Here is a 132,090-nt window from a genome sequence, read left to right as displayed (position 1 = left end):
GTTAAGTTCATCGCCAGTGGCCAATGCTTTAATTAGCCAGGCCTCTGTAATGAAGCCTCCTTAAAAACCCAAAGGGACTGGGTTCAGAGAGCTTCTGGATAGCTGAACACATGGAGGTTCTTGGAGGGTGTTGCACCTGCTGAGGGCCTGGCAGCTCTACCCAGCACTTTGGGAGCCCAAGGCAGGCAGATCACTTGAAGCCAGGAGCTCAAGACCAGCCTGGCCAACATGGTGAAATTCCATCTCTACTAAAGATACAAAAATTAGCCAGGTGTGGTGGTGCACACCTGTAATCCCAGCCACTAGGGAGGCTGAGGGGGGAGAATCGTTTGAACCCAGGAGGCAGAGGTTGCAGTGAGCTGAAAACTTTAGTTCTCTTCCTATATCCTCAGAATATGACAGAAGATATCTGCCATATGTGCACTTGATAACAAACTCATATCCAGAATATATAAAGAACTCTCACAAATCAACAAAAAGGAGACATCTCAATCTTTAAAATGGGCAAAAGACATGAACAAGCACTTTACAAAAAAAAGGATATTCAGGCTGGGTGCAGTGGCTCACACCTGTCATTCCAGCATTTTGGAAGGCCAAGGGGTTGGATCACCTGAGGTCAGGAGTTTGAGACCAGCCAGGCCAACATGGTGAAACTCTATCTCTACTAAAAATACAAAAATTAGCCAGGTGTAGTGGCACGTGCCTGTAGTCCCAGCAACTCAAGAGGCTGAGGCAGGAGAATCGCTTGAACCCGGGAGGCGGAGGCTGCAGTGAGCCAAGATTGTGCCACTGCACTCCAGCCTGGGTGAAAGAGCAAGACTCCAGACCAAAAAATAATAGTAATAATAATCACATGAAAAAGAATTCAGCATCAGTTATCAGAGAGATGAAATCAAAACTATGAGAAGATACTTTTACTCTGCTGCCAGAATGACTAAAATGAAAAGGATTGACAATAACAAGTGCTGGTGAGGATGTGGAGCACCTGGAACTCTCTTGTATCATTATGGGGACTGTAAATGGGCACAACTGCTTTGGGGAATGTTTTGTCAGTGTTTACTAAAGCTGAGCATTCCTGTGATCCAGCAATTTCACCCCAGGTATTTATCCATGAGAAATAAAAACAACATGTCCACAAAGACTGGCAAATGAATGTTCACTGCAGCTTCATTTATGCAAGTCTCAAACTGAAGGTAGCTAAATATCCAGCAACAGATGAATGTGTAAATTAATTAATATAGACTCATACCATGGAATACGATTCATTAATAAAATGGAATGAGCTATTGATATGTGCTAAAACAGGCGTAATGTGGAGTGAAAAATGCCAGATACAAGATATTACATACTGTATGATTCCATTTATATGAAGTCTTATACCCGGCAAAAATGATCCATGGGAATAGATGTGAGAATTGTAATTACTCCGGTTGCGGAGAGTCCGGGAGGAGACATGTCATGGCAATCCAGCAGGAGGTACGTGGAAGGGAGCCTTCTGCAGTGGGCACATTCTACGTCTTGGTCTGGATGGTAGTTGAATGGACAGAGATATAGTCTATCTGCATTACTCCCAGATTCTGTGTTTACAAATTTGCTTATTTGCTAACATTTCTTTCGTTTTTTTTTTTTAATTTTTATTTTATTTTATTTTGAGATGGAGTCTTGCTCTGTCGCCCAGGCTGGAGTGCAGTGGCCCGATCTTGGCTCACTGCAAGCTGTGTCTCCTGGGTTCATGCCATTCTCCTGCCTCAGCCTCCCAAGTAGCTGGGACTACAGGTGCCCGCCACCACACCCAGCTAATTTCTTTTTGTATTTTTAGTAGAGATGGGGTTTCACTGTGTTAGCGAGGATGGTCTCAATCTTCCGACCTCATGATCCACCTGCCTCAGCCTCCCAAAGTGCTGGGATTACAGGTGTGAGCCACCGCGCCCGCTGCTAACATTTATTTCTAACCCTAAAATCAATACTCTCAGGGCTTTCAGGACTATTCACAGTCATCCGGAGAGGGGTTAAAATTTCAAGTTGTTGCACACAGGTTCCGAGCAGAGGTACAGATGGGCGACGCTCTGCCTCTCGTCTCAGCTCTCATACAGAGATGTGGAGAGGATGGGGATTGCAAGGGGCAGTTCAGTGCAAGAAGCTCCAGCTCTGGTGCCAGTTGGAGAAGTCTGAATCCCAACCCTGGCACCTGTTAGGGGGGTAGCCTCAGACAAGCTACTTAATTAACACTTCTAGGAAACTTGTTTGTAAAATAAAGAAAATAGAGCTGCCCAAAGTGGCTCACACCTGTAATCCCAACAATTTGAGAGGCCAATGCAGGAGGATCACTAGAGGCCAGGAGTTTGAGACCAGCCTGGGCATCATAGCGAGACTCTGTTTCTACAAATAATTTAAAAAGTAGCAGGTGGGTGCAGTGGTTCACGCACGTAATCCCAGCACTTTGAGAGGCAGAGGCTGGCAGATCACTTGAGATCAGGAGGTCGAGACCAGCCTGGCCAACATGGCAAAACCTCATCTCTAATCAGAATACAAAAATTAGTCAGGTGAGGGGTGGTGGTGGCACGTGTCTGTAGTCTCAGTTACTCAGGGGGCTGAGGCATGAGAATCACTTGAACCCAAGAGGCGGAGGTTGCAGTGAGCCAAGATTGCACCACTGCACTCCAGCCTGGGTGATGGAGTGAAACTATGTCTCAAAAAAAAACCAAAAAACAAAAAAACTTGGCAGGCTGGTTGCAGGAGCTCACGCCTGTAATCTCCACAATTTGGGAGGCCGAGGTGGGAGGGTGCCTTGAGCCCAGGAGGCTGTGACCAGCCTGGGCAACACAGTGAGACCCCATCTCTACAATTTTTTTTTTAAATTAGCATGGCAAAACCCTGTCTCTACAAGAAATACAAAAATTAGCCAGGCATGGTGACGTGCACCTGTAATCCCAGCTACCCTGGAGGCAGAGATGGGAGGGTCACCTGAGCTGGAAGATTGAGGATGCAGTGAACCATCATCACGCCACTGCACTCCAGTCTGGGCTATGGAACAAGACTCCATCTCAAAAAAATAAAAATAAAATGAAGAAAATAGAATCTACCGGGAAGGGTCAGTTTTAGGATTTAAGATTATAATCGGCTGGGCGCGGTGGCTCACGCCTGTAATCTCAGCACTTTGGGAGGCCGAGGCAGGTGGATCACCTGAGCTCGGGAGTTCAGACCAGCCTGACCAACATGGAGAAACCCAAATTCTACTAAAAATACAAAAAGTTAGCCGAGCGTGATGGTGCATGCCTGTAATCCCAGCTAGTTGGGAGGCTGAGGCAGGAGAATCACTTGAACCTGGGAGGCGGAGGTTGCAGTGAGCTGAGATCGTGCCATTGTACTCCAGCCTGGGCAACAAGAGTGAAACTATCTTAAAAAAAAAAAGATTTAATCTATGTGAGATATTTATCTATATGTACATATTACCTCTCAGCAATGGTTTAGCTTTTACTAATTTGGTGCCCATGCAATGTTACAGATTTCCACTATTTGCAGTAGCTATAGTCTTAGTATATGTTCTATACATATGTATTTACACATATATATGTTCTATATGTGTTCTCTATAGATACATGTATAAATGTCATATATAATGTGTATCTGTATATATGTTTTTGTTTGAACTTATATATATATTTCCTTCAAGCTATAACACTTAACCTGTGTGGCCATTACCAATAACAAATATTCTATTTTATTTATTTATTTTTTTAAAGGTGGAGTCTCTCTGTGTTGTCCAGGCTGGTCTTGAACTCCTGGGCTCAAGCCATCCTCCCACTTTAGCCTCTCAAAGTGCTGGGATGACAGGCGTGAGCCACCATGCCCGGCCACCATGTGTATTTTAAACACCAATACAAAGGAAATAGGTAAGTGGTCCAAGTTGGCCACTTCCCATTTAAAGGACCCTTTCCAAGATGGGTGTGGTGGCTGAGTGGGGGGTGGATCGCCTGAGGTCAGGAGTTCAAGACCAGCCTGGCCAACATAGTGAAACCTGGTCTCTACTAAAAATACAAAAAATTAGGCCAGGCATGGTGGCTCACACCTGTAATCCCAGCACATTGGGAGGCCAAGGCAGGCAGATCACCTGAGATTGGGAGTTGGAGACCAGCCTGACCAACATGGAGAAACCCTGTCTCTACTAAAAATACAAAATTAGCTGGGTATGGTGGTACATGCCTGTAATCCCAGCTATTCGGGAGGCTGAGGCAGAAGAATCGCTTGAACCCGGGAGGTAGAGGTTGTGGTGAGCCGAGATTGCGCCACTGCACCCCAGCCTGGGCAACGAGAGCGAAACTCCTTCTCAAAAAAAAAAAAAAAAGGACCCTTGCCCTCTTGAATCCTGTGCTGCTACCTCTCAGTATTGATTGCTGTCCTTTGTTGAACGTTTACTATGTTCTAAGCCATTTACCTGTATGAATAACTCATTGAATTTATGTTCTAAGCCATTTACCTATATGAATAACTCATTGAATTCTCATACAACCCACACCAAGAGTCCTGAGCCCTGGGACGGGAGGAGGCTGGTGGCCTGGATCCTGAGTTCTAAAATGAGAAACATTATTCTCTTCACTCTCCAGGTTAGGAGACAGGCACAGGGTGGCAGTTCTTGCCCACAATCACAAGCCAAATAGCAGCTGATCTGGTCCTCCAAGCCCAGGCTGCGTGGCTCCGCACCCTCTGATTTGTCCTTCACGGTCTGGTTGTGGCCGAACGCTCCATTCTTTGCCTCTGTCTTCACGTGGCCTTTCCCTCTTTTGTCTGTGGTTAAATCTTTCTCTGACTACTCCCCCCACCCTTTTTTTAAGAGACAAGGTCTCATTTTGTTGCCCAGGCTGGAGTGCAGTGGCATGATCATAGCTCACTGCAGCCTCGACCTCCCAGGCTCAAGCAATCCTCCTGCCTCTGCCACCCAAAGTGTTGAGATTACTGGCATGAGCCACCATGCCAGGCCTGTCTCCCGCTTATAAGGATACCTGTGGGCTGGGTGATGTGGCTCACGCCTGTAATCCCAGCACTTTGGGAGGCCTAAGTGGGATGGGAGCTTGAGCCCAGGAGTTCGAGACCAGCCTGGCCAACATGGTGAAACCCCGTCTCTACAAAAAAGACAAATATTAGCTGGGCATTGGTGGCTTGTGCCTGTAGTCCCAGCTACACGGGAGGCTGAAGCTGGAGAATCGTTTGAACCCAGGCAGAGGTTGCAGTGCAGTGAGCTGAGATCCTGCCATTGCACTCCAGTCTGGGTGACAGAGTGAGACCCTGTTTCAAAAAAACAAAAAAAGAAAGAAAAGGACACTTGTGATTGCATTTAGGGACCAGCTGGATAAACCAGGGTAATCTCCTCATCTCAAGAGCCTTAACTTCATCACATCTGCAATGACCCTTTCTCCTTATCAGGTAGCATGCACAGGTATTATGTGCAGGCGTTAGGACTGATGTCTCTGAGGGCCATTATTCAGTCCACCACACCATCCCTCCTCCATCCCCTCTGCCTATGAGGCTGACCTCTACTGACCCCATCAGCAAGCTCCCTTGCCCTTCAACTTCGAGGTGGGTTTGGTCAAAGGGAGGCACAGGCAGAATACTGGAGGGGGCTGGAGGATCCTCTCCTCCCTGCCTGCTGCCCACCTTGGGAGCCTCAATGCCATCAGCAGCCCCTCCTCCATGATCCCAGTTCTCACTAAGGCCTCGGTCACACCGTTCCTCCCCTCGTTCCTCCAGGACTCAGCAGAATCTGGCAGGAACCCTTTCCTTCCATTGCTGGCACCTGAGATCCTTTCCATCCCTACATCCCTAGCCCTGCTCGCACCTCTGCAAATGGTACCTTTATTAGACAGTCTGTTTAAGAAATCCCACTGGAGGGGGCTGTCTTTTTCAGGCCAGGACCTCGCTGACCTAGCACCATCATTGGCTTTTATCTTTATTCATTGAGAGCGTTCCATTCTGCTAGGGGGCTTTGCAGGGCATGAGTCAAGCCCTGAAGCCCACTGAACACAATGCTTAGAAAGCTCAGGGGTGTACAAAGATTCATGCCTTATTCATGCAAAGCCTTTCCAAAATAATTAATTCTTTTTTAAAATTGTAATTTTTTTTTTTTTTTTTGAGATGGAGTTTCACTCTTGTCGCCCAGGTTGGAGTACAGTGGCACAATCTCAGCTCACTGCAACCTCTGCCTCCCAGGTTCAAGCGATCCTCCTGCCTCAGCTTCCCGAGTAGCTGGGATTACAGGTGCCCGCCGCCATGCTGGGCTGATTTTTATATTTTTAGTAGAGACGGGGTTTTGCCATGTTGGCCAGGCTGGTCTCCAACTCCTGACAGGTGCACTCCACCATACCCAGCTAGCTAACTTTTTGTATTTTTAGTAGAGACAAGGTTTCACCACGTTGACTTCAAGTGATCCGCCTACCTTGGCCTCCCAAAGTGCTGGGATTACAGGCATGAGCCAGCGCGCCTGGCCCTCAGTATATTTTTGAGAGAATAAATTAGTTCCTATCCCTTTCATTGACTGAACTCTTCTCATCTTCAAAGACTTCCCTCCCCGACTCTCTGTTTCCTAGGACAAGGTCAGGTATGGTTACCCACTTTGTGATGCACTTTCCTTTTTTGTGCCATGTCCCTGGAGCCGTGCTTGGTGCTAATAATAGCAGGTGAAGACATTCCCTGAGCAAGGTCGGATGGGACGTGGTGCGGGGGGTGAGGAAGGGGCGTTCCCAGCCCTGGCTCAGGTGCCTCGGCCGTTTGTTCAGTCAGGTGGGCTCCTTATCCTCTCCGAGTCTCCTCATCCTTTTCTACAGGATGGGGATAATCTCAGAACCCACCTCACAGGGCCATGGTGGGGACTAGCAGTGCGACGGTCTGTTTATGTGCCAACCTGGCTGTGCTACAGACCCCAGCTGCTCAATCAAACACCGAGACATGTCGCTGTGGAAGGATTTTGTAGCTGTGACTGACGTCTCTAATCAGTTGACTGTGTTGTATATATTTAAGGTATACAACATGATGTTTTGATATATATATATATATACATAATCAGATGATTACTACTGTCAAGCAAATTAACATATCCGTCACGTCTCATAGTTACCTTTTTGTTGTTATTGTTGCTCTAATCAGTTGACTTTAAGTGAAGGAGATTATCCTCAATAATGTAGGTGGGTCTCATTCAGTCAGTTGAAAGGCCTTAAAAGCAGAATGGGGGTTTCCCGGGAAAAGAAAGAATTTCGCTTCAGCTGCTGCTGGAGTTTCCAGCCTGCCCCTCCTGCCTGCCTACCCTACAGACTTCAGACCTGCTGTCTTACTCAGTGTGGACTGCTACAACAAAATACCACAGAATGGGTGGCTTATGAACACAAGAAATTCAATTCTCACAGTTCTGGGAGCTGGGAAGTCCAAGATCCAGGCACCAGCATGTTCAGTGTCTGGTGAGGGCCGGCATCCTGGTTCACAGACACTGCCTTATGCTATGTCTTCACATGGTAGAAGAGGAAACGTCTGGCCTCTTAGGTCTCTCTTTTTTTTTTTTTTTTTGGCAGGGTTTGGCTCTGTCACCTAGGTTGGAGTGCAGTGGCACAACCTCCACCTCCCAGACTCAAGTGATCCTCCCGCCTCATCCTCCGAGTAGCTGGGAGCTAAGGCATGTGCCACCATGCCTGGCTAATTTTTGTAGTTTCAGTAGAGATGGGGTTTCACCATGTTCCCCATGCTGGTCTCAAACTCCTGTGCTAAAGTTATCCTCCTGCCTCAGCCTCCCAAAGTGCCGGGATTACAGGCATGAGCCACCGTGCCCAGCCACCGTAGGGCAAGAATCCCATTCATGAAGATTCCACCTACATAACCTAATCACATCCCAAAAAGGCCTTAAGAGCAGAATGGAGGTTTCCCAGGAGAAGAAATAAGAAGTCTTAGACTTCCCAGCTTCCCAAACTGTGAGAAATGAATTTCTTGTGTTTATAAGCCACCCAGTCTATGGTATTTTGTTGTAGCAGTCCACACCGAGGCCTCCAGACCCCATCATAGTGGGGGTTAAGTCTCAACGTAAAAATGTTGGCAAGACACAGACATCCAGTCCATAGCACCTGCCTAGCCAGCTCGCAGAATCACATAAGCCACTTCTATGCAATAAGCCTTTGTATAAGGATCAGCTACTTCTGTTTCCCTGGTGGAATCCTGATGGATATGAACAAGAGGACCCATGTAATGAGCTTAGAACATGGCGTGGCACAGACACAGTGTGCAACAGACACAGGCTGCCATCACTGTGCCCTTAACCCTGAGCTGGTTACTGAATAAATATTAACTCATCTGTGCCTCACAGTGATCCACGGTCTGCTATACCCCCATTTTGCAGATGAAAGCTGGGGTTAAGGAACGTGGGAGTGGCCCACACTCAGGGCCAGAGCTGGGATGTAAACACAGGTGGCTCAGCTCTGTCGTCCAAGTGGCCACCGCAGAAGTTCATGATCCCAGGGACCCCACCCTCTGCACTGTCCCGTGGTTGGGGGGATCCGCATCTGGGAGAGGAAGGGATGGTGGCAGCCCTATCCACAGCCATTCTCCAAATCTAGAAGAGTACAGGGCACACAGAGAGTTAACCATCTGTGCATGGAATTGAGAGAGAGAGAGAAACAGAGACAGAGAGACTAGACTTTGAGGGTCAATGGGAGGGAGAGCCTAGACCTGCTCCTTGAGCCAGCAAAGCCTGAAGTGGCTGCATGGCCCCAGATAGTTCCCTTCCACAGTCTGCACTCTGGAATGGGGAGAAGTGAGCCTGATGTGATCCCGATGGGCCTTGCTCCTAGGAGCAGGCAGGAGAGGGCAGGGCCACCTCAGATCTGGCTTTGTCCCCAGGCTGTGAGATTCTGGAAGGACCCTCCCCTTTCTGAACTTCAACTTCCTTGTGGGTAAGGGCAGGGAGATAGCATCTGTCTCAGAAGGTAGGAATGTAACCTTAGGGAGGCTTCTGAGCCTCTCTGGGCCTCAGTTTCCTCTTCTGTAAAATGGGCATGGTAATGGGACCAATTCCACAGGGTCTCTGGCTTAAGTGAATGAAGGCCTGTGAGGGCTTGGGTCACCCTCAGTCCTGGCCAGGACAGTGATCACGGTTGCTTCCGTCATCTCCTGAGGGAACAGAGGTTTGTACAGAGCCACCTGCCATGGCCTCCTCCTTGGATCCTCTCCTTGTAGATATACAAATGGCACACAACTGACCACTGGCCAATTAGCAGTTTGCTCCAGGGACTCAGCCCCCTCTGGTCCCTACGGGGAATCTCGAGGAGCCAGTAGTGACCTCAGCCTAGACGGGGACACACAGCCTGGTATTAGACCCCATCTGTCTGTCTGACCTGGAGTGCCCTCTTGTATCTTTCCCTTGACTCTGGGGAAAGAGTTCAGCCCAATATCCACTTCTTGGGAGATGATTCCACTTTCCAATCTCACCTTTATCTGTGGAGCTGCTGGGCTCCTGCTGCGCTCACCCCTCAGCCCACCCATAGGGATGCCGCATTTTTCCTGAAGTCACCCTCCTAGTCCCCACGACCCTTCAACTGGTGGGGGATCAGGACTGAAGTCAAACTCAGGGACATTGTCACCACTGTGCATGTCCTTCAGAGAGAGGGGGAAGCTGATCCCCCCAGGTATCAGCTCCTCCGTCACTTCTCCTGAGGGTGAGCGGGGCGACAGTTGAGACCTGTCTGCAGGGAGCTTTACCCAGGCCCAGCCTGTGGCCCCTTGCCTGGCTCAGTTCTCACTGTCATCCGCCTCCTGCCCTAGAAATGCTGCTTGCTCTGCCCTTGCTGGAGTGCTCTGACCCCCCAGCACCATGCCTCCTGCCTTCAATCTTGCAGCTTTCCGTGCCTGGCGGTGCTGTCACCTCTCCCGGCATGCCTGCCCGGCTCAGGTAGCAACACTCACCTTCCCAAGCCGGGTCAAGCCCTCCCTCCCTCAATGCCAGCTCCTCCTCCCCTCCCCTCTCCCCATGCTTCTTGGGACACAGCCCTGGCCCTGCTCAAAGGGGTGTAACAACCTGGAGGTCTTATGGGCAGGACCTGGGTCTGACTCCTCTTTGTCCCCAGCCCTCAGCCTGGCACACAGGAGGCCTCCGGGGATTTGTGGCTACATGAGTGAACACCTGGAATGTTTTTCTCTACCTAGAAATCCCTCCTGACTCTTCCACACCCAAGCTTCCTCCCAGAACCTGGGGATTCTTGTTGCCCTTGGCAAAGCGTCTGCGTTCTGAATAACCCCGCCTGCTGTGGGCAGGAAGGGTGTTCAGGCAGCAGGAGTCCCCTCCACATCTATGCCTCTGATCTGAGTTTGCAGATGAGAGGCCTCATCAGGGTTTTTCTTTGACCCACGTGGCGCTGCCTTTTAAAAACATGTTCTCAATTGCTAATGTGCTGGAATCAAAATATTTCACACTGAAATCGAGATCTCTGGATTCTCCTCAAAAGACAAACAAAAAAATATGAAGAGCTAGCTGTGTTCCTGACCTGTGGGGAGGGGGTGGGGAGGAGTTGGAGGGAGTTCCGCCACTGTGAGCGGCCGCCTTCAGGAGGGGCAGCTGCTTTCAAGACAGACATGGCCCCCATTAGGCCAGCTGTGCCCTTCTTGTTCCCTGCCCGGTGGCTGTGAGCGTTTGAGTTTGCAGCCTTGGCACTAGGGTCTCTCATAAAGTCAGGAGAAAATGTCCAGGACAGGGTCAGCTGCTGCAGCGGGGGGCAAGGGTCCTGGGTTCCGGAGTCCTGAGCAGCGCACAGCCTTGCAGTGTGGCCCGAGGCACGGTGAGCCTCAGTTTCTCTGTTTGCAATGCAGATGTGCAGAGGATGGGGCCTCATGGTTCCCAGTATCCCCGTGGATGTGCTCTTGGGGGTTCTTCAGGGTTTCAGCCACTTCCCATCATGCTGAGCATGCTTCAGTTTCTCTCTCTGAAGAAGGCTGAGGCTGGGTTGGATCCACTCTGGGCTCACAGCAGCCCCTGTGGCGGCAGCAGCCTGTTTCCTGGTGCTGCCTGCTTGGCGTGTCCCTGTGTGTTTTGTTTCTGCTCCTGTCAGCCTGGCTGCTGGGGTGGTGTGTCCCTCAGGCAGGTGTCAGGTGTTAGGCGTGTCCCCTACATTGGCTAACATGACAGCTGGCACTGGGGAGGCCCTGGGGCATGTTTCCCGAGGAAATGGCTGAGAGCTGGGCTTCGGCCTCTGGGTCTGGAGTCTGGGATGGAGTCGCACCTCTGCCTGGGCCAGGTTTCCACGCCTGGGCCGCGTGCCGTGATCCATCTCGGAGTCTACACTCTTCTTTCTCTCCAGAGCCCTAGACTTTGGGAGAACCAGACTCGGTTTCTCCACTGCCTTGGGCAAGCCCAATCCCCTCTCTAAGTACCCAACATGGGGGAATCCAAGCAGCCTCTTTAAGCCTCTGTTATGGGTGGAAGTGTGACTCCACCCCACCCCCCATCATTCATATGTTGACATCCTAACCCCCAGTGACTCAGAATGTGACTGTATTGGAGACAAGGTCTTAACATCGGTGATTAAGGTTAAATGATGTCACGTGATGGGCCTGAATTCAGTGACTGGTGTCCTTACAAGGGAAGGAAATTAGGACCCAGGCATACGCAGAGGGACGACCCTGTGAGGACACAGGGATAAGACAGCATCTACGGGCCAAGGTAAGAGGCCTCAGAAGGAAGCTCCGCTGTTGGCACCTTGACCTGGGATTTCCAGCCTCCAGCGGTGGAGAAAATCAGTATCTGCCGTTCAAGCCACCCAGTCTGTGGGACTTTGTTTTGGCAAATATAGCATCTGGTGTGTGGGGCGAGGGGGCCTGGGACTCTCCGTCCTGAACAAGTGCCTCCCGGTGGTTCTGCCAGGTGATGGGGTGGGGGCCCTGGCCTGCGGCCCTGTTGCTTGACAGCCTGCCTGTGACTGTCCCAGGGACTTACCTCCAGTCCGGTCTGGTGGGGTGTCAGCTTCAGGCATTTTGGGTACTTCTGGTTCCTCCAGCAGCTCTGGTTTCTTAAGGGGCAGGCCTTCTTTGGTCTTGGGACTCTGATGCTCCTCCCACCAGGTAAGCATCTTCATTCTAAGGCAGGAAGCCCCGTGGTGAATGCTGTGCTCAGTCCCTGCCCCGTCCAGTTCCCAGGAGGAGCCCTGGGCTGGGCCCAGAACACCAGCTTCCTCCGCTTCCTGGTTCTGTGACCAGCACAGCCCCACCCCACCCCGTCAAATGGGGATAAGAACCTCTATTCTCTTGGCGTGGACCCTCTCCCAAGTCTCTTTCTGGGCCTCCTGGAATTCACTCTGTCCTCCAGAGCTGCCCGGCTCCTCTCCTGCTCACAGCCCTCTCATGGCTTCCCAGTTCCCCCAGGATACAGCCCAGCCCTTCAGCCTGGTGGCCCTTCGTGTCTGGTCCATTCCTGCTTCTATTGCTGCCCTGTGATGTCTCCATATTACTTTTTAGTTTTGGACAGGTCTTTTTTTTTGCACCTTTCTTCCTCCTTCGAATATTTCTGGCTCATGTCTGCATGTCTGTGCCCGGCACACCGCCTTGCTCTTTCTGACAGCTGTGTTGTTCTGTTGTGTGGAAGTCCCATGGATTATGTAACTGTTCCCCTTCCTTTCTTGCTCTGGCAGCTGCAGGGGCCACCTGCTGGTCCCTGGCTGGCAGCTCTGTCTTTCTGTCCCGTGTCCCCTGCAGAGCAGCCTGAGCAAGCTTTAAAGACCCGATCTGTTCCTCCCCAGATGGAGATCCTTCCATTGTTTCCTTCTGCGTTCAGACAATAAGATTCAAACGTCCATTACCTGTCTGAAAACCCTTGCTCTACAAAAATATCCGAAAATACCGATGGAGCTGAGGTCGTAAGGACGTTGGGGACTGAAGATCAGAGGCCACGCATCAACTGAGGGCTGGCTGCACACCGCTGGGTTGTGGGGAAGCAGGGGCTTGCTGTTATAATAACCAAGGGACTTGGTTTAAATGGTCCAGTGACAGCAGACAACAAGGCCTTGGGTCCATACTAGGTAGGGACCTGGATATGACACCCCCACATCAAGGGGGCGCTAGAAAAAAAAAATCTAGTCATTGGTCAAGGGAATGACAAGAAAGCATGTCTATTTTGGCCTGGGCTTTGGGTTGCAAAAAAACTTTTTTTATTTCTCTTAGAAGCTGAGGCCTCCATTTATAGAGATTTGCATCAGAGAGCGGCAGAGTGAGCAATGAACACAAATAGCCCCCGGTTTGTTATGCTGTTGGGCAACTCACACAAAACTCATCTCGGAGGGACTTGCCCACCACATTGTCTGCATATGCTTCTTGCAGGTAAAGTCCCCACTGAAGCAGCTCACCTTCCAAGATGACCAACCATGAGAGGAAATAGCCCTCCACGAGGGAAGATGAAACCCAAACTTCTCACCAGAGCCCTTGAGGCTCTGCCCGCAGGTTAGCCTCTCCCAAGCTCTCCCTAAGCTCTGAGCTCATCTGGCCCTGCTGGGCTCTTGAACTCGATAAACCTTTGCAATCTCAGAGCCTAGAACTGCGGCTCCCTCGGTCTGGGCAGCTCCCCACACTCCTTTAGGCCTCAGAGCAAGTACCTGAAGGCTGCTCCCCGCCCCCTCCCCTTGCCACACCCTCTCCCAGCTCCCCGTTTTCCTCCAGGCACTTCCCAACATTTGTCGCTACACATCTGTTTATGTCCTCGTTCAGTGTCCACCTCCCTGAGGCCCGGTTTGCTCTATGATATTGTCAGAGGCATTTGAACCAGAGTAACTCCATCTTGAACAGGGGCTGGGTAAAATAAGGCTGAGACCTACTGGGCTGCATTCCCAGACAGTGGAGGCATTCTAAGACACAGGATGAGATAGGAGTTCAGCACAAAAAAACAGGTCATAAAGACCTTGCTGATAAAACAGGTTGCAGTAAAGAAGCCGGCCAAAAGCCACCAAAACCAAGATGGCAACGAGAGTGACCTCTGGTCATCCTCACTGCTACACACTCCCGCCAGCACCATGACAGGTTACAGATGCCATGGCAACATCAGGAAGTTACCCTATATGGTCTAAAAAGGGGAGGCATGAATAATCCACCCCTTATTTAGCATATCATCAGGAAATAACCATAAAAATGGGCAACCGGCAGGCCTCGGGACTGCTCTGTCTATGGAGCAGTCATTCTTTTATTCCTTTACTTTCTTAATAAACTTGCTTTCACTTTACAGACTCGCCCTGAATTCCTTCTTGTGCGAGATCCAAGAACCCTCTCTTGGGGTCTGGATCCAGACCCCTTTCCTGTAACAGTATGACCTGGCATGTAGAATTTGCTCAGTACATTTTTGTTGAGTTAATGTATGGGGAAAGGCTTTGCATCACACATCTCTGTTGCATCAGTGTACAGCAAGTGCACTGTTATAAAGGACATTTGAGTGTTCTGCATACTCTAAAAAATTATGAACAAGGCCAAAGCATACAAATCCAGACATGCAAGAAAATAGCACAATATTGAAACAGCCTTATGAGATGGTTTGAATTCAAGATTATTATTGCAAATTATTGTTTCTTTTCTTTTCTTTTTTTAAGAAACAGGGTCTCACTGTGTCATCCAGGCTGAAGTGCAGTGGTGTGATCACAGCTCATTGCAGCCTCTACCTCCTGGGCTCAAGCCATCCTCCCACCTCAGCCTCCTGAGCAGCTGGGACTATATGCATGCGCCACCACACTCGGCTAATTTTTGTATTTTTTTGTAGAGATGGGGTCTCATTATGTCTCCCAGGCTGGTCTCAAACTCCTGGGCTCAAGCGATCCTCCTACCTTGGACCCCCAAAGTGCTAGGAATACAGGCATGAGTCAATGCACCCTGTCCCATTTTTAAATTTTTTAATTTTTTTTTTTAGATGGAGTCTTGCTCTGTTGCCCAGGCTGGAGTGCAGTGGCACAATCTTGGCTCACTGCAACCTCCACCTCCTGGGTTCAAGTGATTCTCCTGCCTCAGGCTACCAAGTAGCTGGGATTACAGGCACATGCCACCACGTCTGGCTAATTTTTGTATTTTTAGTAGAGACAGGTTTCACCATGTTGGCCAGGCTGGTTTCGAACTCCTGACCTCGCGATTTGCCTGCCTTGGCCTCCCAAAGTGCTGGGGTTACAGGCGTGAGCCACCACGTCCAGCCGCCATTTTGTTTTATTGTAGGTTTTCCTCCCATTCACAACCCACTTCTATGCTTGTACTGGATTTGCTTGGACACACTGTGACTCTCCTCCTGCCCTCCCAAGGCCCCCAGTGTCTGCCTCCTGAGGGAACTTGGCACAGCTCAGCTCCAGAGCCACCAGCCCGCCTTCAGGGGACACCTCCACACCTGTGGCCCAATCTACTGCCCCCATGCCTCCTGCTCAGCCCTCTGGCTGGGGCGCCACCACCCCACTCTCCTGTCCTGGACTCTCCACCCATCTTCTGCTGTGTTTGGCCCCTCCTACCCCCTGCACCCCACTCTTCCCAGATCTCTTCCTTCTCCTTCCCTAGGACACCACCTCCGAAGCCCTCTCCCCAGTGAGAGCGACCCTGCCTCTGGCCTGATTCTCCAGGAGGCCTGGGGCCCACATCTGTGCTCTTCTGTTTTAGAACCCTCATCCTCTGAAGAAAGAGTCTCCTTCTGCTACTTCGAGCTTCTGGCTATTGGGCCAGAACATCCCCTTCCTCTCCTCGTTTCTGTCACTGGCAACCCCCTAGACCAGGCCTCTGTATTCCCAGCGGATTTTTATGCTTGACTCACAGTCTTTCTCTCCCCAGATTCCTGTCATCATTTTGGGTGCCTTTGGCATTCCCATGGACAGACCCAATTGTCACCCCAACACGTCAGCTCCCAGAGCTCCGGAGGCCAGTTCCTTTTTGGTGGTGGTGGTGGCTGGAATCCCTTTCTGGAGGAGCCAGCTGGGATGGGCTGTTAGAGGCGGCATCGACCCTTGACTCAGGCAGGGCCAATCAGTCTTCCCTGGGATTGCTAAATCACCACGAGAAGACAAGTTCTCTGTCAGCTGGAGTTAGCTAAGAGAGGAGGACATGAATCTGGGGCTGGCCATCTTCCCTGTAAGGTGAAGAGAGCCTCCAGAGCTCACGTTAACCAGAAGGAAGCAGAGCCATAGGGTGGAGACAGACAGACTCTTGGTGAAGCCATCTGCATGCCTGGATTCAGACATGCCTGAAGTGTAGATCCACCTGTCACGGGTGGAATTGTGTCCTCCCAAATATATATGTTGAAGTCCCAACCCCCAGTAGCTCAGAATGCAACCGTGTTTGGAGATAGGTCCTTTTAAGGGGTTATTAAGGTTAAATGAGATCATTATGGGTGGGCCATAGTCTATGCGACTGTTTTTGGAAACAATGCCTCAAGTTAAATGAAGGCTGTTCAGGTGGGGCCTTAATCCTATATGACTGGCCTCCTTATGTCTTAGTCTGTCTGTGCTGCTATCACAAGGTGCCATAGACTGGGTGGCTTATAAGCAACAGAAATGTATTTCTTATAGTTCTAGAGGCTGTAAAGCCCAAGATCAAGGCACTGGTATATTTGATGTCTGGGCAGGGCTTGCTTCCTGGTTCATGGATAGCAAATTCTAGCTGTGTCCTCATGTGGTGAAAGGGAGGAGATGGCTCCCTGGGAGCTCTTTTATTAGGGCACTAATCCTATTCATGAAGACTCCACCTTTATGACCTAATCACCTCCCAAGGCCCCACCTCCAAACACCAGCATCTTGGGGATTAGGATTCCAACAAATGAATTAGCAGGGGTAGGGGGCATACAGACATTCAGACCATAGCACCTTACAAGAAGAGGGAGAGACCAGGGGTGTGTGCACAGAGGTATGACCATAAGAAGAGGCAGTAAGAGAGTGAGGAGAGAGGCCTCAGGAGAAACTAACACTGCTGACACCTTGATCATGGACTCCCAGCTTCCAGAATGCTGGGAGGACAAATTTCTGTTTTTTGTCTGTTTGTTTCTCTTTTGAGACAGAGTTTCACCCTTGTTGCCCAGGCTGGAGTGCAATGGCGAGATCTCAGCTCACTGCAACCTCCGCCTCCCAGGTTCAAGTGATTCTCCTGCCTCAGCCTCCCGAGTAGCTGGGATTACAGGCATGAGCCATCACGCCCGGCTAATTTTGTATTTTTAGTAGAGACGGGGTTTCTCCATGTTGGTCAGTCTGGTCTCGAACTCCCGACCTCAGATGTTCAGCCCGCCTCAGCCTCCCAAAGTGCTGGGATTACAGGCATGAGCCACCATGCCTGGCCTCAAATTTCTGTTGTTTAAGCCACTTAGTCTGTGGTATTTTGTTATGGCAGCGCCTGCAAACTAATACGTACCTTTAGACTTAACAGTCAATCTCTTCCTACAGCAGATTGAAAATGGTGGCAAATCCTTGGATAGTTTTCCTAAGGACAGGTGGAATCTATCTCTTCTCCCTTTGAATCTTGGCCAGGCTGTGACTTGCTCTAAGAGAATGTTGTGGAAGTGATGTGCTGTTGATTTTGGGCCTGTCCTTTAAGAGGACTGGCAGCTTCTGCTTTGGAAGAGAGCACATGGAGAGAGTCGGAGCCCACGTGGAAAGAAAGAGGGGCCCAGCTGAGCCTCGCCTTCTGGCTGTCCACACCAAAATGCCTGGTTTGTGAATGAAAACATTTTGGACTCTCCATGCTAGCCCAACTCAAGTGACCTCAAGTGACACCACAGGGAGCAAAAGAATCACCCAGCTGGGCCCTGCCCAAATTCCTAATCTAGGAAATCATGAAAAATACTAAAATGATTATTGTTTGAAGCCACTGTATTTTGGGGAGATTGCTATGGTCTGAATGTTTACACCCCCCGCTCAAATTTACATGTTGAAATCCTAACCCTCAAGGTGACTGTATTTGGAGGTGGGGCCTTTGGGAGGTGATTAGTTCATGAGGATGGAACTCTCCTGAATGAGACAAGAGCCTTTATAAAAGAGACCTCAGTGAGACCCCAGTCCCTTCCACCAAGTGGGGACATAGTGAGAAGATGTCATCTATAAGGAAGAGAGCCCTCACCAGACACTGAACCTGCTGGCGCCCTGATCTTGGACTTCCTAGCTTCCAGAACTGTGAGAAATAAATCTCTGTTGCGCACAAAACACCCAATCTATGGCATTTTGTTGTAGCAGCCCAGATGGACTAAGACAGGGGTAGAGACATAGCAACAGATGACCAGAACTGTTCCCTTTCTCTTTGAGCTTGTTGAATTCAGCCCTCATAACTCACAACTGGAAGAGACCTGATGAATGCAACTGTTTCCTTTAATTACCAAGGGTTCATTATCTCCCAAAACTTTTCCACTTATGAAAATGTAAATTCCAATATCTCATGATCTGCCTAGTTCTTCTATCCATCCAGTTTTTTTTGTGCTCCCCTTCCAACTGTTCCCATTATATGATATCACAGGTGGAAGCTTCAGTTCCAAGACACTATATTTTCTAGAGTCTATGAAGACTCTTTCAGTTTCTCTTCCTTTCCTTCCCTCCCACCCCACCAGGTACAATGGCTCCCCAGTTAAAGTGCTCTCTCTCTCCTTCCAGCCTCCTCGCTTGCCCGTCTCCCACCTCCCCACTCCATCACCGTTCCTGGCGTCTTGTCCATGAATACTCAAACCTAGACCAATGCCATCATCTACTCCTTTTTTTCTGCTATAGTCTGAATGTTTGTGTTCCTCCAAAATTCTTCTGTTGAAACATAATCTCCAGTGTTTTGGTATTTGGAGCTGGGGCCTTTGGGGAGTGATTACATTGGGAGTGTGTAGCCCTCATGAATGGGATTGTAGTGCCCTTATAAAGGGACCCCAGATAACTCCCTTTCCCGGTACACCATGTGAGGACACAACCAGAAGGTGCCGTCTGTGAACCAGGAAGCAGGTCCTCACCAGACACCGAATCTTCTGGTGCCTTGATCCTGAACTTTCCAGCCTTCAGAACTGGGAGAAGTACATTTCTTCTGTTTATAAGCCACCCAGTCTATGCATGCTGTTATAGCAGCCTGAATGGACCAAGACGTCTTCCAATGACCACTGCTGGGAGGAGATGTCACATAGCAATGACGCTTGGCACCATTAACGATTACTAATCTCCAGTAACCATTGGGCCTTTGCTACTGCTCAGTGGTTGCTCTCCTTGTCCTTATACAGATCTTGCTCATTCTCCCCAGTGGCTATTCCAACCACCCTAACACATCTCGCCTCTTCTTAATCCCCCACGGATCTCCCATGCTCCCACCCATGTCATTTTCAGCAGACAACCTTGCCATGCTTCCCTTGCTATGAAAATAAGCCACTGGGTGGCAGGGCCTCACCCCACCAACCCCAATCCTAAATGCTGCCTAAAGGTGAACAAGAGAAAGAACACCTGCCACCGGATTTTGAGAATAACGCTGAGAATAAGGATAACTGGTTGCTTTAGACAATGTCGTGTCAGTGGCCTGGTGCTGGGGAGCAAGTGGAAGAGTGATGAGAATCAGGAAGTGGTGTAAGATACTTTCTCAAAAGAATATTGAATAGTACATAGAGGAAGCCTGTGGGGCTGAGGCGGGAGAGATCTGTGCCAGCAAAGAAAGAATGATTGAAAATTTAAGAGCCAGCAGGGATGACTGGTGGAGTACAGCTCCTAAGGCAGTGGAGGAGAAGGATTCCCAAGCAGAGGAGGTGAGGCTTACCTTGGACAGGAGGAAGGAAGCCTCTTTCCCTAAAAAAGTCAGGGAGTACATCACTCAATGTCAATGGTAATAACGTTGTATGTGTTGGGGAGTTGATTTTTTCCTCAGAAGCAGGTAAACCTTATTGCTGAACGTGACGGGATGAGATAAGAGATTGGGGGCAAGAGGGAAACACCTGGCATATTGACAGAGTGTAAAGTTGGAGGGGGTTGCTTAGAGGCAAGTTAAGGATTTCTGGGCAACACTGATCCCCTACCTCTGCCCCAAGGATGGAGACAGTGAAAGAGTAGGGTTCTCTTAGCATCTCCCTCATACAGACCTCTAACCTAGTACTTGTTGACTTGTCTCCCTCCCTCTGGAAAATACAGGACACAGGGTAAGAGGGGAAACAGACAAAAAAGTTTGACAAACATTAGATGAGAGCCCTATGATGAAAACAAAGAGCAGAGGCAATATAAACAGTGGTTAAGAATCTTTCCAGAACTGATGAAAGACACCAAAGCATAGATTGAAGAGGCCAAATAAATATAAATAAAGACAAATCTAAAAAAATGATATCCACACTCAGTCACATCAAAGTAAAAGTGTTAGTGCTAACACCCAAAAGTCCAGGAGACCTACAGGAGTCCTGAAAAGACACCTGGCCCTGGAGAGAGGCCCCGGGAAGTTTTCCAGAGCATGTGATGGAAGGGCTGTAGGCTGAGTCCTAAATGATGAGTAAATGTCAGCCAGGTGTGAGAGGGGAGCAGGGGGAGAAGATGAAATGCAGAGGAGGGGGAGTATTGGGCAGAAGCCCCACTGTCAGCAAAGCTGCAGGGCAAGAAATGCATGTGTCACAGACAAATAAGCAAGTTGGTGTTATGAAAGTGTAAAGTGTGAGGCCAAACTGGAAATGTCAGAGACAAAGAGGTCTTAAAGGCAGAGAAAGATAAGGAGAGATCATTTTCAAAGGAGTAGCAGATGAGAGTCACAGCTGACTTTTCTCCTGTGATAAAAGAAGCAAGATATAGTGGAACATGGAATAGTTCAAGATACTGAAAGAAAATGCCTGCCAATGCAGCATTCCGAACTTGGCAAATATACCGTTTTTTTTTTTTTTGAGACAGAGTCTCACTCTGTGGTCCAGACTGGAGTGCAGTGGCACAATCTCAGCTCACTGCAGCCTCTGCCTCCAGGGTTCAGGCGATTCTCCTGCCTCAGCCTCTTGAGTAGCTGGGATTACAGGTGGACACTACCAAATCTGGCTATTTTTGTTTTTTGTATTTTCAGTAGAGACAGGGTTTCACCATGTTGGCCTGGCTGGTCTAAAACTTCTGGCCTCAAGTGATCCACCCACCTTGGCCTCCCAAAGTGCTGGGATTACAGACGTGAGCCACCACGTCTGGCCAAAATATCTTTCAACTATGAAGGGAGAGGGAGAGAGAGTTGGGGGCGGGGCAGTGGGTAGAGAGAGAGAGAGAGAAAGTGAAAGAAACCAAGAATGTTTGCTACCAGAAAACCAATTCTAAAGGGCTTTATAGAATATATTTCAGGAAAAAAGATTCTGGTTGGAAGATCTGAGAATACTAACAGAATGTAAGGAATAAAGAATAGAGACTATGGTAAATATGTATGTAAATCAAAATGAGCAGTGAATGTACAAAATAAAACCAAAGATGATCATGATGTCTTTGGGGGCTCAAAAATATAGAATTGGTATTTCATTAATAATAAAATGCCACTAATAGTAAGATGCATAATTTATAGATCACTAAGGGAAAAAATGTTGCCAGTTAAACTATTAAGAACTAACATAGTCCTGAACAGCACATGAATCATCCAATGTCATGTTAATTTAAATTTTAAAAATGTCTTCTGAAGGATTAAGCAATTCCTTCTGATTTCATTTGCATTGATAGTTTATGAGATAAATTACCCTTTTGCTTTTTATCTTACAAGAAAAAGTAACATGGCTTCATCCACGTGTGGGTATCTCTCTTTCCTAGGTTCTATAAAGCACCAGATTGTTGCTTTACAAAAAAATATGGGATTCTGGTCATTTCTCAAACAAATGTTACAGGTGTCACGGAATGGAAGGTACGCTTACTCTTTTACTTCTGTGCCGTTCTGTATACACGATAACTTTGTTTCAGTACCAGCTAATAATGTAATACTTTTGCAAATGTTTGAAAAGGCAATAAATTAAACATGTATCAATGAACAAATACTTCAATTAAAGTGATAATATGAACAGCAATGACAGAGTTCATGCACCTGCAGGCAGTGACAACTTTATCAGGACTGCCACCTGGGACCAACAGCAACTGTAAATCACCATCAGTTGAAGACATATCTCTATTTCAGAGATGTTCGAATGGGAAATAACATGTATATTGGAATTGATAAAATGCCACAAAGCATGTTATAAAAATAGCATGTAAGTTGTGAGGAGGAAAACTAGAGTTCAACTGTTCTAAGGTCTTTATGTTGTCTGGAGGAGGGTAAAGGTTTTATACTTTGAAATTATCAAATATATACTTTGATAACTGAAGTATAGATGTTGTGATTTCTGGGTAACCAGTAAAAGAATATTTAAAAAACATATAATCGCATAATTTTCAACTAGTAGAAAGAAAAGAATGGATTGATAAAAATACCCAGCCAATCCAAATGAAGACACGTAAAGGGAAAAAAGAAACATATGGAACAAACTAGGATGGTATATTGAAATACCATCAGTATTTAAATGCACCAGTAATTACATCAAGTAAATTAGTTTAAATCCAATTTAAAAATTACAAGACTAAAAAAAGTCAAAATCATATGCTGATTATAAAACACGTATCTAAACCTTAAGATCACAGATTGAGAGTAGATGTAAAAAAAGGAGCTGGTGGAGCTATACTAATATCTGACAGAATAGGCTTTAATACAAAGGTGAAGAAGAAAAATGGTGTCTGATATAAGGAAGATACTTGTATGCACTTTTTTTTTTTTGAGACAGAGTCTCTCACTCTGTTGCCCAGGCTGGAGTGCAGCAGCATGATCTTGGCTCACTGCAGCCTCTGCTTCCTGGGTTCAAGCCATTCTCCTGCCTCAATCTCCCAAGTAGCTGGGATTACAGGCACGCGCCACCATGCCCAGCTAATTTTTTACTTTTAGTACAGAGGAGGTTTCACCATGTTGGCCAAGCTGGTCTCAAACTCCTGACCTCAAGTGATCCACCTGCCTTGGCCTCCCAAAGTGCTGGGATTACAGGTGTGAACCACCATGCTCGGCCATGTATGCACATTTTAAAATAGACTTGAAGCTAACGACATGGCCTCAAGATTTATAAAGCAAAAACTGACAGAATTTCAAGAAGAAACAAACAAATCCACAATCATTGTAGGAGATTTAAAAACACATATCTCTTATCATTAGAGCAGGCAAGCAATTAAGTCAGTACAAGTAGAGAAGATTTAGATTTAAACATGATTAACGAATTTGATTTAAAGGGTATATATGTATATGTATGTGATTGTGTACACACACACAGACACACACAGAGACATATATACTGCATTCAACAGGCATAGAATATACATTCTTTTCAAGTTCACATGGAATATTTATAAAAACTAAACAAAAAATGCATTACAAAGAAAATAAAGAATTGAAATCATGCATAGTATATTTTCTGACCTTATTGGGTTTAAGCTAAAAATTTAAAAAGATAGTAATGTGCCTAAGAAACTCATGGGTCAGGCCAGGGGCGGTGGCTCACGCCTGTAATCCCAGCACTTTGGGAGGCCGAGGCAGGCGGATCACCTGAGGTTGGGAGGTCAAGACCAGCCTGACCAACATGGAGAAACCCCATCTCTACTAAAAATACAAAAAAATTAGCCGGGTGTGCTGGCGCATGCCTGTAATCCCAGCTACTTGGTTGGCTGAGGCAGGAGAATCGCTTGAACCTGGGAGGCGGAGGTTGTGGTGAGCCGAGATCACACCATTGTACTCCAGCCTGGACAACAAGAGCAAAACTCTGTCTCAAAACCAAACCAAACAAAACAGAAAACAAACAAACAAAAAATACTCATGGGTCAAAAAATCATAATGGAAATTAGAAATATTTTAACCAAATAATAATAAAATATTTATATTAAAATTTGTGAGATGCAGCTAAAGTCATGCTTAGAGGGAAACTTACAGCCCTAAATACAAATACTGAAAAAGAAGAGTAGCTGAAAGTTAACGATACAAGAATCCATTTTTAAAAGGTAGACAAGGCTGGGGCGGTGGGCCACGCCTAGTAATCCCAACAGCACTTTGGGATGCCGAGGTGGGTCGATCACTTGAGCCCACGAGTTGGAAACTTGCCTGGGCAGCATGGTGAAATCCTATTTCTACAAAAAATACAAAAATTAGCCAGGCGTGGTGGCACACACCTGTAGTCCCAGCTACTGAGGAGGCTGAGGTGGGAGGATCATATGAGCCCAGAGAGGTGGAGGCTACAGTGAGCTGTGATTGAGCCACTGTACTCCAGCCTGGGTGAGAGAGGGAGACCCTGTCACAAAAAAAAAAAAAAAAAAAAAAAATAGACAAAGGAAAATAAATTGGAAGAAAGTATGAGGAAGGAAATGGAGAACATAAATAAAGGTAGTAGGCTTTGGGAAAGGCTGCTGATGAATTTGAACTTTGATACTCACGACAAGAGGACGAGGCAGAAGAAGAGCAATGAGAATGCAATGGCTCCATATACAATGCCCTGGATTAATCCTTTCACGAACACACTGGAAACTGATTTCTTATCTGGAATGGGAGGGAAGTGAGATTCACTTTTCTCCAAAGGCTTTGAAGTCTGAGCTAAAACTCTCTACCTTTCCTCTGGTCCTGTGCCCATCCACATCTGGTCTTTAGGTGTTCTTTCCAGCTTGGTCACTAGGTCCCTGGATACTCACTTGGTATCAGGAAGATGCTGGAAGTGTGAATTCCATATTGGTTCTTCCCCTCACAGCGAAGTCTCATGACTATTTCTGGCTCCCCGATGAGGTTGATGGTGCTGTTGGCCCAGGGGGCACGTGTGGAAGAAGTCACCCGGAGGATGTTATCCATGCTATTCACAGTCACAGGGACACCTCCCATCCACCACTGCACGGAGGGCTTGGGGATCCCGTGGAAGGAACAGCTGCACAGAACTGTCTTCTCCAAGGAACAAGAGGAATTGAACAGCCTGGCAGGTGCTGTGCAGAGGAAGAATCAGGGATCATCAAGATGTCCTGACTTTGCTTCTCTACTTCCCCTAAGACCCAGTCTTCTCTTTACTCGCTATTCACAGGGAGCTTCAGAAAGACTTTCTGGCAACCCAGAGTGGGGCTGGGACTCAAAACAGTCCCCTTTCATCCTCTCTCCACATCTGCCTCAGACTTGGGCTCAGCTCCTACCTCTGGCCCTTCAGCCCCAAAGGTCAGGGGGAAGATGTGACAGCTCCTAAGACTTCTTTCCCTTTTCTTCAGCCCACTATTTCTCAGGATCCTGCCTGTGCCCACCAGCACTCACAGACTACTTGGAGCTTGACCAAGCTGTTTTTGGTCATGTTGGCTAGGGAGAAGTTCAAGTGACATCCGAGGATGCTGCCATGGTCCTCAGGCCTCAGGGTGAAGTGCAGCACTGAGGAGGAGCTGCTGGAGACGGCTGAGTTCTTCCAGGAGTGGAAGAGGGCTTTGGTTTCTTTGCAGGTGCCTTTGAGGGTACAGTTCAAGGTCACAGGCTTCTCAGCCAAAAGAATCTCTGGCACGTGGCGCTCTGGCTTTTGGGTTAGCTCTGGAGAAGAGAGAAGTAGACCCAAACCTTGGGGGAAAAGGGACCCTCATGGACACTTCACTGATGCACAGCGTTTCCAGGTTACAAAGTGCTCCCCACCCATTAGCTCATTTGCAACCCCCTCACCTCCCCAACAGCCTTGTGAAACCTGGGATTGTTGTGGTTGATTGGTTTTTCACAAATAGATTTCCTTTCTCTGTGTGGAAGGGGAACAGCCCAGTGTCCAGGTGATCAAACTGAAGAGAACTACTCAAGGTGGTAGAGCTTGAATCCGAACTCTGGTCTTCAAAGACTGAGGGTGAGTAGTTTTCTGAGGATCTACATTGTAGAATGAGGATTCTACATTCTGACCCCTTACCTGAGTCCCAGGCTGCATGTGCTAGTGGTAGCTCCTACTCTGCCTCCCTTTTCCAGCCCAATTCTCCCCTTAAACTCTGCCCCTTCCCAGCCCAATCTGTGATCATTTCCTCTCTATTTTGTACTGGTTGGATGATATAGGGTGAGTCGCTTCTCTCTTTGCCATTTCTATTTGGAAAAGTAAAGTTACCTATTACACTGATCTCATTGCATCATTGTAAAACTCAAATACCTAAGGTTTTGTAAAGCCCAGTGCCCATCAGGTAAAAACCACATAATCACCGGAACCACTTTTGGATTTCCTTCTTTCCAAACCACTTATTGGATGATATTGAACATCACCTGACATAAAGAGTTTGATATTCTCCCCCAGGAAAGCACTGTTTTGTTCTCCTAGATCTGCATAGAATAAATATGTTATGCTGTTCCCTTTGAGTATATCGTGGATGAGTAGCGTACAGCCTTCTTCATCAAGATTCCCAGTCATGTAAAATTCGTCCTTGGTGTTATCACCAACGGTAGCATTGGGTTTATTTGTTGCTACCAGGGAGCTGATGTTTTTGTTGAGCCAGTAGCGCATGATCACGGAATTGCCTGGGGGTTCTTTGGGAAATTCAAATGCACAAGGGATTGTAGTGCACAGCCCCTCTTCCACTGGTATCTTCTTGACTTCCATCAAAACATGAGAAAGTAGCCCTGTAAGGAGAGATCCAAGTTGAAAAACAGACCCACCTAGCATACTCCTGTATTATATCTGTGCATTAAAAGAGTCACCTTACCTAAGAAAGGCTTGACACTTGTCCCGCTCCTATGAGGTGATCTCTAAACCCTTGGGATATCCTGCCTGATAAGAGTGTCTTTGTTTACCTGGGACCTTGGACTTCATCAGCTGATGCTAACACTATGATTTATGGTGGGAGCCCTGGATCCTGGGGCATCAGCTTGACCCCTGGAGGGGCTGAAGACTAAGCTAAGTCAGTGACCAGACCCACAATAAAAACCCTGGACACCAAGGCTTGGGTGCACTTCTCTTCTTGGCATGTCTGTGCATGTCACCACACATTGTTGCTGAAAGAAGCTCTGTTGGTGCAACACCACTGGGAGAGGTCAGCTGAAAGCTCATGCCTGCTCTCTCCTGAACCCTGCCCTATGCACTTCTTCCCTGTACTGATTTTCATCTGTATTATTTTGCTATAATCAACTGCAATCATGAGTAAAACAGTTCTGCTGAGTTTTGAGTCCTTCTTGTGGATCACTGAATCAGGCACCTTGGGGACTCCTAAACTGCACCACTCCAATCTAGTCTGCTGGATTTTTTATTGCTCTTCTTGTTGGTATTAACTGTATCTTGTGATCTTGGCCATGTTGCATCATTTCTGAATCTCAGTTTCTCAATCAGAGAAACAGGTACGATAATACCAATGCTACAGTATTGTGATAATTAAGGACCATAACTACAGAGGCATGTGGCCACCTGTAATGATAACTGCAGATTGTGACTTCAGTCACATTACATTACAGGAGACCATGTCATAGTGAACAGTTAGTGAATAATTGTGCTCACCACCCATTAGCTCATTTGGAACCCCCTCCCCTCCTCAACAGCCTTGTGAAAGCTAGGATTGTTGTGGTTGAATGGTTTCCACAGATAAATTTCCTTTCGCTCTGTAGAAGGAGAACACCCCATTGTCTAGGTGAGCAAACTGAAGAGAATTACTCAAGGCGGTAGAGCTTGAACCTGAACTCTGGTCTTCAAAGACTGAGGGTTTTTTGAGGATCTATATTGTAGAATATAGATTCTACATTTTTTTTTTTTTTTTCCAGACAGAGTCTTGCTGTCACCCAGGGTGAAGTGCGGTGGCACGATCTTGGCTCACTGCAACACCCGCTCCTTGGTTCAAGTGATTCTCCCAACTCAGCCTCCCCAGTAGCTGGGATTACAGGTGCCCACCACCACACCTGGCTAATTTTTCTACTTTTAGTAGAGACAGGGTTTTACCATGTTGGCCAGGCTGGTCTCCAACTCCTGACCTCAGGAGATCTGCCCAACTTGGCCTCCTAGAGTGCTGGGATTACAGGCATGAGCCACTGTGCTTGGCCAAGTACCTAATTTTTTAGGTACTTCATCTTACCTCAGCCTTCATCTTACCTCAGCCCTGTCTGCCTTCCACCCCCACCCACCCTTACCTCCCCAAGACACCTCCATGCTGCCTCTCCTTCTACTTACCCAACCATAGCAGTGGCAGTGCCATCAGCCCCAGCGAGATCTCAGGGGCAAGAGAGGACCAGGATGTATCCTGCTGCTAACTCTGACCTCAGATTGGTCTGTCCTGGAAGGCAGGATTTGGAATGGATGAGGAGAGAGGCAGCAGTAAGAAGTACGGGGTGAGGCTAGAAAGAAGTCCACTACTTGCTAGGGGCTCTTGTCTTTTCAATCCACCCCTAAGGTCTGTTAATCTTGTGAATTAGGGGCCTGATGGGACCAGATGCTGGGGATCTTCAAGAACAGAGGTTGGGCTGGGCGCAGTGGCTCACGCCTGTAATCCCAGCATTTTGAGAGGCTGAGGTGGGAGGACTACTTGAGCCCAAGAGTTTGAGACCAGCCTGGGCAATGTAGGGAGACCCTCTCCCTACAAAAAAGTTAAAAAAATTAGTTGGGTGTAATGGTACATGCCTGTAGTTCCAGCAACTCAGGAAGCTGAGGTGGGAGGATCTCTTGTGCCTGGGAGGTTGAGGCTGTAGTGAGCTGTGGTCACAACACTGTACTCCAGCCTTGGCAACAGAGCGAGACCCTGCCTCAAAAACAAAAGAACAGGGGTTGTCCCCACACTCTTTGTGAAGCCTCAACACCATGTCTGCTTTCCTCTCTCTAGTCTGCATTCCCACTCCACTGCCTCTTCCAAGAGCCTCAAATGCCAAGCCAAGGAGCTTGGACTCCCTCTCACATCAACGGGGGAGGTCATGGAAATTATGGAATGATTTTGAACCATAGGAGAACGGGTTTGGGTGTTCCAAAGGTCCCTCTGGGTCTGCAGTGAGGAGGAAGCAACAGTCCAGGAGAAAGAGGATGAAGTCTGAGCTGGAACAATAGCTATGGGGGACAAAGAGAAGGTGATATATTTAAGAGAGATATTTGAGAAATAAACATTTCAGCGGCTGACAGGATACATTCCAAACTCCCTTGCCTTTCATTCGCGCTCTCCCTGATTTTGCCCTGCTTTTCCCTTACCTCGATAGCCCCCATGCCTGCACCCTGTCATTCTTTCCATACCAAAAAATATATATATATATATATTTTTTTTTTTTTCTTTTTTGAGACAGAGTCTTGCGCTGTCACCCAGGCTGGAGTGCAATGGCACGATCTCAGCTCACTGCAACCTCTGCCTCCTGGGTTCAAGCGATTCTCCTGCCTCAGCCTCCCGAGTAGCTGGAACTAAAGGTGTCTGCCAGCACGCCCAGCTAATTTTTGTATTTTTGGTAGAGACAGGGTTTCGCCATGGTGGGCAGGCTGGTCTCAAACTCCTAACCTTGGGTGATCTGCCCACCTTGGCCTCCCAAAGTGCTGGGATTACAGGCGGGAGCCAATGCACTGGCAGAAATGGGGATCCTTTCTACAGATGCTCCGCACATCCTTCCTCTGCCTGTTTACTCAGGCCACTCCCAGTGTCATGGCGTCCTTCTGCAGCTCTGTCCTTTGCCCACATTCAAACCTTCCCTCTCTCTCCAAGTCCAGGTCAAATGTAACCTCCTCCTGGAAGTTCTCTCCTGGATCTCACAACCAGAAAGAAGCCTCCTCTCTCAGACTCTCTTCAGCAGCCCTAGCTATCCATCTCCTCTAGGGCAATATCTCAGGTAGACTCTGAGAGTTGCCTACCTGATAGCCAACCTCTGTTTCCTCCTCAAATTTGTTCAGGTGATCAAGCCACCAATTTGAAAAATAATATCTCTATTTTCTTGTTTCATTTTCATCTGGGGTGGCCACATGGCAGAGTTCTGGCCAGTGAGCCAAGGAGAAGAAAAATGTTATCAAATTACTATCAGTGAATAAAAGCCTACTCAGCTTTTCTCCTTTTTTTTTTTTTTTTTTTTTTCTGCCATCCCAACTGAGCTCCCAAGGGTGTTTTTTTTTTTTTTTATGTAATACTAGCTAATAAAATTCCAGGGCTTGGTTTTAAAAACATAAGTTTTCATAATAAAGTACATGACTCTCAGAAAGAGTTGAAGGACATGTTTCCTGCCCCTGCAGCAATAAATCAAAAGATATTGTTCTGTGTTATAAAATGGTTCAAGGAATTTGATTTGATGTTGTGCAAAACTGAGACTGTTTATAAGAATATAATTTATGTTCTCCTCTGCAATATACAGTTTTGTATGAATATTCATGATGGTTGCTGACTTGTTCTAGTCGTTATTAATACGAATCTGCTCTTGGAAGAATAATTTAAACAAAATGGTCTTATGAGACTACAAAGATGTTAGAAATTATTCCATGTCTTATGAAAATGATCCCCAAATAAAACAGAATTCTGACGGGTTGTCTTATTTGATGATTTCTTGCTCTGGTAATAATAACATTGTAATTGACATCTCTGTTTTCCTAAACTGTATACCAATCTGTAGGACTGTACACTACCCCTCATGAACAATGCAAAAAATAAAAATAAAAACCTGGCCAGGCGCAGTGGCTCATACCTGTAATCCCAGCACTTTGGGAGGCCGAGGCAGGTGGATCACCTGAGGTCAGGAGTTTGAGATCAGCCTGGTGAAACCCCGTCTCTACTAAAAATACAAATATATATATATAGGGGGTGGTGGCAAGTGCCTGTAATCCCAGCTACTGGGGAAGCTGAGGCAGAAGAATCGCTTGAACCCAGGAGGCGGAGGTTGCAGTGAGCTGAGATTGCACCATTGCACTCCAGCCTGGGCAACAAGAGCGAAACTCCATCTCAAACAATAAATAAATAAATAAATAATAAAAACCTTTAACTCCGCTAGATTTATTACTGAGCACACATTTTGAGAGACTTGTCTACTTAAAATACCAAACTTAAGAGGCTATCTGCTGGAGAGTTTTGGGAGTTCTACTTTTCTGACACTGGCACCATCATTTCCTCCTCCTCACCTTCCTCTTCTTCCTTCCTGGAAGATGAATGTGATGCTGGAGAAGGTGCAGCCATCTGGCAACTATGAGACAACTGTGAGGATGAAAGCTAGAGATCTGGGGATGTTGCTGACAACAACATGGGGAGCCTGGTTTTCTGATGACCTTGTGGAGCTGTTGCAACAACCCCACACAGCCCACTGCCATATCTCTTCTCCATTTGATTGTCGTGCTAGTTGGGAAACTGATAACATGCTTTACCAGGGAATCTATCCAAAAGTGAACTTCTAGGCCAGGCACAGTGGCTCACGCCTGGAATCCCAGCATTTTGGGAGGCCAAGGCGGGCAGATTGCTGGAGCCTAGGAGTTTGAGGCCAGCCTGGGCAACATGGAGAAACCCCATCTCTACTAAAAATACAAAAATCAGCCAGGCGTGATGGCATGTGCCTGTAGTCCCAGCTACTCGGGAGGCTGAGGGGGGAGAATTGCTTGAACTGCGGAGGCAGAGGTTGCAGTGAGCCAAGATCACGCCACTGCACTCCAGCCTGGGTGACAGAGCAAGACTCCATCCCCGCCACAAAAAAAGTAAAGCTTCCATGCTTGCAGGTACCAGATGAATGGGGCCCGTTTATGAAGATGTAGGAGACTCCTTGGGGACTCCTAGAAAACTTTTAGAGGAAGATGACAAGGAGACTCTGCAGGGGGCTCTGCAGCTGAGGAAGGACAGTGGCATTTCCATTACTCCATTGTTCCAGTGATATTTCCACCATTGCCCCTTCACATTTCCACATCCACATGGCATCCTTTTAAATTATAAATCAATCATGTCAGTTCCCTGTTCGTTACCATCTGTTGGCTTCACTTTACTGTCAAAATAAACTCCAAAATTTGACAGATTATTAGCAGACTGCTAGAAATACTACCTAACCCTACTTCCCCTCTGTTTCTCTTTCTCTCCTTGGTCAGCTTCTGCCCCTTCACAGTACGCAGGGAAGTAACTCTGTATCTATTCTGACCAGAATGTGAGTTCCTTGAGAAAATTAGTCATGTCCAAATATCTTTTGTGTGTCATGTTGGAATCACCTTTGTGTACCACTTCTGGGTGGCCTTTGTGTGTCATGCCCAAGGTATCTTTGTGTGACATAATGGAGTCCACCTTTCAAAGTCAAGTCTGAGTCACTTTTGTGTCTCTAGTACCCAACACACAATCTGGAACACAGCTGGTGCATAATAAAGCTTTATCAAATGAAAGAAGATTTGGAACCAAGAAATTTGGGGTTTTGGCAAGGTGCGGGGACTCACACCTGTAATCCCAGCACTTTGGGAGGCCAAGGCGGGCAGATCACTTGAGGCCAGGAGTTCAAGACCAGCCTAGCCAACATGGCAAAACCCCTTCTCTACTTAAAAAGCAAAAATTAGCCAGGCGTGGTGGCATGCGCCTGTAGTCCCAGCTGTTCGGGCTCGGGAGGCTGAGTTATGAGAATCACTTGAACCCAGGAGGCAGAGGCTGCAGTGAGCAGAGATTGCGCCACTGCCTTCCAGCCTGGGAGACAGAGAGAGAGAGAGAGAGAGAGAGAGAGAGAAAGGGAGAGAAAGAGAGAGAGATAAATAAATAAATAAATCTGGGTTCTAGCTGTGGCTCTGCAGATACCTTAAAATAAATAAATAAATAAATAAATAAATAAATAATACTGAACAATCATGGTGGTCCATGTGCTATGCACTGCAGATTCACATACTTTATCATTCTCAATCTCACAACAGCACTGTGATGCAGTTCTCAATGCATCACTTTGTAGATAAGGAAACTGAGGCCCAGAACAGCACAGGAACTAGTCAGGTTCACAGGGCCAAGATATTGACATCCTAAAGTCATAATGTAGGTCCCTGGACTCCGAACCCAGTGTTCTTTCCGGTATGCCAGGCTGCCTTCAGAACTGCTGTGTCATCATGGTTGAAGCCTCTTCTCCTCTCTGAGTCCCATGCTTCATGTATAAAATATGGGATAAATCAAACTGTCCTGTCCACCTCAAAAGGTTCGAGAAAGACAGTGGGAAAAGCATATAGTTATGCACCATGTGAGTTACAAATGTCTTCCCCCTGGACTTGTGTGGTAGGCAAAATTCTAAAGATGTCTCCCATTCCAAGATTCCTGTGCCCTGGTTATTCAATTAAACATTAATCTACGTGCTTCAGTGAAGGGACTTTGCTGATTGAGTAAAGGGACTTTGCTGATAGAGTGAAGGTGACTAATCTGCTGATCTTAAATTGAGGAGATCATCCTGTACTATCTGAGTGAATGTAATGTAATCACATGAAACTTGCAAAGCAGAAAAGTCAGAGAGATTCAGGAGAAAGAAAGGGTGTAGATGAGCCAGAAGTGGAGGTCAGAGAGATGTGAAGCATAAGAAGGATTTGACTCACCATTGTTTGCTTTGAAGATGAAGGAATGAACCCATGAGCCCATAAGGGCAGCTCCTAGAAGCTGACAATGACCCCAGCAGACAGCTAGCAAGGGAATGCAGACCTCACTACTACAAAGCATGGAACTGATTCTGAATGTGTTTGGAAATGGGTTCATCCAAAGAGACTCGAGAAAGCAACATAGCCCTGCCAACACTGTGATTCAGGCCTTGTGAAAGCTGGAGCAGAAAACCAGGGGAACCACGCTACACCAGAACTTTTGACCTTCTGTGAGATCATACATGAGTGTTCCTTTAAAAGCTGCTAAAGTTGGGCTGGGCCCGGTGGCTCATGCCTATAATCCCAGCACTTTGGAAGGCCAAGGCAGGTGGATCACATGAGGCCAGGAGTTCCAGGCCAGCCTGGGCAACATGGCAAAACCCTGTCTCTACTAAAAATATTTTTAGAAAATTAGCCAGGTGTGGTGGTACTTGGGAGGCTGAGGAATGAGAATAGCTTGAACCCAGGAGACAGAGGTTGCAGTGAGCCGAGATTGCACCACTGCACTCCAGTCTGGGTGACACAGCGAGACTTGGTCTCAAAACAAACAACAAAAAAGCTGCTAAAGTTGTGGTAATTCTTATGAAAGCAACAGGAAACCCATACGACTTGGATGTGAAGCCAGTTCAAAGGAAGGGTTCTAGATTCTTCTGTGAGTGGATGGCCAGCAGTCCAAAGGCTTGGTCTTTGCCTCCCGTTTTCTAGGTGTTTCTGGGCCAGGCCCTTCCCTCACTAAGGAACTGCTTCCTCGTTTAAAAGATAGTCTAGAGTTTGCAAATTAGTGGCTTTGTGAGGCAGTTAAAATGCAGGGGGTTTTATTTAGCCTGCATTAAGAAACCTGCATACAGACTTTCTTTAATTAGTTGCAATGTTTAAAAATCAGGATCCTTACATAAAAGTCTGAACTCCCAGCTACTTTTAATAAATTAGATCTGACAACACATGGCAGATATTAACTTTCCCCTTTAATATTGGACAATTGTTCTCCAGTCCATTCCTGCCCCTGCTCTCCCTGCTGCACTCACCTGGGAGGGGCATATAACACAGTGTTAAGACTGTGTGCTGAGTCAGCCTGCCTGAGTTTAAGTCTGGCTCCACCATTTGCCAGCTGTGTGACTGTGGGCAAATTCCTTCCCCTCTCTGGGTTTCCCCAGTTTCCTCACTTATGTAGATTTTAACAGGATTCATCTGGCAGAATTGTTGGGAGGATTAAATGATTAAATGAATGAATGCATGTAAAACCCTCAGAACACAGCCCAGCACAAAATAAGTGCTAGGCAACTGTTTATCATTCACATCACCTGCCTGGTTCCCTCAGCATTTAAATTGTGACCGCTCTTGACTCATCTCTTTTCTCAGTGATGTTTTGATTCAAGAACCAGCCCTCTGCTTTTCCATTCTGATTTCTGCCTCTCTTAAAAAACGACTCCCTCCTTACATCAAGATGCTACTCAGGCTACCAGATAACAAATCCTATCTGTGCATCATAACCCACTTTTGCTTTTTTTTCACTATCAAAATCCTTCCTCCTCCTTTAATTTACAATCTCGAATCAAAGGTTGGGAAGAGCTCTGGGCTGGTTCCAGCTGGGGCTTTGCCAGTAACTTGTTGGATAGCTCTGGGCAAGTTCTGTCCCCTTTCTGCTTCCCCTTCCTTTTCCTCCTCGGTAAAATGGGAGGATTACTGCAGACTATGTAAGGGTCCTTCAGATTCAAAAACTCTGATCTCTCACATCTGTAATCCCAGCACTTTGGGAGTCTGAGGTGGGAGGATCGCTTGAGCCCATGAGTTTGAGACCAGCCTGGGCAACATAGCGACACCCTGTCTCTACAAAACAATTTTAAAAATTAGCCCGGCATTGTGGGTGCAGCTACTCTGGAAGCTGAGGTGGGAGGACTGCTTGAGCCTGGGAGGTCGAGGCTGCAGTGAGCTGAGATTCTGCCACTGAACTCCAGCCTGGGTGACAGAGCAAGACACTGTCTCAAATTAAATAGATGAATACAATAATAAAATAAAAATAAAATTCTGATCTCTTTCCAGTCTCACTTCCTTCTCCAGGCCCTGGTGTGTGCGTGAGTTGTCTTCACAGATGATCTCTTTTCCCTCCCCCTAAATTATCATTTCTTTTTCCATATTTACCTCCCAGTCTGAGGTTCCAAAGAGCTCCAGCCTGGTCCTTCCTCAGCACTATTTCCTTAAAAACCGAATGTCCTCCTGAATTTTTGCATCAAGCGAGTTTGTTTGACTTCCTATTACTGTTTTCAATGACTCTAGATGCGCCCGATGAACTGACCGACACACGGAATAACCGTGTACACAAACACGGAGTGCCTCACGGGAAAGTGACTGAGGTAGAGGAAGGCTAACCGATTTGCTGAACTGGGAGTCCCCCGAGGCCTCACCAACCTCCTTGCATGGGGATACCAACCCCGTCAAGCCCCGCCCCGCAAGCTCACGCGAGTTTGTCCAGAGCCAATCAGGGCCTGACCCTTCTCGCGGAAGCTGCTGGGATGCGCAGCCGCATAAGAGAGCGCGCGGGTCTCCAGAACCTGAGCTAGTCAGAAGCAACAGTCGCTACTGGGTCCCCCGGCCACTGGGAGAATGGTTTTCCTTGGGCAGGTGGTTCCAGACCCCCACCAGTCCTCTAGACTCCAGGCCAATCAGTTGCTAAGGGACGTTCCTCTCTCAGCCTAGTACGTGCGGGAAGTCAAGGCATTGACTAAGGAACAAAATGCCCAGTGCCGGACCCCCAGGTCTGGTCAGAAGGCACCCACCCTGTGTACTCCTTGTTTCCTGTCCTGCACCCGAGGCCCCTATCACCAAGAAAACAAGACACACGATGAAGCCCAGCCTCTCTATTCCCATTCCCAAACCCATCTCTGACCTATCTCCAACCGATCCCCATCCTCTGTCCTATTCCTCTTCTACATTTTATTCTCTTCTTTCCCAACACTGGCACTCTCCCTCTCCCCAGCCTTGTCTGCCTCTCCCTCCCAAACAGAAGATGTATCTTTAGTAGAAGCAAACACCAAACCTGTTATACAGAGGCTTCTATCCTCAACTCAAAACCTCTGCTGCACAGGATTCTCATACAGCTCCACTGAATATGATTCTCATACAATCTGCACTTTCCAGAATTACAAAGCATGAGAGGAAATAACCCTCCACAAGTGAGGACAAAACCTAAACTTCTCACTAGAGCCCTTGAAGCCCTGCAAGTTCTGGCCCTTCAGGAGCTCATCCCTCAGTCAATTCCAGTCACAGCAGCCTGCTCTGGGCTCCTGAACTCACCAAACTGCTCTCATGTCAGAGCCTAGGATCTACTGCTCCCTCTGTCTAGCCAGCTCCTAAGAATCCTATAGATCTCAAGGCAAGTGTCACTTTCTCTGAGAGGCCTCCTCTGACTCTGTAATCCAACCTAGCTTCCTTTCCTGTGCTTTCTCATAGTATTCTATCCTTTTTTCTTTCTAGCACTTATCAACATTTTAAGCTATAAATTCGTGTGCATTTCTTCATTGTCTATCTATGTAGACCATGACTCCACGGAGGCAGGGCCAGCGTCTTACTTCTTCCCCTCATTATCTGGCACATGGTGGCACATCTGATATTTCTGTGAAATGTGAACTGCCTGTGAGAGGTGCTTATACATGTGGGGGCTAACATAAACGTCCACCCTGAGTGTAAGACGACCATCTAGCTGGTGCTACAGGATCACTGTATTTACTCACAAACATTGCCCCAGGGAAGAGATGACCCTCTTTCCACCCAGTGAAAACTACTAGCATCTGGCCAGGCGCGGTGGCTCACGCCTGTAATCCCAGCACTTTGGGCGGCTGGGGTGGGCGGATCACCTGAGGTCAGGAGTTCAAGGCCAGCCTGGCCAACATGGTGAAACCTTGTCTCTACTAAAACTATGAAAAATTAGCTGGGTGTGGTGGTGTGTGCCTATAATCCCAGGTACTCTGGAGGCTGAGGCAGGAGAATCACTTGAACCCGGGAGGCAGAGGTTGCAGTGAGCTGAGATTGCACCATTGCACTCCAGCTTGGGCAACAAGAGCAAAACTCCGTCTCAAAAAAAAAAAAAAAAAAATCTACTAGCATCTGGCTAAAGGAACAATACATAGTTGTGGTTCATTCTAATGCCAGAATCCCTTTCCCATTTCTTGCATGCCTGCCTTTCAATCTGGCCAAGAACTATTGCGACAATCTTCTAACTAGCATCTTTACCTCCAGCCTTACCCGTTCTAAATATGTCATATGTGGGGTCAGGGTAGGGATATGATTTTTTTGTCTATATCTGGTCACTCTACTTGCTTGCTTCAAACCTTACAACAGCTTATAATTAATTAATTAATTAATTAAATCGTATGACAAACATTCTTGAGATCTTATTGTATTTTAGGCATCATTCTGGGTGCTGGTGATAAAAGTAGAAAACAAGGCAGACAAAGTCCCTGTTCTCTTGGAACTTACATTCTAAGGGAGTCAGGATAAGATCCTACAAGATAAAGCTCCAAAGCTCCAATGAATCTTGGCATTCAGGGCCCATCGTCATGTTTTTTCTCACCTGCATCTCTGAACATTACTTTTCACCCACTCTCCACCCAGATATGGGTCATGTGATGTTCAAGGGTTGGGGAATGAAAGATCTTGTCCAAAGATAGACAGCCACCAAGCACTGAAGTTGGGATTCTATCCAGATATGAAGGCTTGAAAGCCTGGCGCTCTTGTAGGTGTATCTCAGGTACTGGCACACAGTAGGCGCTCAAAAGCAACTTGCTGATGGACTTGATTCGTATTGTCACATGTATTTTTCCTTCTTTTGACACCTTCCCAGGGTGGCACAGATTTCTTCTGTTTAGCCAAACAACAAATTACAAAGTTTGTCTTCAGAGGTTCTAAGACTAGGTCTAAGAGTAACCACCTATTCAAAGGAGAATGAGTGTAAGGGATGTGTGGGAATTGAGAGGGTTCTGGGAGCTGAGGAGATCCCAGGGGGCTCCAGGTTTATTACAGCCTCCAGGGTTTCTGTGGGCGCTATAAATTTTGCAGACTTTTGTAATTCCAGGGATAATGGTGACTCCAGGTATGATGCACGTTCCACAGGCTTAGCTGGCTCGTTTATCTTGCTTTTCCTGAAAGCGAGGTGCAAAATAGGACAAAGAAAAAAGAATGTTGGAACAGGTCTAGAGGTGAGATATCCAACTTAAAAAGACACCCCCTTGTGCACAGAATTAAGGCAACATGGAGTGAGCACTGGCTTAGCCCTTCCTCACAACCCCGTGGTTAGAGCCTGCAACTCGGTCTTCTCCCTCTGGTCCCTCTCTGTGCATCTTCAGTACCAATAACACTGACTGTTCCTCAGACTCCTCAGAGAATCTTGCCTGACTTCCTCAGGTAGGTTTGGTCCCTCCCTCTTCTGCACCACTGTAACTCCTGGCTCAGCATCCCCTACTGTGAAGGTGCCTTCTCCACCAGTCTAGTTGCTCTCTGAGGACAAGGCCTAGGTTTGGCCCATTTCTGAGGCCCCAGCATTGCCCAGCACAAAGATTAGGAGACATTTCAGGAAATATTGGTGGAATTTAACACATGGTTTATCCACAAAAGGACACTAACTGTTCATGCAGGGTGTTAGGAGGGCAGCAGGACAATTCTGATTCTGGAGAATCATAAACGATAAATAACAGTGAGGCCTAGCAACCTCGGACACTGTATCTTCCAAGCCCTGCTGAGGATGTGGAGTACAGGGTGAATGAAGGAGTAACCTGGGCTTGGCCTAATCTCTAACCACTTCAGGCTGACTTGGCCCGTGGCATCTACACCAAGCTAACTGCTGCCGGCCATACACTCAGACACCAAATCCTTGGTTTCCACTCTGATGCTACAATTGCTGTTAGGATTTTCCCCAACTGCCTTTTCAGTGGGAATTCAATGTACTGGTGTGTGTGTGTAAACTGATTTCAATTGTTCTTTAAATTGTTTCTCTTAACTTTCATCCTTCTCCTCTCTGGGCCTTAGCTTCCTATTTATAAAATGACCTGAAAGCACACTCTAGCATTAGGTATCCTACAAGACAGGATGATAACACCTTCAAAACACTGTGTGCTGCTTTCCCTGTGGGTCTTATTGTCAGTATTCCAATAGACTAGATTCCAGACACAATAGGTACATACCAATATCCGGCTCTCAGAAAATGTGGCGACTATGGGTTTTCCTGGTTCCTCAGGCTTCAGAGACATCTCGAGCTCTTGGCTTTCTCTGACTTTAGAGCTCTTTTTTGCACTGATTGCTGCAGCTTTCTTCGCCTGCTTCTTTCTGATATGTTTCACTCTAAGGAAATAAGCCTTGGATTGGTTCTGGCTCTCCATCTCCCTGAATCCCCAAATGGGCTCTATCTTGACCAGAACTTCTGATTTAGAGCCTCAACAACAGTACCAGCTTGCTGTATGACCTAGGGCAAGCCACACATCCTCTCTGGGAATTAGTTTCACACTCTGAATAATGGTGATACCCTGCTTATTAGGCTGTGGGGCTCAGATGAGGTCAGCTATGAAAGGGCCTTGCAACTGGCAGAGAGATTGTTACTGGTCTTCAAGTCCAGTTGATTATACTTTGAAAATAGCTCCTCAGTTTGCCCTGCCACCTCACTCCTCACCTTTGTCTCCCCATAGCTGGCCATGCCCAAGTCCCACCTCTCTGCTGCCCCTCATCACTTGCCCCAGGTCAGGCCTTCTATTTCCTGCTTAGTCCCCTGTACCAGCTTCCTACCTGGCCTCTGACCTTCTGGCTCTTACTCTCTCTAATCTGTGTCCCACCCCAAGCTCAAGCTTTCCTTCACAGCTTAGCACTCTTCCTAAGAGTGCTCCGAACTGAGGATTTAGTCCAAGCTGTCTGGACAGGCTCCCCTGCCGGACTCTCTGGCCTGACTTCCTGCAACTCAGCCCTTCTCACTCCATGCTTCTAGCTAATACATGCAGCTAAGTTTTAACACCCTGTGAACCAACACCAAGGATGTCTTTCAACCTCATTTTTAGCCATTACCTGGCACTTTCAATGCACCTGACATTATACAAAGACACTGGAAATGCCTCAAACATGCCTCTGGGCATCTGCATACAAAGGTTGGGTATCCCTTATCTGAAATGCCTGGGACCAGAAGTGTCTCAGATTTCAATTTTTTTTTTTTTAGATTTTGGAATATTTGTTTATACATAAGGACATATCTTGGGGATAGGAGCCAAGTATAAAAACAAAATTCATTTATGTTTCATATATACCTTATACACATGGCCCGAAGGTAATTTTATACAATATTTAAAATTATTTTGTGCATGAAATAAAGTTTGTGTGCATTGAACTATCACATGAGGTCAGGTGTGGAATTTTCTACTTGTGGCATTATGTCGGTGCCTTGAGAACTTTCGGATTTTGGAGCATTTCGGATTTTGGATTTTTGGATTAGATACTCAATCTGTACTATTAATACTTCCCACCAAGCTAATGAGTACTGAGCCCTGCAGGCCCACCACAGACAGCACCCCAGGGACTCGCTGCTGCCTTTTTCAGGGCTGCCAAGCCCCTTCTTGGTCTTCTTCTTTATAAAATGTGTTGAAAGTGTCTGTTTTATGACGCAGTTTTACGGCTCTGTATAGTCCTCATGGCCCTGGATTGTGGTGACCATGTTTGGTACATCTTCCCCTCTTTAGACCCTAAGCTCCTTGAGGGGAGGGGTCCTGTCTTTGCTCTCTCTGTGCCAGGGCTGCAGCCAGGGCTTGCCAGGTAGTAGGGCTTGTGGGTGAATTTTAACCCTAGTACTCACATGAGAGGGAGGAGGCAGAGGAAGAGCAGTGCAATTACAATTCCCCCATAGATAGCACCCTGGATCAGCCCTTTCACGAAGGCCTGGGCAGCCAAAGAACTCTTTCCTGGAAACAGAGAGCATGTGAGAAGTTTGGCATCGGAGCCAAAACTCTGCTCCATTCTCTAGCCCCAGTGACTGTCCCCATCCCGCTTATTGTCCTCACCCAGTCACCGAGCCCCCTCCACCCTCACTTGACATCAGTAGGATGCTCAAAGCGTGGGTTCCATTTTGGTTCTTCCCCTCACAGAGAAGTCTCATGCCCATTTCTGGCTCTTCAGTTAGGCTGATGGTGCTGTTAGCCCAGGGGCCAAGCATGGTGGAAGTCACTTGGAGGCTGCCATCCATGCCATCCACACCCACGGGGACTCCTCCCATCCACCACTGCACAGAGGGTGTGGGAATCCCATGGAAGGAACAGCTGCACTGCAATGTCTTCTCCAAGGAGCAAGAAGAGTTGACCAGCTTAGCAGGTACTGTGGGGAGGAAGGGTCAGGAGTCAGCAAGGCATCCTGACTTCCCTCTTCCAGTTTCTCCAGCATGCAGCCTTCTCTTTATTTGCTATTCACAAGGAGCTTCAGAAGGACTTTCTGGAAGCCCACAGGATTCAGACCTCCCAGACCAGTTCCCCTCTATCTTCTCTCCTCATCTGGCCTGAACCTGATTGCTAGACTTTCTTGAGGGGTGGCAAGTAAATTTTCTTAGGCTCTGCATTGTCTGTGATCCCTCACCTACCCCGCAAGGCTAGATGTCCAAGACAGACCTCCTACTCTGCTTCTCTTCTTCCCACGTGCAATATTCCTCTTAGGCTCTATGAACAATTCTGCCTCCATCACTTACTGTCTGGATGCTGCTGGGCAAGTCACTCCCCTTATCTTTGCTGTTTCCAAGCCTGGAAAATCGGGATATTTGCTGAACCTATCTCATATTATCATTGTTATAAGAATGAATGCCCCAAGATTTGCAGTGCACCCAGCTCAGTGAGTAGTGAAGTATTACCCATTCAATAAACAGAACATCTTTCTTAATTTCCTTCTTCCCGGTCCCAAGTGGCCTTTGGTGGAACATTCACTGGAAGCCAAATGTACTATGGCATCTTCTGTGTAAGAATGTTGGAAACTGCCGCGCTCTATTTAGAACAGGTAGGACATGGTGGCCATTTGATGAATATCATGGATTAGGAGGGAACAGTCACATTCATCAAGGTCTCTAATAATGAGGAATCTGTCTTCAGTGTTGACACACACTTTTTCATTGAAGTATTTTGAGGTTACTGGAAGAAAGGGGTAATTTTCCCCTAACCAGTAGCTCCTGATCTCGGTCTCTTCACCTGAGTCACTTGCGGGGCGCTGTTGAGGAATTTGCGGGGGACTCTCATGTACGGCCCCCTCTATGGCTGTTTTCTGAATTGTCTTTTCCATCTGGCAAAGTGTGCCCATGGAAACGCTGAAAAGCTTAACTTCAGGGCTTCCAGTAATGTCTGAAACAGCTCTTAGTGCTCTCATGCCTTCATAGCACCCACACTCTCCATCCCTCTCCCTTCCCGATTTGCTCTTTGCTTCAGACACCCCAGCCCTGTCAAAATCTGACACACAGAAGATGTCTAATTCAAGTTGATTATTTGGTACTTATGCCCGTATGTCCTCTTTCTCCATGCCTCCATAGCCCATCCTCTGCCCTGCCAACACCCAGGCCCTGGAGTCTTGGCTTCCAAACACACCTCCAGTGCTGCTTCTCACCTTACTTACCCAGCTGTAGCAGTGGAAGCATCACTTGCAGCAGCAACAGTTCTCAGGAACAGCAGAAGCTCTTTAGTACACTGGCTCTGACATCAGAACCATATGGTTCAGAAGGAGTGAGGTGATGGGTAACTGAAAGAGGATGTGGGGATAGGGAGAGCAGAAAGTATCTTTAGCCAAGTCAGGGGCTTCTGTCTCTGGTCATCGTGAAGGCCTGTTCACCTGGAGAAGCAGGAATTATATGGGATGAGATGATCATGAGCACGTACGGGCAGGGAGGCAATTAAGATTGTCTGTGAAGCCTCAGTGTCATGTCTCCTTTATTCTTTGTTTTATTTTTGTTTTTTGAGATGGAATCTTACTCTGTCGCCCAGGCTGGAGTGCAGTGGCTCGGTCTCGGCTCACTGCAACCTCCATCTCCCAGGTTCAAGCGACTCTTCTGCCTTAGCCTCCCGAGTAGCTGGAATTACGTATTCACCACCATGGCCAATTAATTTTTGTAGTTTTAGTAGAGATGGGGTTTTGCCATGCTGGCCAGGCTGGTCTCAAACACCTGACCCGCTTTGGCCTCTCAAAGTGCTGAGATTACAGGCATAAGCCACCATGCCCGGTTTGTTTTTGTTTTTGAGACAGGGTCTTTCTCTCTCTCTGTCACCAAGTCTGGATTGCAGTGGTGTGATCACTTAAGATAGAAAAGCGTTGACATTCTCTCAGGAAAAATATGATAATGTTTAGTTTGGTGAGAAGTGTAAAACAATATCTCCCCACCACAGTATAATTGTTTTGCCATAAAATTTGAAATGAATGGTGTAAGTAATGTTGTATAGCATGGCACAATGTTTCCTTTTATATCCCATGTAGATATTTATTTAATAAATTTGTTCTTAGTAAATTTCTATTAAAAAAAGAGACAGCATGAGACCCTGTCTCAAAAAAATGGCCAATTCCAATTCCTACGGGATATCATGACTTAAAAATCCATAGTAATTCCAGCTTGGGCAACATGGTAAAACCCTGTTTCTACAAAAAATACAAAAATTATCTGGGTGTGGTGGTACGCACCTGTAGTCCCAGCTACTTGAAAGGTTAAGGTGGGAGGATCACCTGAGGTGGGGAGATCAAGGCTGCAGTCAGCTGTGATCACGCCACTGCACTGTAACTTGGGCAACAGAGTAAGACTCTATCTCAAAATAAGTAAGTAAATAAATAAAATACATGCATGCATAGTAATTCAGAGAGTATGGTATTGACACAAGGATAAATAAAAATACCAATGGGACAGGCTATGTGGTTGAGAAAAATACCTATACATGTGTGATCACTTGGTTTAGGATAAATATGGCACTGCATAGAAGTTAAAGGACTCTCTTTTGAATAAACTGTCAGAATAACTGGATAGCCATACAGCAAAAGGAAATAAGACCCCTACCTCATGTCATACATAAAAATAACTTCTAGGGACATTGGGAAAGTCCTTAGACTTTTTTTCTAGAACAGTGCTGTGCGAAGAAATATAATGTGAGCTATAAACGTGGACTACATGTATAATTTTAAATTTTCTAGCAGCCACATTAAAAAGGAAGAAATGGTTAAAATTAATTTTAATGATGTTTCATTTAACCTAGTGAAAGAAACCTATGTTATTCACTAGGTTATTCATATTGAACCTAACCCAATATTTCAACATGGAATCAACACAAAATTGTTAAGATTTGGTACTTTCTTTATACACTCTTCAAAATCTTGTATATATTTTACACTTACAGCACACTTCAATTCAGACTAGCCACAATATAAGGGCTCAATAGCCATATGTAGTTAGTAGCTACCATATTGGTCAGTGGAATTCTTGAATACAATATAAGAGAGTATCTTGGTAAGTTTTAGGTAAGGAAATATTTCTTTAAAAGGGCCAAAAAGCACTAGCTAGGAGGAAATATAGATAAAATGGACTGTATCAGAATTAATTTCTGCATTTTGCCATAAAATTTGAAATGAATGGTGTAAGTAATGTTGTATAGCATGGCACAATGTTCCCTTTTATATCCCATGTAGATATTTATTTAATAAATTTGTTATCAGTAATTTTCTATGAAAAAAAGAGACAGCATGAGACCTTGTCTCAAAAAAATGGCCAATTCCAAATCCTACTGGATATCATGACTTAAAAATCCATAGTAATTCCAGCCTAGGCAACATGGTAAAACCCCGTTTTCATCAAAAGATACCATTAAGAGAGGACAAATGCAAGTTACGGGGCTGGAGAACATACTTGCAACACATACAACATGCTTGCATCCAGAACATAGCAAGGATAAAGAGGGTAATGAATGGTGTAGTACATGAGTGGAGTGTTTGGGGTGTTGTTAATGTTCTATTTCTTGACCTCAGTGGTGGTTACACTGGTCTGCTCCCTTTGTGATAATTTGAGTTGTATACTTACTATCTGTATTAATACTTCTCTGTATAAAACTGTACTTTGATTTAAAAGCTTGTTTGAAAATAAAGAGAGAAACAAACAGAAAGGATACGAAAGGGAATATGGAATGGTTGGGACAAGTAGAAATCATGTACCTAGATATTAGATTTAAACTCCAATACATCAGTGATTTAACTAACTATAAATGACTTAAATTATCCAGTTATGAATCTAAGATCATCATACTGGAAAAAAGAAGCAAAGCCAAACTGTATGGTGTTTACAAAAGACACAACCAAAGCATAAGTGTAAAGGACAGTTAAAAAACCAAAGAATGGGCCGGGCGCGGTGGTTCATGCCTGTAATCCCAGGACTTTGGGAGGCCGAGATGGGCAGATCACGAGGTCAGGAGATCGACACCATCCTGGCTAACACGATGAAACCCTGTCTCTACTAAAAATACAAAAAATTAGCCGGGTGTGGTGGGGAGCACCTGTAATCCCAGCTACTCGGGAGGCTGAGGCAGGAGAATGGCGTGAACCTGGGAGGCGGAGCTTGCAGCGAGCCGCGATCACGCCACTGCACCCCAGCCTGGGCCACAGAGCAGGACTCCATCTCAAAAAAAAAAAAAAAAAGGAAAAAACCAAACAATGAAAACATATACCAAGCAAATACCAACCAGAAAACCAGGTAATGCAGACATACCTACATTAACATCCCATAAAGCAGACTTTAAGCAAAAGGCATTACCAAAGATAGAATGGCATATCTCCTAATGATAAGATGACATTAACAGGAATAAAGTATATATTTAAAATTTCTGTTTGCCTACTAACATAGTCCAAAAATATATAAAGCAAAAAATCTACAAAAATAAAAGGGGAAACAGACATCCACAATAGTAGTGTGACATTTTAATCACTGTTCTCTCAGAAACTGATAGAACAAACAGATTATTGGAATATATAAAGATTTCAACAACTTGATCAGCAAATTTGACCAAAAATGTATAGAGAATACTGCAGTCAATAACTGCAGAATACAATTTCTTTGTAAGCACACAGAGAACATTTACAGAAATTGACCACAGCTCGATCATAAGACAAATCTTAACAAAATTTCCGTGAAAATATTTAAAATCTCATTAATAACCAGCAAAATGCCTGTTAAAACCATCAGATACCAGTACATATCCAAGACAATATATCAAGTCTTGGTGAGAATGTGGTACTCAACTTTCACACACTATTGGTGGAAATATAAATCAGGGCAACAAAGTTATTTATCAAAGCAGAAGATACACATACTCTATGACCCTCAATTCCACTCCCAGATATATACTTTAAAGAAATGTTTGTGCATATGTATGACAAAAAGCAATGCAAAAATGTTTACAGTGGTATTATTTAAAAATAGCTAAAAAGTTAAACAATCCAAATGCCAGTAACACAGGATTTTGAAAAATGAGATACTACACAGCAACGAAAACCTACGAGCTAATGCTAGATGCAACAACATGGACCATTCTTACAAATAAAATATTGAATGAACAAAGCCAGACACAAATAAGTAATAATGTATGGCAGCATTTCTTTAAAATTTGAAAAAAACTGGGCAAAATCAAGTGTTTAAGAACGCACACACAAGTAGTAAAAATCCTTTAAAAGTTGCCAAGAAATGTCCAGCATAAAAGGTAGGATATTAATTGCCTTTTTGGGAGGAAGGAGGTCTGTTTCTCTGTTTATTTTATCATTTGTAGGGGGTATGAACAGGTCTTTCGAGATACTGGCTATAGTGAATTCCATAAGGCTGTACCCTATATAGGCATCCTTTTAATAGTACAGTTTCCCATTGCCCATCTGCCTGACCATATGGCCTGGCCATTGGCCACTGCCCATGAATTGGTAAAAACCCAAATGTAGAGGCAGTTCAGCCCACTGAAGTGACTTGTTTTTACCTTCCTCAGTATGAGTGCCAGTCTTCCAAACAGGATGTTATTAATTCACTTTGGAATTGCCATCCATAAATCAAACAGCCCTTAGTTGGTCAATCAAGAGCTATTAATAGACATCATCCAAGTAATAATAGGATCTTGCAGCTCTTCAGTAGGGAAAAAGAGGCTACCTGTTCATAAATATAACGAGTACCTCCTTGCATTTCCCTGGTAGCATGTTCCTGTATAGACAATTTCCATTTTATTATGAGACTCTTTTGGGCATAGCCTTCCTTACTACAGTGTTTTTCCAACATTACAAACACATCATGAGGATTTCAGGTGTCAGGATTATTATGTCCTTCAATGATGGGGCAGACTCAAAGCCCAATAGGCAGCTAGTTGTCTCTCAACTGGAAATTTTCTGGCCCCAAATCCCAGCATTCTCCACTGGGTGGTGCTCACTGGCCTTAGCTCCAGTCCGCCTAAATAAAGCAAACATTAAGCTTCTAACATGTTTTGTCCACCAGATATCCTGTACTGTTTCAAATTAACAATTAGTGTGGGCTTGGGCAATCTTATTGGTTCCTATTTAGCATATTCAATCAATACTGGTTGAAGGGAAGATTTACATGCCTTCTGTTTCATAATAGTACGTAGGGGAACTCTTCCCTAGTTGGACACAATATCTTTCCTCATAATACATTTAGGTAAATACATTCATATAACATATTCACACAGTCTGTCCAAACACTCCAATTTTCATCCAAAGTTTCACCTGAATCTCATCCACTTTTGCAATCCTATGTCTTCGCAATCTAACCATAGATGCTATTAGAATTTCACCAACCTTTTTGGAATCGCAGTGTATAAGACTCCCACATGAGTCCCAGAAATATCTCTTATCCATCCCCTGACTATTGTACTACTAATGTGCATATGACTTTGGGTCCTCAGTTAGGGGTCAGGCCAAGCAACCCAGGCCCTTTTGTCATTTATCTTGATTAGATCACATGTTCGTCCCCTCAGGAGATCTGAGGTCAGATTTCCCATTGTCATGTTTGCCTTCTGGCTTTTAAAATTCCTCCAAACTAGGGTAAATATAGCAGACTTGATGGGGGCCCTTCAACACTGGAGGGCAAGTCTGGGTTCTCACTGCTCCACCTAATTTCTAAGAGTGCTCCATTGAGACCTTTGTTTTGACTCCCTCAATGTCCACTTAACTCATCTCATTTCTTAATAACTGTTTATAAAGATTTCCACCCTCTTGGAAATGTTCATCTTTTCTCACTCTCTGGTGAACCACTCTAATTTTCTTTGCCATCTGTCATTTCAGCCTAACTTTTCCCTTTAGCAGCAGCCCTGAGGCTAGCAGCTGTAGCTCAGGCTGGCCAGAGCCCAAGATTGGGCCAGCATCAGGATCCGCCTCAGCCACTTTCATTTTAACGATTACAGATAAAAATAGCCAAGGGATTGCCTATTTAGTTTGTTTCCTTATGCATCCATAGTGGGTCAGCTCCTTGGGGGTTGGATCCATTGTATTGAAAAAGCAATGGTAACTTTTACCTCCTGTAACTGTTTGCAGAACAGCTGCATTTCTATACCCATGGGTGACCGCAGGACAGCCCAGGAATCAAAGGCTTATCATCTTGACTTCACATCCTTCCTCTTCTCAAACCATATGTTTCAGTGAGTCAGGGCTGTTCTAGTGAATCCCATTTCTGATACTACTGAAAAGTTAGGGAATGGTCCATAAGATCCCCTCATTTCTGACACCAACTGAAGATATCAAGGATCCCTGATTACCCTCAGTTCTCAAATCGTTTGCAAGGTTTGGAACCCCAAGACTACCCTTAGGTTTGGTAATTCACTAGAAGTACTCACAGAATTCACTGAAAACTGTTATACTCATGATTACTGTTTACTACAACTAAAGGATAGAGATTAAAATCAGCCAAGGGAAGACACACAGGGCAGAGGCCAGAAGTTCCCCACGCAAAGCTTCTAGTTATCCTCTCCCCGTGGAGTCATAGACAGCATAACTTAACTTTCCTGGTGATAATGTGTGACAATATGCATAGTATTGTCAACTAAAGAAGCTCACCCAAGCCTTGTGTCCAGTGTTTTTATTGGGCCTCCATCGTGTAACATGGTGACTTCCCTCATGGTGGATCTTAGCATCCAGCTCCTCCTGAAGTTGAGCTGATACCATTTGATCCAAAGCCCCTATTCTAAATCACATTGTTAGACTATCTGGTATTGCTTCCACTCTAAATCACATTGTTAACATTATCTGGTGTGGCCAGCCCTCGCTCTAAATCACATTTCTAGAATATTCAGTGTGATGCAAGGTCCCTGGGCAAACAAAGACAGCCCTATGAGGTGTGACATTCTAAGAGCTAGGGAGTGTCTTCCAGAAGCCAAGGGCAAAGGCCAGACCTCTCTTCGGGCAAGGTTAAGTTCCTTAGTACACAGAATAAAATGTCAAATTCAGAATAGCAGCTATCTCTTGGGAGATGTGTTTGGGGAAGGGAGTATACCAGGGGTAGTGTTTTCTTTCTTTCTTTCTTTTCTTTTTTTCTTTTTTTGAGACAGGTTCTTACTCTGTCACCCAGGCTGGATGGAGTGCAACAGAGCATTCACAGTTCACTGCAGGCTTGACCTCCCAGGCTCAAGCAATCTTCCTACCTCAGCCTCCCAAGTAGCTGGGACTACAGGCATGTGCCACCATGCCTGACTAATTTTTTAATTGATGTAGAGATGGGATCTTGTTATGTTGCCCAGGCTGGTCTTGAACTCCTAGGCTCAAGCAATTCTCCCGCCTGGGCTTCCTAAAGTGCTGGGATTACAAGTGTGAGCTACCGTGCCCAGCCAGTGCTTTCAATATTAAGCTGGTGATGGGTATATGCTCATTATACCATATTTATATCTTTCTATATGTCTGAAATATTTCACAATCTTTAAATGAAAACTGGATCATTTGTCATTTATATGAAAGCTTTATATATATAATATGTAAATGTATATCTACATATTCATATATAATACACTCATAACTATACATATATGAATGAGTAAAACAAAGATCTAGAATGATGTATAATTTGATACCAGTGCTTACCTATGGATAGAGCAGTAATCAGAGATGAGATTATAGAATTTTCAGTTTTTTAATTCCAGCTTTATTGAGGTATAACTGACAAATAAAAATTGTATATACTTAAGGTGTACGACATGACGTTTTGATGTATGTATGCACTGTGGAATGATTACCACAATCCAGTGAATTAACATAATCATCACTTCACAGTTACCGTTTTTTTGGTGGTGAGAACACTTAATATTTACTGTCACAAAATATCAAGTATACAGTACAGTATCATTTACTATAGTCACCATGGTGTACATGAAACCTCCAGAACTTATTCATTCTGCCTAGCTGAAACTTTGTACCCCTTGACCAATATCTCATTTCCCTTAGCCCTCAGCCCTGGCAACCACCATTCTATACTTTGCTTTTATGCGTTTGACTTTCTTAGATTCTACATATAAGTGAGATCATGCAGTACTTGTCTTTCTGTGTCTGACTTGTTTCACATAGCATAATGTCTTTCAGGTTTATTTACGTTGTTGCAAATGGCAAGATGTCCTTTTTTAAGGCTGAATACCTTCCACTGTGTGTGTGTGTGTGTGTGTGTGTGTGCACAATAAATCCTCACTTACCATCATCATTCAGTTCTTGGAAACTGCTACTTTAAGTGAAATGATGTAAAATGAAACCAATTTTACCATATATAAGAACATGCAAACTCCACACAGATACTGGTCCTGGCTGGGAATTGATTATTTTCTCTTATGATTAGACAATGTTGAACAAAATGACATTATTTGAATGGGGTGTGTGTGTGTGTGTGCGTGTGCATGTGTGTATACATATATAATATTTTCTTTACTTATCTATTAATGGACACATTGATTCCATGTCTGAGCTATTGTGAATAATGCTGCAATGAACACAGGAGTGCAGATATCTCTTCAAGATACTGAGTTCATTTCTATCAAATATATGCCTAGAAGTGGGATTGCTGAATCATATGGTAGTTCTATTTTTAATTTTTTAAGGATACTCCATACTGTTTTCCACAGCGGTTATACCAATTTACATTTCCACCAACAGTGTACTAGTTTTACTTTTCCCCACATCCTCATCAACACTTGCTATCTTTTGCCTTATTGATATAGCCATCTAATAGGTATAAGGTGATATCTGTGGTTTTAATTTGCATTTCTCTGATGATTAGTGATGTCAGGCATTTTTTTTATATACCAGTTGGCCATTTTGGTATGTCTTCTTTTATGAAATGCCTATTCAGGTCCTTGCCCATTTTTTAATTGGGTTATTTGATTTTTTTGCTATTGAGTTGTTTGAATTCCTTATGTATTTTGGATATTAGCCCCTTATTAGGTGGATGCTTTACAAATATTTTCTCCCATTCTGTAGGTTGTCTCCTCACTCTGTTGATTGTTCCCTTTGCTGTTCAGAAACTACTTTGGTGCAATCTTGCATGTCAATTTTTGCTTTTGTTGCCTGTGTTTTTGCAGAAATATCCAAAAAATTATTTCCCAAACCAATAATTTTTATTGTGTATTACATATAAATATACAGAAGTTTTCTCCGATGTTTTCTTTTAGTAGTTTTACAATATCAGGTCTTATATTTAAGTCTTTTCTTTTTTTTTCTTGAGACAGGGTCCCACTCTGTTGCCCAGGCTGGAGTGCAGTGGTATGATCTCGGCTCACTGCAACCTCCATCTCCCGGGTACAAGCGATTCTTGTGCCTCAGCCTCCTGAGTAGCTGGGATTACAGGCGTGTTCCACCATGCCTGGCTAATTTTTGTATTTTTAGTAGAGACGGGGTTTCACCATATTGGCCAGGCTGGTCTCGAACTCCTGGCCTCAAGTGATCCACCCTCCTTGGCCTCCCAAAGTGCTGGGATTACAGGCGTGAGCCACTGCGCCCGGCTATATTTAAGTCTTTAACCCATTTTGAGTTTATTTTTGTATTTGGTATAAAGTAAGTGTCCAATTTCCATGTGGATATCTAGTTTTCCCTAAAATTTTCAGGTTTTTATTTAACCATGGGTCTACAGGTAGCTAACCTTTTTATAATTAATTTTTTTATTGAGATATAATTCATATACCATAAATTCACCATTTTAAAGTGCACACAATTTAGGAGTTTTAGTATACTCATAAAGATATGCAGACATCACCATTACCTAATTCCAGAGCACTTTCATCACCTCCCTAAAAACACCAATATCCATTAACATTTATTCCCCATTTCCCCAAACCTCAACTCCACCCCCTAGTTGTAGGCAACCACTAATCTATTTTCTGTAATTATAAATTTGCCTATTCTGGACATTGTATATAAATGAAATGATATAATATGTGGTCTTTTGTGTCTGGCTTCTTTCATTTAGCATGCTTTCAAGGCTAATTCATTTTGTACCAGATAGCAGTACTCCTTTCATTGCTATCATTGAATAATATTCCATTGTATGGATAGACCACATTTTGTTTATCCATTCATCAGTTGATGGCATTTGGGTTGTTTCTACTATTTGGCTACTGTGAATCAATCCTTTTTTTTTTTTTTTAAAGAGATGGAGTCTCACCCTGTCACCCTGGCTTGTGTGCAGTGGTACAATCACAGCTCTCTACAGCCTCGAACTCCTGAGCTCAAGTAGTCCTCCCACATCAGTCTCTCGAGTAGCTGGGACTTTAAGGGCGCACCACTAGACCCAGTTAATTTAAAAAAAATATTTTCTGTAGAGAGAGAGTCGAGTCTTGCTATATTGCCCAGGCTGGTTTTGAACTCCTGGGCTTAAGCAATTCTCCTGCCTCAGCCTCCCTAAGTGCTAGGATTACAGGCATGAGCCACTGTGCCCTGCTGTGAATCAATTCTGAATGACTGAATCATGCTATGACTGTTAACCACTTTTTTGGTTAACATCTAATGAAAAACTATGGTTGCCATTTACAACTCTAGAGACATAGAAATTTTATCTAACTTTTATCTTAGTCTCAACAACTCTGTGAGGTACATCTCATTATCAACACTTCAAAAAGGAAGGCAGAGATCCACAAAAGTACTATGACTGGCCCCAAGACATGCAGCCGTTAGGTTGATAGATTTCAGACTCAACCTTTGACTACAAATGTGGTGTCTTTTTCATGATTCTATTTTGCCTTAAAAACTGCTGTATAAGCATGGTGAAGTTCATTCTCCTCTCCAAGTTCATTTCCTCATGAATAAAATATAAGAATAAATCAGCTAGCCCTGATGTGACACACAGTATACTTAGATTTTTCCTGGAAGTGGACCAGAAGTCAGAAGACCTAATCTTTGTCACTACTTCCTGGGTGATTCTGGGTAAGTCACTTCCCTCACTGTCAGCCTGCTTCAGAGACTAAAAACAATCATAAATGAGTTTTGTTTGGCCTACAAATGCTTACTTTTTAAAATTAACTTTTAAAATGGGATAACATTTAATAATCAGGGCACTTCACAAAAAATTCAAACAATCAGCTTCTCTCTCTCTCTTTTTTTTTAATTTTAAATTCAAGTCAAACTGCCTAGATATGAAGGTTAGCTGTTTTATAGTGTGCAAGTAGCTTCACCTCTCTCTAGGCCTATTTGCTCATTTTAAAAACATGGATAATAATAGCACCCATCTTAGAGTTGTTGTTAAGATTAAATGAGTCAGTAGAACAGAACCTCACATTTTTGAGTAAGCACTCAAAAAATGTTAGTTACTATGTATTAGGTTCCCTGCTTAGCTCCTATCAGCATTTAACTTGGAGCCACTTTTTTTTTTTTTTTTTTTTTAACACAGGGTCTGGAGTGCAGTGGCACGAACACGGCTCACTGTAGCCTCAACTTTCCAGGCTCAAGTGATCCTCCCATCTCAGCCTCCAGAGTAGCTGGGACTATAGGCACAAGCCACCACGTCCAGCTAATTAAAAAATTTTTTTTTGTAGAGACAGAGTCTCATTATGTTACCCAGGCTGGTCTCGAACTCCTGGGCTCAAGCAATCTTCTCACCTCAGCCTCCCAAAGTGCTGGGATTACAGCCGTGAACCAACACACTCAGCCTGGGACCACTCTTGACTACCCCTAATCCCTTCCCAGAGTTCTGGAACCAGCCCTGTCCTTTCCTATTCCATATTTCTGCATGTTTTACCAGATCTCTCTGAGAGGTCTGTGCTCCCAACCCTTAGCCTCCAGACTGATTGCCCTTTTTCCTTCTCACATAAAAAAGATATTGCCCAAGTTTCCAGGTCGTTAAATGTCTCTCTCATTCACGCCACATATCCACTTTCTTTTTGCATTGTCAATTTTTTTTCCTTCCCCTTTCTCCCATTTAAAAGCCCATGTTAGATGGTTGGAATGAGCCTTGTCTAGGTCCTGGCCCAGGATTTGCCAGTAAAGCACTGAATAACTGTGGTAAAATATTTTTCCCTCTTCTTATTTCATCATGCGTAACATGATTGGGTTTTACTGCTGGAGATATAATGATCCATTTAACTACAAAATTCTGATTTCTTCTTTCTTCTCTCCATCAGCTTTAGAGCATACATGTGATGACTCCTCATGCACCCATTATATTTTCTTTTTCTTTTCTTTTCTTTTCTTTTCCCTTTTTTTTTTTTTTTGAGACAGAGTCTCGCTGTGTTGCCCAGGCTGGAGTGCAGTGGCATGATCTTGGCTCACTGCAACCTCTGCCTCCGGGGTTCAAGTGATTCTCCTGCCTCAGCCTCCCAGGTAGCTGGGACTACAGGCACAGGCCACCATGCCCATCTAATTTTTGTATTTTTGGAAGAGACAGGGTTTCACCATGTTGGCCAGGCTCGTCTCGAACTTCTGACCTCAAGTGATCGCCAGCCTCAGCCTCCCAAAGTGCTGGGATTACAGACGTGAGCCACTGCGCCCACCCTATTTTCCTTGACAGTCGTGTCTCTCAATTTTCCTTCTGTCTCTTGTTCCAAAGGGCTCCAGGATATTCTCTGTTCTCAGCACACTTCCATCTGTGTATTTCCTTAGCAGGGTGTGAGTGATGCAAAGGTGTTCGGCTTTCTAAGGGAAGGGCTGACTTACTAATGACTGACCTATTTATGGTGAGGAAAACGATTTTCTAGGGAAAGCCGGGATAACTAACAATGAAACTGATAGACACACATGGGATAACTGTGTGAGTAATGACTGGGTGTCTTGCAGGGGTGTAACTTACCAAGAGATCGACTTATGGGGAGCCTAATTAACCAATGAACAGGGCAGGTTCTGAAGGGAGTGGATTTTCTCATTAACTGATTTTCAAAGGGACTAACCGTTGACTCATAAGGGCACTGACCTGATTGTGAACCCACAAGCCGCTTGCTTACCTTCTTGGTAGACGGATGTCGCCCCAGCTGCCCTCCAGCTGACCAGGTAACTGACGTGGTGGAGGCTGAGGAACGCGGCCACTGGCTCCTGGCGAACTCCCTGACTATGCTTAATCTCACCGCCTGACTGTTCCAGATTTAGCCTTTGTCTGACCAAAGGGCTCTCAGGGGCCACACTGGCACGAGAGCCGCCCTGGTGGCCTAACCGACCTGCGGCTGCCCCACGGCCCAAGGATCCGCTGACTGACGCTGACTGGAAGCCCAGTTAATGCAGGTTCAATGAGGGAACCCAACAACCGCCAACAACCGCCAACAACTGCCAGGGACCCAACAACCGCCAGAACCCAACAACTGCCAGGGACGCCAGTAGGCCAGGCACAGCCTTGTGCGACTAGGGATCCTCAGTCGGCTGTACAGAGATAGCAGTGTGAGGCCCGTGATAGCCGCTGCAAGACCTGCTAGCTCGCATCATTAGGTGAGTGCATCCACCCCACAGCCAATCGGCGTCTGCATGGGCTTACTTTACACAGCCAATCAGAGGCTGCATGTGCTTATTTTACAACCAATGAGAGGCTGCATGGGCTTATTTTACAGCCAATCAGAGGCTGCATGAGCTTATCTACAGCCAATCAATGAGGCAGAAGAAGCATTGTGTCCACTGGTGTGTGCCCCTGGGAGCTGATGCACAGCTGCTGCCAGAGTCAATCAGGAACTGCAACTGCAACTCCCTCCTCCAACATTTGTGCCCAATTGGATCTTGAGGGCTTGAGCCAATCCGCAGCCGGGGGCGGTGCCAGGGTAGTTTGTGGGCCAATTTTCTTCCCAGCAAGGCCTTTCCAGCCCGTGCTGATGAAACCATACTCCTCTCCAAACCTGAGGACTCCGTTCCTCTTGTTTAACCCTGTTTATTTTTTCTCACACTTTATCCGTCACACACTTTCTTACCCATTACACTTTCAAAATGACAGAGGCATTTGAGCCGGAGCAACTCCGTCTTGAATAGGAGCTGGGTAAAATGAGGCTGAGACCTACTGGGCTGCATTCCCAGACGGCTAAGGCATTCTAAGTTACAGGATGATATAGACGGTCAGCACAAGATACAGGTCATAAAGACCTTGCTGATAAAACAGGTTGCAGTAAAGAAACCAGCCAAGGCTGGGTGCGGTGACTCACGCCTGTAATCCCAGCACTTTGGGAGGCTGAGGCGGGCGGATTACCTGAGGTCAGGAGTTTGAGACCAGCCTGCCAAGATGGTGAAACCCTGTCTACTAAAAATACAAAAATTAGCTGGGCATGGTGGCAGGCACCTGTAACCCCAGCTACTTGGGAGGTTGAGGCAGGAGAATCGCTTGAACCCGGGAGGTGGAGGTTGCAGTGAGCCGAGATCGCACCACTGCACTCCAGCCTGGGCAACAGAGTGAGACTCTGACTCAAAAGGAAAAAAAAAAAAAAAGAAGAAGCCAGCCAAATCCCACCAAAACCAAGATGACAATGACAGTGACCTCTGGTCATCCTCACTGCTACACTCCTACCAGCACCATGACAGTTCACAAATGCCATGGCAACGTCAGGAAGTTACACTATATGGTCTAAAAAGGGGAGGCATGAATAATTCACCCCTTGTTTAGCATGTCATCAAGAAATAACCATAAAAATGGGCAACCAGCAGCCCTCGGGGCTGCTCTATGAAGTAATCATTCTTTTATTCTTTTACTTTCTTAATAAACTTGCTTTCACGTTACTCTATGGAATAGCCCTGAATTCTTTCTTGCATGAGATCCAAGAATCCTCTCTTGGGGTCTGGATCAGAACCCCTTTCCTGTAACAAAAACACTTTGTGCTAAATATCATTTGCTAATGATATTTTTGTTTATGGTTTGACTGTGCCACTAGAATAGAAGCTCACTTTTTGGTTTTGTTTTGTGGTATGTGGGAGACCTCCACTCCCTATTACAACAGTCTCCACCTCCCTGTTGCACTAGTTCCCCTTCCACTCCTGCAAAGGTTCTTCTCCCTTTATTGGAATAATTGTTTTGGATAAAATCTTGCCTTATTTATGTGCAGACTTTTTTTTTTTTAATGTGACAGACTGAAGGATGATGTTCACCCTCCAGGGCCTTACTCCATGGCCCTGGCAGCTTGCAGAGCAGGCCCCAGATAGACTTCCCGAGAGGGGACCTGACTTTGTTCCCTTTACCCTAGCTGTGGCAGACTGACTGCTATTATCCAAACATCTGCCAGCCCCTCTTCTACGTCCTTGCTTTGTAATTGATATTATCAGTACTTAAACTGCTTTTCCTCACTTTTCTGCTTGGCTTCCTCTGAGAAGCCTTTTCTAACTTCTTTCCCATCCGTGAAAGCTCTTGCCCTTGGGTCCTTAGACCCTAGGCCATAATTATCCTCATAATTTATATCCTTTGCCATCTTTATAGGAATCTTATCATACTGTGTTTTAGTAAGTTACCTATTTCTGTCCCTTTCCCAAACCTTACCCCATGAACTTGAGCTCTCCCAATTGTCAAAATAACTAATTGGGAAGCTGTTAGGCTGAGATGGCTCCAAGGCCTTTGTTTCCAAGTAAGCAAATTGAAACCTAACTCAAAGTGAATGGTCATATCCTAGAAAAATGAAACTTAGGCTTAAGCAATCGAAACTGCCTACTAACCTCTAAGTAGAGACTTTATCAATCAGAAACTGCCAGTTGACCTCTAATTACAAACTTTAAGTCCCCTTTAACCAAATGAAACTATTTTCTTTGTTTTGATTTCAGGAATACCTTATAAAAGTTTTCCTTGTGTGCCCACTGGGTGGTCTGGCACTTCTGGATTCATGAATGTCAGCTCTAATAAACTCTTTAAAATTTTAATATATCTAAGTTTATATTTTCATATGAGCCAGGGACAGTATCTTCTTCCTTTTGATGTTCCTGCGGGAGCTGAAGCAGCTAGGTTACCTGGGGTATAAACATGGGGTTCCGCTGGCACATGCCAGGAAAATTTAGGACACAGAAACACACGAGGATTTTAGGAGTGGAGGTTTAATGGGTAGAAGAGAAGAGAAAGAGAAACTGCTTCCTCTATAGAGGAAGGGGTCTTGGAACGGAAAAAAAGACCACCTGGTGGTGAATGCTGCGAATTTTATAGACCGGTTTGAGGAGGTGGTGTCTGATTCACATAAGGCTCATAGATTGGTTTGATCAGGTATAATGTTTAAATAGCGTACAAGGAAGGCTGGTAACCCCACCCTAATCTTCTTATGCAAATGAACTTTCCAGTTGATTGGTGCCATCTTGTCTGCTCCTTACAGCACACGTGACAGAGAAGGGCAGATGGAGCGGCCATCTTGAAAATGTCTAGTCCTTAATTCTTGCTGTCATTCACTCATGCAAGCTCCCAGGTTGCAGGCTGCTCTTTGTTAGAAACTGATTTGGGGCTGCTTTTCATTAAAAAGAAAAGCCTTACCAAGGACTCCCATGCCCTTACTCTGGGCCTAAGTAATTCCTTCTTAACTCCTGTAACGGTGTAGCATGTAATAGGCACGCAGGGAAAGTTTGGAAAACAAAGAAATTAGAACCTCGGGATTTCTCAAGACCTTCTTCATAAATGTGATAACGAAGGAATTCTTAACAGGACCCGTTTAGGATTAAACAAGTTTTACTGGGGGTCTTGAGACCCTTGAGACGCCAGGGGCTGTCTCTCCCTCCCTCTGCCTCTCAGGGTGTACTTTTGCTTTGTGATAAACTTCTTCGAATGCACTAAATTGTTTTGAAATTGGGCAACGGCTGGACGCGGTGGCTCAGGCCTGTAATCCCAACACTTTGGGAGGCCGAGGCGGGTGGATTACCTGATCAACAAGGTGAAACCCCGTCTCTACTAAAAATACAAAAATTAGCTGGGCGTGGTGGCAGGCACCTGTAGTCCCAGCTACTTGGGAGGCTGAGGCAGGAGAATTGCTTGAACCCGGGAGGTGGAGGTTGCAGTAAGCCAAGATCACACCAGTGCACTCCAGCCTGAGTGATGGAGCCAGACTCTTTCTCAAAAAAAAAAAGAAAGAAAGAAATTGGGCAACATAGTGGTTTTCGTAGTGAACTTGAAAAGAACTAGAGAAAGTTCATTTTGTTCAAGTATCTATGTGAATACAGAGGAGGAAGGCTCTAGTTCAGTGTTTCTCAATTTGGTGCTTTTTTGCACCCTGATAGACACCTGACAATATCTGGAGTCCTTTTTGGTTGTCAAAACTGGACTAGGGGAGCTACTGACATCTTGTGTGTACAACCTTGAGATGCTGCTCAACATCTGACAATGCACCCTTGTTCCTGGACCAAACCAAGGGTCAGGCTGCTTATTCTCTTAGCCCAATGACAAGATGCAGGTGAACTGGGAGAGAAGGGAGTTTATTTCTGTAAATGGGCACAGGGAGAAGATCTGGAAAATATTGTCAGACCAACTCAAAATTACAAAGTTTTCCAGAGCTCATATACCTTCTAAGCTATTTGTCCACATGTAAGAGTGCATTCATCTAAAGACGTAAGCGATTAACTTCTTCCAATCTATAACTAAGATGTCAGTCCTGAAGATCTTCCTCTCTAGCCTCAGTAAATTTACTTAATCTAAATGGGTCCAGGTGCTGGGGTGATTACCCTTATCTTGTCTCCTGCAAAATTATGGAGATTTGGGGAGTTCCTTCAGACCCCCAATAAACTTGTTTGTGGAGGCTTGAGGAGTTTCTTCAGACCCCCCCAATAAAACTTGTTTAATCCTAAACGGGTCCTGTTAAGAATTCCTTCATTATCTTGTCGTGCTCAAGGCCCAGAAAAGGCCTGGGCAAAATTCTTGGTGGGCTTTTGTTACATTCCAGCCTTTGTATGAGGGCACTGGCTCTGTCAGCTTTCAATATTTAACTTAACCACTCAATCAGTGTTGAGACAGTTGTTATGGAGGCCTGCCTGTTCAGCAGTTAGGGAGACCTGACCTGCCACACCCTCCCCTAACCACCACCACCAAAGAATTATCCAGCCCCAAATGCCAGAATATGAATACCGTTGAGGTTGTGAGGCAGGATAAGTAAGGTTAGGAGGCCATACTGACTTGTCTCCTTGTGCAGAGCCCCATAGATCCCTTTCGAAGCAGATTCTTTGGCTTGCACTCTTGTGAGTCAGCACCTAACTGCTGCAAGATAAACAGTCCTACAGGATACCAGCAGACCACCAGATGGTTGCAAGTTCCTGTTACTCAATATGGCCTGGGAAAGAGAACAAAAGCCATTTGTTCATGGTGTAGTTTCCCCAATCTCCAGCCAATCAACACCAAAAACTCAAGAAGCTGTGAGCTACAAATTCCTGCCTTGGGGGAGCTGGGAACTTCTCCAGGGTTCTACATGTGCAGCTAGGTTCAAGGTTTAGCTTATAGTGACCTTTTCCTCATTTGAATAGTAGAAAATACACCCGTAGGTGGAGATTTTATATGCTAATGATACATGCAATGCGTGTTAGAGCACATAGATGCTGAGTGCATACTTTTCATGCTGGACTCACCAATATTTTATGATATGTATGTATAGCTCCCATAAAAGGACTTACCTTGAGACGCTAGGGGCTGTCTCTCCCTCCCTCTGCCTCTCAGGGTATACTTTCGCTTTACAATAAACTTCTTTGCCTACTCTTACTTTGGACTCGCTCTCAAATTCTTTTGTGCTGCGAAGTCAGGAACCCGAACTGGCCCACCAACAGCAGTTGATAAACTGCTCTAATCCAAGCTGTGGGAAAGTACAGGGGCTGGGAGAGGGGACAGGGTAGGGAATGCAGCTTGTCTGAGGAGGTGATGTCTGAACCAGCTCTCAAAGGATGAGTGTGTGCTGCAAAGAAGGAGGGCAGGGGACAATACTGCAAAGAGACAGAACCACATGAACGAAGCATGGAGAGGAACAGAGGGACATGCGATCTCTAGGATGTGGCTGAGATGTGTGAGGGGTGGTAGCTGAGGGTGAGATTGTAAAAAGTGGTTTTGTTTTGTTTTGTTTTTTGAGAAAGAGTCTTGCTCTGTCGCCCAGGCTGGAGTGCAGTGGTGCGATCTCAGCTCACTGCAACCCCTGCCTCCCGAGTTCAAGTGATTCTCCTGCCTCAGCCTCCCACGTAGCTGGGACTAGAGGTGCGTGCCACCATGCCTAGCTAATTTTTGTATTTTTAGTAGAGACGGAGTTTCACCATGTTGGCCAGGCTGGTCTCGAACTCCTGACCTTGTGATCTCCCTACCTCAGCCTCCCAAAGTGCTGGGATTACAGGCGTGAGCCACCACACCCGGCCTTTTTTTTTTTTTAGACAAGGTCTCACTTTGTTACCCAGGCTGGAGTGCAGTGGTGTGATCTAGCTCACTATAACCTTGAACGCCTGGCTCAGGGGATCCTCCCACCTCAGCTTCCCAAGTAGCTGGGACTATAAGTGCATGCCACCACACCTGTCTAATTGTTCTTAGCTTTTGTAGAAACAGGGTCTCTCTATGTTGCTCAGGCTGGTGTTAACTCCTGGCATCAAGCAATCCTCTTGCCTCAGCCTCCCAAAGTGCTGGGATTACAGGTATGAGCCACTGTTCCTGGCCTGGGAAAAGTCTTGAATGACTCTCACTAGAGTCAGAAGGTCATCTTGAGGCAAAGGGGCAGGCATGAGAGGATATTTAGCAAGAAAGATACAGGGTTAGAGGAGAGTATTAGAAAGCTCCCATTGCTGATGGTTTTGGTGATGGGCTGGTTGGGGTGAGACTGGAGCCCAGAGGCTGGGGAGGAGGCTTTTGCCATGTTCTGGGGAAGAGGGGTCAAGATGGGACCTGGATCTGAGAGTAAGGGCAATGGGACAGGCCAGGAACTTGGTGACTTACAGGAATGGGTGAAGAGGGAAAGGGAGAAGTGGAACAAAACTCTGGCCATGGAGACTTAAAATAGGCTTTATATAGCCGGGCGCGGTGACTCACGCCTGTAGTCCTAGCACTTTGAGAGGCTGAGGTGGGTGGATCACCTGAGGTCAGGAGTTCAAGACCAGCCTGGCCAACATGGTGAAACCCTGTCTCTACTAAAAATACAAAAAATTAGCTGGGTGTGGTGGCAGGCGCCTGTAATCCCAGCTACTTGGGAGGCTGAGGCAGGAGAATTGCTTGAATCCAGGAGGAAGAGGTTGCAGTGAGCTGAGATCGTGCCATTGCATGCCAGCCTGGGCAACAAGAGCGAAACTCCGTCTCAAAAAAAAAAAAATAGACTTTATACTTCACTTTTACTATCTTGCACGTCGGTTTTCCTCGTGACCACAGGGTCAGCCGTGTAATCAAGGTGCAAGTGAAAAGCCTGGTGCCACAAGGATATAGCTGGAAACCTGCAGGTCATTCAGTGAATCAAATCATTACCTTGAAGAATTTGGCTAGTGGCTGAGTTCACTTTGACCAGCCCCCAAGAGCTGGGGACTTGGCATGCACCAGCCACGCTGTCAAGCATTGATTCATTGAATCCTCAGGATGAACCAGTGAACTAAGTGGTGCTATTATCCCCATTTAACAGATAAGCAAATGGAAGTAGCAGGAGGTTCAGTGGTGAGGCAGGTGTTCAGATGCTGGAGATCTGACTTGAAAGCTTAAATTATTATTATTTTTTTTATTGAAGTAAAATCACATTACATACAATGAACCATGTTAAAGTAAACAACTCAGTGGCATTTAGTACATGCACAATGTTGTGTAACCACAACCTCTATTTGGTTCTAAACATTTTCATTACCCCAAAAGGAAAGCGTGTACTCACTAAGCAGTCACTGCCCTCCTTGAAGCCCCTGGTAACCACCAATCTGCTTTCTGCCTCCAGAAATATATTTCCTATTCTAGACATTTCATATCAATGGAATCATATGATACGTGATCTTTAGTATCTGGCTTCTTTCACTTGGTGTGATGTTTTCGAAGTTCATACATGTTGTAGCATGTATCCGTACTTCTGTCCTTCTTTATGTCTGAATGATATGCATTGCAGGAATGTACCAGATTTTGTTTATTCTTCATTAGTTGATGGACATTTGGGTTGCTTCCAATTTTTGGCTACTGTGAAGGAAGTGAAAATTTTAATTGCTGCCTTCTACTGCCTTCATTAAGACAATTTTAACAGATTCTAGATCCTGGGAGTATAGCTGTGGTGGAGAGATGGGTAGGAGCCTGTGGGATCCCAGAGAGGGGAGTTCCAGATTCGTCCCAGTAGTGCGAAGTTGAAGGATGCTTCATGCTGGAGAAGAACTTGTACTTGGGCCTTGAGGTATTTCATACTGTGGCCGGTGGAGCTCACAGTCCCCAGAGGAGAGGGAGCCTGGAGAAGGGAGGAGGAGGAAGAGGAGGTATAAACTCACCAGATTCAGGAAGTGGTTCAAACAGTGGCCTCTTAGAGGAACAGGCAGAGAGGAACCTAAATTGGGATCTGAGAGATTAGGGAAGGTAAGGAGGCCTGTTTCACAAGAAACCATGAATGTAGGCCAGAAATTGTGTCTTGGTGGGAGGTTAGAACTCGGCACAGGGGTGTTATGCTCTCCTTGCTCATTGAGATAGACTGAATGCTTATGTCCCCCCATATTCATATGTTGAAGCCTAATCACCAGTGTGATGGTATTTGAAGGTGGGGCCTTTGGTAGGTGATTAGGTCATGAGGGTGGAGCCCCCATGAATGGGATTAGTGCCCTTATAAAAGTGACCTCAGAGAGCTCCCTTCCCTGCCTTTCCACCATGTGAAGACATAGTGAGAAGGCATTGTCTATGAATCAGAAAATGAGCCCTCATCAGACATAGAATCTGCTGGTCCCTTGATCTTGGACTTTCTAGCCTTTAGAACTGTGAGAAATAAATTTCTATTGTTTATAAGCCACCCAGTTTATGGTAGTTGGCTATAGTAACCCAAACAAACTAAGACACCCAGGCATTGAGTACCAGGTGCCGTGACTGCAGATGGGAATCCTCACACCTCTGGATGGGAAACCTGGAAGACAACCAGGCTTAAGGAAAGATGAGTCCAGTTTGGGGTGCATTAAAAGCATGGAGGCTGTAAGTCATTCGGGGAGAGATGTGCAGGAGAATATAGGAGATTAGAGCTTAGGAGAGAGGCCTGGGCTGGAAATGTAACTTGTGAGGCCTCATGAGAGTCCAACCTTATGGTTCCCACCTGGATTGAGTTCAGGTCATTTCAAAGATTTACTGAGTACACTTCATGTGCTGTGTCCAAGACTGGACTCTAAAAATACAGGGTTAGACATAGTACAGTTCCTGACCTGGGGAAGCTGACAGTTTGGAGATCAGAACTAGATACTAACAAAGATAATCTTATAAAACTATTAATGTAAATTTGATTAAAGAGTAACATTCATGTAGAAAAGGGAACACATCACAAGTGCTTTACTAAAAAAATTTTCACGGAGTGATGACATCTGAGCAATTAGTAGCCAGATCAAAAAAAAGATCTTGGGCTAGGTGCAGTGACTTACACCTATAGTTCCAGCACTCTGGGAGGCTGAGGCAGCAGGATCGCTTGAGCCCAGGAGTTCAAAACCAGCCTGGCCAACATGGGGAGACGGTGTCTCTACACAAAATTAAAAAAATTAGTTAGGCATGATGGTTCACGCCTGTAGTCCCAGCTACTCTGGAGGCTGCCATGGAAAGATGGCTTGAACCAGGGAGGTCAAGGCTGCAGTGAGTCATCATGGCATCACTGCACTCCAGCCTGGGTGACAGAGAGATTCTATCTCAAAAACAAAACAAAAACAAACAAAAACCCTCAAAGAGGAGATCCTTACCAGAATCTCCCAGAACTCCCTAATGCCTCCTTCTAGTCATTACTAACCACCAGCCCCTGACCTCTGCCCCACTAGTCACCAGTATCTGGACTTTGAACACCAAAGATTAGTTATGTGTGTTTCTAAACCTTATATCAAGTACATCACATAGTATGTACTTTTTGTATCTGGGTTCTTTCACTCAACATTATATTTCTAAGATTCATACATGTTGTGTGGAGTCATTATTTGCTTCTTCCATTGCAGAAATAATCCATAATTTATTTATCTGTATTACTGTTGATTGGTATTGGGTAGGTTTCATTTTCAGCCATTACAATTAGTGCTGCTATGAACATTCTTGTGTATATTTGAAGAACATTTGTATGCATTTCTGTTGAGTATGCACCTAGGAGTGGTTTGTAACCAGAGGAAACCTGTGCTGCTCCAGCCCCACCTCTGACAAATGCAGGGCTGTCCCCTCCCTGACACACTCACCCTCCCTCCCCAGGATGGGGCAGGTCCCTCAGCCAGCAGTGCCCTCACTGCCCCTGCACCCTGGGCAGTTGCCTCCCATCTATGGGGCGGAGCCGCCTGGGGGTCTGGGCTGGGAGAGGTGGACCCTGGGGGGCATCCGCCACTCCCATGGGCGGGGAGGCAGAGGGGGGCACAGCCTGGCGGGGTCCGGGCTTGGCCTCCCAAAGTGTTGGGATTGCAGGTGTGAGCCACCACAACACCAGAATCTTCCATTTGTTTATCTAAAGGGTATTATGAGCTTATGGCATAATGCTTTCACCCCCTGTAATGGTTTGGGTGCTGCTGATGAATTTGGGGCTGGTTTTCTTAAACTGATTTTTATCGTTTTAATTAGGCTTTTTGGGAGGATGATTGTGAGCTTCTTTCTGCCATCTCAATTTAGACATCTACCTTTGAGGTCATTTGGAAGGATAAAAAGATGGTGCCCGATGATGACATGGTAACAGCCCTTCTTGGAAGAGGGATGTGGATTCAAACAGACAGGGAGGAATGCATCAGAATGGGGTCCATAAAGTGTAGGATGTGGCAATGGAAGAGTAGACTGAGCGAGATTCAGAGCAACATAGAATAGAGGTCAGCACACCACAGCCCGTTGGCTGCCTGTTCTGATAAATAGCATTTTGTTGAAACATGGCCATACAATTCATTTTCAGATTGTCTGTGGCTGCTTTGGTGCTACAATGGCAGAATTAAATAGTTGCAATAGAGACCATATTGCTTGCAAAACTGAACATGTTTACTATCTGGCCCTTTGCTAATACTGGTTGACCATCTCTGATTTAGAATGTCACATTGAGAAGCTTCAAATTATTCTTGTGGGTTGGGGTAATCTAGGGAACTATTTTGACTATGGTCAGCTCTGAGTTTTAGAAAATTCCCCAAATGCTAATATGTGATTTTCCCTGTAGCAGGACATAAAGAAAGCAGAAATCCGAGTAGGAGACAGGTGGGATGAAAAGGGAAGATTCAGGAGTGGAGAGAGATGATGTTGGAGGGCAAGTCAGGGAAGACATATATGGTGGGGTTTTGAGCAGCAAGTGAGATGGACATGTTACTGATCTAGTTCCAGGGATCAAATATCACTAATGACTTCTGTTCATGGGGGAAGGAACCAGTATGCACCAAACTCTCACTGCACCAGGACTGGAGTTTTCCATGTGTACCTTTATTTAATGCTCACAGCATCCCTATGAGATAGGACTTCTTATACCTACTTCACAGAGAAGAAAATGGAGACGTGGAAGGTTAAGGAGCTTGTGTGACATCATACACTTAGCAAATGAAAGAGCACAGATTTGATTCCACGACTCTCTGCTTGCAAAGTCTAAGATGATGTTAATATAGCAGGAAACTCACATAACGTCTATAAACCCATTGCCTGTGGGGTGTTAAATCTCCAAGAATCAGCCTTTGGTCCCCGACCTGTAGAGGATGTGGATCTTCTAGCTGAGCCCAATGCTCTTGTAGGTTCCTCACTGGGTCCTGACCTCTGTGTATTCGGTGGAGGTGTCCTTGGAAGGATTCATCCCATGAAAGTTGAGGGAAGCATAATGCAGCTCCTCATCCATCTCCACAGTAGGGGCGGCACCTGAACAGCTTGAGGTTTCAGTGGGGCCATGTAACTTGGACTTCTTCTGGTGTTTCTTATGGAGAGGAAAGAAGGGGGTTAGAGCAGGGCAGTGAGGAGGGCGACCGGGAGAAGGCAAAGAGGGTCAATGAAGTAAATTTGACTCTGACAGAACATTTATTCACTCTTTCATTCTTTCATCAAATGCTAATTAATTAAGGCTCTACTTATTCATTATCTAACACATGTAGCACATATTGATTGATTCCCAATTCTCTGGAATACTCACAGAGACTAATGTGGAAAAATTCTGGGCAGCTACACTGACATCATCTTTAGCAACTATTATTTTATCCATTTTACAGACCAGAAAACTAGGTCTCAGAGAGGTTAGGTAATTTCCAAAGTCACACAGCTGTTGACCCTGAACTCAGTCCCAGGTCTCTGGGACCTCCTATGTGCTGGGCACTGGATCCTCAGGAGGGAGCAAAGCAGAGCAGGGGCCCTGTGATTTCCAGTACTGCAGGGGATGAAGACAGAAACAGACTGGTAATTGCAAACTGTGACAGTGTGCAGACGAACAGGAGAGAGTGGAATGATGGAGGTCTAATAAAACCCAGCCTTTTCCTTGTTGAGCTCATGGTGTGGTAGGGAGAGCTATGGGAATGCAGTTAGTTCAAGTGGTGCAAAGCCCTACACAAATAGGGAACATGGTAGCATAAGAGATAGGAGCAGATGCTGGAGAAATGGCAAGTCTACAGGGTACAACCATTTGCTGGTGCAGGCCCATTTCTTGGTTGGGGCAGTGTTTCTCAAAAGAGTCCTTCAACTCATAGTTTCTGCCTCCTCGCCTCCCATTTTCTCTTGAACTCTCTCAGTCAAGAGATCTTCCTCCAGCAGAAAATCAGATCTGCTTTGCTGTCATACCACTTAGCTACATTCTAATAGCCATTTCTCAGATTCTATCTTACCAGACTTACCAGCATTTGAAACAAATGACCAACCTCTCTTCCATGAAGCCCCATCTTCCCTTGGCCACCAACACTAGAGCCTGCAATTTCCTGGCCATTGGCTCCTATTCATTCTCAGCTTTCCCACCATTTACACCTCATCTCCCTAACATTAAATGCTGGAGGGTTCTAGGGCTGTGTCTGTGGACCACTTCTCTTCTTTGTAGATTCACCAATTATTGGATATTGATATGGAAGCCCCCAACCTCTGTGTCTCCCACATGGATCCCTCTTCTGAGCTCCAGACACTTGCCTGCTACTTGTCATCTCTACATGGATGTCTCAGAGGCACCTCATATTTACAGTAACCAAAATAATATTTGATATACACTTGAAAATATACTTCTCCTTCAAGGATGGCAATTTTAATCATTGGCAATTTGATTTTTTAAGTTTGAATTCTGAGTAAACCACATGAACATCATAAATGGCATCTATAGACATCTATGACATCTATGGGGTCTTCTTGGACATCCATGACATCTACGATATCTGTGGACCCACCTATGACATCTGAGACACTTATCAAGCAGAGTCTGTGAGCTATCTTTGCTCATGCCTTGCATGCATCCATCACTCCACTTGAAAATACTGTTGATCCACCTTCAAGATGTATCTGGAACCCAATTTCTCCACATCAGATTCATTTTTCTTACTGGGGACTAAGTCTGAGTCAGTCATCTCTTGGCTTGATTATCTGTGTATCCTCTATTCTCTTCTATACTTCTCTTCTATACTACGTACTAGTATCTTCTCTTCTATCTTCTCTTCTGGTATCTTCTCTTCTATACTACGTACTAGAGTTTCTCACACAGCAGCCAGAGTGACTCCCACTAAAATGAGTGTCAGTTTATGTCACTCTTCTGCTCTAAACGCATCAATAACTATGATGGACTTAGGATCCTGTAATATTTGCAGCTCCTATGTCTCTTCAACTTCATTTCCTACCTACCATTGTTCAGTTCACACACCACCCCCAACACGTAACTCTGCCTTATCCACACTGTCCTACTTTGTTTCTCTAAAACGTCAGATGTGTTCCAGCCTCAGAGCCATGGTATTTGCTGCTTCCTTGATGATTCTCTACTGCTCATACTGTACTCACTTTCTTTCTGCAGGTGTTTGCCCAAAGGCCACTCTTTGGCCCCAAGGACTGACCATTCCGTTCTCCCATTTCATTTCCTGCCATAGCACTTATTTCATGTATATCTGCACTACTTATTTGTTCATTATTTTCATCCCTTTCCCCAATAAATGTTAAGCCCCCAATAGGAGGAATATTTTATATTTGTAAACTATGTGTTTATAAAAATACAGAATGGCACAAGGACCTAGAACAATTGGCAAATGGGATTATATAGATATTTGCAGAATGAATGGGTGCTGGTTGACCCTGTGTTCAAAAACTTTACTGTGGTGTTCACTTTAGTCAGAGTTAAATAAATTAAAAAAAAAATCAGAGCTTGAAGGATGCACTGGAGTTGGGCAGGTAGCTATTAGGCATATGAGGAGGAGGGGACAGCCCAGCAATGATTCTGAGATGAAAAATCTTGCCCTGCTTGAGGTGATTGAGTGGCTAATGTTGGGGGAGCATAGCGCTGAAGGGGACTCTGGTTTTCCTGCTCCAATGCCAGACCAAGTTGTTGGAATGCCAATCTTTCAGGAGAGTAGAGAAGCAGCGCATTTCAAACTTGGGAATGATGGGACAATGACCTTTTAGGGAGATAATGCTAATGTTCTGGAGAGGAGAAATGGGAGGTGAGGCTGCAGCAGAATAAGGAATAACAGAGGCTCTCGGCTCAGAAGGAGTGGTTGTGTTAAGCTGTGTTCAGAGGAAGCTCAGACATGCATCGTAGCATACTGGCACAGGAAGAAGAGATGGAGGACTGGGGCATGAGGGGGCCATGTCTCTTGTTGGGTAATGGGGACAAGAGTACCATTAGTGAGATGGAGAACTCATCAGGAGAACTATGTTTAGGGGTGTGTCAACCAAGTGTTTCTGATGTTTTGACATCTGGGGCATTGCTGACCTTTGAGAGACTGCCTCTCCCAAGGATAGTAGATTTCTAGAGCTAGTAAAGGACTTGCATACAAGTGCACCTTTCATGTGCAAACCAGTCAGTCTAAAGCCCACACTACCAGCTGGATCTTTTATTGAGCTCTTACACTCCAGGCCACAATCCTCCTTAATAAACCCAGGGCCACGTACCAGACAACTAGAGACAACTCTTATACCCCAGAGTCTGCTGAAATTGTTCTAAGTAGCCAATCATAAACCTGCCTAGCTTGCTTACCCTGTCTTGCCCATTCTTTTCCATAAAAGCCACAGAGAAGGCTCTTGTCCTATTTTCTCCTTGCTCCCTCTGCTTCCTGACTGACCCTGGTGCTTCTCCATATGGCCTTGCATGTTGTGGTGCGCCCTCTCGGGAATGGTGAATAAGAAACTATTTTTTTTTTCTTTTTTGGACAGAGTCTCACTCTGTCACCCAGGCTGGAGTGCAATAGTGCTATCTCGGCTCACTACAAGCTCCGCCTCCCAGGTTCACACCATTCTCCTGCCTCAGCCTCCCAAGTAGCTGGGACTACAGGTGCCCGCCACCATGCCCGGCTAATTTTTTTGTATTTTTAGTAGAGACAGGGTTTCACTGTGCTAGCCAGGACGGTCTCGATCTCCTGACCTCGGGATCTGCCCACCTCGGCCTCCAAAAGTGCTGGGATTACAGGTGTGAAACTGTGCCCAGCCAAGAAACTATCTTTTCAATGGCCATCATCTCCTGATCTGTTGGCCTCAACATACCTGAAAAATATTAAAACCTACACTGTTAAACAGGAGGAAAGACAATAAGCTCAGTTCTGGAAATGCTGAATGGGGCATGACTGTGGGCCACGTTGGGAGGAGGTGTCTGCAGGGCAGACTGGATGCCAGGATGCCCCATCACTCACCGGGGAGGCTGGCCCTGTGGCAGGGTGGGTGTCATTCCTGCCCACTGCTGTCCTGGCTGCTTTCCTCCTGTGGGTCTTCACTCTGATGGGAGACACCAGGGTCTTTGAGCCTGGTTTTCTCAGGCTGTGGGGCCATTGTTATGAACCTGGAATAAGGGACTTTGGCGGGTAAAGGGTGGGATTAATCCAGGAGCCCTCAAACAAGACTTAGTAACAAGGTCTCCCTCTACCTCCCACTCCTTGGATATCTGAGATCAGGGCCCTAGAATAGACCCGTGCCTAGCCCAGTGGCTACAGGCTGGATTCTGTACATTATCACACCCCCTGCCCTTTCTCCAGCCCTCACAGCCCCTCCAGGACCCTTCTACACCAGGTCCATCCTCCACCTCTGGCCCATGCCTGACCCAGAGAAAATGCTCACATGAAGAAGATGAGGCAGAGACAAAGAGCAAGCAGGGCTGTAATACCAGCTCCTCCGATGGCCCCATGAACCACTCCTGCTCTGGTCTCTTGTTTCCCTGCAGACAAAAAAGACTTGGGGTGAACTCTAATCTGGATAAACAGGTATGTGTATACCCCTTTCCAGCATGTAGAGAGGGGTGACTTCACCTCCAAAATGGGGTTTAGCTCCTAGATCTTCCCACCCATCATAGACATCAATATTGACCACGACCATGAGATGAAGTACACAGTGCACCTGACACCTCTTGTCCCACACTCTCTCCCCGGTGCACAAAACACCATCTCTCCTAGGACCCAGGTTCCTCTCCACCCTGGGTCTCTCTGAAATTAACCTCAGACATAGCCCCTGAAGGACTGTGAAGCTCTGAGCCTCTTGGATGAGAGAGAGAGAGAGAGAGAGAGAGAGAGAGAGAAAGCACTGGAATGCTGATAGGCCTTGTCTCTTCTTTCTTCCCACTGGCCCCATCACTTAGGGTCAAAGGTGGTCCTTTTGGCCTTCAAAAGGGCCTGGAAGCAGGGTGGGGCAGGGAGGTGGTTCTCAGACTTTCTTAGACCCAGACAGTTCTCCTGGACCTGCCTGGCTGTGCCTTCTAGATCGCAACACTCAGAGTCAGGTGCGTGTCTCTGAGCATCATTGTCAACAGTTTGATGACCACTACTGAGGGAACTATTCCGCTCTCACTGGGCTCACTGTCCACTGAGGGACCAGATGCCATTATTAATTGGAATAGGGTAGTGGAGAGAGCACTGGTCTTGGGACAGAGGTCAGGGCTAAGGGTTGAGGTATGGACAGTAGAAAAAAATGCCCTAAAGAGATTTTTAGGGAAGTGTGACTATTCTATATGATACTCTCATGGTGGATTCATGTCATTATACATTTTTTTAAAACCTGCAAGATGTATAACACCAAGAGTGAACTTTAATGTAAACTATGGGCTTCAGGTGGCAATGATATGTCAATGTAGGTTTACTGATTGTAACAAATGTACCACTCTGATGGGGGATGCTGATGACCGGGGAAACTATGTATAAGGGTAGAGGGCATATGGGAAGTCTTTGTACCTTCTGCTCAATTTCTTCATGAAAAATAAAGTTCATTTATAAATGCTCCCAAGATGATCAGCAACTAGAAGATTCCACTCAATTTTGCTGTGAAATGAACACTACTCTGAAAAATAAAACCTATTTAAAAAATGCCCCCATTGGAGCAAAATGGCTAACCAGAGGTGCCTGGAGCTCATCCTCCCCTGTCCCGCCAGACAGGAAAGGACCAAAGCAATGAATAAACCATAGCAAAGATTTGAGTGGAGTGTCGCAGGGAGAGTACTGTAGTGTAGCAGGGGAGTGGAGAGTTACCTATGGTAATTGGAAACCCAGGAGGGCAGCATGGAGGCACCCAAGCTTTGCAGCTCCATCTCCCCAGCCCAGATTGGTTTGTCCCAGAGACAGGAAGGATTTCCCCTTGCAGGGAAATAAGCAGAAGAATCCAACCAACCCCCAGTGCCACTGCAGATACCTACATTCCTTACTACAGGTTAATCTTACAGTCCTCACAAGTTCTGAGCACAGTTGGAAGAGCTGCCAGGAATTCACACAGCTGCATGGTTCTGGATTAGGAGCACTTGGTGTGCACTCCCAACTCCCTAACCAGCCCCTGTGGGCAAGCTGCTACAATACAGCACCATCTTGGGACCACAGCCATCTCTGGAGTGCACCCTCCTCTGGGGGCCAGTGGCCATGCACCTCTTTATCATTGTAACTCCATCTTCATTCCACTAAGCCAGCAGTAGAGGCTGAATACCACAATTAGAGCTGCATGGAGCCTGGGCCCAGTATTGGCTGGGACTCTGGCCCTGAACAGTAGAGAAACCAACCCCTGCTGACTGTACTTCCAGCTGGAGGAAAAGTTTTATAGTCCCACTCAGGGTGAACACACAATTGAGTTGGCCAAACTACCGTGCACGCTCACCTGAATGGGAGAGACCTCTGAGCCAACAAAGAGCTAATACATCCCCAGGCTGGGGAAGTGGTTATGTGCCCACACACAGGCCCTGAGAAACAGCCTTATGGTGCCCAGCCCCCTTCTGTGGACATGCCTCTGGCCTGCCCAAAGGCCACTCTCCCACAATTAGGGCCTGAGAAACAGCCTTGTGAGCCAACCCTTTTAGACATGACCCCAGGCATATTGAGCAGCTGTGTGCTTGCATTCCAGGCCTGAGAAACAGCCCCATGGGCTACCACTGGCTGGTACACCCCCTAGGCCAGCTGAGCAGTCTTACACTCACATCCCAAACCCTAGATAAAGCTCTGAGTGCTACTCCTGGCAAAAACACACCTAGGCCAGCTAAGAGTCATTCAGCTTCATCTCAGCCCTGCAAAACAGCCATGTTGGCACCTCCAGCAGATATGCCCCCAGGTCAGCCAAGTAGTTGGGCACCTGTGTCCCATTGTTTTAATTCATGACTTGAAAGAGAAATTTAACAGAGAGATGGATATTATATAAAAGAGCAAAGCAGAACTCCTACAGCTGAGAACTCAAAAAATGAAATAAAAAACCACAATCGAGAGCTTCAACAACAGACTAGGTCAAGAAGAAAAAATAATTTCTGAACTTGAAGACAGATCTTCTGAAGTAACACAGGTAGGTAAAAATAAGAGAATAAAATAGAATGAAGGAACCCTACAGGACTCATGGGACACAGCCAAGCAAATATTCACATTATGGGATTTCCAGGAGGAGAAGAGAATGGAAAAGGTGTAGAAAACATATTTAATCCAATAATAGGTGAAAACTTCCCAAGCCTTGGGAACTAGAAGGACATCCAGGTCCAGGAAGCTCAAAGTACTCTCAAAATATTCAGCTCAAGCAAGTCCTCTCCAAAGCTCATTATGCCAAATTGTCAAAAGTCAAGTAAAGAATTGTAAAAACAGCAAGGTAAAAGCATCTAGTCACATATAGGATTATCCTTATTAGACCAACAGTGAGTTTCTCAGCAGTAACATTATAGGCCAGGAGAGAATGGGATGACATACTCAAAGTACTGAAAGATAAAAAACTTACCAGTCAAAAATACTATACCCAGAAAAGCTATCTTTCAGAAAAGAAGGAGAAATAAAATATTTCATAGATAAGCAAAAACTAAGGGAATTCTAATCACTCTTAGACTAGCCTTACAAGAAATGCTCAAGGGACCAGGCACGGTGTGGTTCATGCTTATAATCCCAGCACATCGGGAGGTGAAGGCAGGCAGGTGGATCACTTGAGCTCTGTAATTTGAGACCAGCTTAGGCAAATGGCAACACCCTACCTCTACAAGAAACACAAAAATTAGCTGGGAGTGGTGGCACATGCCTGTAGTCCCAGCTACTTGGGAGGTTAAGGCAGGAAGATTGCTTAAGCACAGGAGGTCGAGACTATAGTGAGCCATGATCATGCCACTGCACTCCAGCCTGGGCTACAGAATGAGACACTTTCTCAAAAAAAAAATAAAAAATAAAAAAAATAAGAGAAGAAAAAGAAAAGAAAAGAAATGCTCAAGGGAGTCTTACAACTGGAAGTGAAAAGGCAAAAACACGTGAAATTAAAACTCACTGACAGCCCATACACAAAGAAGAAAGAGAAAGGAATCAAATCTTATCACTACAAAAAATATATATATATATCAGCCAACCACAAAAAGAAACAATAGGAGGGGAAGTAAGGAACCAGGAATATACAAAACAATCAGAAAACAATCAATGAAATGAAAATAACCTATTAATAATAATGTGTATGTAAATGGATTAAATCGTCCCATTTAAAATATATGGACTGCCTGAATGAATGAAAAGAAAATCTAGACTCAGCTTGTTGGGGTGATCAGACCCAACACCAGGCCGTGGGGGCCACGAAGTCCAGCGGAGTCAAAGGAATGAGACAAGACAACTTAATAGTACATAAAGTGAGTCCAGGGGGCTGACGCTAGTATGGAGGCTGTGAAGGCCCCGAGCTCTGGGAGCCCACACTATTTATTGGTAATCAAACAAAGAAGCAGGTGGTGAGGACGTGCGGAAGTGGGGATAGACAAGTGAGGACATGAGGACGCTGGGGTAGAAAGGTAGCAGTGCATCAAGCATAGCTGTGAAGGTTTAGCATATGCTCTGCTACTTGAAATAATAGAGGAAAAGTTCTTTTCACTCAAGATACCATCAATTTATGATCCTGGGAGAGCAAGGAGCAAGCGGCCAGCAAGTCTGGACACATTCCAGAGGCCATGAGGGGTTTTATGCCCAGAGCCCTGGATTCTTTCCAAGCCACGAGGGGTTTTATGCCCTGGGCTTAGATTGTAGTGCAGCAGGGCAGCCTTCCACCCTTAGGCACAGAGCTTGGTGTTCCATAGGCCACAAGGGGTTTGAGACCCTGGACCCAGGACATGTTCCAAGACTCTTTTACATTATGTCAGACAAGCAAGCCCTGCCTCAGCCCTTCTACCAACACAGCCATATACTGCTTACAAGAAACTTATCTCACCTATAAGACACACATAGACTGAAAAGGAAGAGATGGAAAAGGATATTCTACCCAAGTGGAAATGACAGGAAGCAGGAATAGCTGTACTTATCTCAGACAAAACAGACTACAAGTCAAAAGCTGTAAAGAGACAAAGAAGGATATTATATTATTATAAAGGGATCAGTTCAGCACTATAATATAACAACTGTAAATATATATGCACACAACACCAGAGCACCCAGATATGTAAAGCAAGTATTATTAGATATAAAGGGAGAGATAGACTCCAATACAATAATAGTTGAGGACTTCAACGCCCCACTCTCAGCATTGAACAAATCATCTAGACAAGATGAACAAATAAACATTGGATTTAAACTGCACCATATACCAAATGAACCTAAGATATTTATAGAACATTTCAACCGACAGCTGCAGAATACACATTGGTTTCATCAGCACGTGCAACATTCCCAAGGATTGACTATATGTTAGAACACAAAACAAGTGCCAAAAATTTTAAAAAATCAAAATTGGATCAAGTATCTTATTTGACTACAATTGAATAAAACTAAAAATCAATACCAAGAGAAACATTCCAAACTATAGAAATACACAGAAATGAAACAAAATGATTCTAAATGACCAATAGTGAAGGAAGAAATTAAGAATGATATTTAAAAATTCCTCAAAATAAATAAAAATAGAAATAAAATATACCAAAACCTATGGGACACAGCAAAAACAGTTTTAAGAGACAACTTTAGAGAAATAAATGCCTACATCAAACAATTAGACAAATTTCAAGTAAACCATTTAACTGTGCATTTCAAGAAACTAGAAAGCAAGAACTTTCTAGTTCTGCTTTCAAAATCAGCAGAATGAAAGAAATCATAAAGATCAGAGCAGAAATAAATGAAATTGAAAAAAAAATCAATGAACAAGTTGGCTTTTTGAAAAAATAAATAAAATTGACAATCATTAGCTAGACTAAGAAAGAGACAGAAGACATAAATTAATAAAATCATAAATAAAAAAGAAGATGTCACAATGGTTACCACAGAAATACACAAGATCTTAGACACTACCATGAACAATATGCCAACAAATTTGAAAGTCTAGAAGAAACAGATAAGTTCCTGGACACATATAATCTACCGAGATTGAATCAAGAAGAAATAGAAAACCTCAACAGACAAACAACAAGTAATGAGATTGAATGAATCATAAAAGGCCTCCCAACAAAGAAAATTCCAGAGCTGGATGGCTTCAGTGCTGAACTTTACTGAACCTTTAAAGAAAAAAATTATACCAACTCTTCTCAAACTATTCCAAAAAATCGAAGTGGAGGCAACTCTTCCTAACTCATTCTACAAGGCCAGCATAACCACGACACCAAAATCAGAAAGGAGATAATAAAAAAAGAAAACTAGAGGCCAATACCCCTAATGAACATAGATGCAAAAATATTCAACAAAATAGTAGCAAATCAAATCCAACAATACATCGAAAAGATAATATACCATGACAAAGTGGGATTAATCCCAGAAAGGCAAGAATGATTCAACATATGCAAACCAATAAATGTTACACATATATCAACAGAATGAAGGACATAAACCATATGATCACCTAAATAGTTGCAGAATAAAAAGCATGTGTTAAAATTCAATATTGCTTCATGATAGAAACTCTCAATAAGTTAGGTATAGAAGGAAAGTACCTCAACACAAAAAAGGCCATATATGACAAACCCATGGCTAACATCATACTGAATGGAGAAAAGCTGAAATCTTTTCCTCTAGGAACTGGATGTCCACTGTTGCAACTCTTATTTTACATAGTACTGAAAGTCCTAGCCAGAGCAATTAGGCAATAGAAAGAAATAAAAACCATCCAAATTGGAAAGGAGGAAGTCAAATTGTCTCTGCAAATAACATACAAAAACCTAAAGACTTGGCCAGGCGTGGTGGCTCATGCCTGTAATTCCAGCACTTTGGGAGGCCAAGGTGGGCAGATTGCTTGAGGCCAGGAGTTCAAGACCAGCCTGGCCAACATGGTGAAATTCCATCTCAAAAACAAAATAAAACAAAAAAACCTAAAGACTCTAACAAAAAAACTCTCAGAACTGATAAACGAATTTAGTAAATTTGCAGGATACAAAATCAATGCACAAAAATCAGTAGCATTTCTATACACAATGAATTAGCTGAAAATAAATCAAGAAGGCAATCACATTTACAATAGCTATAAGAGAATGAAGTATACCTACGAATACATTTAACCAAGGAGGTGACAGACCTCAATAAGAAAAACTACAAAACACTGAGGAAATAAACTGAAGAGGATACAAACAAATGGAAAGACATTCCTTCTCATCAGATGAATTAATATTGCTAAAATGATTATACTACCCAAAAAAATCTACAGATTCAAACCTGGCTCTATCAAAATATCAATGTCATTCTTCACAGAATTAGAAGAAACAATCTTAAAATTCATATGGAACCAAAAATAGCCTGAATAGTCAAAGCAATCCTAAGCAAAAAGAACAAAGCTGGAGGTATCACACTACAAGATTTCAAAATTTCAAAACTAGAAAATTGCAAAATTTCAAAAATTTAAAGATTTCAAAACTACAAAGCTGCAGTAACCAAAACAGCATGATATTGGCATAAAAGCAGAAACATACACCAATAATACATAATAGAGAACACAGAAATTAACCCACTATCTACAGCCAACTGAATTTTGACAAATGCATGAAGAACACTCATTGAGGAAAGAGCAGTTTCTTTAATAAATGATGCTGGGAAAACTGGTGCCATATGCAGAAGAATGACACTAGACTCACACCTCTCATCCTATACAAAAATCAATTCAAAATGGATCAAAGACCTGAATATAAGACACAACATTTTAAAAATACTAGAAGAAAACATAGGGGAAATGCTTTATGACATTGGTCTGGAAAAATATTTTACGAGTAAGACCTCACTAGCACAAGCAACAAAAGCAAAAGTAAATAAATGAGATGATAGCAAGCTAAAAAGCTTCTATGCAGAAAGGAAACAACCAACAGAGTGAAAAGGCAACCTACAGAATAGGAGAAAATATTTGTCAGCTATTCATCTGACAAGTGATTCATATCCAGAATATATGAGGAACTCATACATCTCAATGGCAAAGAAACCCAATCTCATTTAAAAATGGGCAAATTATCTGAGTAGACATTTCTCAAGAAAAGATATACAGATGGCTAACAAGTGTATACGAAAAATGCTCAACATCACCAATCACCAGGGAAATGCAAATCAAAACCACAATGAGGTAACATCACCCCAGTTGGGAGGACTATGATAAAAAAAAAAGATGAAAATTAACAAATGATGGTGAGGTTATAGAGAAGAGGGAACTCATATACTTTTGACCAGAATGTAAACTAGTATAACCACTATGGAGAAGAGTATGGAAGTTTCTCAAAAAACTACAGATAGAACTACCATATGATCCAGCAACCCCACTACTGGGCATTTATAGAAAGGAAAGGAAATCAGTATATTGAAGAAACGTCTGCCCCTCAATGTTTATTGCAGCATTATCCACAATAGGAAGATATGAAATAAACCTAAGTGTCCAACAACGGATGAAAAAATAAAGGAAATGTGGCATATATACGCAATGGATTATCATTCAGCCATAAAAAATGATGAAATCTTGTTATTCACTATAACATAGATTGAACTAGAAGACATTATGTTAAATGAAATAAGCTAGGAACAGAAAGTTTAATACCACATGTTCTCACTCAGAAGTGGAAGCTACAAGAAGTTGATTTCATAGAAGTAAAAAGTAGAACAGAGAATAATAAGGGCTGGGAAGGTTAGGGGAACAATGATAAGGAGACAGATTTGTTAAAGGATACAAGATTACACCTGGAAAGGAAGCATAAGTTCTGGTGTTCTATACCACTGTAGGATGACTATGGTTAACAATAATAGATAGCTTCAAATAGCTAGAAAGGGGATATTGAATGTTCCCAACAACAACGAAATCATAAATGTTCAAGATGATGGATATGCTATTAGCTTGATCTGATTACTATACATTATTAGTATGGAAACATCACTATGCCATCCATAAATATGTACTATTATTACATATCAATTAAAAATAAAATAGCCCAAGACATTCAGCGACAGGAGGGAGACAAAGAGCATTATTTGGATGGGCAAGGAGGAAGCTGCTAGTCATCCCCAAATATCCTTTTCCAAGGTGCCTGATGTCTACCTGTGTCTAACCGCAGGCCTTGCCTCTGAACATTTGACTCTGAAAGTCCAGATCTGACCAAATCTGACACAGACTCAATGTCAGTAACAGCCCCAGGCAGGGAGGCTCCTTCCTACCTGAGCCATCTCCTAGAAAGATACCAGTTGTTGGATTCTGTGGAGCATCTAGGAGAGGAAGACAGGATTTCCTTCAGTTGGGGGTAGAGATGATATAAGGGTAGGCATTTCCCCTTACTCCTGCCAGAAACCACAGAAATGCAGAAGGGACAGCGCTCATGTCCTTCTGGCTCCCGAACTCAGCCAGTCCTCCAGGACACTAAATGTCCCCAGCACCAGCCCATCCTGTCTCCCCTACACCCTCAGGGACCCCAGCATCCTGGCCCAGCACTTACAGGTGACATTGAGCTGGATGATTCTCTCCGTAGTCACACCAGCTCCAGGGAACTTCACCTGACAGATCAGGTTGGTGCCGTGGTCCTGGGGCCGTGGGGTGATTATGAGCACCGAGGAGTGAGTAGTCCTGGGGCCCAGGGAGGTGGGGGCAGCTGACAACCAGGAGAAGATCGGGGGTGTTCCCTGCTCACAGGCCCAGGGCACAGAGCAGGTCAGGTTTTTGGAGTGGCCGGGGTCTAGGGCGCCAGGGATGAGGATTTTGGGCCTGTGGGTCAAGTCTAGTGAGGAGAAGGGGGGATGCAGAATCAGGAGGGAGGGTCCAGGTGAGCGCTTGAGAGAAGACCAACCTCTGGTCAAGCTCCCCGGCTAAGCAAGACAGGCTTTACCCCTAAACCCCTCCCAGTACCAGGGTCCCATCCCAGCCCTGCCCTGCAGTACCCATGAACTTCCCTTGTGGCCACTTCGGAAGCCCGTGCCTCACCTGTCACATGCACAGAGAGCTGGGGAGATTTGTAACTGTATTTGATACTTCCTCTCTCCATCCGAAAGAAGTATGAACCATTATCCCTCCTCCTGGCATCTATGATGCTCAGGGAGCAGTTGTTCCTACTGGGATCCCCAAGGAGGCGGAATCGGCCCTGAGTCTCCTCCTGTACTTCTTGATCTAGCTTGTTTGTGGCCACTGGAGAGTCCCAGGATACAATGGCTCCTTCCCGGAACCAGTAACCATGAACTGGGGAATTCCTGGTGTGGTAGGGTATGGGATGGGAGAAAGTGCAGGGCACGAGGACACACAAACCCTCCTGTACCGTCACTGACTCCTGCACTTGCAGCCAGATATTTGGATCCATAGCCAGGGCCCCTGTGGGGAAACAAGAGTCAGCTCCGTCCAGCCCGACAACCCCCCTCCCCACAGCCACTCACCTGCCCACAGCAGGGGCAGCAGTAGCAGCAGCAGCATGTCTGAGGAAGAGGCTTCCTGGGCTTCCTGTGTGAGCAGACAAGAGGAAGGGAGTGGAGGGGAAGGGCTACAGGGCCGGACAGGAAGCTGGGGAGGAGCAGGAGACCTCAGCCCTGCATGGAAGAGGAACCTCAGACCCACACGTGCTCAGAGCTTGTCCCTTCCACACAGATTGACCCTCATGGGCCAGAGATGCCAGAGAGCCGCCCAGAGAGGGGAGGAGATGGAGCAGAATCTGAGTCTTGCCTTCTGGGACACCGGAGCCTGGACCAGTACCTCCGGGGCCATCTGAGACATGCGAACCCCATGTCTAAAGTCCTTCCATTCTGAGGTACTTTTCTATGCACAACTGTTTACACTAGGGCTGATCACTGCTGACCTGGCCCAAGTCACAGCCTCACCTAGATCCATGGGGTGATTAGTCCAGCAGGATATAGGATTCTATAGGGTCCGTGTGATTGTCTGGGGCAGAGAAACAAAGACGAGTCCTAGGTAAAGTGAAGGTGGCAGCCATTCATTTATTCATTCATTCACTAAAGATATAATGAGTGACAGAGCAGGATCACCGTCATCTCGGAGAAACACTGCCACTTTAAGTTCCAGTTCCCTTTCTAGCCTCATGCATTTCAAGGAAATCACTTCTCTGCTAACTACAAGCAACCAGAAAAAGCAGACAGTGAAACACAGATAAGACAGCTCTGGCACAGAGGGAGGTGGGGGGAGAGTCTCTTGAGTTACTGCCAAACTTCACCCTCATACAATCGGCCATAGTAAAACAGTGGGCCTTAATAAGCACATTCCTTTCCCTTCAGGTGCACTAAGATAGGGAAGCTAAAAGCAGACTCAGTGGGTATGCCTGTAGCTGCAGAAAGATGTATGGGTACAGACACACACCTCTGACTCCCAGATAAGCACAACAAAGAGACTCAGAAGCAGTCCAAGTCTCTGATAAACTCTCCCACCCTAAATCCTTAAAAACTCTTAGTCTGTAAGAGAGTGTGCCTCTGACCTAACTCGGCCAGAAACTCCTCCAGGTTTGTTTTCTCTAAAACCTGTCTTGACTGGTGAGCCACCATTCGTGTTTCTTTCCTCTTTCTTTAATTCTTACAGTGAGCCTTGTGTATAGGTGGGGCTTGAGAAGAGATGCCACTGACCTGATTCCTGCCCTTAAGATACTCCCCATCCATAGCCTCATGTCCTCACCACACACACACATACTGTCTGGCTTTGGAGCTGTGAAAAGTTGGGAATTTGTCGTGTATCATGGTAGCATATTGGAATTTTTAAAAGAAATATGACTATAGAATTTTCCCCTGGCACCTAGTACACTGGTTTGCACAGTGTCAATGACATCTCCAAAATAAGAACCACGCAGCATCTTCCTGCAAAACAAAAGGGAGAACATGTGTTCTATGAACCAGTGAAGAAAAAACTTCTTTTCCATTCATGCTGCCATTTGGTGCAGTGTGGGCAGAAGCAAGTGTTTTTAGAGGCTCATCATATGGATCAACATTTTCTTTCATGTAAAAATCTGCTTCTCACAGTTATATATGGCCCAAAGACATAATATTTCTAGACAACATGAGTGGAATGTACAGAAAAAATTAAACTTTAGGTCCAGCTACATGGTTTTCCATATCACTCTGTGTAGTATGCATCCAGCAAACCCTTGATCCCTGGGACATATTAGTACTTGCCACCATACCTTTGTCGAATCTCTACACACAATAGTATCTAGATAACTCTTCATTCATCCTTATTAATAGAGAGGTAGCGGCATCCTCGTTTGATATACAAAAAATTAAGTCTCCAGTAAATAATATCTGTTGTAAGTTATTTAAATATTTAGCATGTGGCACATAATAGAAAATTCAATACATTTAGTGCTTTTTTTTTTAAGACAGGGTCTTGCTCTGTTGCCCAGAATGGAGTGCACCGGCCTGACCACAGTTCACTGCAGCCTTGACCTCCCAGACTCAAGTGACTCTCCCACTTCATCCTCTCTAGTAGCTGGGATCACAGGCTCATACTACCAGGCTGGAGTAATTTTTTGGTTTTATGTTTAGGAGAGATGGGGTCTTGCTATGTTCCCCCAGGCTGATCTTGAACTCCTGGGTTCAAGCAATCCTCCCACCTCAACCTCCAAAGTGCTTTGACTATGGACATGAGGCACTGTGCCCAGCCACATTTAGCTTTAACAATAAAGTCATACTATGTTCATGGACCAGAAGATCAAATATGAATATGTGAGTCTTACTGTGTTTCTTTAATGAATTTAGTTAGGTATAATTTACATGAAATAAAGCACACTTACTTGAAGTTCACATTTCCATGAGATTTGACGAGTATGTGCAGCCTGTATACTCACCACAATGCAGATATACAGCATTTCTAGTATGCCAAGGGCTTTTCTTCCCACCTTCTATGCTGGGCAACCACTGATATGTCCTCTTTCATTGTGAGTTAGTCTATTTGAAAATTTCCTAGAGATGCGTTAATTTGTGTCTGTATCCTATGACCCAGCATAATATTTTCTGAAATTGAACCAAGTTGTTTGTGTCTGTATTTCAAAATGTGATATTGCTAAGTAGTATTCCATTTATGTGTATACTATAATGTTTTATTTCTCACTTATTGATAGACAAGGATTTTCCAGTTTTCTGCCTACAGGTATTCAGGTACAAGTCTTTTTACATACATGGTTTTATACTAATTGGTATACACAGGAAGATAAATAGTCAGACTAATGACTACTTGTAAGTTTAACCTTGGTAGGAATTGCCAAACTGTTGTCCAAAATGGTTTTGACTTTTACCACTCCTCCTAGCCATGTGCCAGAATTCCAGTAGCTCCACACCCTTGTCGACATATGATATTGTCCTGCTTTATATTTGAACAATTCTAGTGAAAGCATAGTGGCATCCTGTGTTTTAAATTTTTTAATTTGTTTAAAGTTAGATACAGTTGAATTAATTCTTTATCATATGCAATTTTGATACGGTTTGAGAGTTGTATATAATTATATACCCACAACCACTGTGAAGACACTGAAGAGTGTCATTAACCAAACATTCCCTCCTCCTGTCTCTGGGTAGTCAACCCTCCCTCCACACTTAGTCCATGAAAAAATGCTGATACGTTTTCCCTTCCTATTGTATTGCGTTTTCACAGAATGTCATATAAATGGAATCATACAAAGTGTTGCCTCCAAAGTCTGGCTTCATTCACTTGGTGCAGTGCCTCTGAGGTTCAATCATGTGGTTGAGTGTATGAATCTACAGTTTGTTCCCTTTAATTGCTGACTCGTAACTCACTGTTTTTATGGACCCCCATTTTGTATGCATTTACCATTTGAGGAGAATTCAGATTGTTTTCAGGTTTGGGTGACTATGAAATAATGTTGTTATAAATATTGGCATGCAGGTTTCTGTGTGTGACTGTAAGCTTTTATTGCTCTTGGGTAAATACCTAGGAGTCAGGTGCCTCGTCATATGGTAAGTGTCAAGTTTAAATTTATAAGAAATTGTCAAACTGTTCTCCAAAGTTGATGTGCCATTTTGTATTCCCACCAGGAGTTGTGTGAATTCTGATTGTTTCACATCCTTTTTAACATCTGATATTATCAGAATATTTAAACATTTCTTTTTATTTTTGTTTTGTTTTCTAGTTATGTTCTTAGGTATGTAATGCTACCTAAGAATGCTTATTCTCCTGATTTATAATTACCTAAGGACAAATGATCTTTAGTATGTTTTCATGAGCCTGTTTGCCATCCGTTTTTCTTTTCTGGTGAGGTGGCTGATAAAACCTTTGGCTAACTTTTAAAAATATTGTGGTAAAATATTGTGTTAGTCCATTCTTGGCTTGCTATAGAGGAATATCTGAGACTGAGTAATTTATGAAGAAAACAGATATATTTCGGCTCACAGTTCTGCAGGCTGTGCAAGAAATGTGGGGCTGGCATTTGCTTCTGGTGAGGGCCTTGAGTACTACATTTTTTTGAGAAATGTGATTCACACCCTCTGTCCATTTTTAAGTGTTGTTTATTTTTTGTTGTTGTTGAGTGGCTGCTTTTTCTTTTACACAAAATTGGGCCTTTTTTTTTGGTTGTGGTTTACTTATGTTTTTGTTTTGAGAGTCCTTGATATATTCTGGATACAAGTCATTCATCAGATACTTATATTCAGGTGTTATCACCCAGTCTATAACTTATTTTTTGGCTGTCTTATCAATGTCTTTTACAGTATAATAGACCCCATTCCCATAAATATGCGTTACATGAGTTGGCCCACTAGCATGTCAGGACGGGAAGAACAGAGAAAGTAATATAAAGAGAAGGCAAGGTCTGGAGGGCAGATGGGGGCCTCCTAGGGGGGCAGAAGATCACACAGCGGCTCAGTAATCTGAATAATGACCCCCAAAGAAAACTGGGTCTTAGTTTCTTGAACCTGTATTGTTACTTTATAGGTATTCTTACAACTTTAATTAAATTAACAAACTTGACCAGTGGAAATCCTGGATTATGCAGTCAACCCTTAAATCCAAGCACAAGAGTCCTGATAAGAGAAAAGCAGAGGGAGATGTGATATACACAGAAGGAGGCGAGGCCATGTGTCCCCAGAGACAGAAATAGAAGCAGTCCAGCCAAAATTCAAGGAATGACACCAGCCACAATAATGTGGAAGAAGCGAAGGATGGATCCTCTCAAGTCTCTGGAGTGTTGTAGTCCAACCAACACCTTCATTTCTGCCTGGCCTTACTGATTTCAAATTTCTAGCCTCCAGAGCTGTGAGAAAATAATATCCTTTGTTTCAAAACATCGAGAGGAACTTTTCCTGGAGGAAATGCATAAATTCCTAGAACCACAAGATTCTGCCAAGATTGAATCAGGAAGAAATAGAAATGCTGAATAGACAAATAACAAGTAGTGAGATTGAATCAGCAATAAAAAAAAACTCTCAACAAATAAAAGTCCAGGACCAGATGGTTTCACAGTCAAATTCTACCAAATGTACAAAGAATAACTCTCCCAAAATATTCAGGAGGAGGGAACCCTCCCTGACTCATTCTATGAAGCCAGTATGACCGTGATATCAAAACCTAGCAAGGACACAATGAGAAAAGTAAATTACAGTCCAATATCCCTGATGAACATAGACGCAAAAATCCTCAACAAAATACTAGCAAACCAAATTCAACAGCACATCAAAAAGATAATTCGTCACGATCAAGTGGGTTTTATTCCAGGGATGCAAGGATGGTTCCGTACATGCAAATCAATAAATGTGATTCATCACATTGACAGAATCAAAATCAAAAACCATATAATCATCCCACTAGACAAAGAAAAAGCTTTTGATAAAATCCAACATCTCTTCATGGTAAAAACCCTCAACAAACTAGACATTAAAGGAACATATCTCAAAATAATAAGAGCCATCTATGACAAACCCACAGCCAACATCATACTGAAAGGGAAAAAACTGAAAGCATTCCCCCTAAGAACTGGAACAAGACAAGGATGATCACTCTCTTCATTGCTATTCAACCTGATACTGAAAGTCCTAGCTAGAGCAATTAATCAGGCAAGAGAGAGAAACAAAAGGCACCCACATTGGAAAAGAGGAAGTCAAATTATCTGTTTGCTGATGATATGATCTTAAATCTAGAAAACTCTAAGGACTCCTTCAAAAGACTCCTAGGTTTAATAAATTAATTCAGTAAAATTTCAGGATACAAAATCAATGTACAAAAATCAGTAGCACTTCTATATACCAACAGTAATCTAACAGAAGAAAAATCAAGAAGTCAATCTCATTTTCAATTGCAACAGAAAAACACTTAGGAATATATTTAACCAAGGAGGTGAAAGATCAGTACAAGGCAAACCACAAAATACTGATGAAAGAAGTTGTAGATGACACAGATGAATGGAAAAATGGAGCATCCCACGCTCATGGATCAGAAGAATCAATACCTTGAAAATGACCATACTGCCCAAAGCAATCTACAGATTCAATGCAATCCCTATCAAAATACCAATGTCATATTTCACATAATTTGAAAAAAAATTCTAAAATTCATATAGAAACAAAAAGAGCCCAAATTACCAAAGCAGTCCTAAGCAAAAACAACAAAGCTAGAGACATCACATTACCTGACTTCAAATTATGCCACAAGGCTATAGTAACCAAAAAAGCATGGTACTGGTATAAAAACAGACACACAGATTAATGAAACAGAACAGAGAACCCAGAAATAAAGCCATATACTTACAGCTACCTGACTTTTGACAAAGTTGACAAAATCATACAATGGGGACAGGACACCTTATTAATTAAACAGTGCTGGGAGAATTGGATAGCCATGTGCAGAATAACACAATGGACCCCTATCTCTCACCATACACAAACATTAACTCAAGATGGGTTAAAAACTTAGATGTAAGACCTGAAACTACAGAAATACTGAAGAAAACCTAGGAAAATCTTTTCTGGACATTGTTGTAGGCAAAGAATTCACAACTAAGATCTCAAAGCAAATCCAACAAAACAAAAAATAGATAAACGGGATGTAATTAAACTAAAAAGCTTCTGCATAGCATAAAAAATAATCAACAGAGTGAACAGACAACCTACAGAATGGAAGAAAATATTTGCAAACTGTGAATCTGGTAAGAGACTAATATCCAGAATGTGCAAGAAACTGAAACAGCTTAATAATAAAAAACAAAAAAATCCTATTATATAGTGGGCAAAAGACATGAATAGGCAGTTTTCAAAAGAAGACATACAAGTGGCCAAGAAGCATGTGAAACAGTGTTTAACATCACTAATCATCAGAGAAATGCAAATTAAAACCGCAGTGAGAAATCATCTTCCACCAGATAGAATGGCTATTATTAAAAAGTCAAGAAATAACAGATGTTGGTGAGGATGTGGAGAAAAGGAAATGCTTATACAGTGTTCATGGGAAGGTAAATTATTACGGCCTCTATGGAAAACAGTAGAGAGATTTCTCAAATAACCAAAAATAGAACTACCATTTGATCCAATGATCCCACTACTGGGTAAAGGAAAAGAAATTATTATATCAAAAACATACCTGCACTCGTATGTTTGTAGCAGCACTATTCACAACAGCAAAGATATGGAATCAACCTAATGCTTATCCACGGATGATTGGATAAAGGAAATAGGGGTTACACAATGGAATACTACTCAGCCATGAAAAAAGAATGAAATCATGTCTTTTCAAGCAACGTGGTTGGAACTGAAGATTATCTTAACTGAAATAATTCAGAAGCAGAAAGTCAAATATCATATGTTCTCGTGTATAAGTGTAGTTAAATAATGTGTATACATGGGCATAGAGTGTGGAATAATAGACATTGGAGGCCAGGAGTGGTAGCTCATGCCTGTAATCTCAGCACTTTGGGAGGCCAAGATGGGTGGATCACTTGAGGTCAGGAGTTCAAGACCAGCCTGACCAACATGGTGAAACCCTGTCTCTACTAAAAATATAACAACAACAAAAATTAGCTGGGTGTGGTGGCACCCAGCTAGGTGTAATCCTAGCTGCTCAGGAGGCTGAGGCAGGAGAATAGCTTGAACCTGGGAGGCGGAGGTTGCAGTGAGCCGAGATCCCACCATCACACTCAAGCCCGGGCAACAGAGTGACTCTGTCTCAAAAAACAAACAAACAAACAACAACAACAACAAAACAAAAACAAAAAAGACACTGAAGATTCAAAAGAGTGAGATGTTCAGAGGAATATTCTGGCTTTATCCATGCTCTTCCCTTCTCCTCAATGACTACATCCATTAGAAAACCCTGTGAGCTTGACCTTCCAAATACATCCAAAAACACATCCTCACTCCAACCCTGCCTGTCTGGTTCAAGCCCTCATTCCTCTTCCTGGAGGATCCAGCAGCGCTGTCCCAGTCTGTCTGTGGGTGCCTTGACCGGCTCAGGCCTGCTCTCACCAGGGAGCCAAGGGATCCTGTTAGAGTGACAGTCCAATCGAGTCTCTCCTCTCCACAACAGTTCTAGGTTCCTGTGTGGCCTGCAGGGCACCAGGTGGGCTGCAGTGTCCTTTCCACTGCTTGACTCCTCTGCCTCCCTCTGCTCTTAGACATGGGTTACTGGGTGTGTTTGCAACACCCAGGCCTACTGCTGCCTCTGAGCAATGCATTTGCTCTTCCGCCTTTTCCTTCTTCCTGGGATGCTTTTGTTTATATATACACAGAGCCTGCTTCCTCACCACCTTCATGTGTTAGCCCAAATATAATCTCTTCCCATCATCAGGTACAGAGATGGTTCCCCAGTATATTTTATGCTTCTTTCCCTGCATGATTTTTCTCTAAACATATATTGCCATCCTATATAGTTAAATATTTTCTACTGCTTATTCCTTTTTTTATGTCCATCTTGTCTTCAGAATATCTTTTTTTTTTTTTTCCTGAGACGGAGTCTTGCACTGCAACCTCTGCCTCCCAGGTTCAAGCAATTCTCCTGTCTCAGCCTCCCGAGTAGCTGGGACTACAGGCACATACCACCACGCCTGCCTAATTTTTGATTTTTAGTAGAGATGGAGTTTCACCTTGTTGGTCAGGCTGGTCTCGAACTCCTGATCTCAGGTGATCCACTGTCTCAGCCTCCCAAACTGCTGGGATTACAGGTGTGAGCCACGATGCCCAGCCCAGAACATCTTCTTAATACTGAGATTTCTGATGCTATGTCTACCAATGGACCCCTGGCACCTACAACAATACTGGCACATAGTAGGTGTGCCAGCATATTTCAGTATAGTTACCAAAGAATCTATAGATTAATGAATAAATGTCACCCCTTCCCTCAATTTCATACAGGAAACACACACACACACACAGACACACACACACACACGGGTGACATTTAAGACTGAGCCTGAAGGACAATCAGGACCTGGATTTGGCAGGAATGGGAGGGAAGGGCATTTCAGGAAAGGGAACTACACATGCAAAGTCTCAGAGTCATAGAGGGCTTGGCCCAGTGGGTGTGGGGAGACTTTGGGTGACACAGAGAAAGGAGGGATCAGGAGAGTCCAGTGGAGGACGGACCGTGCAAGGCCTTCAGTCCAGACGGTGGTGTTCTCCAGCAGTGGAGAGGAAACAAGGAGACAAGGCTGTTCAGACTGTGGAGGCACTGGACGAGGAGGCATCTGGAAGCAGAGTCTGGAGGCCTGTGCTGGGGAGACAGGGAGGCAAAAGGTGAGGGTGGTTCAGTGACCAGGGAGGAGGTGAGGACCCAGACATGACCAGGGTCAGGATGGAGAAAAGGGCACCAAATGAGCCCTGCTTGGGAGAAGGAGGGACAAGAGTGAGTGATTTATGGGATCTGGAGAAGGTGGGGCGGTCAAGGTGGAGACCCACAAGCTGGTTCTGACTGTAGAGATGGGGCTGCAGAGAAGTGGGTTTGGGGACGGACATGGGAGGTTCAACTTTGGCCATGCTGAGTGCAGCTATATTGGGGGCCATCGAATGAAGTCATCCAGCACGATATTGGAGGGTGAGACGTCCACAACACTCACCTGAGAGATTAGCCCATGGCAGTGTTTTCAGCCTCCACAGCTGCTGCTGCCTTTGCCACCTTCCTCCGGCAGGACCTCACACTGAGTGAAGAGATCAGGGCATAAAAGTGTGGCCAGATTGGGGTGCAGAGGGCAGCAGACTCACCTCCCTGTGCACTGCAAAGGGGCTGATAGAAAATGTGGTGGAGAGAGCAGGCCTAGCCCTCAAGATCTTCTTTATGAGAACAGAAACCTCTCCACCCTGGCATTTGGCCTAGGGTTGGGACAGACACAGGCCTGACCACAAATGAACCATGTGAAATTCTCACCACCAATTGAGCTCCTTGCCTGGTCCTAGGTGCTCTTAAGGTATTTGAGTATCTCCATGATTGAGATTCTGGGATTCAGCATCACGTCTCCCGCCCACCACACATTTCCCCTGGGGCAGTGCTCACCTGAGGAAGGTGAGGCAGAGGCAGAGAAGCAGGATCTTCACAGCAGCCTCCCCAATGGCCACCAGAACCACGTTTGTCACAGGCCTTGATTTCCCTACAAAAAAGTGGGATGAGGTTGATTCACTTGACAAACCACAATCTGTGTCCATATTGAACATAAGAAGAGGAAGGTTCTCCAGACCCTTCAGGCATCCCTGGATGTGAGATCACATGAGCCCAGGGCTTACCATAAACCATGCCCTGACTGTCCAATGGTTGGGTAGAGAAATGATATGTAAGTTGAACTTTATCAAAATTAAAAACTCTGTTTAGTGATTGACACTATCAGAAAAGTGAAATGATAGCTCACAAAATGGGAGCATATATTAGCAAATCATGGATTTGGTAAGGGTCTAGTATCCAACATATATAAAGAGCACTTACAACTCAAATTACAAACAACCCAAATTACCCAATGAAAAAATGGACAAAGGACTTAAATAAAACTTTTACCAAAAAGATATAAATAATCAATAAGACCATGAAAATATGCTCAACATCATTCATCATTATGTTAATGCATATTAAATCTACAATGATGTACCTTACACTCACTATTAGGCTATACATCTTTCAAAAAACAAAAATGAGGCCTGGCACGGTGCTCACACCTGTAATCCCAGCACTTTGGGAGGCCAAGGTGGGCAGATCATGAGGTCAGAAATTCGAGACCAGCCTGACCAACATGGTGAAACCCTGTCTCTACTAAAAATACAAAAAATAGCTGGGCTTGGTGTCATGCGCCTGTAATCCCAGCTACTCAGGAGGCTGAGGCAGGAGAATTGCTTGAACCCAGAGGCAGAGATTGCAGTAAGCTGAGATCACGCCATTGCACTCCAGCCTAGGTGACAGAGTGAGACTCCATCCAAAAAAGAAAAGAAAAAAAAAAAAGAAAAAGAAAAAGAAAAATGAGGCTGGGCATGGTGGCTCATGCCTGTAATCCCAGCACTTTAAGAGGCCGAGGCGGGTGGATCACCTAAGGTCAGGAGTTTGAGACCAGTCTGGACAACATGGTGAAACCCCATTTCTACTAAAAATACGAAAATTATCCGTGCGTGGTAGTACATGCCTGTAATCCCAGCTACTCAGGAGACTGAGGCAGGAGAATTGCTTGAATCTGGGAGGTGAGGTTGCAGTGAGGTGAGATTGCACCACTGCAGTCCAGCCTGGGTGACAGAGCGAGACCCTGTATCAAAAAAAGAAAAAGAAAAATGAGGCTGGGTGCAGTGGCTCACACCTGTAATCCCAGCAATTTGGGAGGCCGAGGCAGGCAGATTACTTGAGGTCAGGAGTTCGATATCAGCCTAGCCAACATGGGGAAACCCCGTCTCTACTAAAAAAAAAAAAGAAAATAGCCGGGCATTGTGGTGGGTGCCTGTAATCTCAGCTACTTGGGAGGCTGAGGCACGAGAATTGCTTGGACCTGGGAGGTGGAGGTTGCAGTGGATCGAGATTGTGTCACTGTGCTCCAGCCTGGACGACAGAGTGAGACTTCAATCTCAAAAAACAAAAAACAAAACAAAAAAAAAAAAAAAGAAAAGAAAAGAAAAATGAGAATTTTTGCAAGAATATGGAGAAATTGCAACCCAAACCCATTGGTGGTGCAACATACAGTGGTGCTTACACTGTGGACAACAGTCTGGTATTTCCTCAAAAAGTCACAGAGGTTTTTTTTTGAGTGATTAAAATGTTCTGGAATTAGATAGTGGGATGGTTCAAGAACATTGTGAGCATTCTAAAAGCCATTTTATCATACAATTTAAAATGATTAAAATGGTGAATTTAATGTTATGTGAATTTTTATCTAATAAAAACTATACGGACACAATTTTCACCTGACATTGGCAAAAATCAAAAGGTCTCCTTCCACACTGGGTTGATGAAAACAAGCACTTTGACCCCTTACTTTTGGGAATGTCAGCTTGCCCACTCTTGATTGAGAAAAATTTTGCCGTATTTCACAAGGTTAAAAAGAACATATAAGCTAGCTATTTTGCATTTAGGAACAGATCCCACATACATAGGCATACACTTGCTGAAGTAGATACAAGATTATTCATTGCAGTGTGTCTGTTGGTAGAACAGAATCAATGCCATGCTTTTCCAGGAGCAGAAGATTTATACAGAATTTCTATTCGTGCAATGGAATACCACAGGCGTCCTACAGGAGGATAAGAACAGTCTATACTGTTGATGCCAAATGACCTGTGAGATCCTTCAGGTGAACACACCAAGGCTCAGAGCAGCCAGGGTGGACACTGGTCAGTTCTGGGGAGGAGGATGGACATCTGAGGACAGACTCTGCCGTGCATTGTTAAATTTTTGCCCATGAGACTGTCCAGAAGCACTTAGGTCAGAACTACACGGGGAAATAGAAAGAGGAGGCAGGAGGCGTGTTCAGGTGATGAATGTAGGGAAGCTGAAAGGCTGGGTCTGTGTGTGAATATCACCCTGCCCTTGTTGTGGGGTTGAGGGGGTTGTGTGTGGGGTCTGAGGGGAGTGAGGGGGCAATGGGGACAGGTAATCAGGTGGCCATGGGGGCTGAGGATGGGAATGGGGCCTTGGTTCACCCACAAAAGGGTGTCAGATCACCAGGATGAGGTGAGGTCAGGATGAGGAGAGGCCCACCCCTGCCCTGAGCTGAAGGTCTCTTCTTCCCAAGGAGGGAGTTTCTATCCTACCTGTGCCTTCTCCTAGGGAGACACCAATCTTTAGGTTCCCTAGAGCATCTAGGACAACAAGAGAGGATTTCCCATTCAGCTGGGGTGAGGGTGAGATAAGGGCGGCACTCCTTCCCTACCCCAGAAGCCACAGAAATGTAGAAAGACAGGGCTTGTGTCCTAGGTCTTCTACTCAGCCAGGCCTGTAGGACACAGCCACCAGTGGCCCCAGTCCCGGTGCTCCTCTCTCCTGGTCCTCCCCCCATCACACCCTCAGGGACCACGCGTCCTGGCCCAGCACTCACAGGAGACACTGAGCTGGATGGTTCTCTCCGTGGTCACACCAGCTCCGGGGAACGTCACTTGACAGGTGAGGTTGGTGCCGTGGTCCTGGGGCCATGGGATGATCGTGAGCGCTGAGGAGTGGAGGGTCCTGGGACCCAGGGAGATGGGGGCAGCTGACATCCAGGAGAAGATTGGGGGCGTCCCCTGCTTACAGGCCCAGGGCACAGAGCAGGTCAGGTTCCTGGGGTGGCCAGATTCCAGGGTCCTCGGGATGAAGATGTTGGGCCTGTGGGTCAGGGCTGGTGAGGAAACGGGGATGCAGGATCAGGAAGGGGTGTCTGAGGTACAGCCCTGAGGGAAGCTCGGGTTCTGGTCTGGGTCCTCCCCTGAGTCTGACAGGCTTCATTCCCAACCCCCTTCCAGGACATGGGTCCCATCCCAAGCCCTGTCCTGAGGTCCCTTTGACCTTCCCTTGTGGCTGCTTCTGGAGCCTATGCCTCACCTGTCACATGCACAGAGAGCTGGGTAGATATGTAACTGTGTTCCGTACTTCCTCTCTCCATCCGAAAGAAGTATGAACCATTATCCATCCTCCTGGCATCTACGATGCTCAGGGAGCAGTTGTTCCTACTGGGATCCCCAAGGAGGTGGAATCGGCCCTGAGTCTCCTCCTGTACTTCTTGATCTAGCTTGTTTGTGGCCACTGGGGAGTCCCAGGATACAATGGCTCCTTCCCGGAACCAGTAACCATGAACTGAGGAATTCCTGGTGTGGTAGAGTATGGGATGGGAGAAAGTGCAGGGCACGAGGACGCACAAACCCTCCTGTACCGTCACTGACTCCTGCACTTGCAGCCAGATATTTGGATCCATAGCCAGGGCCCCTGTGGGGAAACAAGGGTCAGCTTGGCCCAGCCCGACAACCCCTCTCCCCACAGCCACTCACCTGCCCACAGCAGGGGCAGCAGTAGCAGCAGCAGCATGTCTGAGGAAGAGGCTTCCTGGGCTTCCTGTGTGAGCAGAGAAGAGGAAGGGAGTGAAGGGGAAGGGCTACAGGGCCGGACAGGAAGCTGGGGAGGAGCAGGAGACCTCAGCCCTGCATGGAAGAGGAACCTCAGACCCACACGTGCTCAGAGCTTGTCCGCTCCACACAGATTGACCCTCATGGGCCAGAGATGCCAGAGACCCGCCCAGAGAGGGGAGGAGATGGAGCAGAATCTGAGTCTTGCCGCCCAGGAGCACCAGAGCCTGAATCAGTACCTTCGGGGCCATCTGAGACATGCGAACCCCACGTCTAAAGTCCTTCCACTCTGAGGTGCTTTTCTGTGCACACCTGTTTACACCAGGCAGCTGGTCACTCCAGGCCTGGTCCGAGTCACGGCCTCTTCTTGACCTGTGGGGTGGTTTGTCCTGCAGGATATAGGTTTCTGTAGGGTTCATGTGTCTGGGGCAGAAGAAATGAAGAAGGGTCCTAGATGTGGTGAAGGTGGCAGTCATTCATTCATTCAATTCATTCATTCATTCACCTAAGCTATACCGAGCATCTATGTGCCAATGAGGCTGGAGACAAGAAGAGATGCCACTGACCTGGTCCCTACCATTTAGATACTCCCCGTCCATAGCCTCATGTTCACCACACACAAATACTGTCTGGCTTTACAACTGTGGATGCTGGTGACTTTGCCATATGTCATGGTATCATATGAGGTATTTTTAAGAAGTATGACTATGGATTTTTTCCCCTGGCAGTTAGTACACTGATTTGCAATGTTTCAGCGACATCTCTAAAATAAGAAACATGTAGTATTTTCATGTAAAACAAAAGCTTCTATGAACAAGTCCAGAAGAAATTTCTTTTCCATTAGTGTTGCCATTCCCTGCAGTGGGGACAGCAGCAATTTTTTTATGGGGCTCACCATAGAGATTAGCATTTTCTTTCATGTAAAAATACATTTCTGATAATTAAATGAGGCCCAAAGACATAATATTTCCATACAATATGAGTTGAATGTACAGACAAAATTAAAATTTAGCTTCAGCTCATATGGTTTTTTATTTTACTCTCTGTGGTACACACCTGGCAGATCCTTAATGCCTAAGACATAATAGTATTTGCAACCATATACAGGTAAAATCTCTATACACAGTAGTATCTATAAAAATGTTCATTCATCCTACCTACCATAGAGAGGTATTTCCATCCTCTTTTTAAATATAAGGAAGTGAGTCCTCAATAGATAAAACAATATCTTGCTGTAAGTTATTTTAAAAGATAGTATATGCACATAATACAATATTCAGTATATTTACTTTAAACAGTAAAAAATCATACCACATTCATGGAGTAGAAGGGATACATAAGAAAATGTGTCTTATTGTGTTTCTTTAATGAACTTAACTAGGTATAATTTACATGAGATGATGTGCACCCACTTGAAGTGTTCATTTCCATGAGTTTTGACAAGTGCATACAGCCCTGTTGTGACTGGCACAATCAAGATATACAACATTTCCACTACACCAAGGGCTTTGCCTAACCTCTTTGCAGTTCATCGTTCCCACTTCTTGTGCCAGGCAACCACTGAGATGCTCTCTCTCATAGTGTGTCACTTTTGCCTATTCCAAAATTTCCTAGGAAGGAATGTACTCATCTGTGTCTGTATTCTGTCACTCAGCATATTTTTTGAAACTGAACCAAGTTGTTTGTGCCTATATCTTTCACAGTGTGATATTGCTAAGTAGTATCCCATTGTATGAATATACTATAGTCCTATATTTATTCATCTATTGATAGGCATTTGAGATTTCCCCATTTTTCACTAATGGTACTCAGGTGTAAGTCTTTTTATAGACTTTTGTTGTTGTTGTGGCTGTTGAGATGGAGTTTTGCTCTGTTGCCAGGCTGGAGTGCAGTGGCGTGATTTGTATATATGAAGTCTCACTCTGTTACCCAGGCTGGAGTGCCATGGCACCATCTCAGCTCACTGCAGCTTCTGTCTCCTGTGTTCAAGCAATTCTCCTGTCTCAGCCTCCCCAGTAGCTGGGATTACAGGCGTGTGCCTGCAAGCCCGGCTAATTTTTCGTATTTTTAGTAGAGATGGGGTTTCACCATGTTGGCCAGGCTGGTCTCTAACTCCTGACCTCAAGTGATCTGCCCGCCTCGGCCTCCCAAAGTGCTAGGATTACAGATGTGAGCCACCACAACCATCCAGTTCTTGATATATTTCAGATATAAGGCAGGATAAGTAGGGTTCAGAGGCCATACTGACTTGTTCCTCTGTGTGAAGCTGCACAGGCCTCTTTCACAGCAGGCTCCTTTGGCTCTCACCCTTGTGCATCAGCCCCTCTTTTGCAAGATAAGTAGCCCTACAGGATACTGGCCCATTTCCAGATGGTTACAAGTTCCTAATACCCAATATGGCATGGGAATGAGAACAAAAACCACTTCTTCATGCTGTAACTTCCCCAGTCTCTAGCCAATCAGTACCAAAAGCCCAAGAAGCTATTAGTTACAAATTCCTGCCTTGGGTGGGGGGACTAGGAACTTCTCCAGGGTCCTACATGTGCAGCTGGGTTCAAGGTTTAGCTTATAATGAACTTTTCCTCATTTTAATAGTTAAAAACACACTCCTAGGTAGATATTTTATATGCTAATGATACATGCAATGAGAGTTGGAGCATGTAGATGCTGAGTGCATGCACCAACCACAGGTCCACCTTTGCGTACTTGACCTCACAGGTACTTTATGAATATGCATGTACAACTCCCATAAGGAGATTTCCCTTAAGGCACTAGGGGATGTCTCTAGCTTTGAGCAGCATGCTCTGCCTCTTAGAGTGTACTTTCACTTTGCAATAAACTTTGCCTACTCTTACTTTGGACTCGCTCTCAAATTCTTTTGTGCAGCAAAGTCAAGAACCTGAGCCGGCCCCACCAACAACAGTTAGAAGTCATTCATCAGATCCCTATTTTCAGATATTTTCTTCCAGTCTGTAAGGTTTTTTTTGGCTCCTTTTTGTGTGTGTGTGTGTGGTTTTTGTTTGTTTGGTTGGTTTTTGTTTGCATTTTTTTTAGAATCACAGGTCCCTATCCTCCTAAATATGCATCACATAAGAGGTGACCCACTAGTGTGTCAGGATGTGGAGGAACAGAGCAAAGAAGATAAAAGGTCAAGGTCAGGAGGGCAGATGGGGGCATCCTAAGGGAGGAAAGATCACATGGACAGCTCAGTAAGCTGTATAATGCCCCCTGCCCCAAGAAATCTAGTTATTAGAACCCATAAATGTTACCTTACAAGTAAAGTGTCTACAGATTTAGTTTAAGGATCTTGACCAGTGGAGATCTTCCTGGATTATGCAGTTGACTCCCAAAGCTAATCACAAGCATCCTGATAAGAGAGAGGCAGATGGAGATGTGACACACGAAAGGGTGTGAGGCTACATGATCCCAGAGACAGAGATAGGAGTGGTCCAGCCGGAAGCCAAGGAATGACACCAGCTGCAATAATCTGGAAGAAATGAGGGATGGATTATGTTGAATCTTGGAAGGTTTCTGCCCAGCCTTACTGATTTCAAATTTCTGGCTTCTAGAACTGTGAGAGAACAATATCTTATTTTTGTTTTGTTTTGTTTTGCTTTTTTTTTTTTTTTGACAGAGTTTTCATTCTTGTTGCCCAGGCTGGAGTGCAGGGGCACTATCTTGGCTCACTGCAACCTCCGTCTCCCAGGTTCAAGCAATTCTGCTGCCTCAGCCTCCTGAGTATCTGGGATTACAAGCATGCGCCACCACACCCGGCTCATTTTGTATTTTTAGTAGAGATGAGGTTTCACCGTGTTGGTCAGGCTGGTCTCAAACTCCTGACCTCAGGTGATCCTGAGCCTCGGCCTCCCAAAGTGATGGTATTACAGGCATGAGTCACTGCGCCCGGCCAATATCTTACGTTTTAAAACATCAAGTTTGTGGTAAATCACCATGGAGGCCATAGGAGACTAACACCGGGTTGAATTCATTGAACACCTCTGGGAGATCACAGAGAAGGAACTGACAAAACCCCTCCTACTTCACATCCATTTCTCAGATTCTTTTTGCAGCAAAACTCCTCAAAGGGCTATCTGTACTCTCTCCTCCCACCACCCTTCCTTTGATTGTTTTCTGAACTTTCTCCAATTAAGTCTTCTGACCATCTCCCACCACTCCAATAAAACTGCTGTTGTAAGCCATACATGGCGGCAATCCCAGCACTTTGGGAGGCTGAAGCAGGACAGTCAGCTCCTCCTTGAGCCCAGGAGTTTGAGACCAGCCTGGGCAACATAGTGAGATCTGCATCTCTACATATCATAACAAAAAATTAGCCAGACATGGTGGCGAATGCCTGTGGTCCCAAGTACTCAAGAGGCTGATGCAGGAGGTTTGCCTGAGCCCAGGGGGTTAAGGCTGCAGTAAGCCACCACACTCCAGCCAGGATGACACAGTGACATCCTGTCTCAATTAAAAAAAAACAAACAAACCACTGTTGTCAGTTATCTCACACCATATAGGAAATCAGTTCAAAATGTATGAAAGACCTAAATACAAGACCTGAAACTGTAAAACTTCTAGAGGAAAGCATCAGGGAATAGCTCCAGGACAGTGACCTGGATAATTATTTTTTTGGATATGACCCCAAAAGCACAGGCAATAAAAGCTGAAATAGACAAATGAGATTGCATCAAAATAAAAAGCTTATGCATAGGAAAGGAATCAATCAACCGAGTGAAGAGCTAACCTACAAAGTAGGCAAAAAAAATTGCAAACCGTACATCAGATAAGAGGCAATTATCTGCTATGGGTTTGAAAATTTGACCCTTCCATATCTCATGTTGAAATTTTATCCCCAATGGTGGAGGCAGGGTCCAATGGGATATTTGGGTCATGGTGTCAACTTCATGGTAGTGAGTGAGTTCTTGCTCTATTAGTTCCTGTGAGAGCTGGTTGTTTAAAAGAGCCTGGCACCTCCCTCTTGTCTCCTTCTCTCTCTTACTCACCATTTGATCTCTGCACACCCTGGCTCCCCTTCACCTTCTGACATGAATGGAAGCAGCCCGAGGCCCTCACCAGAAGCAGATGCTGTTGTATGTTTCTTGTACAGCCTGTAGAACCAAGAGCCAAATAAACCTCTTTTCTTTATAAATTATTCAGCTTCAGGTATTCCAATATAGAAAAACAAATGGACTAAGACAATATCCAAGATATAAAAGAAACTAAAAACAACTCAATAGCAAGAAAACAAATAACTCCATTAAAAAGAGAGCTAAGAACCCAAACAGATATTTCTCAAAAGATTTACAAGTGGCCATCTCAAGTGGCTCTCTCAAGGCCAGTGCTTGCTTAGCTGCTAGAGAAAAAGAGAAACCTTGCAGAAGCTAGAACATAATTTATTCTTTAAGCATAAGGGTGCATGATTTAACCCTAGTCTGTCATGGTCTTAGGTCTTGTATATAATTTGCTATCTCTTTGCCACAAAGAGTCTGTACTGTCAGTCTTATGATCTCCATTTTAATATTAATGCTGGTTGTTGTTGTGTCTAAACCACAAAAGGGGTGGGGGTAAAACAGCGTATCTGACCTCCTGTCCTATCATGGCTGGGAAATCTGTTTTTAAGGTTTCTCTGGGGTCCCCTTGGCCAAGAGGTCGGTTCAGTCAGTGGAGGTGCTTAGGATTTTATTTTTAGTTTACAAAAGGAATCTCAGATTACTACAGGATGTCAGTCCAAAGTGCAGAGGTGTTCATAAATGTGTGAGGTAATGCATGTGTTATTTAGCTAGACTTGGCCTTTCACCATGTATACATAGAGTATTTCAAAACATGATGTTGTACACCATGAATACATACAATTTTTGTCTGTCAAGTAAATGATAATAATAATAAAGTGCAGAGGTTAGTGTCCACAGAAAATTATGTACACTGTAAATATATACAATTTTTGTTTGTCAGTTATATCTCAATACAGCACAAAACATGGTTTAAAAAACTCCAAGGGAATCTACATAAATGATTAGAATTAGTAAACAAGAAACAAAACCCTGCTGTTATCAACGTCACCAATGACAAATGTGTCCTCTTCTCTGTCTGTCATCACCCCTTTTTCTCTCCTCATCTGTGATCATCTCTTTACTCCAACTGTACATTGAAATATCTCCAACTTGGACCCCCCTTCTGGGCTACAAACATTTGCATGCAGCTGTCTCCCTCCAATCCTCATTCGGATGTCAGGGGTATTCTCAGAATTATCATCGCCACTGAAAGCCTCCCCTCTCTAGTACTCCATGGACACAGCTCCTTCCTTCCCGGTGCTCAGGGGAACATTCTGGCCCCATCCTTTCTCTTCTCTTCCCCTCTCTGACCACATCCATTAGAAAACCATGTGAGCTTGACCGCGTCCTGAGGAGGGAGAGGCGAGTGCCAGGGTCCTGGCGAGGATGGAGAGCCCAGGAGTGGCTGCAGCTGAGACCTCGAGGGAGCCGAGGAGGCTTTGTCGGGAGAAGGGGGATCTGGACCGTCCCTGACCAGAGTCTTTGGATCCTTTGGGCTCAGGACTTGGTCCCGGGTTCCTCCTACCCCGGGCTGTGCTGCAGTTCAGGATGCCGTCCCGGGGCGCTCCATCCGCAGCGCAGGCGTCACTCCGGAGCCCCAGGTCCCGGAGCGTGCGCTGTCCATGGTCCTGTAGACAAGAGGCTGCCAGGGGAACGAGTCCCAGGCTCTGGACACATTTGCAAATATTGCTTTTCCAAATGACTGCATTCATTTTCATTGCGCCTACATATTATGACTGTGCTGTCTTTGCGGCACTTCGAAAGATCCAACTTTCTGCCAGGGGAGCATATTTACGCACGACGTCACCATGACCACCCCACTTCCCTCATCCCAACCTCACTGTCCCTAAAATGTAAAATGCTTCCATATCTTCCTCCTCGTTACAGCGTCATTCTCAAATGACTTCCAACCAGGAACACTAATGCGCTCCTGGGGGCTCTCCAGGCCACATGTCTTTGCTTTGCCTGAGTCGAGGTCGTGTCTATTGCAGAGGTTCTTAGCTGGGCCTCCGTCCTTTCTCCTTCAAGTCAGAATAGCACATTGCAGGGCAAGAAGGAGAATGAAATATCACTAGAGGAAAAACTTGGATTCACCCTAATTTCTAGTGAAGGAAACATTTTGCAAGTGCAGCACTTTATTATCAGATGTAATAGTTACTCACTGGTGTGTGAGCGTGACTTCACTCAGTGTGAAGTATTAATTTTTCAAAAGGAAATATCAACTCTTTGTTAAAAGCCAAGGTTGCCTGTGATCTTACCTCTGTTACATTTCATCCTAGTACCTTCTTCCTCTTTTTCTTTTTTTTTTTTTTTTTTTTTTTGAGACAGAGTCTCGGTCTGTCACCCAAGCTGGAGTGCAGTGGCCGGATCTCGGCTCACTGCAACCTCCACCTTCCAGGCTCAAGCAATTCTCCTGTCTCTGCCTCCTGAGTAGCTGGAATTACAAGCATGAGCCACCACGACTGGCTAATTTTTGTAGAGATGGGGTTTCACAATGTCAGCCAGGCTGGTCTTGAACTCCTGACCTCAGGTGATCCACCCACCTCAGCCTCCCAAAGAGCTGGGATTACAGGTGTGAGCCACTGCGCCTGGCCCCATCCTCATATCTTCTTACCGAATTACTTTTTAAAGTTTCCTTTACAAAATAGTGGAGCATCCCTTAATGTGCAGAAGCTGGCCTGGCACTCACAGCCGGGTCTTGGTGCAACTCCTTTTGTCAATCACTGCACAGGACATCAACACCAGACAAGGACATTCTTTGAGCATAATGGATCAAGACAAGAATAAGACCACGGCACAGTCATGCCTCAACACAGACACAAACAAGAACATTGTCCAAATTGGAAAATGGCTACATATTTCCCATCTAGGGTAACAGGAAAGACTGATGATTATTTACCAATTACAGCCACAGCCTTTCCTATAGACTGAATGTTGGTGTCACCCTAAAATTCATGTATTGATGTCCTAATTCTTAGTGTGATGATATTTGGAGGTGGGGCCTTTAGGAGGTAATGGGATTTAGTTGAGCTCATGGAAGTGGAACGCCTATGCTGGGATTATGGCACTTGTAAGAATGAGGAAGGGACCAGAGCTCTCTCTCTCTCCCACGTGAGCATACAGTGAGAAGGCAATCATCTGTGACCCAGGAGCGGGGACCTCACTAAGAACCCAATTGTACTGACATCTTTATTTTGGTCTTCCATTCTCCAGAACTATGAGAAATAGATGTTTCTTTTTCATTTGTTTGTTTTTTGAGACGGAGTCTCGTTCTGTCGCCCAGGCTGGAGTGCGGTGGCGCGGATCTTGGCTCGCTGCAAGCGCCGCCTCCTGGGTTCACACCATTCTCCTTCCTCAGCCTCCCGAGTAGCTGGGACTACAGGCGCCCGCCACCATGCCCAGCTAATTTTTTGTATTTTTAGTAGAGACAGGGTTTCACCATGTTAGCCAGGATGGTCTCGATCTCCTGACCTCGTGATCCACCCACCTCGGCCTCCCAAAGTTAGATGTTTGTTTTTTAAGCTACCCAGTCTGTGATATCTCTTATTCTAGCCCAAACTGACTAAGGTAGCTTTGGTCTAGTTCTTTCTCCTTTTTTATTAGATGTATGAAGATCCAGTGTTAGAATTATGCTGACTTCCTGACATCCAAAGAAGCAAACACTGCTTTTTAAAAAGTTTCCCCAAATCACCTAACACAAGTCCAAATCCTATAATAAGCCAGTTATAATTCTCTCTTACTGATACACCTCATGGTTTTTGTGGTTCCTCACTGCAATGAGTAATAACCCAACTACACAACTATTCCTGGTGCCTGCTGATCTCTGGCCAGAAGACACTGATATGTTTATTGATTTGGTCAATGTTGACATTCGTTTCCTTGAAGCTGTTCCAGGATTTGGATTTTATTAATGACTTTTTGTTCTATTGATGGCAGCTAGGGTTAGTGATATGAGGTGGGTTCCCATCCCCTGCTCACTGCTGACCCAAGGACTCTGTCCCACTGTGTTTGGAAAGCATCAGCCCTGCCCTGTTTCCTTACTGTCCTCCAGTCCAGCCAGAAGAACATAGGCCAGGTGCAGTGGCTCATGCCTGTAATCCCAGCACTTTGGGAGGCCAAGGCAGGTGGATCACCAGAGGTCAGGAGTTCGAGACCAGCCTGGCCAACATGGTGAAACCCCATCTACTAAAAATACAAAAATTAGCCAGGCGTGATGGTGGGTGCCTGTAGTCCCAGCTACTCAGGAGGCTGAGGCAGGAGGATCACTTGAACCTGGGAGGTGGAGGTTGCTGTGAGCCAAGATCATGCCACTGCACTCCAACTGGGTGGCAGAGTGAGACTCCATCTCAAAAAAAAAAAAAAAAAAAAAAAAAAAAAAAAAAAAAGAAGAAGAACGTAATAGAGTGGAATGCATGTTTTCATCTTTTCTAATTACTCTCTCCGCTGGACGTTTGTCTAATGATCTTGTTTTCTGATTGGAAGCAGGAATGTCAACCCTCTCTTAGGAGTATTTTCATTGCAATGAACATAGTCACACTGGAAACTGGTGTCCCTCTAAAGTGGAGAAGTTTGGATAAGTTGTTCCACAAGTCACTTTGCAAGGTAAGATGGAACAACCAAGTTGAAGGAGGGATGGTAGCAGCTGCAGTGAGGTGAATAGTTTTATAGTCAGGAAAGGGTCTCTATCACTGCACTGTGTTTATTTCCTCTTAAGCCAGAATCAAGGTAATCTTCTGAGAGTAAGGTGGTGGGAGGCAGCAGAGAATAGAAGAACCCAGTTCCTGAGTTTATGCAAGATGCCCATGGGAGCCCAGAGATGTTCTATGGCGAGACTGGCATGTACTCACACAGCTGAAACCCTCTCAAGATAAGGGTCATTCTTTGACCAGAGGAAACAGCATCCTTCATGCCCTTCCATATTAATCTCTGCCTCCACATCCACTCTGAGAAGCAACCAGTGTTCTGACATTTGTCACCATCAACTAGTTTTACGTTTTACAACTTCCTATAAATGGATTCACACAGTAAGCACTTGCTTCACCCTCAGCATCTCTGCTGTTTCTTTAAAATTTCAGTAATATTTGAAAAACAGAAAAGAATTTCTTCCATTTGCTAATTTAAAGTATAAAATTCAGGCTGGGCCCGGTGTCTCATGCCTGTAATCCTAGCACTTCAGGAGGCCAAGGCAGACGGATTGCCTGAACTCAGGAGTTCAAGACCAGCCTGGGCAACATGGTGAAACCCCATCTCCACTAAAAATACAAAAAACTAGCTGGGCATAGTGGTGGGTGCCTGTAATCTCAGCTACTCAGGAGATGGAGGCATGAGAATTGCTTGAATCCAGGAGGCGGAGGTTGCAGTGAGCCGAGATCGCACCATTCTATTCGAGCCTGGATGACAGAGTGAGACTCTGTCTCCAAAAAAAAAAAAAAAAGTATAAAATTCAGTGGCATTTATTGCATTCACAGTGTTGTGTAATCATCACCACTCTCTAGTTTCTGAACATCTTTATCACCCTGAAAGGGAAACAGTCACTTTCTATTGCCTGCTTCCCAAAGCCCCTGGAAACTACTAACGTGTTCCTATTTCCACGGATTTATCTATGCTGGATATTTAATGTGAATGGAATCATTTCAGTCTTTCATCATTGGGTGTAATGTTACCTGTGGGTTTTCTCTAAATGGCCTACTAAGCTTGATGACTTTCCATGTCTGGCTTCTTTTACCAAGGGTAATATTTTCAAGGTAAATCCATGTTTACGAGGATAATCCTTGTTGTAGCATGCATCATTATTTCATTTCTTTTTTGGACTGAGTAATATCCCATTGCATGGAAAGACCACATTCCATTTATCCATTTGTCAGTTAATGGGCATTTGAATTGTTTACACTTTTTGGCTCATGTGAGTAGTAGTGCTGCCATGAAAATTTAGGTACAGGTTTTCATTTGAATATCTGTTTCCAATTCCTTTGGGTACATCCCAAGGAGTGAAATTGCTAGTCAATATGATAACTGTATTAGTCTGTTCTTGAATTGCTATAAAGAAATACCTGAGACTAGGTAATTTATGAGGAAAATAGGTTTAATTGGCTCACAGTTCTGCAAGCTGTAGGGGAAGCATGGTGACTTCTGCTTCTGGGGAGGCCTCAGGAAGCTTCCAATCATGGTGGAAAGTGAAGCAGGAGGGAGGAGTCTCACATGGCAGGAGCAAGAGTAAGAGAGTGAGGAAGGAGGTGCTACACACTTTTAAACAGCCAGATCTCATGAGAACTTACTCACTGTCTTAACAGCGCCAAGGAGATGGTGCTGAACTATGAAAATTCCACCTCCATGATCCAATCACCTCCCACCAGGCCCCACCTCCAACATTGGGGATTACAATTTAACATGAGTTTGGACAGGGACATAGATAAACCATATCAATAACTCTATGTTTAACCTATTGAGGAACTTGCAGACTCTTCCAAAGCTGCTGAATCCTTTTACATTCCCAAATACAGTGTATGAGAATTCCAATTTCCCCACATCCTCACCAATATGTGTTATGTTCTGTTTTACTAATTATAGCCATCTTAATAGTTGTAGAGTTTTGATTTCCATTGCCATAGTGACTAATAATGTTGAGCATCTTTTTGTGGGTTTGTTGGTCATTTCTATACCTTCTTTGGATAAATGTCTATTCATGACCTTTGTCCATTTTAAAATTGGGATTTTTGTCTCTTTGTTGTTGAGTTGCAAATCTTCTTTGGGGATACTAGACTCATTAGATATATTATTTGCAAATATTTGGTCCCATTCTTTTTACTTTCTTGATAATATCCTTTGATGCATAACAATTTTAAATTTTAAGTCCAATTCATCTATTTTTTCTCATGTTGCTTGTGTTTTTGGTGACACATCTAAGAAACACCTTCCAAATCTAAGGCCATGAAGATATACTTGTATGTTTTCTCCTAAGAGTTTCATAATTTTAGTTCTTACACCTCAGTCTTTGGTCCTTTTTGAGTTAATTACTATACTGTGTATTTTCTTTTTTTCTTTTTCTGGTGGGTACAGGATCTCACTTTGTCACCCAGGCTGGAGTGCAGCGGCATGAACACAGCTCACTGCAGCCTTGACCTCCTGGGCTCAAGTGATCCTCCTACCTCAGCCTCTTTGAGTAGCTGAGACTACTGGTGCATGCCACCACACCTGGCTAATTTTTGTAGTTTTTTTACAGATAGGGTTGTGCTATGTTGCCCAGCCTGGTCACAAACTCCTGAGCTCAAGCAATCTACCTGCCTCAGCCTTCCAAAGTGTTGAGATTACAGGTATGAGCCACTGTGCTCAGCCTATACTGCATGTTTTATGTGGAAGGAGTCCAACTTCATTTTTATTCACGTGGCTTTCCAGCTGCCCCAGAACCATTTGTTGAAGACATTATCGTTTTTCATTAAATGGTCTTGATATCCTTACTGAATATCAGTGGACCATAAATTTATCGCTTTATTTCTGGCTCTCAATTCTATTCCATTGATCAGTATCGGTATCATCTAGTTTTTTATTTTATTTAAAGGCAGCAAAAGTTTATTTAAAAGCTTTAGAACAGTAAGGAAAGCAAGGAAAGGAAAGAAAGGAAGGAAGGAAAGTACACTTGGAAGAGGGCCAAGCAGGTGGCTTGAGAAACCAAGTGCCTCCCCAGTCTAATTCCTGTGACTTTGTGGTACATTGTAAAATCAGGAAATGTGAGTCCTACAATGTTTTTATTTTCAAAATCATTTTGGCTATTTGAAGTCTCTTGTGATTCCATATGAATTTTAAGGATAGTTTTTTTTTTCATGTCAGTAAAAACATCCACCAGGGTTTTGATAGGGATTACACTGAATCTTGATTTGAGGAATATTACCATCTTAATATTAATTCTACCAATCCAGGAACACAGGGTGTTTTTCAATTGATTCAGGTCTTCTTTATTTTATTTCAGCAATTTTTTTTATTTTTCAGTACACAAGACTTACACCTCCTTGGGTAAATGTATTCCTAGATATTTTATTACTTTTGATGGTATTATAAATGGGGGTGGTGTTCTTAATTCTTTTCAGATTATTAATTGCTAGTGTATAGAAATACAACTGTATTTTGTGTCATAATCTTGTATCTGGCATATATGCTAATTTGTTTATTAGCTTTAATAGAGTTTAGTGGGTTACTTACAATGTTCTATATATAAAAAATACTCATCCTTTCCAACTTGTATACCAGTTATTTCTCTTTTTTTTTCCTGTGTAATTGCCCTGGCTAGAACCTCCAGTACGATGTTGAATAGAACTGGTTGAAGTAGGCATTTTTGGTCTCTTTCCTGATCTTAGAGGGAAAAGGTTTCAGTCTTTCACCATTGAATATAATGTTAGCTTTGGGTTTTTCACAAATGCCTTTTATCATGTTGAGGAAGTTCTTTTCTACTCCTTGTGTGCTAATCGTTTTAACATGGAAGGGTGTTGGATTTTGCCAAATATTTTTCCTGCAGCAATTGAAAATGATTCTGTGTTTTTTTCTTCATTCTATTAATGTACTGTATTACATCAATAGGTTTTCGTATGTACACCACCTTTGTATTCCTGGGATAAATCCCACTCAGTATGCTGTAGAGTCTTTTATGCCCTGCTGGATTCAGTTTGCTGGCATTTTCTAGAGGACTTTTTGCATCTATATTCATAAGTGATATCAGGCTGTAGTTGCATTTTCTTGTGATGTCTTTGGTATTATCAGGCAATACTGTGTTCATAGAATGGGTTAGGGCATATTGTCTCCCCTTCTATTTTTCAGAAAAGTTTGAGAAGGATTAGCATTAATTTTAAAAAAATGTAATCTCAGCACTCTGGGAGGTCAAGGCGGGCGGATCACTTGAGGTCAGGGGTTTGAGACCACCCTGGCCAACATGATGAAACCCCGTCTCTACTAAAAATACACAAATTAGCCAGTCATGGTGGCATGCACCCGTAATCTCAGCTACTCAGGAGGTTGAGGCAGGAGAATCACTTGAAACCAGGAGGCGGAGGTTGCAGCGAGCCAAGATTGCGTCACTGCACTCCAGCTTGGGTGACAGAGCGAGATTCCATCTCAAATAAATAAATAAATAAATAAATAAAATAAAATATTAAAAGCAGTCAGAGAAAACCACAAACTACAAACAAAGAAGCAATGATAAAAATTACAGCAGAATTCTCATAAGAAATTACACAAGCCAAAACAATTTAAGTTACTGGAGAGGAAAATGTTAACCTAGAATTCCACATAAATTTCAATAAAAATATTTTTAAGTGAATGTATATGAAATGTTTCCAGACAAACCACAGTCAAGGGAATTCACTGCCAGCAAACCTATACTGTAAGAAATACAGGAGATCTTCAGGCCAAAGGAAAATGATGCCATAGAGAAACTCGGTTGTATACAAAGTAATGAAGAGCAATTGAAGTGGTAAACATGTGGATAAACATAAAATAGTTTATTTTTCTAATAAAAAGTATCTTTAAAAATTGACTGTTTAAAATAAACATATTATGGGATTTGTAAAAATATGTTATGGGAATGAATTTGGAGCTCATGAAACCCACACTAAAGTAAGCACACAGAAGCAAGGTATTACAGGGAAAATAATTGAAATTCTGGTAAAGCATATCAGTCTATTTCCTCACCTGTCCTGACAACCGCTCCTGTAGAGCCATAAGGAAGAGTCATGGGGAACAGAGGTGAGGGGTGGAGAGAGGTTATCCTGCATGAGAGGCGGGGCCAGAGCACCCAGGAGCTCTTTGCTCCAGCCCTGTGCAGGGTAAGTCTCAGGACACGTGGTCTGAAGGACCCTCACCCCTGTCGGGCTCTGGAGCCCAGACCTCAGCCTTGCTGTGAGGAGGAAGCTCAGTCACTCAGTCACCCATAGCAGCACTGCCTCTTGGGATCCTCTGAGCCAGTGGGGTAAACACCGTTCTGAGAGGAGAGACCAGCACTATGGAGGGTTACTTTGGGGAGAAGATGGGTGAAGTCAGCCAAATTTGGGGACTCAAATTCCAGGACACCTTGAGAAGAGTTTCTTCCCTGGTGCAGTAGATCCAGGTGAGGCTGTGAGTAAAAAGAAAGCCATCCCCCGTTACCCACCCCCCTGCCCCCACTTAGGGCCTCCTTTAGCAGTGTGAGGGTCAGAGGTCAGGAGCCTCACTGGTCTCCAGAGATTTGGGGTGAGTAACAGATGGTACCAGGCATAAGAAAAGCTGGAGGCGGACTGAGGTGGGAGTTTCCTGAGTCCACACTTACCCTGCCTATGGCCCCCTAGAAGCAGGTGTTCTGCTAACACTCACCCTGCACAGCCAGGCTCAGGGAGATGGGGTGGGAGCCCAGCAGGGGCTACGCCCAGCAGGTGAATTCTCCTTCATCTCCTGAAACCACCTGTGGCAGCTCCAGGACCTGGGGATGCAAGAGCTGGGAGGGGATCATGGTCAGGCTGCCCTGGGACCAGCACAGCCTGGCAGGGGGTCTGCCATCAGCATTACAGACCAGGTGTAGGGACTGCCCTCCTGCCCCCACCAGGAGGGGGCATTGCCCAGGACCTGAGGGACGAGGAGACCGAGAGAGCCAGAGGGGCAGGGCTGAGAGGCCCTTCTCTCCCTGTGTCCTCCCTCTAGACTCAGGAGAGGAAACAGCGTTTCTGAGATAAGCATCACAAGCAAGGGCAAGTAGGGACGAAGACCCCCAGCATGCAGGGGTAGGGAGGCACCTTAATGAGCCCGGGACAGGGGCTTGGAAACATGGGGAGGACTTGGCCGTATCAGGACAGGGAGAGAACCTCCCAGGATGACCGGCCTTGATGTGCAAAACCTTGGAGGGCGCTAACCCTCGTGGTTCTGGCCACTTGGAGGAATCTAAACAGGTGACACGCTTGGGCTTTCTCCTGGGGCCACAGGAGCCAGGGGAGGAGCTGAGTAGGGATGTGACAGGGAAAGATCTGGTTAGAGAGAGACCCGTTTTTGGGATCTAAATTGTGGTCAGCTGGAGGGAGCAAGACCAGAAGCTGCTAGGCCAGGAGGAAGGCTGCTGCGGGTCCAGGCATCACCTGGGTACAGGTGAGTGAGGCCAGAGGTGGGGATGGAGGAAAGAAGTGAGTTGAGACAATTTCCAGAAGTCAAGTTTGCAAAACTCACCAACTCATGGGAAGTACTGGGGAAATACATGGCGTGATCAGACAAGTGGCAGGGGACCGGGAAGAGGCTGTCGTGGGAGAGTGAGGGGAGACGGAAGGAGGCAGGAGAGGAAGCACCAGCGGTGACAGTGGGTTGTCAGCTAGGAAGTCACAGTGACCCTGGAGAGCCCTGCCTGGGGAGGGGGCAGAAGCGAGACTGGATGGGCTGAAAGTGAGGGGCTGCGTCGGTCACACTTGATGACCTTCCCCTTATTGGACCCCTGAGACCTCAATTCTGCCCAGGGCTGTCAGAGACCCACCCCCTTCAGAGAGCTGAGGGTGTCTCCCACCTGTGCTGCCGTCCCCGAGATGCAGATGCTCAGGTTCCGTGGAGCATCTGGAGTAGAAATCAGTAACTGACCACCTGCCGTGTGATGGGCGGTCCTGAGCAAGGGGGTGGGGTCTGAGTGTTCCCTCCACCTTGACCCCAGTCAGGCCCCCAAGAAGAGGCCCCCAAGAAGAGTCCCCCAGTAACTCAGATTCTCCGCCCCCTTCTCCCAAAACCCAGTGACCTCCAGGACACAGAGACCTGGCCAGGTGCTTTCAGTACACATTGATTCGGATGGTTCTCTCCATGGTCGCACCAGCTCTGGGGAAGGGCTCAGGTGAGGCTGCGCAACCCGGGGGTGAGTTGAGCACCAAGGAGTGAGTGAGGATTCTTTCCCAGGGAGGTGGGGATCACACTGATCCAAGAGAAAGGGGGGTCTTCCTCTTACAGGCCCATGGGATTTTCAGGTTATATTCTTGGAACGTCCAGATTCTAGAGTCCCCTAGACGTGGATGTAGTGTCTGTGTCAGGGCTGGAGATGACAGAGACAGAGACCCAGGCCCTGCAGGTGGGGACCCCTAAGTGTGGACCTAAGAGCAGCCTCTCCCTCAGGCAGCTGGACTCCCCCAAACCCGCCCCAGTGCCCCAACTCCCTGGGTCCCTTTCAGGGTGAGAAGTTGGGGTCCCAGCCCAGCCTTGCCCTTGGGGGCCCTCAGTACCTACCAGTGTGTTCTTTTCTTGCCCTGATTCCCCACGTGCACAGAGAGCTAGTTCCCACTGTAATTATATCTTGCATAAGCCCTCTCTCCACCCTGTACAAGTGCATCCCTGTATCCCCACCTCTGTGCTTCTCTGATGTCAAGGGAGCAGGTGTTGGTCCGCTGGTCTCCACTGAGGTGGAATCAGCCCTGGGTCTCCCCCTGCATGTTGTGATCTGGGTTGTTTGTGGACACTGGAGTGTGCTGGTATATATGGGCCCCATCTCGGAACCAGTAACCACAGCTGCGGTAGAATCATTGCAGCTGTTTGTTGAGGAGAAGATGGAGCAGTGCATAAAAACGCATGGGCTCAGGCACTTCCAGCCAGAATCTTGCCTCCTGAACCATGGCCCGTGTGGAGACATAAAGGTCAGCACGGTCCAGCCCCCCCAGGCCCTCTCCCCACTGCCCACAGCAGGGGCAGCAGCAGCAACAGCAGCATCTCTGAGGTGGGGCTTCCCGGGATCCCTGTGTGAGCAGAGAAGTGGAATGGAGTGGAGGGGAAGGGCTGCAGGACCCACCAGAGGCTGGGGAGGAGCAGGAGACCTCAGCCCTGCACGGAAGAGGAACCTCAGACCCTCACACAGTCAGAGCTCATCCCTCCGCAGAAAGCCGCAGAAACCCCCAGGCCCAGGACTCCAGGACCCTTGATCCTTTTTCTGCTGTTGATCTGCCTCTTGTCCGTTTATTTCCTAGAGTCAGTTATCAAAACCTCAGGGAGTACAGGGAAACTCTTCCCTCCTCTACAACCCAGAGTGTATATCACAACATCAAGCAGCACATTGGGCATTAAAAAATACGATTATGGGCCTGGCACGGTGGCTCACGCCTGTAATCCCAGCACTTTGGGATGCCGAAGTGGGCGGGTCACACAGTCAGGAGTTCGAGACCAGCCTGGCCAATATGGCAAAACCCATCTCTACTAAAAATACAAAAGTTAGCTGGGCGTGGTGGTGTGTGCCTGTAATCCCAGCTACTTAGGAGGTTGAGGCAGGAGAATTGCTTGAACCTGGGAAGCAGAGGTTGCAGTGAGCTGAGATCGCGCCATTGTGCTCCAGCCTGGGTGACAGAGTGAGACTCTGTCTCAAAAACAACAACAACAACAAAGACCCTAAAAGCCCAAGGATATCACCTTAGGCCACCTTGCACTGAATGGGAGCACTTAGGGAAGGGAAATTCTTTCCGCACTGGCTCCTAGAACATCGTGTTCTCCATTTGCTTTACATGAAAACATCTTGCATGGCTCTTATTTTGGATGCATTCCTGAAATTTCTCGTGGTCACATACTAGATGTCAAAAAAGGCTTCATAATAGTATTTTTTTAATTTTTAATTTTTTTTTTTTTGAGAAGGAGTCTCGTTCTGTCATCAGGCTGGAGTGCAGTGGTGCGATCTCGGCTCACTGCAACCTCTGCCTCCTGTGTTCAAGTGATTCTCCTGCCTCAACTTCCTGAGTAGCTGGGATTACAGGCACGTGCCACCATGCCCGGCTAATTTTTGTAGTTTTTAGTAGAGATGGGGTTTCACCATGTTGGCCAGGCTGTTCTCGAACTCCTGATCTCAAGTGATCCACCCGTCTCAGCCTCCCAACGTGCTGGGATTACAGGCGTGAGCCACTGCGCCAGGCCCATAATCGTATTTTTTAATGCCCAATGTGCTGCTTGATGTTGTGATATATACTCTGGGTTGTAGAGGAGGGAAGAGTTTCCCCATACTCCCTGAGGTTTCGATAACTGACTCTAGGAAATAAACGGACAACAGGCAGATCAACGGCAGAAAAAGGATCAAGGGTCCTGGGGTCCTGGGCCTGGGGGTTTCTGCGGCTTTCTGCGGAGGGATGAGCTCTGACTGTGTGAGAGTCTGAGGTTCCTCTTCCGTGCAGGGCTGAGGTCTCCTGCTCCTCCCCAGCCTCTGGTGGGTCCTGCAGCCCTTCCCCTCCACTCCATTCCACTTCTCTGCTCACACAGGGATCCCGGGAAGCCCCACCTCAGAGATGCTGCTGTTGCTGCTGCTGCCCCTGCTGTGGGCAGTGGGGAGAGGGCCTGGGGGGGCTGGACCGTGCTGACCTTTATGTCTCCACACGGGCCATGGTTCAGGAGGCAAGATTCTGGCTGGAAGTGCCTGAGCCCATACGTTTTTATGCACTGCTCCATCTTCTCCTCAACAAACAGCTGCAATGATTCTACCGCAGCTGTGGTTACTGGTTCCGAGATGGGGCCCATATATACCAGCACACTCCAGTGTCCACAAACAACCCAGATCACAACATGCAGGGGGAGACCCAGGGCCGATTCCACCTCAGTGGAAGCTCCACCTCCCGCGTTCACACCATTCTCCTGCCTCAGTCTCCTGAGTAGCTGGGACTACAGGCGCCCGCCACCATGCCCAGCTAATTTTTTTGTATTTTTAGTAGAGGCGGGGTTTCACCGTGTTAGCCAGGATGGTCTCGATCAGTTTCTCATTTTTCAAAACTGGATTTTTGTTGGCTTACGATTTTCTTGTGAGACTCCTTTATGTTTCCTGGATACAAGCCAGTAGGCAGGCAGATGTATGGTTTTCCGATTATTTTTTCCTAGTCTGTTCATTTTTCTTTTCACTCTCTCAACTACCTTTTACCCAACGACAGGACCCAAGCTCCCAAAAGCGTCCAGAAGGAACCAGCGTTGATTTTCTAGCCCAGCCAGTACCTTCTGACCTCCAGAACTGTAAGAAAGGAAGTGGTTTTGTTTTAAACCACTAGCGTTGGGGTAACTTGTTAGAGCAGCAAGGGGAAAATAGCACGGGCAAGGACTAATTGCAATGCTTCCTCCCAAAGTCCCACAATAAACCCAGTGCTGTCTTCTCCATTTTACGTAAAAGGACATTAGGGCTGAGGAGCTACAGGTAACCTGTCCGCGTTGGCGCACATGGTTGTGATGGATCAAGGTTCCAATGAAGGAGTTAAAAAATTATGGAATTCAACGGAGGGCCCCTGAGGCCAGGGCAGGGCAGGTGTGGGTGCAGGAGCCCCAGGAAGACGCCCGCCTGACCCTGATCCAGGTTACTCTCCGGTGCAGAGAGCAGATAATAAATCATGAACATAATTATGCAGCTGAGTTATTGCCTGATGGACCGGAGCCAGTGCAGCAAGAGAGAGTAAAAATGTCCCAACACGCTGCAGCCTCTGGGGTCCAGAAGGCCCAGTGTTGTGGGGAAATGGGGTCTGGATCCCACGGTAAAGGGACGTCCATAGGAATAAGCGGGGGAGGCCCATGCAGCTGGTTCTCAGGTGCGTCTTCCTCATTGGATTCTCCCAGGCTCTGTCTTGCAAACTTTTCTTCTCTACCTGCAATCAGCTCTTCCCCTTTCTAGAAACTTTTAAGTGAAGTAAACACACACACACACGCACACACACACACACACACACACACACACACACACACACCCCAGGAACGTCACCATTGTAATTATTTTTAGGTACACGATTCAGCTCTGTGAAGCATGTTCACTTTGTTGAGCAAGCAATTTTCAGAACTCTTCCATATTGCAAAAGTGACTCTGTACCCACAAAACAGTGACTTTCCACCCTCCCCTCCTCTGCGCCTGACAAACACTTTTGCACTCGCTGTCTCTGTGAATAAAATTCCTCTGGAACCTCATGTAGGTGGACCTGCACCGTATTTGACTTTTCATGGATGCTGTATTTCCCTTAGGATAATGTCCTCAAGGTCCATCCGTGTGGTAGCAGGTGTCAGGTTATTTTTTTCCTTTTTAAGGTTGACAGATTCAAATCATATTTATACCAGTTTTTGTTGACCCATTCATCTGTCCAGAAATAATTAGGTTATTTTCGCCTCTCAGCTCTCGCGAATGATGCCGCCATGCACATGGAGGTATAAATACCTATTCAGGTTCCTACTTTCAATTATTTTGGGTGGCGAACTGGAAATGGAGTGGCTGGATCATATGTGATCATATAGAATTCAAATTTCTATTTTTAATTATTGGAGGAATTGTCAGACTTGTATCCTCCCCCTTTTCTCCTTACCTCTTGTCATCACTTTACACTATAAAGATTTCCTCTGGAGTAGCCCCTCCATCCACGATGGAGACTTTCCAAGGCCCCCAGTGGATGCCAGAAACCAGGGACAGAGCAAACCCTGTATGACAAAACCTATATATACCTAAGATGAATTTTAATTTATCAATTGGCCAGTAAAAGATGACAAACAATAATTAATGATAAAATAGAATAACTCTAACAATACACTGTAATAAAAGTTACATGCATGTGGTCTCTCTCTGTCGTAATACTTTATTTTAGTGTACTGTCCCACAGGTAACTGGAGCTGCAGAAATCAAAAGCAGAAGTAAAGGGAATGACTGCATGGAGATGATCAGCTGTTAGAGTCACTACAACCTCAACACCTCCAGCCTGGACAACTCTCCTGATTCCAGGCATTTGCACACAGCTGTCTCACTCCCATCGCCATTCGGATGTCAGGGGGATTTTCAGAATTATCATCACCCCTGAGAGCCTCCCCTCTGCAGTCGTGTGTGGACACAGCTCCTTCCTTCCCGGTGCTCAGGGGAACATTCTGGCCCCATCCTTGCTCTTCCCTTCCCCTCACCGACCACACCCATTAGAAAACTCTGTGAGCCTGACCTTCCATACACATCTAAACACACGTCCTCACCCCACCCGGCCTCCCTGGCTCGGCCCCCATCCCTCCTCCTGGAAGAACCAGCAGCGCCTTCCCAGTCTCCGTGGCTGCCGTGACCCACGCCAGCCTGCTCTGACCAGAGCAGCGGAGGGTCCTGTTAGAGTGAGAGTCCAGCTGAGCCTCTGCTGTCCCCAAAAGCTCCAGGTTCCTGCATGACCTCAAGGCCCCATGCAGGATGCACCGTTCTCCCTGCTGCTCCCTCCTCCACCCTCCTCTGCTCTCAGACCCGGGGCTCTGGCTGTGTCCACAGCACCCAGGCCTGTGCTGCCTCTGAGCAATGCACTTGCTGCTCCCCTTCCCTCTTCCTGGGACGCTTTTCTCTATTCAGACACAGAGCCTGCCTGCTCAGCACCTTCACGCCTTTGCTGAGACACCACCTCCTCTCGCTGTCAGATGAGACATTGTCCCCAACCTGTCACAAGATCCCTTCCCTGCATGACTTTCCTCCAAACCCAGATCATCATCCCACATGCTCTCGTTTGATGTATTATTTATTTTTTCTTCTGATCTCCGGAATGACAGCACCTTGATGACAGAGACAGTTTTTGTTTCTTTTTTTTAATTTTGGTAAAATATATTTAACATATAATTTGCCATTTTTAACATTCTATAGGATGCAATTTCCTGGCATGAGGCACATTCACCATGCTGTGCGACCGTCACCTCTCTCTATTTCCAGAACTTCCTCATCATCCCAAACAGAAACTCGGCACCAGTTGCACAATCACCCTCTGCCCCTGCCCTGTCCCCCATCTTCTGGCAACCACCATGCTGGCCACTGTTTCCATGAGTTTTCCGATTCTAGGTAGGCCGCGAAAGCAGAATCATGTACTATAATATTTGTCTTTTTGTGCCTGACTTCTTTCACTTGGCATGTTATTTCAAGTTTCGCCCATGTTGTAGCATGTATCCATTTCTTTCTTCTCTCTTTCTTTTTTCTCTCTCTTCTTTCTTTCTTCCTTCCTTCCTTTCTCTCTCTCTTTCTCCTTCCTCCCTTCCTTCCTTCTTTTCTGTCTGCCTTCCCTCCCTCCCTCCTTTTCTTTCTTTCTTTTTCTTTCTTCTTTTTTTTTGTTATTTTTTGTTTTTTTTTTTGAGATAGAGCTTTGCTCTTCTTGCCCAGGCTGGAGTGCAATGGCATGATCATGGCTCACCGCAACCTCTGACTTCAGCCTCCCTCCCTCCGTCCCTCCCTCCCTCACTCCCTCTCTCTCTTTCTTTCTTTCTTTCGTTCTTTATTTCTCTTTCTTTCTTTCCTTCTTTTTTTTTTTTGAGACAGAGCTTTGCTGTTGTTGCCCACGCTGGAGTGCAACAGCATGATCATGGCTCACCGCAACCTCTGACTTCTGGGTTCAAGCAATTCTCCTGCCTCAGCCTCCTGAGTAGCTGGGATTACAGGTATGCACCACCACACTCAGGTAATTTTGTATTTTTAGTAGAGACAGGGTTTCCCCATGTTGGTCAGGTTGGTCTTGAACTCCAGACCTCAGGTGATCCCCCTGCCTCGGCCTCCCAAAGTGCTGGGATTACAGGCGTGAGCCATCGTGCCCAGCCGGATATAGAGCCTTTTTCTGTCCCTTCATGGGTCAATGGACACTTGGTTTTTTTCCACCCTTTAGCTGTTATAAATAATGCTGCATTGGTGTACACGTATCTGTTTACGTCCAGGATTTCATTTCCTCTGGGAACATGTCTAGGAGTGGAATGGCTGGCTTGTGTAGAAATTCAGTGCTGAAATTTTGGAGCGAATACTAGCTTTCCATAGGCTGCACCATTTTACATGCAGCGCAAAAAGATTTCAATTTGCCCACAGCCTTGAAAACAATGAGTACTTCTGGGTTTTGTTTTGTTTTGTTTATTTAACAGCTCTCCTGATGGGTGTGAAGTAGCATCTCCTTTGCGTTTGGTTTTGCATTCGTCTAATGAGTAATAATGTTGAGCATCTTCTCATGTGCTGTTTGGCCATTTGCACAACATCTGGGAGCAGAGTCCAGCAGGGGACAGGCCGTGCATGGCCTTCAGTCCAGGCTGTTGCATTTGCACCTCATTCTCCACCAATGGAGAGGAAACACGGCTGCTCAGGCTGTGGAGGAACTGGACGAGGAGGCATCTGGAAGCACAGCCTGGAGGCCTGTGTTGGGAGAGATGGAGGAAGGAGGTGAGGAGGGTTCAGTGAGCAGGGAGGAAGTGAGGCCCCCGGCATGGTCAGGGTCAGGGTTTCAATATGAAAACACAATGAATTACCACTTCACACACCCTAGAAGGCTATAGTTCTTTAAAATAAAAAGAGAACAAAAATGGGAATGTTTGAAAGATTACAGAAGATATGCAATCCTTGTACATTTCTTTTTTTATTTTACTTTTATTTTTTGAGACAGGGTCTCACTCTGTCACCCAGGCTGGAATGCAGTGGTGTGATCACGGCTCACTGCAGGCTTGACCTCCCAAGCTCAGGTGATCCTCCCACTTCAGCCTCCCCAATAACTGGGATTACAAGTGAGTACAACCACACCTGGCTAAGTTTTGTATTTTTTGTAGACATGGGGTTTCACCATGTTGCACCAGCTGGTCTCAAACTCTGGGGTTCAAGTGATCCACCCATCTCAGCCTCCCAAAGTGCTGGGATTGCAGGCGGGAGCCACCGCGCCCAGCCCCTTGTACATTTCTGATGCAATGTAAAGCGGTGTTGACTCTGTGAACAACAGTCTGACATTAGCTCAAAAAGTTAAACACAGAATTACAATATGACCTAAAAGTTCCACTCCTAGGTGTATGCTCAAGAGAAATAAAAACATAGGTTCCATCACAAAGTTGTACATAAATGTTCCTAGCAGCATTATTGTCCAAAAGTGTTAACAGCTCTAATGTCCATCAACTGAAGAATAAATGAGCAAAGCGTCATCTCTCCATACAATGGGATATTATTTAGATTTCAAAAGGAATGTAGTACTCATACGTAGTACAGGGGTGCACCTTGACAGCTTTATGTTTTGTGAAAAAAGTCAGACACAAGAGGTGCATTTTGTGTGAGTCCACTTATATAAAATATCAAAATAGGCACATCTGTAGAGACATAAGGCAGATGAGTGCTTGCCAGAGAAGTGGAAAATGGGGGTGCAAAAAACTTATGACCCAATTATTTTGCTTTCAGAAACTGACCCCACAGGCATAAACATACACCTGTGGAAGCAGATATCAAATGTAATGTTACTCCTTGTAGTGTTTCTGTGGGTAGAATAAAATTAATGACGTGATTTCCCATTTCAAGATGATATATACAGAATCAGAGTGCATCCATGCAATGGAACACTACCCAGTCCTAGAGGAGAGTGAGGACAGTCTGGACTACTGATGCCAAACAACTGCTGAGATCCTCCAGGGGAACACACGGAGTGACGCTCAGAGCAGCCAGAACAGACACTGGCCAATTCAGGGGAGGGGACAGGCGTGCAATCTGATTTTTCACCCATGTGACTGCATCACCTGGTGAAAAGTACTTAAAACTATTGAGGGAAATGAAAAGAGGAGGCAGGAGGCGTGTTTAGGTGATGAATGCAGGGAACCTAAAAGGCTGGGTCTGTGTGTGAATGTCACCCTGCCCTTGTTGTGGGGCTGAGGGGTGTGTGTGGAGGAGTTTGAAGGTAGTGAGGGAGATGGGGACAGGTGCTCATGTGGCCACAGGGGCTGAGGATGGGGAGGGGGTCTTGGTTCACCTACAAGAGGGTCTCAGGTCACCAGGATGAGGATAGGCTCAGCCCTGCCTTGAGCTGAAGGTCCTGCTCCCCCAGCCCCAAGGAGGGAGATCCGTCCTACCTGTGCTTTCTCCTAGGGAGACACTGATCTTCGGGTTCTCTGGAGCACCCAGGACAGCAAGAGAGGATTTCCCATTCAGTTGGGGTAAGGGTGAGATAAGGGCGGCACTCCTTCCCTACCCCAGAAGCTACAGAAATGTAGAGACAGGGCTTGTGTCCTTCTAGGTCTCTTACTCAGCAAAGCCTCCAGGACACAGCCACCAAGTGGCTCCAGTCCTGGTCCTCCTCCCATCACACCCTCAGAGACCTGGGTGTCCTGGCCCCAGCACTCACAGGAAACACTGAGCTGGCTGGTTCTCTCCATGGTCACCAGCCCCGGGGAACGTCACCTGACAGGTGAGGTTGGTGCCGTGGTCCTGGGGCCATGGGGTGATTGTGAGCACCGAGGAGTGGAGGGTCCTGGGGCCCAGGACGGTGGGGGCAGCTGACATCCAGGAGAAGATAGGGGGTGTCCCCTGCTCACAGGCCTAGGGCACAGAACAGGTCACATTCCCGGGACAACCAGACTCCAGGGTCCCCGGGATGAGGATGTCAGGCCTGTGGGTCAGGGCTAGTGAATAGAGGATACTATAGAATCAGGAGCGGGGGGTTGTTCAAAGCGCAGCCCTGGGGAAACTCAGGCTCTGGTTCAGCTCCTCCTCTGAGCTGGACAAGCTTCACCCCACCCCCATCCCAGGATGGGGGTCCCATCCCAGCCCTGCCCTACAGCCCCTATGACCTTCCCCTGGGGACAGTCCTGGAGCTGGTTCCTTATCTGTCACACACACACACAGATATCTGGGAATATTTATAACTAAATTTCATCTTTTCTCTCTCCACCCGAAAGAAGTATGAGCCACTGTCCCTCCTCCTGGCATCTCTGATGCTCAGAGAGCAGTTGTTCCTCTGGGGATCACCAAGGAACAGTCCTGGAACTCCTCATGTATCTTTACATCTATGTTGTTTGTGGCCACTGGAGTGTCCCAGTCTACACTGGACCCTTCCTGGAACAAGTAGCATTATGGTTCCTTATGGAATCAATATGCTTATGCAGGGGTAGAATCTTCCCAGCCATACTGGAGGTAGAAGACTGGGCAATGCACCAGTCTTGCAATGCACAGACCCTCCTGCACCGTCACCAACTCCAGCGCCTTCAACTGGAATCTTGCCTCCTGAGCAGGGACCCCTGTGGAGACACGAGGGTCATCTCAGCTCATCCCCACAGCCCCTCTTCCCCGGGGCCACTCACCTGCCCACAGCAGGACAGCAGCATCTCTGAGGCAGAGGCTTCCTGGATTCCCTGTGTGAGCAGAGAAGGGGAAGGGAGTGGAGGGGAAGGACTGCAGAGATTCATGGGAAACGGGGGAGGAGCTCGGGGCCTCAGCGGTTTACAGAAGGGGAACCTCAGACCCACTTGCTGTCAGAGCCCATCCCCTCCTGCACAGAGCAGAAGGAAGCCCCATGACCTAGAGACCCCAGAGACCCTCCCAGAGAGGAGCAGAGTCCATGTCTCACCTCCCACCCCGGGGCTTCCCTGGAGCACAGAGCGTCGATCAGACATGGTGGGTCCTGCCCACCAGGCCTCTGGACCATCCTGATGTCCCTCCTGTCTTTTGAGCATCTAGATGTGGACCTCTTAGGACTGTGGGGCATGCGAGATGGAGGGGCCGGGTGCTGAGTCCCCCTGCCCAGGCTCAGGTAACCCTGGTGCCCTTAGTTTGCACCCAGGCCAGGCCTGGGGAAATAGGGGTGTTTTCTTGACCTAAGGTTCTCATTGGGGCCAGTTCTACCCCCACAGACATTTGGTGTCTGGGGACATCTCATATCATGAGACTTGGCAGCGGTGGAGTTGGCGGACAGACGACTGGGATGTTGCTAAACACCCGCGATGCCCAGGACAGGCCCCAGCAACACAGGGTCATCCAGCCCCATGTGTCCGCAGTGCAGAGATTGGGAAACCCTGCTGGAGACCCCAGAGCCATCAGTTCTGCCAGGTGTGGGGCGTTGGAAGTTCTGCATGGGCATTTTGGGTAGAAAAGACAAGGAAGAGTCTTAGTGAAGTGTTGGAGACAGCCATTCATTCACTCATTCATTCATTCACTCACTCGACAACTCAGGGTGAGCCTCCGCTCTGTGCTGGGCTGGTGGAGAATGCAGCAGACCCCACTCATACCCTAAAGGGGTCCCATGCAGCAGATAAGACCAGCCACCAGGCAAGGTGCGGTGGAGGCCATGAGGGTGGAAACCGCAGGCTGGGCTGGCGTCCTCTGGACATGAATGAGCAGCCTGGACATGGACTGGACTCGCAGGGGACAGGGAAGGTTCCCAGCTACAGGGCCCTGATATGCACAGGGGGCTCTTATAGGCTCAGGTCGATGAAGAGGAATAATAGCCACGAAAAAGCATGGTGTAGTGGGGGCTCTTCTCAGCTCCCCTGCCTCCCCCTGCTCAGGGACACTCCTTATGGCAGGGAGTTCTCAGCTGGCCTCCAGGTCCTCCCTCATTTCTCACCTCCTTTTCCCCTGCTCAGCCGCAGGACTCATCCTGCCTGCCCTGCTGGAGGCCTCTTTTGCACCCATCCATGGCTGCTGTGCGCTGAACCTTTGTGTCCCCCAGAGACGGATGTTAAATCCTAACTGTCAAGGTGGTGGCATTAAGAGGTGGGGCCTTTTGGGGGCGATCAGGTTATGAACGTGGAGCCCTCATGAACTAGACTTGTACCCTTATAAAAGAGGACCCCCCAGGAGCTCCCTTGCCCATTCTACCATGTGAGGAGACGGTGAGGAGGAGCTGGCTAGGAACCAGGAGGCCAAGCTCACCAGATGCCAGATCTGCCAGTGTCTTCACCCTGGACTTCTCAGCCTCCAGAACTGTGAGCAATAAAGTTCTGCCATTTCTAGGCCCCACAGTCTATGATATTTTATTACAGCCACCTGAACAGACTAAGACACTGTGGTGTATTGGAAAGCACTCAGGTTTCAGAATCTGAGAAACCCTGGCTCAAATCCTGACTCCACCTGTTTCTAAAAGTGTGACAACAGGCCGGGCACAGTGGCTCACGTCTGTAATCCCAGCACTTTGGGAGGTCTAGGTAGGTGGATTGCTTGAGCACAGGCGTTCAAGACCAGCCTGGGCAATATGACCCTATATCAAGACCCCAAGACCCCATCTCTACAAAAAATACAAAAATTAGCCAGGTGTGGTGGGGCATGCCTCTAGTCCCAGCTACTCGAGGGGCTGAGGTGGGAAGATTGCTTGAGCTTGGGAAGTTGAGTCTGCAGTGAGCTGCAATTGCACCACTGCACTCCAGCCTGGACCACAAAGTGAGGCCCTGTCTCAAAAACAAAAAAAGTATGATATCAGCAAGTCCTGAGTCTCTCTGGGCTTCCATTTCTAGCCCTGGAGAGCAGGGATGAGCAGCGCTTTCCCACGTGGTCTTGTTAGCACCGAAGGCAGCAGCCAGTCCTGAGTGGGTGTGCTCAGTGCTTTCTGGGTTCCTTCTTCCAGGTCTGATGTGCCTGCTGCTCATTCCCCTGGGGTAGGGAGTAGAGAGTCCCAGAGACAGCAGCTTCCCCAGAGTCTGTGCCCCCCTGCTCAGTTCTGTTCCATGAATCCCCATCCCAGGATCCCAAGCACTGCCAAGCTCCCCAGACTCTACCATTCCCTCCCCATCATCTCCTGCCATCCCACCAGCATCCCTGGGAGCCTCTGGGCCTCCAATCTCTGGGCCCCCTTCCCATCTCACTCACTCACTCCGGTACTGACCCTGCCTCTCCCTTCCTGAAACAGATTTTAGTTACTGGACCCTAAACATTATCAGCTGCTCAGCCTGGGATGTGAGGCCCTTTCTGACTTTACTCCTGCTTCCTCCTCCTCTTGCATCTCCTGACACCCTTTCCCCCAAGCATCCTACACTATTCCAGGTTTCTAAAACCTGTTCTGCAGAATCACAGCCCATTGCCTTTGCACATAAGGTTCCCCTTCTGAAACTCCACGTACTAGTCCAGGTTCTTCAGAGAAACAGAACCGACAGGATATGCACAGATACCCAGGAAGAGATTTATTATGAGACACTGGCTTATAGGAGTATAGAGGTTAAGAAGTGTCACGATCCACCATCTGCAAGCTGGAGACCCAGGAGAGCTGATGGTGTAAGTTCTAGAGCAAACCCAAAGGGCTGAGGACCAGGGGAGCTGGTGGTGTAAGTCCCAGTGCAAGTCTGAAGGCCCGAGAACAAAGAGCAGATGGGTTTCCCAGCTCCAGCAGAAGGAACAAGCTCGTGCTTCCCTTTAGCTCTTTTCTCCTGAGATTCTGTCATCTGACCCCTTGCCCCAGCAGAGTCCCTCCTCCATGACTGGAACCTGAAAGAGAGAGAGAGAGAGAGAGAGAGAAGGACCATGACACCCACTCCTTATGGTCTTCCAGGGGAACTGCCATGAATTGAGTATTTGTTGCATTCAAAAATCACGTTGGAATTTGATTGCCACTGTGATAAGATGGGGAGGAGGGACCTCTCCTGGGCCCTGTCTCCGACATCTTCCATCCCCACATAACAGCACATCTAAGAACAAAGCGCATGCTCAGTGCAGGTCCACACGAATGAATACCTTAATAAATGGTGGGGGCTGTTTCCCTACCTTCTTCCTAATTCACACTGCAAAGCTGCTCCTGATGGGGCGTCCCTCGTCCGTCTTTTTCTTACAGATGCTTCCGCTTCCTGCGGCAACCCCTGCCGAGGCTCCCACATGTGTCTGCTTCTCCCACTTTTCAGGAGCTCTGAGCAACCTGCACGTGTGCCTCCGTGCTGCCTCATACCAGGCAGAGTCGCAGTCTATTCTCTTCTGCAGATGGAAGAGCAACGTGTGTTTGATTTGAATGTAGGAAGTACGTTTGCCCCCATGTGCTGAAAGGTTTTGTTGTAAAACTTCCCTGTAGTGTGGCGCCATGGGAAGCCCTCTTCTCTCTCTGCAGCAGTTCGTGGAATTATTCTTTTTTTTACCAACCTCCAATACGGAACAAGCCAAGGAAGAACCTCCTGTGATCCTCAACACGCGAGAAGTGAATGAGCGAGTATGTTCTCCACTGCCGGGACCAACTTTTATGGGGATTTGCAGAGGCTGTAATTCACAGTATGGCCACCAGAGGGCAGTCATAACCCTTCACTTTGCAGTCCTTTCACACCACAGACAAATCAGGTCAAACGTCATGTGAGACTTGTGCAAATAGCTGGAAATCGTTTTTTTAATTGGAGAACGCTGTTAGTGAGCGTTTCGTGTTAGTTAATTAATTAATTAATTATTAATTATTAATTTATTATTAGATGTTCTAAATGTTTTACCTACAACAGATCTTTTGAAACTTATGAGAATGTAAGAGACCAAAAAATGCATCACCCCAAAATATGGCTGTAGGAGACCAAAATACGCTACCGCAAAATGTGCCTTTTTGGCATAAAGATTATTTCAAGAGCCTGCAGACACAGGAGACGCTCTGAGAACCAGGGAAGAAGTTACCTTTTTTAAAGGGAAAACCACGTCTACAAAGGAATCTCCGACGGCAAGGGGGTCTCCCTCTGTACCAGGAAGAGAAGACGACTCACTCACTAAACTCTCATCGAGGGAAGAGGCACCCACGTGATCTGCAAAACAAGCCTCGCTCTTGTTTCCTGGTGTGTTTCCCTATCGCCTTCCCACAACTGGCCTGCCCACACCCTTCTTTCTTTGTTTCCATGGAAGATGCTGTTTAAGCCTGAATTCAAAGCCACCTCTTTGAAATTTACTCTTTTCCCCTGGGTCTTTCCCATGTACACACGAGGCATGCAGGTTGCTAACCTCTGTTTTTCTTTTAGTAAACTTTTCTTACTTGGGTTCTTCCCAACGAAGGATTTTGAAGTCCTGTCATTCATAGTTTCAAAAGTTTTTCTTCTTATTTCTAAGGGAAACTTAAACTCCTCACTATCCTAAAAAGAAGTACATGATCTTTTTTTTCCTCCCCCAAACAGCCCGGTTAGCAGCGGAACATATCCAAGTCCTGTGGCAGATCATATTGGGAAGCTGCTGATCACCAATTTCAGGGGGTTTCTATCTACTGGGAGATGGCCTTTCTCTGGCACCAGCTGCGACCAATGATTATTTTAGAGAAACAGTGTAACAACCACCTGACTGTCAGCGGATGACCACCTGACATTGCCGGTAGTGGAGGACGGAGCCTTCTCCTGCCCTGCTTGTGCTGACTAGCTACCTCCTGTAACAGCCTTAGTAAATGTAATCCACATAACATACAATTGACCCATGTAAAGTGTACAATTCACTGGTTTTTTTCAGTATCATCACAGAGTGGTGCCTCATACCAGGCAGAGTCGCAGTCTATTCTTTTCTGCAGATGGAAGAACAATGTGTGTTTGACTTGAATGCAGGAGGTACATTTGCCCAACATCACTACAGACATTTTTAAAACCTTTTCATTACCTCAAAAAGAAACCCAGTGCTGAATAGTAGTCACACCCCAATCACCTGTTCCCTCCCAGCCCTGGGCAACCGCACTTCCTGTCTCTATAGATTTGCCTATTCTGGGCATTCCATATAAGTGGAATCATGCAGCTTGTGGTCTTTTGTGTCTGTGTGTCTGGCTTCTTTCACGTAGCATGATGTATCCAAGGCTCATCTATGGTGTAGCATGTGATGGTGCTTTGCTCCTTCCTATGGCTGGATAATGTTCCAGTGCATGGATAACCACATCTTGTTCGTGCATTCATCAGTTGATGGACATTTGGGTTGTTTCCACTTTTTGGCTATCACAAATAGTGTTGCTACAAACATTCATGCCCAAGTTTTTGTGTGGACATATGTTTTCATTTCTCTTGGAAGTAGAATTGCTGGGTCGGATGGTAACTCTGTGTATAACATTTTGAGGAACTGCCAGATGTTTTCCAAAGTGGCCCCACCATTTTACATTCCCACCAGCAGTGTGTAAGGGTTCCAATTTCTCCACATCCTCACCAACGCTTGGTTTTTTTTGTTTTTGAGATAGAGTCTTGCTCTGTTGCCCAGGCTGGAGTGCACTGGTACAATCTTGGCTTACTGCAACCTCCGCTTCCTGGGTTCAAGCAATTCTCCTGTCTCAGTCTCCCGAGTAGCTGGGATTACAGGTGTGCACCACCACACCTGGCTAATTTTGGCATTTTTAAATAAAGACAGGGTTTTGCCATGTTGGCCAGGCTGGTCTTGAACTCCTGACCTCAGATGATCCGCCTACCTTGGCGTCCCAAAGTGCTAGGATTACAGGCATGAGCCACCATGCCCAGCCTGTTTTTTGTTTGTTTGTTTGCTTTTTGATACAGGGTCTCCCTCTCTCACCCAGCCTAAATTGCAGTGGCATGATCTCGGCTCACTTGTAGCCATGACCTCCTGGGGTCAAGTGATTCTTCTGCTTCAGCCTCCTGAGCAGCTGGGACTACAGGGGGCATGCCACCACACCTGGCTAATTTTCTTTTTATTATTTGTAGAGATGGGCTCTCTCTGTGTTGCTCAGGCTGGTCTTGAACTCCTGGGCTCAAGTGATCCACCGGCTTCAGCCTCCCACACTGCTGGGATTACAGGCAGGAGTCACCATGCCTGGCCAATTCTGAGCATATTTAAGTGACACTGGCTCTGGGGTTGACATATCCAAACAGTGAGAAGCTAAAGGCAGAAGGTCCACTTTGCAGATCTTCTGGGGGTGACATTTATACTCATATTCTGGGCCAGGACAATTAAATAACTTTAGTAGTAACTGACGCATTATTTTCCTATGCAAACAAACACAAAGGTGTTTTGCCATAGGCTGCAAATATTCATGTGGGCTTTCAGGGCACAGCAGAAGACTTCAGAGATATTTTGTAAACCACTAGACACCCAGAACTGTATATCCACCTTCCTCTGATTAAATTTGCCTTTAACATTTCAGAATCTCTAATAAAGGAGGATATTTAAGGATATGATCCCACTCAGGTGAAAATACGCCTATGTGCATGAGTGTGCGTAACACATCAAAACTGTAAAGAGAGGATGGCGGGTTGGAGGCATTGTTAGCATGCCTCTCCCGCGTGGAAAGATCAAACAGTGTGTAGAGCTTCACTGTAAACTTTTTTCCAAGAAACAACACAGGAACTTAACAGGAAAGTTGAAAGAAACCATGGACCCTTTGAAAGGAGCAGCAGGCAGCAGCCTACACTGTGAGCCAGGCAGAAAACTGTGAGTCCCCAGAGCGTGAGACAGGGAGACGCTGCCTCAGGGATGTGCACTCCCACTGGGTTGCCACGCGGTCCAGGCCATGAGATGGAGAAGCCTTCACCCTGCCTAGCGCTGGAGCTGATTTAGGGAGCGCTGGGGAGTAGATGAGAAGGAGCCACACTGGGACATGCTTTGCGTGCACTCCCAGTCTCCAGCAGGGACAGAGGGAAGCCATTTCTCATTCTACCTTACAGGGGACCTCACAGAAGTCAGCCAGCTGACTCAGGAGGTGGTCGCAGGTTGAGAGAAGCTCCCAACTGAGATTCGCAGTATTGTCTTGAGTGGGGATAAGCCCTATTGGCCAGAACCAAGGAGGGAGGGGGAAGTGGGCTGTAACCGTGGGCACAGGAGCTCAGCACCCCTGCTTCATGGGTGGACTGGGAGGGGCATGGTCTGAGAGCCAAGGTTTCTGCCCCAGGGGGGAAGGCGTTTGGCCTGGAGTAATTTTGGTCTCTGAGTGCAGGCTTCCTGGGACCCAACTAGCTGCTGCTAGTAGAACACTAAAGGTGTGTGACCTACTGTGCCAAGTGCATGGGAGCTGGGTGGGACTTACTGCCCCCTGCTGCTTCCCACTCTCCATGTGGACTCTTCTGTTCAGCCAAGGCAGCTGCGCTCCTCCCTGAACATTACCCCAGCAGCCTGGGAACTGCCCTCTGATCCCCACTGGGACCACTGCTGGTGCGCACACATGTGAAGCCAGAGCACACACCGACCTGACCCAGCCACCACCTGGCTTTGGCCCTCCACCCACCCTGGTAGTGTAACCCAGTGGACAGAGACTTTGGGGAGCTCCATAGCCCTTCTCGTTGCCTGAGACACCAGAGTAGCCACCCTGGGTAACATAAGGCAAAGCACAGAGCCCATCACCACAACCACAGCTGGTGCTCTTTTGCAAACACCACCTCTTGGCTGGAGGCCAACCGACCCCATCCATTACAGCGTCTGCAGACAGAATAACACGGCACCCAGGTAGGAGAGAACTTGTGCACATCAGCTGTCACCATTGCCTGCGTCACCCTGGCTAACCGGGAGGTCCTGAGTCTGTCCATGCGTCCAGTATGTTGCTACCACAGCTGGCATTTGAGGAAGCCAACACACAAAGGCTGTTGAGAATCAAGGAATCTCACAGAGTCTACGTCACTCCCATGCCACCCCTGACAGAGCTCGCGCTGGTGCCGCTGCTGGGAGACTAGAGGACAGGTCACATCCAGGACAGGTCACATCCAGGATCCCCTTCAGGCCTTGCCCAGCACCAGCCTGGAAGGTGGCAGCCCCACTGGTGGCTACATCCAGAGGAGCAGCGGGACTCACAGTGGTCTGGCCCTCAGGGACTGCTACTCCTAGGGGAAGGGGCAGCCCATCACATCAAGGGAGCACCCCAAGGGGCAAACGAAACAAGGCAGCAGGACTTGGGTCCCTGTACTCTCTCTCTTTCTTTCTTTTTCTCTTTCTCTGTCCCTTCCTTCCTTTCTTTCTTCCTTCCTTCCCTCCTTCCTTCCTTCTTTCTCTTTCTTTCTTTCTTTCTCTCTCTCTCTCTTTCTTTCTTTCTTTCTTTCTTTCTTTCCCTTTCTTTCTTTCTCTCTTTCTCTCTCTCTCTCTCTCTCTCTTTCTCTCTTTTTCTGAGACAGAGTTTCACTTTTGTTGCCCAGGCTGGAGTGCAATGCTGTGATCTCGGCTCATCGCAGTCTCTGCCTCCCAGTTCAAGTGATTCTCCTGCCTCAGCCTCCCAAGTAGCTGGGATTACAGGCACCTGCCACCACGTGTGGCTAATGGTGATCCACCTGCCT

At 45.6% G+C, this 132,090-nt stretch overlaps 4 protein-coding genes across 13 annotated transcripts; all 4 read right to left on the bottom strand.

Annotated features, from left to right (window-relative positions):
* Positions 1 to 10,446: 10,446 nt before the first annotated feature.
* Positions 10,447 to 35,846, bottom strand: LOC129020887 (sialic acid-binding Ig-like lectin 9). 2 transcript variants are annotated; one of them, XM_054465786.2, is made up of 10 exons: positions 35,555 to 35,840; positions 29,726 to 29,844; positions 28,839 to 28,942; positions 28,079 to 28,181; positions 26,194 to 26,547; positions 25,231 to 25,494; positions 24,633 to 24,914; positions 24,381 to 24,483; positions 11,957 to 12,096; positions 10,448 to 11,325 (listed from the first exon to the last, which is right to left on the bottom strand). In XM_054465786.2, the coding sequence occupies exons 4-10, from the start codon at positions 28,101 to 28,103 to the stop codon at positions 11,300 to 11,302; spliced, it is 1,194 nt and encodes a 397-aa protein (XP_054321761.2). In that variant the 5' UTR covers positions 28,104 to 28,181; positions 28,839 to 28,942; positions 29,726 to 29,844; positions 35,555 to 35,840; the 3' UTR covers positions 10,448 to 11,299. The 2 variants fall into 2 exon arrangements, with proteins under 2 accessions (XP_054321762.2, XP_054321761.2); XM_054465787.2 differs by lacking the exon at positions 29,726 to 29,844 and having other exon boundaries at positions 10,447 to 11,330; positions 35,555 to 35,846.
* Positions 35,847 to 37,784: 1,938 nt separating this feature from the next.
* On the bottom strand, positions 37,785 to 56,526 carry SIGLECL1 (SIGLEC family like 1). 4 transcript variants are annotated; one of them, XM_054465255.2, is made up of 6 exons: positions 55,813 to 56,325; positions 43,022 to 43,234; positions 41,468 to 41,749; positions 41,235 to 41,340; positions 39,589 to 39,745; positions 37,785 to 38,550 (listed from the first exon to the last, which is right to left on the bottom strand). In XM_054465255.2, exons 2-6 carry the CDS (start codon positions 43,041 to 43,043, stop codon positions 38,524 to 38,526), a joined length of 594 nt encoding a protein of 197 aa, XP_054321230.1. In that variant the 5' UTR covers positions 43,044 to 43,234; positions 55,813 to 56,325; the 3' UTR covers positions 37,785 to 38,523. The 4 variants fall into 4 exon arrangements, with proteins under 4 accessions (XP_054321230.1, XP_054321232.1, XP_054321231.1 ...); XM_054465256.2 differs by having other exon boundaries at positions 37,798 to 38,550; positions 43,022 to 43,144; XM_054465257.2 differs by lacking the exon at positions 41,468 to 41,749 and having other exon boundaries at positions 37,793 to 38,550; positions 55,813 to 56,526.
* A 6,903-nt stretch (positions 56,527 to 63,429) lies between these two features.
* On the bottom strand, positions 63,430 to 82,286 carry LOC129020645 (myeloid cell surface antigen CD33). Of its 6 annotated transcripts, none has more exons than XR_010124808.1 (8): positions 82,211 to 82,271; positions 81,768 to 82,148; positions 81,286 to 81,564; positions 81,011 to 81,058; positions 72,072 to 72,168; positions 71,651 to 71,732; positions 67,487 to 67,773; positions 63,430 to 64,143 (listed from the first exon to the last, which is right to left on the bottom strand). XR_010124808.1 is itself a non-coding variant. In XM_063657205.1 (7 exons), the coding sequence occupies exons 1-7, from the start codon at positions 82,245 to 82,247 to the stop codon at positions 67,603 to 67,605; spliced, it is 1,095 nt and encodes a 364-aa protein (XP_063513275.1). In that variant the 5' UTR covers positions 82,248 to 82,286; the 3' UTR covers positions 67,275 to 67,602. The 6 variants fall into 6 exon arrangements, 4 of the variants coding, with proteins under 4 accessions (XP_063513275.1, XP_054321226.2, XP_054321227.2 ...); XR_010124809.1 differs by lacking the exon at positions 63,430 to 64,143 and adding an exon at positions 65,386 to 65,400; XM_063657205.1 differs by lacking the exon at positions 63,430 to 64,143 and having other exon boundaries at positions 67,275 to 67,773; positions 82,211 to 82,286.
* Positions 82,287 to 91,250: 8,964 nt separating this feature from the next.
* Positions 91,251 to 96,239, bottom strand: LOC129020644 (myeloid cell surface antigen CD33-like). Its single transcript, XM_054465248.1, has 6 exons — positions 96,182 to 96,239; positions 95,739 to 96,119; positions 95,257 to 95,535; positions 92,253 to 92,346; positions 91,819 to 91,899; positions 91,251 to 91,475 (listed from the first exon to the last, which is right to left on the bottom strand). Exons 1-5 carry the CDS (start codon positions 96,216 to 96,218, stop codon positions 91,827 to 91,829), a joined length of 864 nt encoding a protein of 287 aa, XP_054321223.1. The 5' UTR covers positions 96,219 to 96,239; the 3' UTR covers positions 91,251 to 91,475; positions 91,819 to 91,826.
* Positions 96,240 to 132,090: the final 35,851 nt, after the last annotated feature.

This window comes from Pongo pygmaeus, chromosome 20, assembly GCF_028885625.2.
Source record: "Pongo pygmaeus isolate AG05252 chromosome 20, NHGRI_mPonPyg2-v2.0_pri, whole genome shotgun sequence".
Classification (NCBI taxonomy): Eukaryota; Metazoa; Chordata; class Mammalia; order Primates; family Hominidae; genus Pongo; species Pongo pygmaeus.
This window is presented reverse-complemented; position numbering and strand designations above follow the sequence as displayed.

Bases quoted from the DNA above. Each gene is read 5' to 3' on its own strand.
- LOC129020887 (XM_054465786.2), bottom strand. From the start codon at position 28,103: ATGGCACTGCCACTGCTATGGTTGG. The intron at 25,495-26,193 runs GTGATGTTCAAT...TCTCTTCTCCAG, and splicing joins TATCAAACTCTTTATGTCAG to AGCTAACCCAAAAGCCAGAG. The intron at 11,326-11,956 runs GTAAGTCCCTGG...CCCAAAGTCTAG, and splicing joins CCCACCAGACCGGACTGGAG to GGCTCTGGAGAGAAAGAAGA.
- SIGLECL1 (XM_054465255.2), bottom strand. From the start codon at position 43,043: ATGCTTCCACTGCTACAGCTGG. The intron at 41,750-43,021 runs GTAAGTAAGGTG...TCCTCCCCACAG, and splicing joins GCTTCCACTGCTACAGCTGG to TACCTGCTAAGCTGGTCAAC. The intron at 39,746-41,234 runs GTGAGTACTAGG...TTATTTCCTTAG, and splicing joins CTCTGCCTCCTCCCTCTCAT to AGTGAAACATATCAGAAAGA.
- LOC129020645 (XM_063657205.1), bottom strand. From the start codon at position 82,247: ATGCTGCTGCTGCTACTGCTGCCCCTGCTGTGGGCAG. The intron at 82,149-82,210 runs GTGAGTGGCTGT...GTTTCCCCACAG, and splicing joins GCTGCCCCTGCTGTGGGCAG to GGGCCCTGGCTATGGATCCA. The intron at 81,565-81,767 runs GTGAGGCACGGG...TCTCCTCACTAG, and splicing joins GCTCTCTGTGCATGTGACAG to ACTTGACCCACAGGCCCAAA.
- LOC129020644 (XM_054465248.1), bottom strand. From the start codon at position 96,218: ATGCTGCTGCTGCTACTGCTGCCCCTGCTGTGGGCAG. The intron at 96,120-96,181 runs GTGAGTGGCTGT...GTTTCCCCACAG, and splicing joins GCTGCCCCTGCTGTGGGCAG to GGGCCCTGGCTATGGATCCA. The intron at 95,536-95,738 runs GTGAGGCATAGG...TTTCCTCACCAG, and splicing joins GCTCTCTGTGCATGTGACAG to CCCTGACCCACAGGCCCAAC.